Raw genomic sequence first — 129,882 nt, 5'->3', positions numbered from 1 at the left:
AAAATGGCGGTTCCCGCTTGCTAGGGAAACCGCATGGGCCAGTCACAGAAAATGTGGCTGATACAGGACTTGCAAAGAGCTGGCCGGGAATGGCGTGAACAGCAGAGCCCCGCCCTGATGGGGGGCATGGCGCGAAAGCTATGGCTGCGCCTGCATGGACAGTGACTAACTCAGCCCCTGTGCTGAGTCAACCGCTTAGTCTATGGGACCCTCCACTGATTTCCACCAGGGGGAGTGACTTTCAACTATGGCCTGTGGGAATGCACCCACTGGGCCCAGGGACTGATATCCAGACGGCGCCACTACCCAAGGTAGTTCCGGCCGCGGAAATGATTTGCAAGAAAGAGGGATATTTTGCACGCAAAGCTGCTGCAAGGAGAAGGCGGGAACTAGCCGCGGGAAAAAAAATCCAGCTCTGAGGAGGAAACTGGTGCGAAAACGCAGACCGCGCCCACCAGGACTGAGAGAGGCGTGGCCTTAATAAAGGGGCATGATATTCCCCTGTGGGACCCGCCCATAATTGCAACCCCTGGGGGCGGGTTCCAGCTATGTCAGCGAAAGGAGGAGCCGAGGCAGGAAGTGGCTGGCCCAGAAGCTTCTACCGGTCAGTTGCGAGGAACCACTGACCTGGAGAGACCCACACTGAAAGTGGTCCCTACAAAAAGAATGGCCTGCCCCTCCGCTGTGGGAACTATGGTCTCCACTCAGCCCTACTCAGTACCCGGCGGGCTACTGGTAGTAAGGGTGGCTAACACCGAGACGGTGGTCGGGCTCTGCCTACAATGCGGGCTGCCTGGATGCACGGTCAACACGGCGGCACGATGCCCCATTTGCGGGACACTGTACTTATGGCCTATGCCAACGTTTATTCCAATACAATCGTCTGACCCCCCGGGGGACCAGGCTAAGCGAACCGCCGAGTCCCCTGGCGCACTGTGGATAGGACGTGCGAGTCCCGGAGAAAGGGGACTGGAGCCGGTCAAGTCGGCTGGGTCGGCCGCAACCGCAGCAGTCGGGTCACCTCCTGACCGCACCGAGAAGGGAGAATACTCGGACGAGGATCTCCGGGAACTTGCGGAGGTAGCAGCGAGGCCCAGAATAGAACCGGGGAGGACGACACCCCGTGGTACTAGCAGCTGTCAGAAAGACAGGACGTCCCCCGCAGATCGGCGAGCCGAGAGACGGAGTCCCTCCGCCTCAGAACGTGGCGGCGACGGACGAGAGACGCCGGCACCCCTGCGGACGGGTAAGAGGAGTCCCTTCACTTATCTTGCCCCAGCAGACGGTGTAGGAGCGGAGAGGCCATGCCTGGCCGCAGGCGCACGTGGAGAGACGGCATCACTTCCGGTGAGGACGACGGCGGAGCTTCCGGATGTCGTTATTGAGGAAGAGATCCCGAATGGGGGTCCAACCCGCGATGACGGTGTTTCCGGTTCCGGGGAGAACATCACTTCCGGTGGCGACAGCGGAACCCAAAGGAAGAGTGCAGCGATGCTTCGGCGATCGGGGGAAGGTCCCCGATCACCTACAAGGCCCAGGAGTTGGAGGGGCGATCCAAGGACTGAGGAGGGTGAGGTGTCCTCATTGGACCAGTCTACGGACAGCCAGGAATGGGTCGTAACCCCGTGGGGTCCCATTCCTTGCCCATCCGCCCAGTACCCCGCCCTAGCTAAAACCCCTGCCCCAATCACACGGTCCCCGGGTTCCCCGCCTAGTCTGGAGTCCGTGGACATATCATCAGGGGGAGAAGGGAGACGGACTGGGGAAAGACAGCGCAGTGGCGCTACGGAAGGTGACTCTCGGGGAGGGGGAGAATTGAGAGTGGTTACAACGGCACCTGAGCCAGCGATAAGGGCCCTGGGGTCGTCCAGGTGGTTCCTGCCACGATCCGCACGGTCATCGGGGATATTTTCCATAGACGATGATAGGGAGTCAGGGAGGTCAGATAGATTTAAGGAGAGCCGTTGGTGGGCCCCATTATTTGAAGGGTACTCCGCCTGGATGGACCGCACTCGGTTCCTCATCCGGCGAGAGGATGTAGTGGACTACTGGTGGGCTGTGGGAGAGTTTACCCCAGAACAGAGGGACAGAGAGCTGCAGGAGCGGTGGCTGCAGATTGAGAATAGGGAAATAGAGCCCATGGGTCCTAGCAAACTATCAGACCCCGTGGACCCTGATGAGCCCCTATCATGAGTGTTGCCTGGGAGGGCAGGTAAGGCTGACCTGACTAGAATTAGTAGGGCCGAGAGAACCATAATGGCTCGGTATAAATCTTCCCACGGGTTGGAGTACCCGTATGTCCCTGAGCCTCTCATGGATGAGATAGAGGACAACTGGGATAGGTGGCTTAGGGAGGCCATAGAAATGCACCTATTGGGAAGAGGGAGTTCCGTGATAGGGAAGAAGGCTGAGGAGCGCATAGAGCACTTAGTGCGGGTATGGGGCATTGGCCGAACCATCTATAAGCACCGGGTGACATATAGGCCTGAGAGGGGACTGCCTAGGCACTATCACGTCACGGTCATAGATATGGGCGGAAGAGAGGTCAAGAAGCCTGACCCGAATCACTATTTTTAGGAGGTACTGATACATTACGCGGGTTCGTGGCTGCTGGTCGGGGCGGGCTTGGCGGAATGTACTGTAGTCATTTTTGTTATACACCATGAAGATTTGTATGAAAAGTTAACCAATTATGTGTTGTATTTCAGTGCTTCCTGGAAAAGGGTATACAAATTTAGGTCCCAGCGAGGACGATGGGATTCACCAGGGGGAGAATGTAGCGGACATGTAAAATGGCTACAGTCATCTCTCCTGCTGACAGTAAGGCCTGGTAAGTTGTGGGCATGCCAGCAGTAATTATGGAGGTTTGCCCTCACACCCTGGTGGAGTGCCCTGTGTATGGATGGGAGTGGTCACATGCTCTGGTTAGTGATGTCAGAGGTGTATCAGCTTCCAGAGTATACATAAGGCACAGCACTGAGCCTAAAGTTAGTTCTGCACAGATCTACGTTCAGTTCAGCCAGAGTTCTGCAGGAGCTCTGCAGGAGTTCTGTCAAAGATCTGCATCCAAGTTCAAGTACTAGCCTAAGAGACTGGGGGTTATGTTGTAGTGACCCAGAGGAGACTGTGTCCAGGGACCTGGCACAGGGCAGTGATCCCTGCGGGGATAGGGAATCCCTATCTAAGGAGAGAGACACCTTTTAAAGGGAGGCACTGACTACAGCATGAGTGGCTAAGACTCTACTGCGAGGGGCAGCTAGCCCACATCATCAATAAAGATGTTCTCATTCACAAACCCTCTCGTGTACATGTGTGGAGTGAATGTACAGAGAGGAGCACCACGGAGGAGTTCCTCAACAGGATCATCCCCTTGCAGACGCAGGGACCCTGATGAGGTGGAGGCGCTGCACTGGAACTAGGTGAGACTCAGCACACTACCTCAGCTGCCTGTCTGGACGGGTCCTCCCCACACACCATCATGCGGGAGACTCAGGAGTCCTGTTGCCAACAGGTGCACCACCAGACACAACCACACTGTAATGGGGGCCGGTTAGACCACAGGGGCCAATGTGAGATTGGGTGGGTCAGGCCGGGCCACAAATACCGTTACATACATATATATATATGTGTGTGTGTATGTGTGTGTGTGTGTGTGTGTGTGCGTGTGCGTGTGCGTGTGCGTGTGCGTGTGCGTGTGCGTGTGTGTGTGTGTGTGTCAGTTGGGTGAGGCCGAGGGGGTTGGTGAGCTGAGGTGAGGAGAAGAAGAGAGTGGCAGTTGGGTGACGTCTTAGAGCCACCAATCTGATTGGCCAGAGGCTGAGGACCAATCAGATTCAACACATCTAGCACCAACCTCACAATTTTCAATTTTATATATTAAGATATATATATATATATATATATATATATATATATATATATATATATATATATATATATATACATATTCACATTAAGTAATTAAATACCAATGAGGTTATATATAAAGACATGTTTTCTAAATAAAAGGTAAATGTACATTATGTAAAAAAGGCGTTTGCTTCGCTGAAATATTTATCTACATATGTTGCTTTCAGTGAGATAAAATATAACACAGATAATGGGTCATTTAGATATACATACTCATATTCTTATTACCTGCAGCATGAAATGTTTTTTTTTTTTTTTTAAAACGTATATATTTTTTTATTTTTCAGGAAACATGGTAACATATAAAGGGGGGAAGGGAATGGGGGGGAGGGGGGTACAGAAAATAAAAGGGTTATGAGGTGCGGGGGTAGGGCGGTGGGGTAACATCCATCACTGGCTTCATGCAGGAAGCGAACATTCCATGATACTTGTTACATCCTATGCTAGGTCTAGATCTACCTAACCTTTAGTAGTTGTTTCTGGTTTCCTTACTATTTTATGGTTCCTATTGGGTTCTTCCATATGTTAGTCTCCCAGGGGTCCCATGTTGTCAGGAAGGTGTTATGTCTGTCGTGTATTAGGCTTGTAAGTCTTTCCATCGTCATTATGTAGTTTATCTTGTGCAGTACCTCGTTGATCGGGGGGGGGGGGGGGTCGTTCTGTTTCCAATGTCTTGCTATTAGAGTTTTGGCTGCAGAGAGGATCTGCGTTATCAAAGAGTCTATTTTTCTCTCAAGTCCGTAAGTCGGTTTTAGTAAGAGTACTGTTTCTATGTCCCATGTTAGCTCTACCCCTGTTGTCTCTTCTATTAGGCGTCTAATTCTTCCCCAGAATAGGATGATTATTTTTTTTGCTGTTTTGGGTAATAGAAAGTTTTTTTTTCAATACCATAAATGCTTGTTAAATATAATGAAAGTGTATTTTATTCTTTCTAACTGTTGGTGCAAGGCGTGTGAGAGGAGACACAATGATTGATATCTCCGCTGGCCCAAATATTTACCAGCTCTTATCAGCCAGTGATAGCTTCAAAGAGATTATTGTGCTAGAAACTACTGAGACAAATATCCAGGAATTTGAGAAATGGCTTAAAAAGGATCCAGAAACTGCTGATTGGTCATATGCAGCAAAGGCTGTCTGGGTGCTAGAAGGCAACAGGTAACATATTTCCAACCAGGGCAGGAAGGGAGCGATGTCATCAGGAACACCCAGAAAAAAAGACATAAACCATCATGGTGCAGTAGGTTAACTAAAAAAGTGATCTACAGTATGATAACTTGGCTCTTATAGAAGACCTACTTACAACAAGTAAGATAAAAAACAGCAAGTGGTTTAGAGGTGGTTCTTGGAGACTCCAGCTTGCAGTGACAGGTGGATATGGCCGCAGCACACAGCAGTAAACACTGATATCAGGCTGGATGGTATATTCATGAAGATTTCAACTCCCAGTCAGATACACGCAATCATGCAGAAATAGAGTGAAACCATAGTGTTGACCAGAAAGCACCAAACTTTATGAATAAAAAAGTATAGGACATGTACTCACAATGTGATATATGAACAAATTCACATAAGGTTTTTCTTGAGGCAGTTGGTTCGGTAATCGGGAGGTAGAAACTCCAGTCCCTTCAGTATCCCTCCTCGAGGGTGCCCCCTCGTCCGGTCGCGGATGGAAAGCGTCTGTCGTCACGTCTGGGCCTTGCAGTGACGACTTCTGGTTGGAGCAGATAGGAGAAGGGATGATGGGATCGCCGTACCGACACTGTGCCTTCGGGGATGGAACAGCTAGCCAGACTGTGGTTCAGCTGTGCTGCTACTCTGCTACTCGGCTCAACGCATTTCGCTGTATACAACAGCTTCCTCAGGAGCAATAATTACGTCCCCAGTGGGTTCTTATTAAATAGTATACACAATTAAGTAAATAATTAAAAACACTCAAATAATTAAATAATTAATTACACACAGGTTCTCCCCATAAAGGGGTACATAATCTCTGTGGTCCAAAAATACGGCGCTTAAAATATAAATATATTACATAGATTAAATTTATTAACTCCAAAAAATGTATTTAAAAATATAATATTATAAAGGCATTCATTTCGCATAACTCAGTTAATGAGGGGGAGAGGGGCGAAATGATTGGGGAGGGAAGAGAGAGAGAGAGAAAGCATTAATTAGTAGAAGTAGTATGAGTCAATTAATAACAGACTTAGAACAGCATATAATACTTAAAAGTATAAAATTATAAATATATAAAAATTAGTATAAATCAGGTATATGTTCGAACAATAAAGGTGGAATAACAGTTACTAAAGGAAAGGTGTGATTTCAAAGTCTACATTAAGACCATTAGGCATTAGAGTATTGAGTCTGTGTACCCAATACATCTCTCTTTTGCTCAAGTCTAAGTCTCTGTTCCGCCCTCTCCAGTGCTGTGCAACATGCTCAATAGCAGTAAATTTTAACCCTTGTGTACTGGAGTTGTGGAAGTTGGTAAAGTGCTTTGAAACATTATGTGTCTGGACACCGCGTCTAATATTACTTAGATGTTCTAAGATGCGTGTCTTAATAGCTCTTGTTGTCTTTCCCACATATTGTTGCCCACATGGGCATTCAAGGAGGTAGATTATATATTCAGAGTGGCAATTCATATATTGTTTTATTTTATAGTCCTCATTTCTGTTATTGCACTTAAATCCCTTTTTGTCTTGTTGTCTATGTTCACAGGCTTTGCAAGATGCGCAGCCGTAGAACCCTTCCAATTTCTGGAGCCATCCATTCTTTTTTGTTTCCAATTTTTTTATTGCACTGGGGGCTATCATACCTTTCAGATTTCTTGCTTTTTTGAAAATCACCTTAGGGTGTTTTGGGATTTTGTCCTTTAAAACTGGGTCATTGAGTAGAACATGCCAGTGTTTGTTTATTATTTTACTAATTTTATTTGATTCTTTATTAAAAGAGGTTAAAAATGCTGTGTCAAAGTTTGTATTTGTGTTATTATCTTTTTTCATAGGCACTATTAGATCCTTTCTATTTAGACTCTTGGCTTTTACAAGTGCTGTATCTAGAATGTCTGTTTTATAATGTTTTTCTTTGAAGCGTTCCTTTAGGATATCACATTGGTCATTGAATACTGCTTCATCAGTACAGTTTCTACGCATCCTTCTAAACTGATTGTAAGGCATGTTATCCATCCATAAATGATGGTGACAGCTAGTGCGTAGGATATAATTTTTGCTGTCAACGTCCTTAAAGTAGGACCTTGTTTTCAAAGCGCGATTCTCTATATATATATTTAGATCTAAATAGTTTAGAGAGGTTTTGCTGGTTATTGAGGTAAACTGCAGATTATACGTATTGATGTTCATACTTGATAAAAATGAATCTAAATTCTCCTGGCTACCTTGCCAAATTAAAATAATATCATCGATGTAGCGCCGCCATAGGACAAAGTCCGCCCCCAGAACGCCACCGGGCCAAATGTGATGTTCCTCCCAGAGTCCCATAAAGAGGTTGGCGTAACTGGGGGCAAACCTCGTACCCATGGCGGCGCCACATCTTTGAATATAAAATTCATTTTCTAACCAAAAATAGTTCTTATCAAGTATGAAAGATATCCCATCAGTGATAAATTGAGCTTGTTGCTCTTTCATATCGGGGTCTTGTCTAAGAAAGAAATCGACAGCTTTGCAACCTAAGTTCTTTTCTATGGAGGTATACAAAGACGCGACATCGATTGTAGCCATAATATAATCATCTCTCCAAATGAAACTATCCAACTATTCAAGCACGTCTGTAGTATCTTTCAAATATGATTTTAGAGATTTTACGTGACCTTGTAGAAAAGTGTCAATGTAGGCTGACAGGTTTGATGTTAGTGAATTGATTCCGGAGATGATAGGTCTCCCGGGGGGTTGTCTCAGACACTTGTGAATTTTTGGCAATATATAAAATATTGGCAGTTGAGGATGTTCATTAAATAGAAATTTATATTCATTATCAGTTAATATACCTAATTCCCTACCTCTATCTAGGAGTACTTTTAAATCATTTGTAAAGGTTTTAGTTGGGTTATTTTTTAAGAACTTCATACGTCTTTTTGTCTCCTAGGAGGCGGTGGGCTTCTTTTAGGTAATCCTCTCTGTTCAAGATGACCACCCCCCCTCATCAGCCTGTTTAATAACTATGTTAGTATTGTTTGTTATTTCTTCTAAGGCAGACGTCTCTTCTTTGGTCATGTTATTCCTAATTTTTGATTTATTATTCTTCGAAAGTTCCTCAAAGTCATTTACAATCAAGTTATAAAAAACCTCAATATGATTGCCCTTGTAGTACGTGGGATTAAAAGTGGATTTATTCCTTAGCGTCGTATGCTTAAATGTTTCACTTTCCTTCTCCACAATTGGATTAAGATTAGACATCCTAGACTCAAGGAAAAACCAGGAAAAACTCAGGAAAAACCTTTTCACAGTAAGTTTTCTAATGTATTTGTTTGCGTCTACAAATAGTTCAAAATTATTTGGCCCACAAGTTGGTGCAAACGACAACCCCTTGGAGATTACATTTAATTGTGAGGTAGTTAAATCTACAGTACTTAAATTAAAAATGCTTCTATTTTTCTGAGGATTAGTTATTCTCTCTCTTTTTTTTTTTTTTCTTTCTTCCCCCCCATTTTCCTCTCTGTTTCTTTCCCCTTTTTTGTTTGAAAAGACATACGTCCTCAGAGTTTAACCTCAGCATTGTGTATATTTAGGATGAGGTCCGCAGTACATACTAAGCCCATACAGTACAGGTAGTCCTCGGTTATCCGACACAATGCGTTACTCAAAATGGCGTTGTAAAGCAAAACGTTGTAAAGCGAAACACGTTTTCCCATAGAAACACTGTTTAAATGAAAGGTTCCGCTCCTGAAGGCATTTTTAACACTAAAATACACCAAATATTTTATGCAGGCAATAAGATATGCAGCACACACATAAATTATATAGTTTATATACTGTATTATATATATAATATAACATAATAAATCATATATTACATAGTATAATATAATATTTTATAGTATAATATTACATATATACACTCTTACGGCTCTTTGCAACGTTGTTTATGTGAATGTGTATATATATACACACATACACAACGTTGCAAAGGGTCGTAAGAGCGTGGGATAAGCCATTTTGGCGTTGTAAAAATGAATATAGGTATGCATTGCATAGCGTTGGATAAGCCAAATCGTTGTAAAGCGAAGCGTTGTAAAATGAGGACTGCCTGTATGTAGGCAGAATATACATGAAATTAAAGAAATGTCCATTCTAGGAACATGTGTTATTCTAATCATACAGTACGGGGATTACACAGACCTCAGGCAACTGCTTAAACCACATGGCTACCATACAACTGTCAGTTTCCACATGCATCCTTTTGAAAACGCTACATATACAGATGATGATTGGATGTTACCATGATCCTCACCGGAGATACAGCATGTGACCAAGTCTCTGCCAGATATGTGCACAAAAACTGATGCTTTGCAATAGACAATCACAATTGTTTTTGAAGTTCACAAACTAGATTGTATTTTAAATAAATAGCATCATTCAACTACAGTATCAGTATTGCAATAAGTAAAGAACCATTACTAACACATCAAGTTTAAAGGTGAATAAAGATTTATAGTCTTGGGGTAAGGGAAAGAGAGGGAGGGGCTCTTGCTATAATCTATAGTTTGTAGGTGGTGCCAGGGGTATAGGTAAAAGGAGCAACTTGCCGAAGCAAGTGAAACAGACCCTTATAGGTACAGCACTCGCCAAAAAATGTGGGTAAATGAAGAAATTAATACATAACCTTTAATGGTCTTGATAATTAAAATTATGTTGGACAAAGCACTACTAAACAGACAGCACGAACCCACACGATCTCGAAAGTAATGATACAGAAATAAAAAACTATTCAAATAGTACTCTCTTGTCTGGTCTCTTTTTGTAGAACTAAGGTCCAGAAAATAGGGTTATGCTGGTGAAAATTAAGCAATAGCGCCACCTAGCTGTTGACTCGCGTTATCTATATATATACATTATATTGAGGAGTAAGTACCATACATAAATAAATGTTGGGAAATTTGTACATGAACTCCAGCATATAATTGATATAGGTAGTGGAATCGGGCCCCTTATGACCCAACTAGGTGGTTAATTAGCCACTCTAGAGAGAATAGTGGTAATTAAAATGAGCAACCCAAATGATGTGTCTTGCTTATGAGTCAAGACTGGCTTCAATGTAGCTCAAAAGAACATTTAAAGGTTTAATAACCATAGGTTGAGACATCTAATTAAACAAATGACGTCTCTAGGCACCTTGATTAACCTGTTGTTGCTTATACTCAAAAAACTGAATATCTAAAGTGCTAATTGTGTGATCAGTTTGGTGTATTCATGAACCCCTCTAGGTAATACTGAATCACATTTAAAAGATATTGCCAATAATATGCTGTTGAGAACTGATTGCGTTTTCAGCTGGTGTATTCATGAACACCTATTGAGAGAACTGAAATCCCATACTGTATGTAGTTATTCAATTAGCACAAAATAGAGGGTTAAATGCAGAAAAATGTCCCAGGCCTGTGTCTATACTGTAGAACACTGCTAAGTAAATGTTCAAAACACTCTCCTGCTCAGTAAGGTGTATTGATAAACACTGCTACTGTAGTGCTAATTTAATAGTTTTTTATTTCTGTATCATTACGTTTGAGATCGTGTGGGTTCGTGCTGTCTGTTTAGTAGTATTTTGTCCAACATTATTTTAATTATCAAGACCATTAAATCCTGTATCTCATACTCAATTCTCCTGCTCACTTTTAAAGCTTTATACTCTTCTGCCCCTCCTTACATCTCAGCCCTAATTTCTCGCTATGCACCATCCTGACTCTTGCGTTCTTCTCAAGGATGTCTTCTTTCTACCTCCTTTGTATCTATAGCTCTCTCCCGCCTTGAACCTTTCTCACTTTCTGCTCCACACCTCTGGAATGCCATTCCCCTCAATACCCGACTAGCCCCCTCGCTATCCACCTTTAAGACTCACCTTAAGACACATCTGCTTAAAGAAGCATATGAATAGCACTGGATAATCATGGACACATGATACATAAAGCTTGGCCCCCTGCAGACGCACTTACAAGAATTCCCTCCTACTGTCTCTGTACGTTCTCCCTACCTACCAATTAGATTGTAAGCTCCTCGGAGCAGGGCTCCTTCCTTAATGTTAGTTTACAATATGTCTGAAGCACTTATTCCCATGATCTGTTATTTATATTATTTGTTATTTATATGATATGTATTACTACTGTGAAGCGCTATGTACATTTATGGCGCTATATAAGCCGCCCAGAGAAGGAGAGAATCTGTAGCAGAGTTTGAAGACCCACGACAGGAAGTGACTTATTGCGACCTATCGGAAGTGACGTATCGGAGCCTGCCGGACAGGACAGTCCACCCGAGAGGGAGCTCCAGGCAGAGAGCTAAGCAGCGTCCTGCAAGACCAACGAATCGGACGGGAACATCATACCCCAGAGGGAGCCCACGAGGGGGAGAGTCCCAGAGAGCGGCGTCCCACACAGAGTCCATACCGGAGGTGGTGGGTGAGCCTGAAGCTAACAGCTTTCTCTCCTTGATCACATATAATGTGATACACGCATGAAATACTTGTTTTTATTGTATGTGTTCATTTTTTAACCCTATAAAGTCGAGTTTTTTTACATGACTGGTCTGCACTATGGTTATCTTTTCTTTTACATACACATTTCTGCTGAGCTGAGATTGGGAGTCCCCACATCCCTGGATGAGAAACCCTCCTTGCTGAGACCATTGTGTCAAACCGCTTGTTTTTGACTTACATCTTGTTAGTAGGCAACAGATTCACCATAGATTCTATATACCAGTTATAAAACTGTCTGCACTTAGTTTTTTGTTCTATTTTCCTTTTATGCTCCCCCTGGATTGCAACTGGAGAGCGACGATTTGTGGGACTAGTGGAACCAGTCCCTACCAGCTGGGTTTGAGCAGGGGGTTTGAACTTATAATTGTTTTCTCGTTGTTTTATCACGTCACTATTGTTTATTAATCAATTGATTATAATCATTAATCACTGTATAACACAAGTGTACACTAATAGAGTTAGCGCCATCTTTTTCACCTTCACTTAGCTATATAAATAAAGACATAAAATATAATACCATTAAAGGTTATGTTTTAATTTCTTCAATTACCCACATTTTTTGGCGAGTGCTGTACCTAAAGGGGTCTTTTTCACTTGCTTCGGCAACTCTCTGTTGCTCTTAAATAAAGATTATCAACAAACAAAGTGCATAGAACTCAATATATGCAATATAAGGACATGCAAGAAGAATAGTGGTGCAACAGGAACAGTGAGGGACCCTAAACCCTCCACAGATATGTAGTGAAACGTGGAAGTTCCCAGCACACAGTAAGATCGCAGACACGTGATTAACTACTATATTGCAGAGTCCTGCCTTAAACTCCATTTGTATCACTGCGCTCGAGCAGTGAATCCTACAGACAGCTGAGCGCAACCAACTGGGGATAATATATTAGCCTAACTAACTGAAGTCTTGTAACGTGTTTGTCACGCAAAAAAATGCTATAGCCATTATTTTATTTTTCTCTAAATCTTACTGAAAAGCAAAAACACGGCCACCTGAGTGGCCACTTAAGTATATTTTTATTTTAATGGTGAAATACAATACATATTGGGCAATATTTACTAAGCAGTATACTGCTATAAGGCCCGTTCCTGCGGTGTTAGAGACCTCACAGCCCATTAAAGTCAATGAACCATTAGGTGTCTTCCAGCGCCAGAAGGCATCTTATGGCAGAACGCTGCTTTGTAAATATGGCCCTTGTTTTCAATCAACAATATCTTATAGATTCTTCTGGAAAATAATCTTTATTAAAATGGAAGTTCCCAGCACAAAGTAAGAATGAAATAGTCAATGAATATGCCAAATCAGATTTTAATGTGAAATAGTAAGTATGCACATAAGCATATTGAGGGTCTGCAGTGTGAAGAGAGGGACGGAACAGGGTGGGGGATGGGGAAAGAAAAAGGGATGTAAAGGGGGCAACGTTTTGGGGGTGAGCCCCTTCTTCAGGCCTGTTCCCAGAGATCAACGGATCAATTGTACTTCCCTTAATCACTGATCATAAAACTTCATGTGTATCTGGAAGAATATTTCCTTCCCCCCTCCCTTCCCCCACCCCTTCCACCCCTCCCTTTCCCCCTTTCCACCTTCCTTTCCCCCTCCCTTTCCCAACCCTCCTCCCTCCCTGCCCCCTCTTCCTCCCTTCCCCCCTCCCTTTACTACTGTATTACTGAGTCCAATTTGCTTTATTTTGTACACCAATCTCTTGTGTGGAACCGTATCAAAAGTTTTGGCAAAATCTAAGTAGACCACATCAACTGCATTACCCTGGTCTAAATTCCTACTTACCTCCTCAAAGAAACAAATAAGGTTTGTTTGGCATGATCTATCCTTCATAAATCCATGCTGATTATTACTAATGATTTTGTTTTCCATTAGGTAATCCTGAATATTATCCTGTATTAAACCTTCAAGTAGTGTACCCACTATTGAAGTCAGGCTTACAGGTCTGTAATTCCCTGATGTGATCTAGCTCCTTTTTTAAATTTAGGCACCACATCTGCTTTACGCCAATCTAGTGGTACTGAGCCTGTGGAAATGGAGTCCTTGAATATTAAATATAATAGTTTGGCTATTACTGAACTTAAATCCTTGAGAACTCTTGGATGTACATTATACCATTGGGGCCAGGTGCCTTATTTACTTTAATTTTTTCAAGCCGCTTTTGAACTTCTTCCTCAGTTAACCAATTGTTCATTAATTAGGAGGTTGTGGCTTACTCCTTTGGCACTACTATTGAAATTGATTCTTCCCTGGTAAACAAAGAGGCAAATAATGTGTTTTATACCTCTGCTTTTTCCTTATCTCCAATAATCTGCCTGCCCATCTCACACTGAAAGGGGCCTATATTTTCTTTTCTCATTTTCTGTTATTAAGATACTTAAAGAACTTCTTAGGGTTGATCTTACTTTCTATTGCACTCCTTTTATCATTATCCATCTTTGCTAATTTGATTGCCCTTCTGCAATTTTTGTTACATTGCTTATAATTCTGATACGATGCCTCCGTCCCTTCTGACTTAAGAATCTAAACGCCTCCCTCTTCTTGTCCATTTCCTCCCCTACCTGTTTATTTAGCCAAATTGGTTTTTACATATTTCTTTTATACTTATTACCGAAGGGTATACACTGATAAGTGTGCTTTTATAACTATGTTTTAAAGACTGCCCATTTATCTTCCACATTTTTCCCTGCAAAAATATCATCCCAATGTACTGTATGCCCTCAGTTTATTAAAATCTGCTTTTCTAAAGTTTAAGGTCTTTGTTGAACCCAAGTAATCTGTTTTTTGATAAGTTATTTCAAATGACACGATGTTATGATCACTGTTACCCAAATGTTCCAGGACTTGAATATTTGTTATTACTTCTACATTGTTTGATATTACCAAATCCAGTATTGCCCCTCTCCTGGTTGGTTCCTCAATAATTTGGGTCATATAATTGTCTTTAAGCACCTTCAAAAACCTGCTTCCTTTTGTTGTAATGCTAATCTCATTGCCCCAGTCTATGTCTGGATAATTAAAATCCCCCATTATGCAAACATGACCCAGTTTTGATGCTTTCTCCATTTGCAAAAGTATTTTAGCTTCCTCAATCTCACCGATATTTGGTGGTTTATAGCATATCCCTACAAACATTTTCTTTATACGTTTACTTCCACTGCTAAATTCTATCCACAAGATCTCTACATTTTCATCATTCCCTTCGTAAACATCTTCCAATATTATAGGCTTTAGATCCTATTTAACACATAAACATACTCTACCTCCTCTTCTATTTGCTCGATCCTTCTGAAAAAGGGAATAACCCTCTAAATTAACTGCCCAGTCATGAGTTTCATCCCCCCATTTTCAGTAATACCTATGATATCATACTACTCCCTTGCAGCTATTAATTCAAGCTCCCCCATTTTGTCTCTCAGGCTTCTTGTATTAGCAAGCATGCATTTCAGTGTTTTTTTCAGCCTGTACTATTATCTTATCTGCTCCTTCCTTTCTGCGCCAACTTTGTTTAGTCTTTAGAAGTTTTCTATTATTATCTCTATGTACTATTGGTGTCTCACTGCTTGTCAAACTCGCACTTGTCCATATTCTACCTCCAAAACCCTTTGTTTCCTTTTCTATTATACAGCTCAACCCCGTTATAACGCGATCTGTTACAACGCGAATCAGCTTATACTTTACAACACGATTATTGGTATCTTAAATACTTTATTGTACAATGCATACAATTGTACATTATGTCTAACGCGATCCGCCTATAGTGCGATGTGATTCTTTGGACCCCAAGCACAGCGTTATAAGGGGTTGAGCTGTATTTAGTTCGTTATCTGTTTCATTTCCCTCCCTCCTTCATCCTAGTTTAAACTCTCCTCCAACATTTTTAACATTCTCACCCCTAGCACCGAAGATTACTGTTCATTGAAATGCAATCCGTCCCTAGAATATAGATGGCACCTCTCAGAAAAGGAGTCCCAGTGCTCTAAAAAACCCAAACCCTCCTTCCTTCAACACTTTCTTAGCCATGCAATAACCTCCCTAATCTCTGACTGTCTCTCTGTGGTAGCTCATGGCACTGGTAGTATTTCAGAAAATACTACCTTGGAGGTCCTTGGCTTAAGCTTTTGGCCTAGCTGTTTTAGGACCCTCAATCTTTCTCTAACTTTGTCATTGGTGCCAGCATGCACTAAGACCGCTGGGTCAATCCCAGCCCCCCCAACAATCTGTCTACCTGATCCGCAATGTGCTGAACCTGTGCACCCGGGAGACAACAAATTGTTCGGTTCATGTGGTCACGGCAACAGATTGCCCTATCTACCTTCCTAATAATGGAGTCCCCTACTACCACAATCTTTCTTGGTATCTGAGCATCCTGTGTCCCCTCTGTGCTGGAGGAACTAATCCGCTGGCTGCTAGAGGAATCAGTCTCCCCCAGCCTTGTTATTTCTGCCAGACCGGATTAACACAGCAGGGGTCCCTGGCAGTCCCATTTAGTTTTGTTTTATTTTATTTATTTTAAGTCAACCATATTCCATTACACATCGGACCAGTACTTTGTCTTCTACTGCACATTAACGGCTGAGTTAGGTACTATCCCCCACAGACATAGAGTGCATTTCTTAGGGACTTATCCAGGCGGCAGTGTCTTTGCTCCATCTGGTGTTTCTTCTACTCATCGCCAAGAGCCAACCTGGACCGTCAGCACCCTGAGAGAATAAGGTAAACTGCTGAGCATCCAGACACCCCTAAGCAGAATTCCTGCTTATAGAGACAGTAATGTTCTTGGGACTGTTTATTTTTGGTGTTTCCCTAGCTGGGGGGGAGGGAGGAGCCCTTGATAGGGGTGTTACATATACAACTGGTGACTGCTAATACAATTAGAAAGCTCTCTCTCCATGTTGCAGACATGTTGCTTGTGGCAGGAAGCTCAAACCAGAGAGACAGACACAGAAAGACTTTTCTTTCCAGCTACTACTAAAATTAGGGGATTGCCTATGATTGGGCAAATATGGTATGTGTAATGTATAATGTGAGACCTGAATGATGAATCAGTTGGGTAAGACATGCACAGAGTATGCTGGTGGGATTGTGTAACTTGTGACAGACAATGAACTTCTGTGTGTTCCTGATATTTACAGAGCTCAGAAGCTTCATCCCATGATGTACCATCTGCATGGTTTAATTACATCCCTGGGGTTAATATCTATTCAGGATGTAGTGTATTAAACACACTGCAGCTCAGCAAGGTCTTAATTAATCTTTTCCGTACTGACACTGAGGCCTGGGAGTGTTAATATGTGACATCAGAATACTTGTGGTCAAATAAAGTTATGTATGTTAATATCGGTTCTCATGACTTGTGTGAATGACTTAAAAGTATGTGCAAGGCTTATCCAATATCACATCAGAGGCAGCAGAAAGATTCACCAAAGACTTGCAATGGATTCCAGTCTCCACAAACATTATCATGATAAAGAATTTGATCCAAAAGCATATACAGAGGCATTCTTCTGTGATGAAACATGTCCCTTGATAGATGAAAGTGTGGGATTCCCTTTGAAAAAATTGCATGAAATGTTCTCTTCAGGTTTGTATATTTATTGTTGTAATAGAATGAATTTGTGGAGACTGACAGATATTTGTATATACAGAAAAAGAATGCATATTTATTACACTAATATAAAAATGTATTTACTAATCATTTTTTATTAACTAATGATTAAATGAAAAGCTATATATGTGATTTGCCTCCAACCCCCATCTTCACATTCATTAATTAAATACCATGGGGGTTATGTATAAAACGTGTTTTTTCTAAATAAAAAGTAAAAGTGCATTGTGTCAAAAAGGCGTTTTCTTACCTGAAATAATTACAATAGCAACATATGTTGCTTTCAGTGAGATACAATGTAACACAGATAATGTGTCATTTAGATATACACTCATGTTCTTATTACCTGCAGCATGAAATTTTTTTCTTTTTTTATTGTATTTTGATATTAGGAAGGTTTTTTTTTAAAAAAATAACCTTAAATGCTTGTTAATTATGTATGTATGTATGTATGTATTGTGACAAACGCCCCTCTTTTGTAGTGGTGACGTCTGTCTTGTTCTTCCCGACACAGTCTTCTAGGGTTACTTATACAAAAACAGGATCATGCAAAGTATTACGTTGCTTAACTCAGGCTTCTGCCTGCTTTATTTTCATCCAAGTAAGGTACTGCAGCTTTAATATGTGTAGGCAAGAGTCACTCAGATATTTACATTCAGCGGTTTACTCATACAGTATCAGTGTTATAGTATTTCCCACACTGTTATTTCAAGTAACAAGAAACCAAATTATATAAACAAAATCCTATCCCTTTCAGGGATCTAACTGCACATCAGAATCAGCCCCTAACTGCTGCTGGGCCAACTAACCTGGTTCCCCAGTTTAAAACAATGCCCTCTTATTTAGGGTCACCAGATAAAACATACAGGGCCTTATTCAGAAAGCCTCGATAAGGCCCTTATCGAGCACTTATCGCCCAACATGGGTACTTGTATTCAGATAGCCTCGATAAGTGCTCGATAATGGCCTGTATCGATGCAAAATTTTATCTCCATCCTAAATTCGCTGACTGAGCAGCGATCAGCCCCTTATCGACCATTTTCGGAAGGTTGATAAACTCCCGCGATACTGAGACCCGCGAGTCGGGTGTCACGGCATATCGCAGCCCATCGCAGCCCTAAAAGACGATTTTCTCCCCAAATCCAATAGACCACAAAATTGTTGGTCAATTGTTGGGGAGATAGGTCGATGAGCTGTGATATGTCGGGACTTAGAAAAAATCAGGCCCCTTTCCTGCCTCGGATTGATGCCGGGGGTCTCGGAGCTGATAGCCATTAATAGCAGCTCTGGACCCCCCCCGGCATGCATCCGAGGCAGGAAACATGCATATGCAGCAACTTCATTACCTTAGCGGCTAACCGCTAAGGCAATGAAGGGGTTAAACACCTGTGCCAGGCTTACTGTAAGAAACATACAGTACAATACAATACTGTGGCTAGCGGGGGTGGGTGAAGGGGGAATTTCGCCCTTAGTGGCTGTTTAGGCAATGCGGGGGGGTTGCGGGGGGAGTTAACCCCTTCATTACCTTAGCGGTTAATACTGTTAAACCGGTACTAATACTTATAACTAAGTATATTAATAAACAATAATACCGGTTAATGCACCTCTACACTATTAAAGAAATATATATTTAAATAAATAATTTTCGGGCGACATTTAAGCTGGGAGAGGCGGCTCTCTAAGAGCCGCTCTCTCTGCAGCAGAAATGAATCGCTGGTTTAGGCCTTTTCAGAGGCTCGATGCTGTCGCTGGCAGCAACTCGCCCGTTTTGGGCATTTTGCTATCACTGGTAATCGAGCCTTTCTAAATACCGTGATAGCAACGCCCAAAAAACAGTCATTTTAAATTCCCTTGCGTTTTTTTTTATGAACCTTCTCTGAATAAGGTCCACAGTCTTTTAGATACGGCAGTAAACATGTGTTTGTCTTATCTGTTCGTGGTGGGAACTCGGACCCAAGTGTCCAGGCAAATCCACTGGTACTGGGATACTTGAAGGGGCCGTACACCCCGAACTGGATGCAGGGGAGCAGCGAAGCCCCCAGTCTCCAGGCTCTAAGGAGAGAGCCTGAAATGCAAACCTCTCTGCTCTAAATACCTGTGCTAGTGATTAGGAAAAACAAAGGAATGGAAGCAGGCACACGGTCTTTCTAAAGGTGCAGTTTATTGTGCCACCAAAGGTCCAACGTTTTGGCAAATAGATTGCCTTTATCAAGGAGAGGCACTTTGGACCTTTGGTGGCACAAAAAAACTGCACCTTTAGAAAGACCGTGTGCCTGCTTCCATTCCTTTGCTCGAATACTTCTGGGATGTCTGGACCTCCCTGGATACAGCGCACCGGCAGATAAGTACCCCCCTCCAGCACCTACCAGCGGTGTGCATGTGCTTCTACATATGACTAGTGATTAGGAAAGCAGGTGAGGGAGAACTAAACCCATTGTAATCTGTGGTCTGGATTTTCCATCCACCAGCCTGAGTTAATGTGAAGCTGTGGAATGGATCATTTTTAACTATTCCTGCACTTTCTGACCTAAAACGGGGCAGAAAGCTGCCTAACATCTTTGGAGTATGTCACAGTATGTATGTATGTATGTTTGTATGTATGTATGTATGTATGTATGTATGTATGTATGTATGTATGTATGTATGTATGTATGTCTTTATGTATATAGTGCCATTGATGTACACTGGCGACACACTTTATTCGAGCTCGGCTAGTCCCACGAATTCGGGTATACCCGGGTGTATTGAGGTTTGTGACTGTTTTCTGCCCGAGTGCATTGAGTTATTTTCCGGCAGGGATTGAAGCATTTTATTCCCGCTGGCTGCAATTTTGCAGAGTACATATATATATACTGCATTACAATTCATGAATTTATGCCATCTGGTAGACCCGCGAAGCATTGCAGCCTATTAAATCCTAATCATCATCATTTAACAGATCAGCCGCCCGTCAGCCAGGCATGAACCCAGGCTGGGAAGGCAAATGCAACGGGGCTTGTCAGAGGTGAGGAGCGGCGCATTCCAGGTATCTGCCAGGTACATACCGGGTATTTGCTCGAATAAAGTGTGTCGGTGCAGTACAATGCGCTTCACAGCAGTAATACACGTGACAATCATATAAATAACAATATAAATAAACACACACATTCCCAGCATGCTCTAACTCCAACACCCACCACACATATATATTAAACACAGAAATGGTGCCGCAGTCAAATCAACTCTGAGAGAGACCTAATAATACACAAAACCAGATATCAAGGTAAAAGTAGCCTTCTGGCAGTGCTACCGACCCAGATAAATTAATAAACACAAAAAGAAAAGAGAAGGATCAAAATAAAGGAGCACTCAAATAGTATGTAATAGAAAAATTGAAAAATGGACTTTATTAGCAATGCATCATAAAAACACAAGAGACAAACTCAAACACAAACCACATGAAAAACTGCTGCAAAATATAATTAATAATAACTTAACACAAATCAACCCCTAACCTGGAAAGACCAAATAGTAAGAGTTCCAACAGAGCATAACAGAACCAGGGAAAAAAAATATTCCCCTAGTAATGTAACAAGGATCGGACGATCAAAATGAGAACTCAAAGGAAAATATAAATGGACAAACCAGAGCGCAGAAAAATTAATCAAAATACTGTGAATCAGATATCAAAGACATTACAAATATAGCATAGAATAACACAATAACATAACAGTCACAGAATAATAATTGCTGGGGGAGATATGTGTAACATGCAGCAGAAAATACCCAAATGGCTTAAAAAATTATAATAGATAATGAGGGTAAAGCCACAAGGGTAAGTAAACAAAAGACCCTGTGAAAAATGCTGGAACAGCCTAATGCTGATGGTAAGTAGCAGGCAGTAGTGAGATGTGAACTAACAGCCCAGCAACAGTGGATACTAGAGCATAGGGCAAATTAGGCAGTGAGGAAGTCCCCTTAAGCTGACAGCCCAGTAGCCATGAGCACTAAAACGTAGGACAAGTAAAGCAGGTAAAGCAGCAAGTCCCCATGGGCTAGCAGCCCAGCATCAGTAAGCACTGCAAACGTGAGGCAGACAAAGCAGCACAGTACAGACCAGCTGCAGGAGTCCCAGCACAGAGAAAATAACATCAGTGTAGTCCACACATTCCACACGGGTCTCGAAGTCTAGGGGTAGTGACAGGGTTGTCTCTGCTCCGCTCCGACGGCTGTTTCGCCAAAAAGGCTTCTTCTGGGAGCGTTGGGCTTAGGCATCCATGCATGTTCTTTAAAGGGCTCCAAATTCGCGCCAAAAGCAATGTTAGACTCCCAGACCCGAATACAATTAATAATCACTTACAGGTATGGGGAAACTAAATTGTCCTTTGCATGAAAGCTCAAGAAATAAAGTCTCTGGCATAAATTCCTGAAGTAGGGGTAAATCTGTAGTTACGATGTTAACCCCTTGCGCTGTACTTGAACGGAATCTTGAGCAAAGCTTGGATAAGTCATGAATCACACTGGGGATAGCTCGGCAGGCATGGTTATAGAGTTTACAGTCCTATCCCTAACATGCAAGCCCAATCCCCTCCGTGGGAACATTTAACCCACCAATCCCTGTTCTGCCAGGAGTTTGTAAGAAGGGCAAAAGTTGCTTCCTGTTCTGGTACGAGCATATGCAACAGAAATATCATCTTCCCCCACCTGGCCACTTGCTACTTAGCGTATGCCACCCTGCTTCTTTAATGAATGCCACCCAGTCTACCTCACTCCTGCCGCTGAACAAAACGTTTAACACCTCTATTTCTTTGAAGCTCAGAGGTTTTCTGCTACGCATTTCAAAGCCCTGGATTACACACCCCCAAGTGTCATCTCCTGGCTATAATGTTAAGTTCCTTACTCTTAAAATATTTGCATGTTAATACATTCATTGCTGGGCACAGGAAAAGCTTCCTGCCGGTACCTTTTAAAACATAACTAAAACACAGTTTATATATATATATATATATATACATACGTTCTGTATGTGTGGAGGACACCAAACAATATGTATGGGATTAGTACATCCTTAGCTAGCTGCACTCCAAAAATTAGAGTGCTAGCTTGCTCCTTGTGTCTGAAATACAATTGTCCCAATTAGCATACATTGCTATTACTGCAGCTATGGACTGCGCAGCAAAATGGGGACAATAATGATGATGGAGGGGAAAATATGATATTGGGATGACAATACACTTTAACCCCTTCCATCCCAACAGGGATTAGGGTTAATAGCAGTGGTGTAGGAAAAACCACATCAGGGTGATGCTGCACAGACATTTAACCCCTTCAGTCCCAATGCGATTTAGGGTTAATCACTGCAAAACAGGGACAATACGGTGTTTCAGGGAAAAATATGACATTTGTGGTGTACATAGAATGAACCCCTTCTGCCTTTATTATTGGCCTGATTAACCCCCGATTGTCACAGTATTGTCCACTTGTTTCACTCCTATTGAACTCCCTGTTTAACTCCACACTGCATGCTACTTAAAAAAGGTCTATTTTAAATATTTACTTTTTTAAATGCAGGCTACTACATAATATATACATAAATATAATGAATGGGTATTTTATTATTTCTAACTGTTGATGCAGGGCGTGTGAGAGGAGACACATTGATTGATATCTCTGCGGGTCCATTCATTTACCATCTGTTATCCGCCTGTGATATCTTCAAGGAGATTATTGTGGTAGAATTTACTGAGCCCAATATCCAGGAATTTGAGAAATGGCTTAAAAAGGATCCAGGAGCTGCTGATTGGTCATATGCAGCAAAGGTTCTTTGTGAACTAGAAGGCAACAGGTAACATATTTCCAAGTACATTATTACAAAACAAATAACAGCTGTATGTGCCAGTGAACATCTCATCTTCATGTTCCATCTTGTCAACAGGTCATTTAACAGCTCGGAAAAGTTACATAGTTACATAGTAGATGAGGTTAAAAAAGACATGTGTCCATTAAGTTCAACCTATGCTAAATTTAGACAACAGATACTTTGGGGGCTATGCACTAAGCTCAATGGCTTTGTGTTCTGATTTGGCAAAAAAGCAGGTTCGTTAAAAAGTCAAACCGGGGACGCGATTCACTAAGGCCTTGAGGCCATTTTTTAATGTACCTGCTCAAAATAGCTCAGAACACCCACAGCGTACAGCTTTTTTTCCCACTGCTAGCGTTCTTAACCTTTACATACACTAGCTGATAGAAAAAAAAACGCATGTAACATTTGCATGGAGATTTTCCATGTCCATGCAAGGCTGTTACAGGCGATCGTACACTAAATAAATACATTTTAATAATAGTGTACATGAGCATGGGGGTCTCAGGACCTGAACCGCATTGGTTTCAGGTCCTAAGACCCCCTACTTCAGGAGATACAGGCCCCATTATGGGGTGCCGGTATCCCCTGCACTTTAAAGCTCCCTTCGTCACGTGACCGGGACATTTAAATTCTGCAGGGGATACCGGCACCCCATAAAGGGGCCTATATCTCCTGAAGTAGGGGGTCCGCGAGGCTGAAACCAATGCGGTTCAGCTCCGGAGACCCCCTGCACATCTAAACTGGTATTAAAACACACATAACAATAAATAATAATTCATTACCGTAGCGGCTATCCGCTATGATAATGAAGCTGCTTTAATGTTTTTTTAATAATAGTGTGCGGGAGCAGGTAAATATTATCTGCAGGTACAAGGTACTGTACGGCTATGGGCACTACGTGTGCCCCCACGTACACTAACCTCTACCTAGGTTGGATGGAAGAGGTTAGCATATTCTCCAAAGCAATGTTACAATACACTGGACACATCGATATGTGGATCAGATATATCGATGATATTATGTTGTTGTGGCAGGGAAGCAGACAAGAACTAGATATATTTCTCAACCTTCTAAATGCCAATGAACACAAGCTCAAATTGACTTCAGAGATCAGCAGTGAAAGCATTACCTTTCTAGATCTTAAAATCACCAAAACCCAAAGTGGCTATCTTTCTACCTGCAATTACAAGAAGAAGACAGTGACTAACACCTACCTCATGGCGGAAAGCTTCCATCCGAAACCTGTAATCAGGGGTATCCCAACTGGCCAATAACTCTGGATCAGACGGAATTGTTCAGATTTGGCAACTTTCATGACACAAGCCAAAGAAATTAGAGACAACTTCTTGGCTCGTGTCTATTCAAAAGCACAACTCAAGCTAGCCTACCATCGAGCGGTGACTACACCAAGAGAAGACCTTCTCACAAACAAACAAAAAACCAATGGGAATAAAGAAATTAGATGCATCAGTACATTCCATGGGCAATGGAAAGACATTAATTACATACTAAACAAACATTGGCACATACTCACCTGTGATGAAGATTTAAAAATGGTCCTAAAAGAAAGACCATCAGTTGTCTGGAGGCGCTCCAGGAATATGCGGGACCATCTTGTGCACAGTCACTTTACGAGACAAAAAAACAAGGGGACATGGCTCACGGTTAAAGGCTTTTTCAAATGCCATCTTTGCAAGGCCTGCGAATTCCTGAGAGAAAGTCAAACTTTCACCAATACACAAAACACAAAAACCTTTACCTTGGAGATTTCATCAATTGTAAAACACAGGAGTCATCTATTTGATCACCTGCTCCTGCAGAAAGAAATATGTTGGGAACACAAAACGTGAATTTAGGAGAAGAGTCCTAGAACACCTGGGCTCTATTAGAAATTCCGTTGACACCCCAGTCTCCAGACATGTACGTGAAATCCACGCTGGAGATATAAATACACTCACCTTTCAGGGTATCGACCACATTGCCCCTAATATACGTAAGGGCAATTGGGACCAAAAACTTTTATAGTGTGAAGCCAGATGGATCTACACACTACATACACAGTATCCATCTGGTTTAAATGAAGGATTTGTATATACCCCCTTTCTGTGACCTGAGATATATATGTACCTCATTATGTATTCTTCTCAGCATCTAACACTGGTACTCTCTATGTAACCTGAATCACACCTTGTGACAATTAAAAACATGACAAAAGGCCATTATACGCAACAATTACACCTATGCATCTATCTGCTACACTTCATGCAGTACCTGCACGCCACCATCATACTAGGCCAACATTAGCGTCTATCGGTTGCTATGGTAATGCTAACATATAAAGGGGCCGACAGAGACGCGGTAACGCCCACCCCGGAAGAAGTCGCAAGTAGCGACGAAACGTACTTTGGGTCTTAGCCGACATGATGGCAGTAAAGCATACTATCTGAAATTTATGTTCATTAGTTTGGGACCTTCTGTCCCAACTCCTTACCCACTCTATCTATGGTATTGCCAGTGCTGTTTCAGATCTCGTCAACGTGATCTGCTGTGATGCTGAGTCATGGGACTTGATTCCCACTCATAACGTACGCGGCACTGCTGCAATAAAAATCATCAGTATCTATGTATCATCCACTGTGTTACATACCATCTGTATATGCCACGCTGTTATACTTCCACTAGACGGAACACAGCGGTCTTTTTTATCTCCAAACACTTGGGTATATTATCTGCTGATAGCAGCTTACAGACTTAAGGGTTCTCTTAACCCCTTAGGCACGATATCGCGCTTTACCTTGGCTATTAATCAAGAGAATCTACTGAGACATTGACCCAGGTTTTTTGATCCCTACTCATAACACACGCAGCTGCTACTATTATATTAACAAGTGAGGATCAGAGATCAATATAGATCCAGAGACCCCTGTGTAAGGTACTCTGCATACACACCGGATTGATATATTCCCAATACATCAAAATATACAGCAATCTCCCTGATCTAAAAACATTTGGGAGCACCATTTACCGACAGCAGCACACAGTAAAAACTTTTTAACCCCTTAGACACAATATATAGAGATTCACTCTATTACGCTTTTTTGGATATTGTCCATCACTACGCTGGGAGTTAATATCTTACTATTTAGATTCTGCGGGAATGATATTTACATGTAGAATACCCATTGATAATAATACCACTCAAACAATGTGACAAGTCGATCCATATATATCCAGCTTAAAGCGATATCAACATACATATTACTAAATGACGTAGAGGACTCTAAATATATGTATACATGATAGTGATAGGATATAACCATAACATACATGGGATGTATACCTACCTGTATCGGTAATTGACTTTACCATCACGAAGGTTGTATGACCACGGTATTATACCACACATGCGCAGAAGATCACCATGGTCTCTACTGAAACAATGTTTTAACAAATATAATAAATAGGGTCACTACAACAACATATCATATATCTTACGGTACCCCGTGAATTAGATGAGATTGAGCTTGTCTTATCACACTACTATTATAACTATTATTATTAATGGTTTGAAGAATCAGAAACACAGCCAATATACAAGACTAACACCACTGTACAGTGTACCGCACAGTACTATACAGACTTTACACTGTATGTTCACTGTAACTAAGTAATAATTCTCTGCTACAAGCAATCTAACTACAGGGAATTTTTTCCCTATAGCAGTATTGTTGCATCACATGTGCACTTGATATGGCTTGCTGATTATAAATTTGGAAGGCAATACCAGGAGTTGTATCTGTACTTTTATTATTAGGAATTGACATAAATCTCATTTAGGGGCATTTATATATACCCTGTTCTCACGAACCAGGATATATATCTGTATTTTAATTATTATTATGTTTTCAAATAAAATTATTTTAACTGTATACACTTAGTTGCAATTTTTGACCTTGTTATAACTTAGGGCTCTATGCACTAAGCGCCGAAAAAGTGCAATCGCCAAGTGTTCCCTATCGGCATGATTTTGGCGATTTGCCCTCGCAGTATTCAGTAAGGACCGAATCCATGGCGAATCACTGCGAAAGCAAAACGCCGATGAGCCGGTGATAAAAAAGCCTGGCTCCCGATAGCCTGGTGATAGGCCATTTCTGCCGATATGTGTTTGCAGCAGAGAGAGATCAGCCACTCTCTCTGCGCAAACATCGGCACATTAAAAATCTTTCTAAACAACTTTTACTCTAAGTGTACATGTGCAGGGGGTCTCCAGAGCTGAACCGCATTGGTTTCAGGTCCGGGGACCCCCTGCTTCCCGAGATACAGGCCCCTTTATGAGATGCCGGTATCCCTCTGCATTTAAAGGTCCCGATCACGTGACTGCGGAATGTAAACACAGCAGAGGGATACCGGCACCCCCTAAAGGGGCCTGTATCTCGGGAAGCAGGGGGTCCCTGGACCTAAAACCAAAGCGGTTCAGCTCCAGAGACCCTCTGCACATCTACACTATGTGTAAAACACACATATAAATAAACAATCATTCCTTACCTTAGCGGCTATCCGCTATGGTAATTATGCAGCCATAATGTATTTTTAATAATATTGTGCGGGAGCAGGGGGTCACCTGAGCTGAACCACATTGATTTGTGGCTCAGGGACCCCCTGCTCCTGAGTTACAGGCCCTGGTAAGGGGCATCGGGTGCCAGTGTCGCCGCCATCTTTATAGAGCCCACATCGCATCTTGAATGCTATAAAGATGGCGGCGACACTGGAACATATGCCCAAAACCGGGGCCTTTAACTCGGGAAGCAGGGGGTGCCTCAGCCACAAATCAATGCGGTTCATCTCAGGGGACCCCCTGCTTCCACACAATATTATTAAAATACATTAATGCTGCTTCATTACCATAGCGGATAGCCGCTAAGGCAATGAAGGGGTTAAGGAATAATAGCATGTTTATTGTGGACAATTGCCCCCAATAAACATTGCAATACACAACATACACCCCCTGTGCCCCCAACAAACCCTATACCCCCATTACATATATCTCATTTTTGGGATGTACAGCAATGATACTAGAGGCCGGCGGGGGCCCTCAGGTTTTCCCCGCAGGCCTGCAGTACCAATTCTGTGCCCCCCCCCAAAATACAACAACACAAATACTTTACAATAAATACACTACCTCTAAAACATACAATACAATAATGGGCAAAATTACTATTATCCACAAATGGATAATAGTGCATTTGTCCATTTAAAATACATAAAGAACAATAAATACATTAAATACATATTGCACTCACCCATGTCCGGCTGCCACGATGAAGACAATCCTCATCTTCATCCTGCCCATGCCCCCTCTGCTGCTGCAAAACAGAAACAAGAATAAAAACATCCAATGTAATGTCCCCTAACCACTTAATCACCATAGCATTTATTAACCGCTACAGTCATTACGGGGTTAACTCACCCTCACCCACCACTCCAGAGGCCTACATACCCTCCCCCACTACCCCCCACCCCATGAGGCCTAACCACCCTCACCCAATACCCAGCCGGGAGGCCTACCCACATACCCTTGGCACATACCCTTGGGGCCAATACCCCCTCTCCCCCCCACAGTACCCACAATAAAAACAATACACAGCCCACAATAAACATCATTCTATTTATTAAATACATAACCCACCCCCTGTGCCCCCCCATAAATACATGATTTATTCTTTTACATACAGGGTTCATACCCCAGGCCCACGTGAGTCCCCGGTGGGCCCGACGGGTCACCTCACAGATCTACAGGTTACCAGCAACGTGTTTAATACAGGTTCTGGAGGCCTGTTGGTGGGTCCCGCCAAGCACCATGGCCCACCAGGTGGTCTCCGCGGGTCACCGTGGGCCACAATTGGGTCCCCACGGTAGGCCCGCAGAGGTCTGGGAGCCCCGGGCCAGACCCACAGGTTTCTGAGGGTCCTCGTGTGGTTCCCACGGGGTCTAGGGACCCACGGGTGGGCACTACGGGTCCGCGTTACCCCCAGAGATGTGGGACCATCGGTTCTTCCCCGCACACTACTGGTCCGCGGTGCTCCCACAGATGTGGGGACACCGGTTCTTCCCCGCAGACTATGGGTCCGCGGTGCACCCACAGATGTGGGGCCACCGGTTCTTTCCTGCAGGTGCCCATCGTGGACCCACCAGCCTGAAACCCATGAGATACCCAAGGATACCGCAAATGGTCTCCAGAGGTCTCACGCAGAACCAAAAAGAACAAACCCTGAATATAAAAAAAATAAACCTGCCCTATACATTAAATATATCAATCCATTCCCCCCCCCCCCCCCCACAACACACAGTACAATAATGTGCAAAATAACTATTATCCAGATAGGGATAATAGATTATTTGCCCATTATTAAACACATTAACTAGCATAATAAAATAAATAAAGTTCTACTGACCTCATCGATAAGAAGCCCCCATCGATAGCTCAATCCTTATCCTCCATTGCCAACAAAATACATAGCCAATACATAGCAATAACATTCAGATATCAATGAACCCCTTAATCACCTTATCGGATAATAACCGCAAAGGTAATTAAGGGGTTAAGCCACCATGGCCCGATACCCACCCTTCACCCATTCATTTGAACAGTGGCTTCATCATGCATCTATATATATACACACATATATATATATATATGTATATATATACGCCAACCTCACACTGATGATACCCATCAAGGTTGAAACATGTCTGTGAGTGGGTTAACTGACTTTACATCTCCCAAGTCCTTGCTTAAAAGCTGTGTTTAAAGCAGCATGCATTGACTAAGGGTTGCTCATGTAATGTGAGCATGAGATAAAAGGTGGCACTGTGTGCTCATTTGCATGTCATTTCCCAGAATCCCTTGCTGCAGTGGAAGTGCCATTTGCTGGGTGATAATGGTGAAATACTCACAGGAGCAAAGGTATATTCACAGCAGTTGGCAAATTGGGTTGCCACCCTTGAAGATATCTGTGAGCTGAACCCCCCTAGCGATTCTCCGTCAGCAGTATGTGTATAGAGAGAGGGAGAGAACTACATAGTGCGATCAGTATGAAAATTTTATGTATAAAAAACACAATAAAAATGCGCACTTACAATTTGCACAAAGATTAAAAGCATGTATCACATTATGTGAATGGAGGATGTCCCGAACAGCTCACCGCCTCCTTCAGGTCAGTCTACTGGCTTCCACAGCTCTGTGTCCTGGACCGGAGCTTCCTTCTGCGCGCCCGTCTGCAAGATGTGACGTCACTGCATTCAGAGCTGGTTCTACGGATCGTCTCCAAGACCAAAATTGGTCTACTGGTAAACTCTACGCGTTTCGCCCAGCTACCAAACTGTTTCTCGGCTTCGTCAGGAGTGTGGTTTGTGTTCTATTGGTGGCTATTTATACATCTTTTTCAATTAATAAAACGGCTCAATTTATTCAATAAATCAATTAGCTTAGATTGCACAGGGGAGTAGGTGTTGGAATAAATCAGGATATAATGAACATGGGTACATAGGTAACACTTGAACATGGGGAAACTACACTCCATTAATATCATGAATTATATTTAACAATTACTAATAAATATCAATTGCAATCGGACCCTTAATGGTTATTATGAGATGTCACCTGACAGATGCTCATATTTCAGATAGTTGGCAATGAAGTTTAAGGAGTGCATAACAAATGCACATTAATTATATCCATAATACGAATGGGAGGGAAAATGAGGAATTGTACTGCAATAGATACTAATATTGACCCTATTAGTTTAAGGGAGTTAATGACAAGTTAATACATACAGGAGCTTAGTTTATAGTTAACAAAAGTGGTGGCATACCATCTTTACTAGATTTTGTGTCTATATATAGGCCAAAAAGGAGACTAATGAGGTTTATACAGAAGATGTCATGGTTCATCAAAAAAGGCAAAATTTCAGGACACTTCATGGCACATTAAAGGATACTTGACCCATATTCTTTATGGGCAATTTATGAGGGTAGGACTGATGTTGCTATGCTTCCTGATCACACACAGAGAAAAATGTACTGCAGTGATCAAACAGAAATATGACGTGGGGGTGATCTATTGAGCAAACTACTACAGTGACATATCATTTACAATAAATGGTGCATATAAAATGAATATCAATGGACATAGATAATATACAAAGACATATTAATATATGAAGATATCAGAGACAGATAGCCATTCCTGGAGGTAGATCTGAAACGAAAAGCAGGTGAAAGCAACAAGGGAGCAGAGGCGAGACTAAACTCCTCCATTGACAGATATACATAGTGATATTTAGTTCAAAAAAGGTGCGATATCTATCTCTGCGTTTAATCCTCTAGGGGCTAGTGTTTTGAGACGGTGAATCCAAAAGGTTTCCCGTTTCAAAAGTTCTAAACCCCTATCACCTCCCCTCCAATGGGGTAATACATGTTCAATGGCTTTAAAGGTTAGGTATGTCGGTTCCCCACCATGGAATTCAGTAAAATGGTTGGGGATACTGTGATTGGTTAATTTCCTTCTGATGCCACTAAGGTGCTCGATGATTCTTGTCCTTATGGGCCTGATTGTTTTACCAATATATTGTAACTTGCATGAACATTCTATCATGTAAACTACATGATCTGTTCTGCAAGTCATGGAAGTATTAATATTAAAGACCTCGCCCGTGACATTAGTGGTTAGACGTTGTGTTTTTACAACAATATAAAGAATGTAATATCATTCCCAGAGGACTAAGGGTTCGAAAGAAACCATCCTTTGATTTAGAGGATGAAATATTCTTAGCAGATTGGAAAGAAATATTGGATAGATGTTCTTATGGGCTGATTGATTTAATTATTAAACAGCAGAAAACACATCTCAAACAACTAGATGAAGAAATAAATGAAATAAAAGACAAATTAACCCCCTTTGAGAATTCTAAGGAATTTCAAGAAAAAGACATTGCACTCCAAAATAAACTAGAGACTTTAGAAAGAGATACGGATAACAACAAAACCTTAAAATTACATAGAGATGAGTAAGACTACAGAAAGGGAGAACAAAGAGATTGGAATATTAATAGAACATTCAAAAAATATTATAAAACTGATTACAGAAAGGACAAACATGGGGAAAAATATAACAATTATGACAATAGGAAAGCACACACAGAAAGGGATAGAGAAGAGAGATTTGAACATCATGATAAGGCTAATACACATAGGGATAACCATCATTCACCCTCAAAAGAAGAATATAGAGGTAGGGATAGAGCGAACTATACCCCTATCAATCAATCTAAAAAAGATAGAAGAGATGAAGTTAGACTAAGAAAACAACAAAAAAAGACCCACTCTTTGGACTCTAGATAGAGAAAAGATAATAAAGATAAGAAAGAACCAACTAAACAAAACAGCACAGATTCCTCTTTTTTAGGGGCGGAGGGGCCTTCCAGTTTGTGGGACACAAGTCAGAAACAACCACAAGCAGAGAAGGGAACAATGAGCAGCTCAAAAAGAGGAAGACTCTCAGAGGAAAGAGGGGTAGAAGAAAGCACAAGAGACAACAAAAGGAGTGCAAAATAAACGTTGAAAACGTCTTTAATCTTAGTACCACATCTCTGACAGACACACATAAGAGTGTACTATCAAAGGGACTATCGTTCGCACCTATGAAGACACATAGTAGCTTCAATCTTTTTTATAGATGCTAATCGTTTCCTTAGGAAACTCACTGTGAAACGTTAATTTTTGGGAAGACACATAGAGCATAATGTTACCAAAGAAGTACCAGCAGTGGTAGCAGAAGAGAGGAAATTTATCCATACTGGATTGAAACAAAAATCTAAATTTTTTCCACATTTTGCTACTGGCAATCATTTGGATGTCTTCTTTGATATGGTCACTAAGGACTTTGAGACTCTAAACTCTGACCTAACAGCTAAGGGTAAAAAAATAGAAAATCTCACTAAGAATGAGAAAGATGCTCTTAAAGAACTTATGGATAACCAAGACTTGGTCATCAAACAGGCCGATAAAGGGGGGGGGAATAGTTCTTATGGATCGTGTAGATTATGAACGTGAGGCATCAAGACTATTGGGAGACACAAACACCTATGTGAAATTATCTTCCAATCCCATTATCAAATATACTGAAGAATTTAAGACCCTGCTAGACAGAGGAAAGGAGACCGGCATACTTGATGAAAAAGAATATAATTTTTTGTTTCAAAATAAAGCCAAAATGCCGGTCTTCTATTTCCTACCCTAGATCCATAAGAGTGTAGTCAATCCCCCAGGAAGACCTATAGTCTCGGGGATTGACTCACTCACTGCTAACCTCTACCTTTATATAGACACTATACTACAACCTTATGTAGTCAAACAAAGGGCCTATTTGAAGGATACAGTTGACATACTTAATCTCTTGAGTGGGATAAAATGGGAAAATCATTACATACTAGTAACCTGTGATGTTGCTTCGCTTTATACCATCATTGAACACACACAGGGATGTGAAGCGGTGAGGAGTGTTCTGCAGGAAGATAACAGTTTACCAGAATCACAAATTGATTTTATGATTGATAGTATAAAATTCAAATTAGAGCACAATTATTTTTGGTACGCACACACTTTTTACTTACAGAAATGTGGGACGGCGATGGGGACGAGATTCTCACCAAGCTACGCCAATCTGTTTGTTTCAGATTGGGAAAAACATAACATCTGGATGGAGGGGGAGCTTGGTGCGAATCTTGTCCTTTATCGCCATTACATAGATATTATTATTTTTGTTTGGAGGGGTGGTGAAGACACTTTGTTAAAATTTATTGACAGTATGAATGTCAATACTTATAATTTAAAATTCACGAGTGAATGGAGTCACCAACAAATTAATTTTCTAGATTTGAATATATACATTGAAAATGGAGCAATAAAAACAAAGACATATTTCAAAGAGATAGATAAAAACAATTTTATTAAAAGAGACAGCTGCCATCTACCAAGATGGATGGATAATGTTCCATCCAGTCAATTTACCAGAATCAGAAGAAACTGTACAGACAATGAACAATACCACACTCAATCAGAAAAAATAAAGGATAGGTTTCTGGAAAAACAATATTCTGAGGAGAAAATCGAATCAGCTAGGAAGAAGGCAGAGGGAGTTCATAGAGGCGACTTATTAATACCTAAACAAAAAAATACAGTTAGGAACAACAAATTTGACTATGCATTCCTGACAGGATATAGTAGAGATGCTGGGAAAGTGAGAAAGATCATTACAAAACACTGGGAGATTCTTAAAAATGATCCAATTTTGGGCCCCAACATCCCAGATAAGCCCAATGTGATCTTTACTAAAGCAAGCAACCTCAAGAACAAACTAGCCCCCAGTGCGCTCAGGGACAACAAATCTAAGGATAATGGGTGGCTGAATAAGAAAGGCTTTTTTGGTTGTTCCACCTGTAGGGCATGCCGGTTTAAATCATCAGAACAAACTAAGTTCAGCTCTAATGTCATGGGTGAGGTCTTTAATATTAATACTTACATGACTTGCAGAACAGATCATGTAGTTTACATGATAGAATGTTCATGCAAGTTACAATATATTGGTAAAACAATCAGGCCCATAAGGACAAGAATCATCGAGCACCTTAGTGGCATCAGAAGGAAATGAACCAATCACAGTATCCCCAACCATTTTACTGAATTCCATGGTGGGGAACCGACATGCCTAACCTTTAAAGCCATTGAACATGTATTACCCCATTGGAGGGGAGGTGATAGGGGTTTAGAACTTTTGAAACGGGAAACCTTTTGGATTCACCGTCTCAAAACATTAGCCCCTAGAGGATTAAACGCAGAGATAGATATCGCACCTTTTTTGAACTAAATATCACTATGTATATCTGTCAATGGAGAAGTTTAGTCTCGCCTCTGCTCCCTTGTTGCTTTCACCTGCTTTTCGTTTCAGATCTACCTCCAGGAATGGCTATCTGTCTCTGATATCTTCATATATTAATATGTCTTTGTATATTATCTATGTCCATTGATATCCATTTTATATGCACCATTTATTGTAAATGATATGTCACTGTAGTAGTTTGCTCAATAGATCACCCCCACGTCATATTTCTGTTTGATCACTGCAGTACATTTTTCTCTGTGTGTGATCAGGAAGCATAGCAACATCAGTCCTACCCTCATAAATTGCCCATAAAGAATATGGGTCAAGTATCCTTTAATGTGCCATGAAGTGTCCTGAAATTTTGCCTTTTTTGATGAACCACAACATCTTCTGTATAAACCTCATTAGTCTCCTTTTTGGCCTATATATAGACACAAAATCTAGTAAAGATGGTATGCCACCACTTTTGTTAACTATAAACTAAGCTCCTGTACGTATTAACTTGTCATTAACTCCCTTAAACTAATAGGGTCAATATTAGTATCTATTGCAGTACAATTCCTCATTTTCCCTCCCATTCGTATTATGGATATAATTAATGTGCATTTGTTATGCACTCCTTAAACTTCATTGCCAACTATCTGAAATATGAGCATCTGTCAGGTGACATCTCATAATACCCATTAAGGGTCCGATTGCAATTGATATTTATTAGTAATTGTTAAATATAATTCATGATATTAATGGAGTGTAGTTTCCCCATGTTCAAGTGTTACCTATGTACCCATGTTCATTGTATCCTCATTTATTCCAACACCTACTCCCCTGTGCAATCTAGGCTAATTGATTTATTGAATAAATTGAGCCGTTTTATTAATTGAAAAAGATGTATAAATAGCCACCAATAGAACACAAACCACACTCCTGACGAAGCCGAGAAACAGTTTGGTAGCTGGGCGAAACGCGTAGAGTTTACCAGTGGACCAATTTTGGTCTTGGAGACGATCCGTAGAACCAGCTCTGAATGCAGTGACTTGCACTTCTTGCAGACGGGCGCGCAGAAGGAAGCTCCGGTCCAGGACACAGAGCTGCGGAAGCCAGCAGACTGACCTGTAGGAGGTGGTGAGCTGTTCGGGACATCCTCCATTCACATAATGTGATACATGCTTTTAATCTTTGTGCAAATTGTAAGTGCGCATTTTTATTGTGTTTTTTATACATAAAATTTTCATACTGATCGCACTATGTAGTTCTCTCCCTCTCTCTATACACATACTGCTGACGGAGAATCGCTAGGGGGGTTCAGCTCACAGATATCTTCAAGGGTGGCAACCCAATTTGCCAACTGCTGTGAATATACCTTTGCTCCTGTGAGTAGATCAGCCATACGAGCCAAGACATTGCTTAATTAACCACCCGTTACATAACGTCTGCACTTATATATATATTGTTCTCTTATCTCCCCACATGCTCCCCCTGGATGTTTTGAGATAATACTTAACCCTTGGAACCCGTGAAAAAGGTCCCACCAGTGAGGTTTGAGCAAGGGGTTTGGTCATCCATTTCCTTAGAATCACTTTTCATTTACTATATATTGATTTCATCCACTAAGTAGCGCCTGTCTTTCACCTTTTTCCTCACAATCATGGTAATGGTGAAAGACAGGGTTGCATACCTGTCTAAGACATGCAAATGAATATACAGGAATATTTACAGTTGCTATATATATATATATATATATATATATATATATATATATATATACACACATGATGAACCAATATACAAATAAATGTAGAAGGGTTATCAAAAGCATGCTCTACTACAAATACCACTTATCCATACAGACACAGTACAATAAAATCATATTTCCTTAAAAAATAAAACCGCATCTTCCAATCAAAATCCTCAAATGCCAATCAATACATTGCATTTACATTGTATACATGATGCATACAATCTATGCACCATGCACACACTGTCAATGAATGTTAACAATAACATATTCCAAACACAATACCAATACATCCAAACAAGTATACTATTTAAACCAATCAAGAAACCATAAATCAATTAGCATTCATTAATTAAATCACTAAACAATTTAAATTCCATCCATAACAATTAAACAATTAACTATTTCAATTGTTAAACAGAACAAATTACCATCATACAAAATATAAGTACCAAAAAGAACACAATATACAAAAGCAAGCCTCACCCTGACCTAAAGTACACCATTCAAGACCAAAAATTACATCTATCTAATTTTAAAATACATTACACAAACAATTATGCATTGCAGCATAGCCAAAAACATTTTAAACATAGCAAAACAAGCTTTTAAAGCAACATAATTTCTTACCCTGTATGTATATACCGATCTAGACATACATACATACATACATACATACATACATACATACATACATACATACATACATACATACATACATACATACATACATACATACATACATACATACATACATACATACATACATACAGTGACAAGAAATGATATACAAAAAAAAAAAAAAACACATGTAAAAAATCAAAAGACAAATGAACAAGTTAAATAAAATACATTTCTTTTGTTCACTTACCATTACTTGACCCACTCATCGACTCCCGTTGAACAGCTTACTCTCGAAACATCCACACACAGGAACCCATAAAATAATAAACCATAAAATAATAAACATTAAAATAAAAAAACAAAACAATCCAGGGGTCTTCTAGTTGTAATCCATCTTCATCTGTATTCTTCTTTCTTGATCTTCTTCCGGTCTCTTCCGGGGTCTTCTTGTCTTCTTCGGCCATGCCCTGGCCTTCTTCTTCTGTATGAGGTCCTTCCTCCTCTGCGTCTGCCTTTAAAATGAGACGACATAGGCTTTTATAATCATATATGGCAAGGCTACTAAAAGCTCTAAAACAGGGAGTAAAGAAATAATAGTGTAATATGGTGGACAACTGGGGTGGGCAACGAGAGAAAGTCAATACGTGGGTGTCGTGTGAAGTGCATATAGAAGAGATCACTGAGGACAGCAACAGACTGCAAAGGAGCTCCAATGGACACCGCTACCTGGGATATGTACGTGACAGAGAAACAATATGGATACCTCTGTAGATCCCTCCTGTAGCGATCCTTACTTGTCTGCTCGGCTGTCCTGCTGGCAGCCATCTCAGGCTCTAACTCCAACCCACTGGAATTCACCTGTGGTGTCCCGCAAGGCTCTGTTCTGGGGCCCCTACTCTTCTCAGTCTTCATTAATGATCTTCCCACAGCTTGTAAGGAAGCCTCAATACACATGTATGCCGACGACACAATCCTATATGCACACAGACATTCAACACATAATTCAGTCTGACTTTTTGAGACTCGTAAACTGGATTTCCCAAAACAAACTGTTTTTAAACACTGACAAGACTGTAACAATGGTGTTTGGGACCAAGACTACATTTGTAAAGTTTCCAGTGACTGAGCTCCTGATTAGAACCAACACTAACACCACCCTAACTCCTGTCACTAGTTTTAAATACCTGGGCTTATGGTTTGACTCCCACTTAACATTCGGGATGCACATTGATACCCTGACAACCAAGACCTACTGTATGCCAAACTAGGGGTACTTTACAGGAACAAATCCTCCCTAAGTCTCCTGGTCAGAAAGCGTATCGTATAGCAGATGCTAATGCCAATTATTGACTATGGAGACATAGTATATGGCTCAGCACCTCAAACCCACCTTGGCAAACTTGACACCCTCTACAATTCAATTTGTCGTTTTGTTCACCAATGCAACTACAACACACATCACTTCGATATGCTCAAAGAACTAGATTGGGTATCACTCGAGTCTAGGCGCAAAGTTCAACTTTCCTGTCTTACCTTTAAATTCTTCATGGGCAAGCTTCCCAGCTATCTGAACAAGCTCCTCACCCCTACCACATGCAGCACTTATCATCTGAGATCAGACTCCAAAAGACTGTTCATGGTCCAAAGGCTCAACAAAGTATCCGGACGTTCCTCCTTCTTCTACCATGAACCCCAAAATTGGAACAACCTATCAGAGACTCTCACATCCACCACCAGTTTAAGGTAGCCACAAGTGTAGAGATGCAGCGCACAGCAAGGAACTGGATCCACGGGACAGCAGCAGTTTGATAAAAATAAAGTTCTTTATTGAAAAAACATGGTGCAGACAGACATGGGTGCAGGGAAAAAAGCCTCTGTCTCTAACGCGTTTCACGCCTGTGTGGCGCTTCGTCGTAGAGTACAGTTAGGTGTGCCATACTAGCCCTCTTATAGTGGTCCCAATTAGCTAAATTTGGAAACTCCGTGAAAATTCATAAACCGGAAGTGACGCGACTATCTCGGTACACCGGAAGTGACGTGTCGCAATGCGCGAGTCACTGTTGTTTACCGGCTGACTTTGCCTTATTATGCACGTCATCTAACCTCGTGGGGAGACTGACAGGGTAAATAGCAATGGAGTTTAAAGTCAAACCGGATGATATATGGGTGCTTTACCAAACCGGAAGTGACGTATCGCTATTGTGTGCATGACAGCTATTTGTTTACATGCTGGCTAGGTAGTCATAGCGACCTGTACACAAACCCTGAGGGAGGAAAAAATAGATAATCAAATGAGGGAAAGTATGGCACAAATATCTTGCTAAATGGTCATTTGGCCTTCATAAAGCAAGATATGTTAAAAACAATTGTAGCATGTATAATATCATATCCGAGGACCTCAGCATATATTATTAATTAATAAACACAATAATTTATATAACAAAGAGCTATATTGGAGCAAGAACAAAAGAATGAGTAATGCTAATCAGATTCAAAGAGGTACAAAGAGATAACTGAATATCATGTAATAAGAGAGAGTTTAAATCTATACCAGATACATAAACAAAATAGTGTATAATTGTTATAACAGTAATTACTTTATTGTAAAAAGTGTTTCAGTTCCCAATCGGTATTTATACCCCCGGGTGTTAATGACCCGAGGGTATAAATCCAAAACATTTCTCTCTGATTCAAAATCAATTCTCTATTACCTCCCCTGATGTGTTTGGGGATGTGTTCCAAGGCATTGAATGTGAATGTTTCTAAAGAACCATGTGGACAATCATGAAAATGTTTAGCTACCGGTAAGTCTATATTATTATTTTTAATAGAACGTAGGTGTTCTGAGATTCTAATTTTTAACGGACGAATTGTCCTTCCGATGTACATTTTCCCACATGCACAATTTATTTTGTATACTACATAGTTTGTGTTACATGTCATGAAATGATTAATTCTGTATTTCTGACCTGTATATTTATTAATGATTTCTGACAATGGTGTAACATACTTGCAATACGAGCAGTTCCCACATTTATGAAACCCTTTGGGAAGTTTCCTATTTCTGTATTCTAAGGCAAATAAACTTGGTGATAGGTGATATCCAATGGTTTTGGCCCTTTTGTAAACGAACCTTGGTGTATCGGATACACATTTGTTAAGATCTTTATCTAGTTGTAAAACCCTCCAATGTTTATCTACAATTTGTTTGATAAGTTTTGCCTGATTACTATATGTTGTAATAAAGAGCGGTGTTTCTGAACCTTGTTCCCTTAATCTCCTGTTTTTGTGTTTATCTGTAGAATTAGTTAATAATTGTTCTCGCTCTGTGTTTAGAGCTTTTTCAAATGCGGATTGAATATCCACCTCAGGGTAGCCTCGATTTCTAAATCTCTCATTTAATATCTCAGATTCTTCCAAGAAGGATTCCTCAGTGGAACAAATCCTTCTTAGTCTGAGATATTGTCCGATTGGAATACCACGTAATAGTAAAAAAACAAGGCGCTCGGCCAAAAGAAAAAAGAGAAAAGAAGAGAAAGATGGACACTTAAATATTGATAATAACAATGTCATTAATATCTCTGGGATACCATTAAGTAATGAAGAAATCAAATTATTAAATAAGGGTCTGAACTTCGCTTTGAATGATAACTTTGATCTTTTCTCCACTGTTATTGATGTACAGAGGTTTATCAGAAAATTGTCTTTAAAAAAATGGTTTACCAATAAAAATGATGCCACTATTGCCTTGTCTCCACCGGAGGCTCCAAGTTCCATCCGAGAGCCCCCGATGGATACAATGTTTCAAGAACATCTTTCCTTCAGAGAATACACTAGTATACAAGACTTAACAGATCTGCTTGCGGAACATGAGGAAGAACAAGTAGAGGATGTTACCACATTCCTAACACATAGCAAACATTCAGGTTTAAAAAACAAATCACTTTTTTGTCCCACATACAATAAAGGACCGTTTTTAGAAACATTTCAAAAATTAGTCGAACGTGACTTGCAAATATTAGCTAAGGGATACACCTGCTCCAATATAAGACCTGACAATCTTACCAAAATAGAACGTAACACACTACATAAATTAAAAACAAACGATGAAATAATCATAAAAAAGTCGATAAAGGCGGAGCTATCGTAGTGATGTCGAAAGAACAATATCTTAAAGAAGCCATGAGGCAACTTAATGACAGGGTTTGTTACCTTAGATTGGAGAAGGATCCCACCACCATTTATCTGTCTGAACTTAACACTCATTGATCTAGGTAGAGAATTGCGGGTATTATCAACTCAGGAATGTCAGTATTTGAGTAATCGTTTTCCAACCATACCGATATTTCACCATCTCCCAAAGATCCACAAATCTCTGGATAATCAACCAGGGAGACCAATCATCTCCAGCATTGGATCTTTGGGAGATGGTATATCGAGATATGTGGATGTTTATTTACAACCTCTAGTGAGAGCTCTCCCCTCCTATCTCAGAGATTCCACTCACTTACTCACTATGTTAAATAAAATCACCTGGTGTCACAATTATTTCTGGGTAACACTAGACGTGACATCATTATACACGATTATTAGTCACGAATTAGGCATTCAAGCAGTCACTCACTTTCTTAACACTTCTAATTTACACACGCCTCAAATCACATTTTTATTAGATTGTATTATTTTTCTTTTACAACACAATTATTTTCTGTTTAATCACCATTTCTATCTTTCAAAAACAAGGCACGGCAATGGGGACTTCTTTTGCATCTTCGTACGCGAACTTATATATGGGATTTTGGGAAAATATTCACATTTTTGGTGTCACTAATCCCTTCCGCAACAATATTATTTTTTATCGTCGGTACATTGACGACCTCATTCTGATATGAAGGGGAGATTACTCTACACTACAGGAATTTATTATTTATCTTAACAATAATTCATTTAATTTAAAATTTACTTCATCAATACACATCAATCATATCAATTATCTAGATGTCAATTTATATATTGACACTGATTGCAGAATCCAGACAAACCTGTTTCGCAAACCTAATGCCCGCAATTCTCTCCTCAGGGCTAACAGTAGCCACCCGAAACCACTATTACGTGGTATTCCAATCGGACAATATCTCAGACTAAGAAGGATTTGTTCCACTGAGGAATCCTTCCTGGAAGAATCTGAGATATTAAATGAGAGATTTAGAAATCGAGGCTACCCTGAGGTGGATATTCAATCCGCATTTGAAAAAGCTCTAAACACAGAGCGAGAACAATTATTAACTAATTCTACAGATAAACACAAAAACAGGAGATTAAGGGAACAAGGTTCAGAAACACCGCTCTTTATTACAACATATAGTAATCAGGCAAAACTTATCAAACAAATTGTAGATAAACATTGGAGGGTTTTACAACTAGATAAAGATCTTAACAAATGTGTATCCGATACACCAAGGTTCGTTTACAAAAGGGCCAAAACCATTGGATATCACCTCTCACCAAGTTTATTTGCCTTAGAATCCAGAAATAGGAAACTTCCCAAAGGGTTTCATAAATGTGGGAACTGCTCGTATTGCAAGTATGTTACACCATTGTCAGAAATCATTAATAAATATACAGGTCAGAAATACAGAATTAATCATTTCATGACATGTAACACAAACTATGTAGTATACAAAATAAATTGTGCATGTGGGAAAATGTACATTGGAAGGACAATTCGTCCGTTAAAAATTAGAATCTCAGAACACCTACGTTCTATTAAAAAGAATAATCTAGACTTACCGGTAGCTAAACATTTTCATGATTGTCCACATGGTTCTTTAGAAACATTCACATTCAATGCCTTGGAACACATCCCCAAACACATCAGGGGAGGTAATAGAGAATTGATTTTGAATCAGAGAGAAATGTTTTGGATTTATACCCTCGGGTCATTAACACCCGGGGGTATAAATACCGATTGGGAACTGAAACACTTTTTACAATAAAGTAATTACTGTTATAACAATTATACACTATTTTGTTTATGTATCTGGTATAGATTTAAACTCTCTCTTATTACATGATATTCAGTTATCTCTTTGTACCTCTTTGAATCTGATTAGCATTACTCATTCTTTTGTTCTTGCTCCAATATAGCTCTTTGTTATATAAATTATTGTGTTTATTAATTAATAATATATGCTGAGGTCCTCGGATATGATATTATACATGCTACAATTGTTTTTAACATATCTTGCTTTATGAAGGCCAAATGACCATTTAGCAAGATATTTGTGCCATACTTTCCCTCATTTGATTATCTATTTTTTCCTCCCTCAGGGTTTGTGTACAGGTCGCTATGACTACCTAGCCAGCATGTAAACAAATAGCTGTCATGCACACAATAGCGATACGTCACTTCCGGTTTGGTAAAGCACCCATATATCATCCGGTTTGACTTTAAACTCCATTGCTATTTACCCTGTCAGTCTCCCCACAAGGTTAGATGACGTGCATAATAAGGCAAAGTCAGCCGGTAAACAACAGTGACTCGCGCATTGCGACACGTCACTTCCGGTGTACCGAGATAGTCGCGTCACTTCCGGTTTATGAATTTTCACGGAGGTTCCAAATTTAGCTAATTGGGACCACTATAAGAGGGCTAGTATGGCACACCTAACTGTACTCTCCGACGAAGCGCCACACAGGCGTGAAACGCGTTAGAGACAGAGGCTTTTTTCCCTGCACCCATGTCTGTCTGCACCATGTTTTTTCAATAAAGAACATTATTTTTATCAAACTGCTGCTGTCCCGTGGATCCAGTTCCTTGCTGTGCGCTGCATCTCTACACTTGTGGCTACCTGAATCATCTCAACTGGCAGAAGCACGCATTCCAGAAGGCACAATGGGCAAGGTCACGTGAGTTTGTACCTTAAACAGTACATAGAGGTATTTTATTGGTGTTATTACAAGTTGTCAGTACCAGTCCACATCGGCAGTGAGGGGGTGGGTCTCATATATCTCCATTACCCACACTCACCAGGACATTTATTCAGGTCTCAGACACATATACTCACCCATATATACCTCACTCATTTATATATACCTTAAACCCAGCCTATGACCTTCAATCAAGAAATTATTGTTTATTACAAATCTTGTCACTAGAGCACTATATTTGAACAATGTTCTTCCACCACCAGTTTAAGTTATTTCTAATCTAAGGCTGTCTCACACTTTAATCTGGTCTGTAACTGTTCATATGCCTATAATATATATTTTCTTTAACTATGCACGCAATGTCTTGTATATAATGTATACCCTGTTCATTTATGTAACTGTATTTGTAACCATGTATTATTTGTTTTACTCTGTGCCCAGGACATACTTGAAAATGAGAGGTAACACTCAATGTATTACTTCCTGGTAAAATATTTTATAAATAAATATAAATAAATAAATAAAAGTAAGTTGATTATTTATATCAAAGAGCTTAACATGAGTTCCCTCATCTTGACCGTTATCTGTATTTGGTATTTCAATCCTTTTCTCTACATTAATTTCCTTCTGTTTAAAAAATCTTTTCAATGAAAGTTTTCTAATAAATTTAAACAAATCGACTGTTGTAGAGAAAAGGTCGAAATCCTTGTTAGGGGAAAATGTTAAACCTAAGTCTAAGACCTGCAACTCTGATGTAGTTAGTACATGTCTAGGCAAATTGATCACATTGGTTTATCAATATTTTTTGGCGTCTCTTTTTCGATGGTTGTCCCCCTATATTTGGCTTTGGATTTATATCTCCTCTTTCTTCCGTTTTTTGACCTCGTTTGGCGTTTAGGATAGTATTGGGGTTTCTATTGGTGTGTCCTGTTACAGAGATCTCTTAAGTAGAAGAAGCTAAAGAATCATATTCTGAAAAGGACACACCATGTGTACCTGACTCATTGTCTGTGGTGTCAATAGCAGTAGTGTCCCTATCTAGTTGTCTCATTTTCTGTTCTTGTGCTTTCTTCTTGATAGATTTAGTTGGTTTGTTTTGTCTTTGCGCTATATACTCACCAGATTGTTTTTTCGTTGTTTTTGGAACAGGCTGTGTTTTTTTGCCATAGATAGACTTGATTACATTCGTAATCAAGCCTATCTCGATCATATTTAATTTGTTTGGTTTGCATGAGATTTTTTTCAAATTTTGTGATATTTGCAGCCAGTTTCTCATCAAACTCAGTGAATTCACTCATATGTGTAAACTTTAACAATTTATCTTGAAGTTTTCGCACCTCTTTTTAGCCAAAGTTTTTTCTTTCTGTCTATGAGAGATGATTAAATCAATGAGTCTGAGAGAACAGTCATCTAATATTAGCCTCCACTGTCTCTCAAACTCATCATTTTCAAAACCAAAAGTGGTTTTTTTTTTCATTCTTAATCCTCTGGGAATTCTCTTGGTCATTTGATAATTCTCAAGTGTGGTTATTTCCCACCGAACCCTTCGATCATGTGAAATCAGTTTTTCTAATTGCATAAAATATTTCTTTAAGTCCTGTGCGTCTTCACAAACTAAATCATGATCTTTATCAAAAACGGAGTTAGCCTTTTTGAGTCTATCAGTAAGGTCAAAGCAATTAAATGCAAAGTGTGTCTTGGGTGTAGACTCTTTAGCAGCATCTGTCTCAGTTCCTGAATCCATTGAAACTTTTTGTAGGAAACTTGATTGAGTCTGGCGAGTTCTGAATATGTAAGTCCCTGAGGCTAAAGGTGATAAGCCAAACAAGCTGCAGTCAAGTGGTATCGAGTAGATTGGAAGTCCAAATTCTCAAAACACAAAAATTGGATTATATAACTAATGTGTAGTCAAATGAATTAAAAAAATCTTTAATAAAAAAACCTTAAAAATCATGAATAATGATATCAAGAAAAAAGGATGTTTTAGTGAGCTAATTAACTGCAGACTGTGAATATCCAGTCACTTGTAGTGGTGCAGTCTCTCTGTGAGCAAATAAAGTAGCAGAAACGTAAAGTCATATATGGCAAGGCTACTACAAGCTCTAAAACAGGGAGTAAAAGAAATAATAGTGCAATATGGTGAACAACTGGGGTGGGCAACGAGGGAAAGTCAATACGTGGGTGTCGTGTGAAGTGTTGATAGAAGAGATCACTGATTCTGGGTAGTAAGCCCTCAGGATTACAGAATAAGTCAAAATTCTGTCCAGACAATGTTAGAGGCACAGCCATTGAACTGTTTAGTCAAGCAGTACAGAGAGATTTGCTCTTGTTGTCAAAGGGTATACAATTTACTAAACAACCAAACAACCACGACAATATACATCCAGAACTTAGAAAAGCGCTATCTACCCTTAAAAACAATGAGAACATCGTAATTAAGAAAGCCGATAAAGGGGGCGCAGTCGTAGTTCTGGATTATATATGTTATCAAAGGTAAGCCTTTAGACAACTAAATGACAAAACATCATATGAAATTTTACCCTCTGACCCCACGAACAGATTTCTATTTGAGCTAAATAAGTTGTTAGAAGTTGGTAAAGATCTCTGTGTTTTATCGCCTAAGGAGTGGGACTATTTGCACTGCTTGCATCTGATTATCCCCGTTTTTCATCACCTATCTAAGGTACACAAATCCTTAGACTCACCACCTGGGCGTCCAATAGTTTCAAGTATAGGGGCACTGGGTGAACACCTATCTATTTACATTGATTATTATTTACAGCCCATTGTACACACCTTACCTTCTCACCTATTGGACACCTCACACCTTCTCACTTTATTTAAACATTATCTCTGGTCCCCGGATTTTCTTTGGGTCACTTTAGATGTTTCTTCTTTATATTCCATCATTGCACATAGACACAGCATTTCAGCCACGAGACACTTTTTAGAACTAGATCCATCACTTTCCCCTTTGCACATAGCCTTTTTATTAGATTGCATACACTTTTTACTCACACACAATTATTTTTTATTCACAGGGACTTACTATCTCCAGACGCGTGGGACTGCCATGGGCACATGCTTCGCACCTTCCTATTCAAATCTTTTCATGGGTTGGTGGGAAGCGACCCACGTGTTTGGAGATAGTAACCCCTTTCCGACAGCACATACACTCCTACCGTCGCTTCATTGACGACCTACTGATCATTTGGAGTGGTATGGTGGAGGAATTGCATTTGTTTATTGATCACATTAACACCAACACATTGAATTTTTCACTTCACGTCACATTATCACTCCACTTTTATACATTATCTTGATTTGAAACTTTACGTAGGTCTTGATCAACGGGTACATACAGATATTTTCCGTAAAGACAGCGCAAAAAATACCCTATTACATGCAAGCAGTGCACATAGCCGGAGCCTTATTAAAGGGATACCCTACGGGCAATTTATACGCCTAAGGAGGAATTGCTCAAACTTGGAAGATTTTCATTTGAGATCTATTGAACTAACCAACCGTTTTCTTGCCAGAGGATATAATAAAAACATCCTACAAGAAGCATACCAAAATGCGCTTCAACAAAACAGAAATGAGATGATATGTAGATCCATATAACAGACTAGCATTAGAAAGTCTAAAACTCAAATTAAAAATGATAGTAACAGTTTTAACATTGATGCCCCGTATTTCATCACTAAATTCAGTAGACAAGCAGATGCAATCAGAAACATTATGAGCAAACACTGGTCAATTCTGACCATTGACCCCCTACTTAGAAGCATCACCACCACTAGACCTAGGTTAGTTTTCCAAAGATCACAAACAATAGGAAATATAGTAGCACCAAGTGTAATAAAGAAAAATAGAATATCTACTAAAAAATAATTCTTTCCTAAACTAGTTAAATGTTTTGCTTGTGGGCGATGTAAAATTTGCAAATATGTTTTAAAGTCCACAGTATTTACTAACATAGATAACACAAGATCTTATAACATCTCTTTGTTCATTAACTGTATGACAGAATTTGTAATTTATATGTTGATCTGTGGGTGTCAAAAGAAGTATATAGGTCTCACGACACGCATGTTTAAGTTAAGAATACTTGAACACATGCGACTCATTCTTCAAAAAGCTCAGATACACCCTGTGTCTAAAAATTTTAGTGTATGCCAGGATGGGTCTCTCAACAATTTTAAATGTATAGCTTTTGAGCAGGTTCCTGTACACTACAGAGGTGGTGACAGAGCTAATACACTCTACCACAGAGAGGCCCATTGGATCTTTACACTCGACACATTAATCCCCAAAGGGTTAAATACGGAATGGGATCTGAAATATTTCCTTTGAATTAACTAACCCATTCATATTATATACTGTATTAATATGTACTCTAGTGGTCTTCAGCTTCTACAATCCCTGATCTCTTGTTTTAAGGTAATTTTGTCATAAAGAGCCTTTTGAGTCCTTGCCATCCACTGTTAAGATAAAATATCTGACAAACTGATCACTGTATGTTGATGTCATATGTTCTCTCATGTACATATAAGATGTGGATGCCCCTGGATGTCATTTCTTATCATTTTTCTCTTATCATTTTTTCTTTAATTATGTTGTGTTCCTTTTTAACATCTGCCAGTATTTTATTAGAATTTAGTCTTTAATGAATTTTTGCTACATGTGTTTAATTTTTCCATTTAAGATATAAATGTAGCATTAATTATTTCTAATTATATATTATGTTTTGTACTTATTACTTTATATATCATTTAGACTAGCTATTTCTATGATACTGTGTATGAGGTGACGTTGTGTTAAGCCTTTTTCAATTAACGAAATCACTACTTGTGATTATTCATTGCAGCTGCTTGTTAAGTGTACAGGAGGGGCTATATATATATGAGATTAACTCACAGTCCCCACTATCCCCCTTGAGAAAGGGCTCTTAGAGCCTGAAACACGTAGGAGGTGTTTGTTTTTGTATTTTGTTTGTCCCTTTTCTCAATTTTATGTAGTTTAAATAAACGGTTTTAAGGCTTCTACTTGGTGAGCTGACGGTGCCTTTTTTGGACATTGCGGTCTATTTTCCAAACCATTTCAACTTTTGCATTGCTCCACGATTGGTCAGACGCACTGAGGCCTAGAAGGCACGCTATTTGGGAGTTGGCGTTCATCAGTTCTCCCTTGTGGATCTCACGAAGGAGGGGAGTGTTTACCGGACGGACCGGAAGTGCTCTGACGCACTTCCGGCACTCGGAAGCTCCACGCTGTGTATGTGAGGAGACGCAGCTGATTTCGGGACCTTCACGGCAACACTGCCAGCAGAACAGCCGAGCAGACAAGTAAGGAGCGCTACAGGAGGGATCTACAGAGGTATCCATATTGTTTCTCTGTCACGTACCTATCCCAGGTAGCGGTGTCCATTGGAGCTCCTTTGCAGTCCGTTGCTGTCCTCAGTGATCTCTTCTATCAACACTTCACACAACACCCACGTATTGACTTTCCCTCGTTGCCCACCCCAGTTGTCCACCATACACTGGCGACACACTTTATTCGAGCTCGGCTAGTCCCACGAATTCGGGTATACCCGGGTGTATTGAGGTTTGTGACTGTTTTCTGCCCGAGTGCATTGAGGTATTTTCTAGGCAGGGATTGAAGCATTTTATTCCCGCTGGCTGCAATACTGCACAGTATATATATATATACTGCATTACAATTCATGAATTTATGCCATCTGGTAGACACGCAAAGCATTGCAGCCTATTAAATCCTAATCATTATCATTTAACAGATCAGCCGCCCGTCAGCCAGGCATGAACCCAGGCTGGGAAGGCAAACACAACGGGGCTTGTCAGAGGTGAGGAGCGGCGCATTCCAGGTATCTGCCAGGTACATACTGGGTATTTGCTCGAATAAAGTGTGTCGGTGCAGTATTACACTATTATTTCTTTACGCCCTGTTTTAGAGCTTTTAGTAGCCTTGCCATATATGACTATAAAAGCCTATGTCGTCTCATTTTGAAGGCAGACGCAGAGGAGGAAGGACCTCATACAGAAGAAGAAGGCCAGGGCATGGCCGAAGAAGACAAGAAGACCCCGGAAGAGACCGGAAGAAGATCAAGAAAGAAGAATACAGATGAAGATGGATTACAACTAGAAGACCCCTGGATTGTTTTGGTTTTTTATTTTAATGTTTATAATTTTATGGTTTATTATTTTATGGGTTCCTGTGCGTGGATTGGTTCGAGAGTAAGCTGTTCAACGGGAGTCGATGAGTGGGTCAAGTAATGGTAAGTGAACAAAAGAAATGTATTTTATTTAACTTGTTCATTTGTCTTTTGATTTTTTACATGTGTTTTTTTTTTTTTTTGGTATATCATTTCTTGTCACTGTATGTATGTATGTATGTATGTCTAGATCGGTATATACATACAGGGTAATAAATTATGTTGTTTTAAAAGTTTGTTTTGCTGTGTTTAAAATGTTTTTAGCTATGCTGCAATGAATAATTGTGTGTGTAATGTATTTTAAAATTAGATAGATGTAATTTTTGGTCTTGTATGGTTTACTTTAGGTCAGGGTGAGGCTTGCTTTTGTATATTGTATTCTTTTTGATACTTATGTTTTGTATGATGGTAACTTGTTCTGTTTACCGATTGAAATAGTTAATTGTTTAATTGTTATGGATGGAATTTAAATTGTATAGTGATTTAATTAATGAATGCTAATTGATTTATAGTTTCTTGATTGGTTTAAATAGTATACTTGTTTGGATGTATTGGTATTTTGTTTGGAATATGTTATTGTTAACATTCATTGACAGTGTGTGCATGGTGCATAGATTGTATGCATCATGTATACAATGTAAATGCAATGTTTTGATTGGCATTTGAGGATTTTGATTGGAAGATGCGGTTTTATTTTTTAAGGAAATATGATTTTATTGTACTGTGTCTGTATGGATAAGTGGTATTTGTAGTAGAGCATGTTTTTGATAACCCTTCTACATTTATTTGTATATTGGTTCATCATGTGTGTATATATATAGTATATATAATAAATATATATATATATATATATATATATATATATATATATATATATATATATATATATAAGCAATACGATACCGTTTGAGCGAATATCAGAGGCAGCACTCCACAAAGTTGTCAAAAAAGTTTTTTATTTAGTGAGACATAGTAACCAACATTTATGTCCTCCACACGGGACCTTTCACAAGGTGATAAACAAACAGAGTGCAGTATAACACATATATATACCCTATTCAACCAAGACAAACAGGTGCAACACATGATTTAATACAACAATAACTTACATGCTGAATACAGGAACCTTCCATTGAAACCAGACTGTCAGATGTTAACAAGAACACTGCAGCACTCCTGCCACGTAGGGTGCGCTCACTGCGCATGTGTGTGTCAAAAGTTAATGTCTATGGGTACATAGACTTCCGTCGCGTGTTGCAGAGCCAGTGGAGGGCGCATGAAGCCAAAAACGTGTTACTGCGCATGCGCGAGCCGTGCGCTAATGCAGGGAGAAAGTTGGTCATGAAAACCAATGTTGTGGCCATTGCGCATGCGCGAACCGCCTGAAATAAATAAATAATGCGGAGCTGTTTACAATAGAAGGCAACCGCGCTCTGCCTCACTGCGAGTCTCAGTATGTGTCATGACAGGAGCTAACTGACGTGGGAGCCCATGGACAGTTAGTGAACTATATGCAGCAAGCCTGTGTCTCAAAGGGACGGCTTATATCCATGTTCCATGACAGAAAAAACTTGGTCATATAAACCAATAGGGGGCCATTGCGCATGCGCGAACCGCCAGAAATAAATAAATAATAAGCGGAGCAGCTTACAGTGAAAGCATCTGCGCTCTGCATAATAAAGGGTCTAAATATGGAACATGGCAGAGACTAACTGATGTGAGAGCCCATTGATATCAAATAAGCTGTGTTACAGCAAGACTGCATCTCCAAGGGGAAGGCATATGACCATGTCTGATGCTCTGCACAATCAATAAACTGCCATCGTGGGCTGATCCCTGAAATGGGCTGTCAGTAACAGTTAATAGTATCGTGGGCTAGTCCCTGCAATACTGCCAGCATGCAATAATGTGGCACCAACAATAACACCAATGTTACAGTGCAGTATAGTGATACCCAATAAATGTGAACATATACAGACTGAGATGTACTGTACTGGCTAAATAAAAAAAATATATATATACTGTATTGGAAAACAAACAGTAGATGGCGCTCTAATACTAAAATTAATCAAGGTGAAATAGTATAATATACAAAAGTGCAATGTGATAAAAAATAAAAATCAACAAGTGCAAGTGGGGGTACAAATAAAACACTCAAACCCTTAGATGGACTGTTTCAAGGTCCAGAAACAGTATGTACAGGAAATCAGGGGAGCAGTTGCACCTTAAAATAAAAACAAAATCTACATGGTGTAATAATGTTAACACAGTGAAGTGGTTTCTAAGAAAACTTAGAAAACTAGATAAGGAGGCTATAGCACGTATAACCAGCCAGACAGAATGGTAAAACCATAGGAGGATCTGAGATCTCAAGTAGAGACAAAAACACAGGGATAAAACGAACACTTTATCCACAAATATAAGAATTGGAGGCTTACAGGATCCAAAAGGATATACAGCATAGGGAGTATGTAATCTTCCGATCACTTCTCATCGCCTTTCACTGCTGCTGCTGCACGCCACCCAGACTGCGTCTCGAACAGCCGTCACATCACTTCCGGAATTCCGGCCGGTTGGAGATGACGTCACGGGCTCAACGTTCTCTCTCTCTCAGTCTCAGGGTCACACTCAACGCGTTTCGACGCTCTAAAGTGACGTCTTCATCAGGAGTGCTTGTGACCTGCTCTAGGGGTCTTTATATACCCACTGGAACTAACTGTTAACCCCTCCTCCAAAAGGTTAACTATTTAAAACACCATAGCTTTTGGGCAGCTCTCATTTCTATCCCATATGTCTAGGTGAGGTTTTAAGTGCATGAATATTTATATAATTCATAAAATATTCTAATAAAAAGATTCTCTCTTTAAATACATAAGAGAGAAATCATAGTAGGATTAAACATACAATTTTTATTATTATACACAAATTCAAAAAATCAATAAAATATTATGTTATTAAAATTAATTATGACTAATTTCTATCTCTAAGGAACGAAGATTGATGTATCTTGAAAGATATGAAAGATATGAAACAAAGAGTATTTAGGTGAAGAAACTTAAGGAAACAGGAATCACATAACTCATATATCGAAATACTCAAAAGACTGTATACATATACAGAGCAGATAATAGCAAAATCATTATAAAAATATAAAAATCATTAATAAAAATATATTTAAAATACTTTTATAATTTTATAAGAAAAACTTTAATTAAAATATTAAAATTCTTATAAAAAGGCACCCAATTCGAAATCAACATTTAAGCCCTGAGGAATTAAAGTTTTCAATGAAAAAATCCAAAAGCTTTCTCTTTTCTTTAGTGCTGTGTTCCTATCCCCACCTCTCCAATGGGGCAGTACATGCTCAAGGACAGTAAACCTCAGGCCAGATGGGTCGCCGTTATGTTTTAAAATAAAATGATGAGATAAAAAGTGGGTCGTTACCCCTCTTCTAATATTACCCACATGTTCTAAAACACGTGTCCTTATGGGCCGTGTGGTTTGACCCACATATTGTAGCCCACAAGGACATTGTATCAGATAAATAACATGATCAGATTTACAAGTGGTATGTTGTTTAATTTGAAACTGTTGTTTTGTAATATTAGACATAAAACCAAATTTATCATCTGCTCTGTATTTACATGCTGTGCATGATGTGCATCCAAAAAATCCCTTAATTTGTGGCAGCCACCTGTTAGTATTATTTTTAATCTTAGGTAATGCACTTGGTGCTAGTCTATTTTTTAAGGTATTGGCTTTTTTTTAAATTACCATCGGTTGGTCTGGGACTATGTCACCCAATATTGAGTCATTTTTAATGATATGCCAATATTTCCGAACTATTTTTGTTATCCTCTCTGACTGTCTATTATAGTTCGTTATAAACGTAAAATCAAAGTTTTTTTTAGGCTTCTTATTCACATTTTCAAGCACTAGATTCTTTCTTTCCAGAACCTCCACCTTTTCTACTGCATCTTTGATGATCCCATTTTCATACTTTTTTTCTTTAAATCTGTCCTGCAGGAAAAGAGACTGTTCATGGAAAGTTTTGTCATCCGAACAATTTCTTCTAATGCGCCTTAGTTGTCCATATGGCACATTTTTTAACCAGTTTGGATGGTGACAACTATGGGGGGATATATAATTATTGATATCCACCTCCTTAAAGAAGGTCTGAGTACTGATTAATCCACCATCAATGATGACAGTTATATCAAGGAAATTGACCCTTTCCCGACTATATTCGCAGGTGAATTTTAAATTAAGGGTATTATCATTTAGATAGTGGATAAACCTAATCAGACTCTCTTCATCTCCTCTCCATATAAAGAAAATGTCATCAATGTAGCGCCGCCACAGGCACAGGTCATCACCCAGCTCTGCAATGGACCAAATGAAGTCCTCTTCCCATGCTCCCATGAGAAGGTTTGCATAGCTGGGTGCAAATTTCGTGCCCATGGCGGTGCCACATTTCTGAAGATAATAAGTTCCCTCAAATGAAAAATAATTGTGTTCAAGAATGTATTTTATCCCGTCCAAGATGAAATTTGCCTGTTCATGGGGCATAGTGGAATCTCTCGACAGGGCTCTATCTATCGCCTCATGCCCATCTCTGTGGCTAATGCACGTGTATAGAGAGGTTACATCACACGTAGCTAGAAACCACCCATCCTCCCATGTCTGACCTTCCAGAATACGTAAGATATCCGTCGTATCTTTCAGATATGACGGCAATTTCTTTACATATGTCTGCAAGTATGTATCTATGTAAGCAGATAAATTAGAGGTCAGAGAGTCAATCCCAGCTATGATGGGTCTCCCAGGGGGGTTTGTCAGGCTTTTATGAAGTTTGGGGAGGTAGTAGAAAATTGGTCTGATGGGGTGTTCTTTATATAGGAACTTATATTCGCTATCATTAATAATTTCTTCAGCCTTGCCTTTATCCAATAGTATTTTTATTTCTTTTTGAAATTCCACTGTGGGATCTTTTTTTAGAGGAATGTATGTATTTACATCACCCAAAATCCTATTGGATTCCTTGATGTAATCCTCTCTATTAATAATGGCAACTCCTCCCCCTTTATCAGCCTGTTTTATTACCACACTTGTATCATCTTGGAGATTTTTTAAAGCTTCTCTCTCACTTCTATTTAGATTATTAACAAATTTGTCTTCTGATAATACTAATTTTTCAAAATCTCTCTGAACAAGTTGAGTGAATACATCTAAATTCTTCCCTTTCATTTGTTTGGGGTAGAAGGTGGATGGTAATTTTAACCCTGAATGCACCAATCTGGATGAATTTTCAGATTGTGATTCATTCTGTTTTATTTTAGAATTTTCCATAGTTCTTAACTCTACATCCTTTTGTCTAAAAAACCTTTTAATCGTTAGTTTCCTTAGAAATCTCTGGGCGTCTATAAAGAGGCCGAAACTGCTTGGTCCTGCAGTGGGGGCAAACTTCAAACCCCTTGAGATGACTGATTGTTCGGATTGGGATAATACTTTAGAGCTTAGGTTAAAGATATTATTTACCTTTTGCTCTTTTTGAGGTGTTTCTTTTGTCCCTCTTCCCCGTTTTCTTCGTTCCTTCCTCTTTTTTTCCTTTCCGAGGAGGGGTCCCTGTCCTTCATCGGAGCGTAATTCACTCCCTGAAAGGTGGTGGACCCGCCCTCCCCTAAAAAATCCTTATTGTTTCCTATTTTTAGACCCCCTTTTTTGAACAATTTATCCCTTTGGGTTTCTCTCTGATCTCTCCTATTGTTGATAATGTACTCACCCTCAGATTCATAATCTGTACTCACATGTCTTTTTGGAGTTCTCTCTGTATTAATCTGTACCTTAGCTTGTTTTTTAGGCTGTTTAGTTCTCCAGTTATCCCTTTCAGGGCTTTTCCTAGATTTTTTGGGGAGATATTTTCTAGGTGTTTTCCCTCTACCTTTTGGTTTTTCGGATTGGGGTAAAGCTTTTTTCACTGGTGTTTTTACAGGGGGTTTTTTATTATCATTTTCTATTTTAACAATAGGTTCAGGTTTTCTAGGAGGACCATTTTTATAGTCCTCCTCATCTCTTAAATATTTTTTGACTTTTTTTGTGATTGTCTCTTTCCAAATTTTATCTAATTTGATTTGTAATTTGGAATCTTTTTCTTTGAATAGAGTGGTTTGGTCTAAATTACCAATCCTCTCTTCAACCTCTTTTACCTCAATGTCAATTTGTAACACATGGTTTTTTTGCTGTTCTATAATTAAGTGCATTAAATCCATTGAACATTTTTCTAAGAGGTTATACCACTTGTTAAGGAAGGTTTCATCCTCAAGATCTATGGATGGGTCTTTATTAAGTCTTAAACCTCTTGGGACTCTATTGCTTAAAACATATTGTTCTAAGAAAGTAAAATCCCAAAACTTTTTAATATCTTTAATCAGTAATTTTTCTAATTTTTCAAATTCTGCTTCTAAAATGTTAGTCTCTCCAACAATAGGTACATTGTCTAGATCCAATTTAAGAAGACTATTGAAGTCCACCACTTTAGTGTGCCTTCGTGAAAAAATAGTGGAAGGATTATTGTCAATCTCAATATCTTCCATAGTAATAAAATCAAAGTAGTGCTGCCTATCTAAAAAACAAAATACATATAGCAAACAAACAGTAGATGGCGCTCTAATACTAAAATTAATCAAGGTGAAATAGTATAATATACGAAAGTGCAATGTGATAAAAAATAAAAATCAACAAGTGCAAGTGGGGGTACAAATAAAACACTCAAACCCTTAGATGGACTGTTTCAAGGTCCAGAAACAGTATGTACAGGAAATCAGGGGAGCAGTTGCACCTTAAAATAAAAACAAAATCTACATGGTGTAATAATGTTAACACAGTGAAGTGGTTTCTAAGAAAACTTAGAAAACTAGATAAGGAGGCTATAGCACGTATAACCAGCCAGACAGAATGGTAAAACCATAGGAGGATCTGAGATCTCAAGTAGAGACAAAAACACAGGGATAAAACGAACACTTTATCCACAAATATAAGAATTGGAGGCTTACAGGATCCAAAAGGATATACAGCATAGGGAGTATGTAATCTTCCGATCACTTCTCATCGCCTTTCACTGCTGCTGCTGCACGCCACCCAGACTGCGTCTCGAACAGCCGTCACGTCACTTCCGGAATTCCGGCCGGTTGGAGATGACGTCACGGGCTCAACGTTCTCTCTCTCTCAGTCTCAGGGTCACACTCAACGCGTTTCGACGCTCTAAAGTGACGTCTTCATCAGGAGTGCTTGTGACCTGCTCTAGGGGTCTTTATATACCCACTGGAACTAACTGTTAACCCCTCCTCCAAAAGGTTAACTATTTAAAACACCATAGCTTTTGGGCAGCTCTCATTTCTATCCCATATGTCTAGGTGAGGTTTTAAGTGCATGAATATTTATATAATTCATAAAATATTCTAATAAAAAGATTCTCTCTTTAAATACATAAGAGAGAAATCATAGTAGGATTAAACATACAATTTTTATTATTATACACAAATTCAAAAAATCAATAAAATATTATGTTATTAAAATTAATTATGACTAATTTCTATCTCTAAGGAACGACGATTGATGTATCTTGAAAGATATGAAAGATATGAAACAAAGAGTATTTAGGTGAAGAAACTTAAGGAAACAGGAATCACATAACTCATATATCGAAATACTCAAAAGACTGTATACATATACAGAGCAGATAATAGCAAAATCATTATAAAAATATAAAAATCATTAATAAAAATATATTTAAAATACTTTTATAATTTTATAAGAAAAACTTTAATTAAAATATTAAAATTCTTATAAAAAGGCACCCAATTCGAAATCAACATTTAAGCCCTGAGGAATTAAAGTTTTCAATGAAAAAATCCAAAAGCTTTCTCTTTTCTTTAGTGCTGTGTTCCTATCCCCACCTCTCCAATGGGGCAGTACATGCTCAAGGACAGTAAACCTCAGGCCAGATGGGTCGCCATTATGTTTTAAAATAAAATGATGAGATAAAAAGTGGGTCGTTACCCCTCTTCTAATATTACCCACATGTTCTAAAACACGTGTCCTTATGGGCCGTGTGGTTTGACCCACATATTGTAGCCCACAAGGACATTGTATCAGATAAATAACATGATCAGATTTACAAGTGGTATGTTGTTTCATTTGAAACTGTTGTTTTGTAATATTAGACATAAAACCAAATTTATCATCTGCTCTGTATTTACATGCTGTGCATGATGTGCATCCAAAAAATCCCTTAATTTGTGGCAGCCACCTGTTAGTATTATTTTTAATCTTAGGTAATGCACTTGGTGCTAGTCTATTGTGTCTATAGTGGAATTTCAAAAAGAAATAAAAATACTATTGGATAAAGGCAAGGCTGAAGAAATTATTAATGATAGCGAATATAAGTTCCTATATAAAGAACACCCCATCAGACCAATTTTCTACTACCTCCCCAAACTTCATAAAAGCCTGACAAACCCCCCTGGGAGACCCATCATAGCTGGGATTGACTCTCTGACCTCTAATTTATCTGCTTACATAGATACATACTTGCAGACATATGTAAAGAAATTGCCGTCATATCTGAAAGATACGACGGATATCTTACGTATTCTGGAAGGTCAGACATGGGAGGATGGGTGGTTTCTAGCTACGTGTGATGTAACCTCTCTATACACGTGCATTAGCCACAGAGATGGGCATGAGGCGATAGATAGAGCCCTGTCGAGAGATTCCACTATGCCCCATGAACAGGCAAATTTCATCTTGGACGGGATAAAATACATTCTTGAACACAATTATTTTTCATTTGAGGGAACTTATTATCTTCAGAAATGTGGCACCGCCATGGGCACGAAATTTGCACCCAGCTATGCAAACCTTCTCATGGGAGCATGGGAAGAGGACTTCATTTGGTCCATTGCAGAGCTGGGTGATGACCTGTGCCTGTGGCGGCGCTACATTGATGACATTTTCTTTATATGGAGAGGAGATGAAGAGAGTCTGATTAGGTTTATCCACTATCTAAATGATAATACCCTTAATTTAAAATTCACCTGCGAATATAGTCGGGAAAGGGTCAATTTCCTTGATATAACTGTCATCATTGATGGTGGATTAATCAGTACTCAGACCTTCTTTAAGGAGGTGGATATCAATAATTATATATCCCCCCATAGTTGTCACCATCCAAACTGGTTAAAAAATGTGCCATATGGACAACTAAGGCGCATTAGAAGAAACTGTTCGGATGACAAAACTTTCCATGAACAGTCTCTTTTCCTGCAGGACAGATTTAAAGAAAAAAAGTATGAAAATGGGATCATCAAAGATGCAGTAGAAAAGGTGGAGGTTCTGGAAAGAAAGAATCTACTGCTTGAAAATGTGAATAAGAAGCCTAAAAAAAACTTTGATTTTACGTTTATAACGAACTATAATAGACAGTCAGAGAGGATAACAAAAATAGTTCGGAAATATTGGCATATCATTAAAAATGACTCAATATTGGGTGACATAGTCCCAGACCAACCGATGGTAATTTTTAAAAAAGCCAATACCTTAAAAAATAGACTAGCACCAAGTGCATTACCTAAGATTAAAAATAATACTAACAGGTGGCTGCCACAAATTAAGGGATTTTTTGGATGCACATCATGCACAGCATGTAAATACAGAGCAGATGATAAATTTGGTTTTATGTCTAATATTACAAAACAACAGTTTCAAATTAAACAACATACCACTTGTAAATCTGATCATGTTATTTATCTGATACAATGTCCTTGTGGGCTACAATATGTGGGTCAAACCACACGGCCCATAAGGACACGTGTTTTAGAACATGTGGGTAATATTAGAAGAGGGGTAACGACCCACTTTTTATCTCATCATTTTATTTTAAAACATAACGGCGACCCATCTGGCCTGAGGTTTACTGTCCTTGAGCATGTACTGCCCCATTGGAGAGGTGGGGATAGGAACACAGCACTAAAGAAAAGAGAAAGCTTTTGGATTTTTTCATTGAAAACTTTAATTCCTCAGGGCTTAAATGTTGATTTCGAATTGGGTGCCTTTTTATAAGAATTTTAATATTTTAATTAAAGTTTTTCTTATAAAATTATAAAAGTATTTTAAATATATTTTTATTAATGATTTTTATATTTTTATAATGATTTTGCTATTATCTGCTCTGTATATGTATACAGTCTTTTGAGTATTTCGATATATGAGTTATGTGATTCCTGTTTCCTTAAGTTTCTTCACCTAAATACTCTTTGTTTCATATCTTTCATATCTTTCAAGATACATCAATCGTCGTTCCTTAGAGATAGAAATTAGTCATAATTAATTTTAATAACATAATATTTTATTGATTTTTTGAATTTGTGTATAATAATAAAAATTGTATGTTTAATCCTACTATGATTTCTCTCTTATGTATTTAAAGAGAGAATCTTTTTATTAGAATATTTTATGAATTATATAAATATTCATGCACTTAAAACCTCACCTAGACATATGGGATAGAAATGAGAGCTGCCCAAAAGCTATGGTGTTTTAAATAGTTAACCTTTTGGAGGAGGGGTTAACAGTTAGTTCCAGTGGGTATATAAAGACCCCTAGAGCTGGTCACAAGCACTCCTGATGAAGACGTCACTTTAGAGCGTCGAAACGCGTTGAGTGTGACCCTGAGACTGAGAGAGAGAGAACGTTGAGCCCGTGACGTCATCTCCAACCGGCCGGAATTCCGGAAGTGACGTGACGGCTGTTCGAGACGCAGTCTGGGTGGCGTGCAGCAGCAGCAGTGAAAGGCGATGAGAAGTGATCGGAAGATTACATACTCCCTATGCTGTATATCCTTTTGGATCCTGTAAGCCTCCAATTCTTATATTTGTGGATAAAGTGTTCGTTTTATCCCTGTGTTTTTGTCTCTACTTGAGATCTCAGATCCTCCTATGGTTTTACCATTCTGTCTGGCTGGTTATACGTGCTATAGCCTCCTTATCTAGTTTTCTAAGTTTTCTTAGAAACCACTTCACTGTGTTAACATTATTACACCATGTAGATTTTGTTTTTATTTTAAGGTGCAACTGCTCCCCTGATTTCCTGTACATACTGTTTCTGGACCTTGAAACAGTCCATTTAAGGGTTTGAGTGTTTTATTTGTACCCCCACTTGCACTTGTTGATTTTTATTTTTTATCACATTGCACTTTCGTATATTATACTATTTCACCTTGATTAATTTTAGTATTAGAGCGCCATCTACTGTTTGTTTGCTATATGTATTTTGTTTTTTAGATAGGCAGCACTACTTTGATTTTATTACTATGGAAGATATTGAGATTGACAATAATCCTTCCACTATTTTTTCACGAAGGCACACTAAAGTGGTGGACTTCAATAGTCTTCTTAAATTGGATCTAGACAATGTACCTATTGTTGGAGAGACTAACATTTTAGAAGCAGAATTTGAAAAATTAGAAAAATTACTGATTAAAGATATTAAAAAGTTTTGGGATTTTACTTTCTTAGAACAATATGTTTTAAGCAATAGAGTCCCAAGAGGTTTAAGACTTAATAAAGACCCATCCATAGATCTTGAGGATGAAACCTTCCTTAACAAGTGGTATAACCTCTTAGAAAAATGTTCAATGGATTTAATGCACTTAATTATAGAACAGCAAAAAAACCATGTGTTACAAATTGACATTGAGGTAAAAGAGGTTGAAGAGAGGATTGGTAATTTAGACCAAACCACTCTATTCAAAGAAAAAGATTCCAAATTACAAATCAAATTAGATAAAATTTGGAAAGAGACAATCACAAAAAAAGTCAAAAAATATTTAAGAGATGAGGAGGACTATAAAAATGGTCCTCCTAGAAAACCTGAACCTATTGTTAAAATAGAAAATGATAATAAAAAACCCCCTGTAAAAACACCAGTGAAAAAAGCTTTACCCCAATCCGAAAAACCAAAAGGTAGAAGGAAAACACCTAGAAAATATATCCCCAAAAAATCTAGGAAAAGCCCTGAAAGGGATAACTGGAGAACTAAACAGCCTAAAAAACAAGCTAAGGTACAGATTAATACAGAGAGAACTCCAAAAAGACATGTGAGTACAGATTATGAATCTGAGGGTGAGTACATTATCAACAATAGGAGAGATCAGAGAGAAACCCAAAGGGATAAATTGTTCAAAAAAGGGGGTCTAAAAATAGGAAACAATAAGGATTTTTTAGGGGAGGGCGGGTCCACCACCTTTCAGGGAGTGAATTACGCTCCGATGAAGGACAGGGACCCCTCCTCGGAAAGGAAAAAAAGAGGAAGGAACGAAGAAAACGGGGAAGAGGGACAAAAGAAACACCTCAAAAAGAGCAAAAGGTAAATAATATCTTTAACCTAAGCTCTAAAGTATTATCCCAATCCGAACAATCAGTCATCTCAAGGGGTTTGAAGTTTGCCCCCACTGCAGGACCAAGCAGTTTCGGCCTCTTTATAGACGCCCAGAGATTTCTAAGGAAACTAACGATTAAAAGGTTTTTTAGACAAAAGGATGTAGAGTTAAGAACTATGGAAAATTCTAAAATAAAACAGAATGAATCACAATCTGAAAATTCATCCAGATTGGTGCATTCAGGGTTAAAATTACCATCCACCTTCTACCCCAAACAAATGAAAGGGAAGAATTTAGATGTATTCACTCAACTTGTTCAGAGAGATTTTGAAAAATTAGTATTATCAGAAGACAAATTTGTTAATAATCTAAATAGAAGTGAGAGAGAAGCTTTAAAAAATCTCCAAGATGATACAAGTGTGGTAATAAAACAGGCTGATAAAGGGGGAGGAGTTGCCATTATTAATAGAGAGGATTACATCAAGGAATCCAATAGGATTTTGGGTGATGTAAATACATACATTCCTCTAAAAAAAGATCCCACAGTGGAATTTCAAAAAGAAATAAAAATACTATTGGATAAAGGCAAGGCTGAAGAAATTATTAATGATAGCGAATATAAGTTCCTATATAAAGAACACCCCATCAGACCAATTTTCTACTACCTCCCCAAACTTCATTAAAGCCTGACAAACCCCCCTGGGAGACCCATCATAGCTGGGATTGACTCTCTGACCTCTAATTTATCTGCTTACATAGATACATACTTGCAGACATATGTAAAGAAATTGCCGTCATATCTGAAAGATACGACGGATATCTTACGTATTCTGGAAGGTCAGACATGGGAGGATGGGTGGTTTCTAGCTACGTGTGATGTAACCTCTCTATACACGTGCATTAGCCACAGAGATGGGCATGAGGCGATAGATAGAGCCCTGTCGAGAGATTCCACTATGCCCCATGAACAGGCAAATTTCATCTTGGACGGGATAAAATACATTCTTGAACACAATTATTTTTCATTTGAGGGAACTTATTATCTTCAGAAATGTGGCACCGCCATGGGCACGAAATTTGCACCCAGCTATGCAAACCTTCTCATGGGAGCATGGGAAGAGGACTTCATTTGGTCCATTGCAGAGCTGGGTGATGACCTGTGCCTGTGGCGGCGCTACATTGATGACATTTTCTTTATATGGAGAGGAGATGAAGAGAGTCTGATTAGGTTTATCCACTATCTAAATGATAATACCCTTAATTTAAAATTCACCTGCGAATATAGTCGGGAAAGGGTCAATTTCCTTGATATAACTGTCATCATTGATGGTGGATTAATCAGTACTCAGACCTTCTTTAAGGAGGTGGATATCAATAATTATATATCCCCCCATAGTTGTCACCATCCAAACTGGTTAAAAAATGTGCCATATGGACAACTAAGGCGCATTAGAAGAAACTGTTCGGATGACAAAACTTTCCATGAACAGTCTCTTTTCCTGCAGGACAGATTTAAAGAAAAAAAGTATGAAAATGGGATCATCAAAGATGCAGTAGAAAAGGTGGAGTTTCTGGAAAGAAAGAATCTACTGCTTGAAAATGTGAATAAGAAGCCTAAAAAAAACTTTGATTTTACGTTTATAACGAACTATAATAGACAGTCAGAGAGGATAACAAAAATAGTTCGGAAATATTGGCATATCATTAAAAATGACTCAATATTGGGTGACATAGTCCCAGACCAACCGATGGTAATTTTAAAAAAAGCCAATACCTTAAAAAATAGACTAGCACCAAGTGCATTACCTAAGATTAAAAATAATACTAACAGGTGGCTGCCACAAATTAAGGGATTTTTTGGATGCACATCATGCACAGCATGTAAATACAGAGCAGATGATAAATTTGGTTTTATGTCTAATATTACAAAACAACAGTTTCAAATGAAACAACATACCACTTGTAAATCTGATCATGTTATTTATCTGATACAATGTCCTTGTGGGCTACAATATGTGGGTCAAACCACACGGCCCATAAGGACACGTGTTTTAGAACATGTGGGTAATATTAGAAGAGGGGTAACGACCCACTTTTTATCTCATCATTTTATTTTAAAACATAATGGCGACCCATCTGGCCTGAGGTTTACTGTCCTTGAGCATGTACTGCCCCATTGGAGAGGTGGGGATAGGAACACAGCACTAAAGAAAAGAGAAAGCTTTTGGATTTTTTCATTGAAAACTTTAATTCCTCAGGGCTTAAATGTTGATTTCGAATTGGGTGCCTTTTTATAAGAATTTTAATATTTTAATTAAAGTTTTTCTTATAAAATTATAAAAGTATTTTAAATATATTTTTATTAATGATTTTTATATTTTTATAATGATTTTGCTATTATCTGCTCTGTATATGTATACAGTCTTTTGAGTATTTCGATATATGAGTTATGTGATTCCTGTTTCCTTAAGTTTCTTCACCTAAATACTCTTTGTTTCATATCTTTCATATCTTTCAAGATACATCAATCGTCGTTCCTTAGAGATAGAAATTAGTCATAATTAATTTTAATAACATAATATTTTATTGATTTTTTGAATTTGTGTATAATAATAAAAATTGTATGTTTAATCCTACTATGATTTCTCTCTTATGTATTTAAAGAGAGAATCTTTTTATTAGAATATTTTATGAATTATATAAATATTCATGCACTTAAAACCTCACCTAGACATATGGGATAGAAATGAGAGCTGCCCAAAAGCTATGGTGTTTTAAATAGTTAACCTTTTGGAGGAGGGGTTAACAGTTAGTTCCAGTGGGTATATAAAGACCCCTAGAGCAGGTCACAAGCACTCCTGATGAAGACGTCACTTTAGAGCGTCGAAACGCGTTGAGTGTGACCCTGAGACTGAGAGAGAGAGAACGTTGAGCCCGTGACGTCATCTCCAACCGGCCGGAATTCCGGAAGTGACGTGACGGCTGTTCGAGACGCAGTCTGGGTGGCGTGCAGCAGCAGCAGTGAAAGGCGATGAGAAGTGATCGGAAGATTACATACTCCCTATGCTGTATATCCTTTTGGATCCTGTAAGCCTCCAATTCTTATATTTGTGGATAAAGTGTTCGTTTTATCCCTGTGTTTTTGTCTCTACTTGAGATCTCAGATCCTCCTATGGTTTTACCATTCTGTCTGGCTGGTTATACGTGCTATAGCCTCCTTATCTAGTTTTCTAAGTTTTCTTAGAAACCACTTCACTGTGTTAACATTATTACACCATGTAGATTTTGTTTTTATTTTAAGGTGCAACTGCTCCCCTGATTTCCTGTACATATACTGTATTGGACCAACAAATGAATGAATAAACTGACCGGTATGGCTATAAAATGACACCAGCACTCTACACAGCTACTGTACAATATTGATACAATTGCTAAATGCTTTTATGATATCCTACAGTATATGACATGTTTGGATGATTTAATTACCTTTATTTCATACTGACCCTTTAGCTTGATCCGCCACATTCCGAATCCTATTCTGCGTGTATGTATTAAGGTGCAATTAACTACCTTAACTGCCAATCAAGGCTTATACAGTGTTCTATCCATTATAGGTGTCATTTAGGACATGTATGGAATGTTGGTGTCATTTTATAGCCATACCGGTCAGTTTATTCATTCGTTTGTTGGTCCAATACAGTATATATATATTTTTATTTAGCCAGTACATCTCAGTCTGTATATGTTCACATTTATTGGGTATTACTATACTGCAGTGTAACATTGGTGTTATTGTTGGTGCCACATTATTGCATGCTGGCAGTTTTGCAGGGACTAGCCCACGATACTATTAACTGTTACTGACAGCACATTTCAGGGATCAGCCCACGATACCATTAACTGATGCTGGCAGTTTATTGATTGTGCAGAGCATCAAACATGGTCATATTCCTTCCCCTTGGAGACGCAGTCTTGCTGAAACACAGCTTATTTGATATCAATGGGCTGTCACATCAGTTAGTCTCTGCCATGTTCCATATTTAGACCCTTTATTATGCAGAGCGCAGATGCTTTCACTGTAAGCTGCTCCGCTTATTATTTATTTATTTCTGGCGGTTCGCGCAAGCGCAATGGCCCCCCTATTGGTTTATATGACCAAGTTTTTTCTGTCATGGAACATGGATATAAGCCTTCCCTTTGAGACACAGGTTTGCTGCATATAGTTCACTAACTGTCCATGGGCTCCCACGTCAGTTAGCTCCTGTCGTGACACATACTGAGACTCGCAGTGAGGCAGAGCGCGGTTGCCTTCTATTTTAAACAGCTCCGCATTATTTATTTATTTCAGGCGGTTCGCGCATGCGCAATGGCCACAACATTGGTTTTCATGACCAACTTTCTCCCTGCATTAGCGCACGGCTCGCGTATGCGCCGTCACACGTTTTTGGTTACATGCGCCCTCCACTGGCTCTGCAACACGCGATGGAAGTCTATGTACCCATAGACATTAACTTTTGACACACACATGCGCAGTGAGTGCACCCTATGTGGCAGGAGTGCTGCAGTGTTCTTGTTAACATCTGACAGTCTGGTTTCAATGGGAGGTTCCTGTATTCAGCATGTAAGTTATTGTTGTATTAAATCATGTGTTGCACCTGTTTGTCTTGGTTGAATAGGGTATATATATGTGTTATACTGCACTCTGTTTGTTCATCACCTTGAGAAAGGTCCCGTGTAGAGGACCGAAACGTTGGTTACTATGTCTCACTAAATACAAAACTTTTTTGACAACTTTGTGGAGTGCTGCCTCTGATATTCGCTCAAACGGTATCGTATTGCTTATTTGATTTATAGTATATAGGATTTGCACCCACCTTTATCTACCTGACGGAGTGCCTTGTTCTCATCTTTTCACGTATATATACATGTGTGTGTGTATATATATAGATGCATGATGAAGCCACTGTACAAATGAATGGGTGAAGGGTGGATATCGGCCATGGTGGCTTAACCCCTTAATTACCTTTGCGTTTATTATCCGATAAGGTGATTAAGGGGTTCATTGATATCTGAATGTTATTGCCATGTATTGGCTATGTATTTTGTTGGCAATGGAGGACAAGGATTGTGCTGGCGACGGGGGCTTCTTATCGATGAGGTCAGTAGAACTTAATTTATTTTATTATGCTAGTTAATGTGTTTAATAATGGGCAAATAATCTATTATCCCTATTTGGATAATAGTTATTTTGCACATTATTGTACTGTGTGTGTTGTGGGGGGGGGGGAGGGATTGATGTATTTAATGTATAGGGCAGGTTTATTTTTTTTACATTCAGGGTTCCTTTTGGTTCTGCGAGAGACCTCTGGAGACCAACTGCGGTATCCTCGGGCTTCTCACGGGTATCAGGCTGGTGGGTCCATGGGGGACACCTGTGGGGGCACCATGGACCCATAGTCTTTGGGGAAGAACCGGTGGCCCCACATCTGTGGGGCAACCGCGGACCTGTTGAGCCCACCCGTGGGTCCCCAGACCACCGTGGGAACAACTGTGGCCCCTCACACACCTGTGGGTCTGACCCGGGGCCCCCAGACACCTGTGGGCCTACCGTGGGGACCCAATTGTGGCCCATGGTGACCCGCGGAGACCACCTGGTGGGCCATGGCGCCTGGCGGGACTCACCAACAGGCCTCCAGAACCTGTATGAAACAAGTTGCTGGTAACCTGTAGGTCTGTGAGGTGACCCATCAGGCCCACCGGGGACTCACGTGGCCTTGGCATATGAACCCTGTATGTAAAAGAATAAATCATGTATTTATGGGGGGGGCACAGGGGGTGGGTTATTTATTTTAAAAATATAATGATGTTTATTGTGGGGTAGTGTATTTTTTTATTGTGGGTACTGGGGGTGGGGGGAGGGGGTATTGGCCCCAAGAGTATGTGGTTAGGCTTCCCGGCTGGGTAGTGCGTGGTTAGGCCTCACGGGGTGGGGGGTTAGTGAGGGAGGGTATGTAGGCCTCCCGAGTGGTGGGTGAGGGTGGGTTAACCCCTTAAAAACTGTTGCGGTTAATAACCGCTATTGTGATTAAGGGGTTAGGGGACATTACATTGGATGTTTTTATTCTTGTGTATGTCTTGCAGCATCGGAGGGGCATGGGCAGGATGAAGATGAGTATGAAGATGACCTTCATCGTGGGTGCCTGTAAAAGGTAAGTGTAATATGTTTTTACTGTATTTATTGTAATTTATATGTATTTACAATGTGCAAATGCATTATTATCCATATGTGGATAATAGTAATTTTGCCCATTACTTTATAGTATATGTTAGGGGGGTGTATTTAGTTATTTATATAGTTTATTAATTTTGGAGGCACAACATTGTTACCGCAGGCCCACGGGTACCCCGGGACTCCCACGGGAATCCCGCGGGAACCCCTGCACTCCCGCGGGGACCCCCGCTTGGTGAGCCGGGGACACCCTGTTGTATGGGTGTTGCGCATGCAAAAAGGTAAACAAAGAATTGTTTCTAAGTCCTGCTTTTTTATCACCAGCCTTTAGCTAGTGAGCTTTATTCAGCACAACTTTCACGTACGATCAGTTTGCGTTGCTTAGTGAATCCCGCAGAAGGGCAGGATTTAGCGCAAACAGGTGATCGTACGAGCACAGTTGGACTTCGAAAAAATTTCAAGAAAAAGTCAGTTTTAGAGCGCAAAGTGCCTGTTTGCGTGGCTTAGTGAATAGCGCTCGGCGGAACTTCACGTTCTAAGAGCGCTTTGCGCTCTTAAAATGACTTAGCACTGCTAAGTGCATAGACCCCATTGATTGATTGATATCTCCGCTGGCCCAAATGTTTACCATCTCTTATCAGCCAGGAATATCTTCAAAGAGATTAATGTGCTAGAATTTACTGAGCCCAATATCAAGGAATTTGAGAAATGGCTTAAAAAGGATCCAGGAACTGCTGATTTGTCATATGCAGCAAAGGCTCTTTGTGAACTAGAAGGCAACAGGTAACATCTTTCCCAGTACATTATTACAAGACAAATAGCACCTGTATGTGCCAGGAAACTTATCTCCCCGTCTTCATGTCCCATCTTGTCAACAGCTCGTTTAACGGCTCAGACAAGTTCTAAGTGTCCTTTACATATAAGCTCCTTTTTCCTGGTCATTTTCCATTAATCTAATTAAATGTCATTAACTTATATTGTCCACTTACATTATACAGTCTTCAGGTATAGTATAGTGAAATGTCTGTATAATCACTATGTAAAGCACTGAGCACATAACCAGTGCTATTCAGCAGTTATAACTATACATATTTATATAACACACATTGTAAGTCACGATGGACACCAATGTATTTACAGACGGCACAGGACTGTGAGCACAGGAGATTTGCTTTTATCCTGCTATAAATCCAACCTATTATATGTCTCACTCTTTATAGCTGTAACGGTTTTCTTAGCCCATCCAATCTCACATTGGCCCTGTGGTCTACTGGCCCCATTACATGTCTGTATGTCGTGTGGTGCATCTGCTGGCTTACAGGACTCCTGAGTCTCCCGCTGGGTTGGTATGGGGATATCAGCATGCCAGGCATCTGAGGTAGTGTGATCAGAGTCTTACTCACATACGATGCAACGCCTCCACCCCATCAGGATCTCAGTGGCTGCAAGGAGAAGAGTCTGATGGGGACCTCCTTCTGGGTGCCTCCTTCTGTGTAATAACTTCACTCTCACACAGCAAGGATCTTGTGAAACTGGGCATCTTTATTGCATGTTCAGACAGACTGCCCCTAATAGCGGTCGTCCTAGCCGCTCATTTTGGTGGAGTGCTTCCCTCTTAGAAGTTCCTCCTCTCTCTCAAAAGTGTGGGATCACCTCTCCCCTAAGGGAGATCACCATCTCTGCCAGGTCCCTGATCACAGTGGGTAAATAACTGGTCTTAGATCTGACAGCCTTGAACTGCTGTAGACAACACTTGCCCTTAGGCTAACCCCTAACTTTTTGCAGTGCAGTGTCTTATATAGACTCAGAAAACAGCCACACCTCTTGTGTCACTAACAGTGGACACAGAGCATGTTACCACTCCCCTTGTATACATATGACACCTCACCCTGTATGAGGGCAAACCTCCATGATTGTTGCTGGCAACCGTGCATACTTACCAAGTTTACTGCCAGCATGAGAAAGAACTGTATACCATTTTTATACATGGCTACATTCTCCCCCTGGTGAAACCCAAAGACCAGGCTGGGACCTCAATTGGTGGAACCTTCCTCCAGGTAGCACTGCAACACATAGCAAACAACACATTATAAAAACACATTATTACTAATCACTTCTTTCCATACAGTAACATAATTGTACACAGTGCATGCTAACTTGCAGACTACACTGCTTCTAAGGAGAATCCACATTAACCCCATACTAATAATAGTGCCTAGGGTCTGGCTTCTGTATCTCCTGACCATTTACATCCTTCACTGTTACGCTGTATGCTCTAGGCGGCCCACTTTCTGGCTTGTACTCCATCCGGTGCATGTAAATGTTGCGCCCAACATTCCACACTCTCATAAGCTGTGTGATCCGCTCCTCCGTTTTATACCCAGCATACCCACCTGACCTACTTGTTATGTATTCCTCTATGGTCTCCCTTAGCCACACCTCTTTACCATCCTCAATCTCCTGCATTATGGGTTCTGCCACGTAAGGGTACTCTAGCCCACGAGATTTCTTGTATTTGGTGACAATGGCTCTTTCAGCCCTACTGGTGTGAATTAACTTTTTATTGCCTGCCCTGCCTGGCAGTACCCATGATAGTGGCTCATCCGGTTCAACTAGGTCCGGAAATATAGCTGACCCCCTGGGAGTAACTACCCCTGAGTATATGTCATGCCACCGTATCCGGAGCTCCTCTAAGCGCTCCTCCTCAGAGAACTCTCCTACTTCCCACCAGTAGTCGACTATTCCATCCCTCCTTAATATGAACCGCGTACGGTCCAGCCAGGCCTCATACCCCTCAAACATGGGCACCCACCACCTGGTTTCTCTCCCTAGAACTCTCTCTGCCACCGCTACCGTGTCCTCACTCTCTTCCGGTTCTCCCCTGAAGAGATTCCGGATGTCCCGGTGGACCTGGAATGTGACCCTGGGCGCTTAGGCCTGCATTTTACAATCACCATACTGTTAGCATCGCTAGTACATGATGACACTATTCGCATAGACATTTCCCTCCCCGATCCCTCATCGGAGGTAAAACAATCACCCCAGTTAAGATTTTCCCCAATCCGTTCATCAGATGTAGCCCGTGACTCCCCATATAACCCCTGGCTCGACTGGGACCCAGATGAGGAGGTGACAGGGGCAGGGGTTTTAACTAAGGCTGGGGGTTGGGCATAGGGAAAGGTCATGGGCCGATGCGGGGCTATGACCCGCAGCTTCTCGATACCTCGGCCAGTACCAACAGGTGGTGCGTCAACCTCACCCGTCTTCTTGTTCTCAGGCTTCCGCAGGGCCTGCCAACTCTTCCTAGACCCAGGCGACCTGGTGCAGCACAGCGGTCGCGAGGGCGTGGCCATCTTCCATCCGGCTCCACCGTGTCCGCCGGAAGTGATGTCATCAACTTATGGGGATGAGGCGCCACCATCTTGGGCTGGGTTCCAAACCGGAACCTGTTCTTCCACAACAACATCCGCCGCCGGAAGTGAAGGTTCTGCTCTCCACTCCGCTTGGGCCTTGGCTGGGCCTTCCTTCGCCATCGCCATCAGAGCCTGTGGAGGGTAACAGGGTTTCTCACCGCTCCTTCGGCTCAAGATGGTGTCGTCTCCGCCTTCCACGTTGGAAGTCCCCATGGCCATGGGACCCCTCTGCTATGGTTGTCTCCGCACAGGTGATCTCGGCACTTCGAGACTCAGCTCCGCTGCTTGGCAGGTAAGAGCGGGTTCTTTTTCAGCTCCACTGCAGTGGTCCACCGGTAGGCGCATCACCACCGACGTCGGGGTTGCTTGCTCTTTGTCCAAAGATGCAGACTCCGACTCGGGAAGTGGCACTCCCATCGGGGACCGATAGCAGGTCCTGACTTCTTTAGGTTCCGTTGCAATCATTAACAGCGATCCCCATTCTCCGGGATCTGCTGGCTCTTCCTTTACTTGGGGAGAGGCTACAGCCATCAGCTTGGCTGTTTCTTCGCTTGCCTCCGCGGTATACCCCAGCATAAAAGGCTGCACGGCCCACAGATAATGGATACCACATTGGGGACACCTTGCCGTCGTGCTGGCTTCTCCGCCCAGCAATCGGCACTGCATACACAGGCATCGTATCGTCTCGGTGTCAGTCGCCTTGATCACCAGGAAGCCTCCTGGCAACGAGTAGGGGTGGGCTGAGATGTCCATCTCTTTATCTTGTTTGCTTGCAACGCTGGTTACAGGGGATACTTTACACAGTGGTCTTGCCTGTTCGCTAGCTCCTCGCAACTGAAGGGCAGGGGTCATTCCTTTAACTCCTCCCTCAGCCAGCTCCACTCTCATTTGGCAAAGTTGGAAACCCCTCCCCCTGGTAGATATTAGAGAAGGGTCCCACAGATTCACTGGGTGACCCAGCACTGGTTCTGAGTCTGTCACAGTCCAGGAGGGCGCGGCCACAGCTTTCGCGCCACTACCCCCAACAGGGTTGGGGTTCTTTACTTGGCGCCAATCCCGGCCAACTTCTTGCAATCTTTGCATTTGCAGAATTTTCTGCATTCAGCCCACGCGGTGTCCCAGGGAAGCGGGAGTCGCCATCTTGGTTTGCCCGGCCACTCACAATAGCAACTGAGGTAGATTTTTGGTTGTGGCTTACCGTTTGGCAAGCAGATTCTCAATTTTCACTGCACATAACAACAATGTCCTCAACACCGTCCTCCATGGTAGCACCCCGAGATCCGAGGCAGGACAAAAACGGCACTGCAACTGCCTTGACGCCACTCCACAGCATACTTGCAAAGTCCCTTCTGCAGCTCTCTCCTCTGTGGCATACACCCCACATGCGCTCGCTCACTCAGCCGCGATCCGCCATCTTGGACTCTCTGCACCGCGCGGAGCTTCTGTACTTGCGGTCGCCATCTTCACACTCTAATTTCTTTTATCACACATGGCGCTCCTCTCTGCGGAGCAGCTGCCATTCCGATGCAATAAAGAATGCCACGATGCACCACCTATGTGTATCTAATGTATGTCTGACTCATGTTGCACTACCTCAGGCTAGGCTCACTCTCTCTGTGTATGCTGTGTCCACCTTCCTCCAGTCTGTACTCTATTGTAAGTGTCCAAGCTCCTGGCTAGAGTACTCTGGCTTCTCCCATGCAGTACTAGGGCGTCTACCTACTGTTGGCCAACCTAGCGCAGACCCTCTCCAGGATTCCTGACCCTTGTTAACAGGCTATCCCTTCAGGCATCCTACCAACTAGCTGCCTCAAGGTGACTAGAACAGCTATAGCCCTGTCTCCAGACCCACTGTACCCCTCTCAGGATACTAGGTTGTGCTTTGCGAGCTGACAAATTCCATCACACTCCTGACTACCCCTAGGCTCCGTCCCCAGATACTGCACTGACTGGCAGCATACACTCTCCCTGTTTCATAGTGTGCACAGCAAAAGCCTGTCCTGTTGATAGGTATCTCAGCAGCGACTCCAAAATGTAATGGTTTTCTTAGCCACCCAATCTCACATTGGCCCCTGTGGTCTACTGGCCCCATTACATGTCTGTATGTCGTGTGGTGCACCTGGTGGCTTACAGGACTCCTGAGTCTCCCGCTGGGTTGGTATGGGGATATCAGCACAACAGGCATCTGAGGTAGTGTGATCAGAGTCTTACTCACATACGATGCAACGCCTCCACCCCATCAGGATCTCAGCGGCTGCAGGGAGTAGTTTCTGATGGGGACCTCCATCTGGGTGCCTCCTTCTGTGTAATAACTTCACTCTCACACAGCAAGGATCTTGTGAAACTGGGCATCTTTATTGCATGTTCAGACAGACTGCCCCTCATAGCGGTCGTCCTAGCCGTTCATTTTGGTTGAGTGCGTCCCTCTCAGAAGTTCCTCCTCTCTCTCAAAAGAGTGGGATCACCTCTCCCCTAAGGGAGATCACCATCTGTGTCAGGTCCCTGATCACAGTGGGTAAATAACTGGTCTTATATCTGACAGCATTGAACTGCTGCAGACTTAACACTTGCCCTTAGGCTAACCCCTAACTTTTTTGCAGTGCAGTGTCTTATATAGACTCAGAAAACAGCCACACCTCTTGTGTCACTAACAGTGGGCATAGAGCATGTTACCACTCCCCTTGTATACATATGACACCTCACCAGGGTGTGAGGGCAAACCTCCATGATTGTTGCTGGCAACCCTGCATACTTACCAGGTTTACTGCCAGCATGAGAAAGAACTGTATACCATTTTTATACATGGCTACATAGCATTAACCACGGAATTAAAGTGCAAAACAAAAGGAAATCTCTGGGTTCTCTGCAGTTTAGATTGATGTTTGTAGTTTTGCTGCTGAAAATATATTGGAAAACACAAAAGTAATGTGAAGAAAAACGACATTATATTGTAATTTAGATAATTCCCACTGTGGATAGTGGTTTATAGTTATTTATTTTTAATATTGTGGGTATATTGTGGTAAGAAATCTAGCACCAAAGTCAGAAAGGGACATTTATCAAAGTCTCTAGGCTGTGAGAAGTGGATAAGAAACTGCACTACAGTTATCAATGGAATTCCTTCTATGATAAATCTGGTGCAGTTTGTGTACTGGTTTTGTCCCTAGTTTGCAGACCTTGGAATAGACCCTGTAATGCTAAACTTGCTGCAAAACCCTCAGTCTGTGAGTGATTCCAATGAATTACACTGTCATTCTTGATCTAAAGTAACACAGGTTAAACCTACAGAAAGCTGCAATGTCCATGTCATGGGAATTATGGGAGTTAAGGTGATCAATATAAAGGAATAATGGGGGACATGTATTGCTGAGATCTGCTGATACAAATAGCACATGCTTCAGCTAGTAATGAGATAAAGGTCCACATTTCCTTACACTGAATATTCTGCCATTGTGAAAGGGCTTCCATGTGCATTTTATAACTTTGTGCAAAATATATTCATATTAGTATTTTTTTTTTAATTTCAGAGAGGAATGGCAGGTAAAGGAAGATAAAGTAAGAAGAGCCATCAAACAGGTTGTGAAATGGGATGTTTCTAAAGACAATTCTCTAGACCCTGTGGTCTTGCCACAAGTAGACTGTGTGCTCAGCCTTTGGTGCCTAAACAAGATTAGCAGAGACAAGGATGCTTACCGGAGCAACCTGAGAAAATTTGCATCACTGCTGAATATTGGGGGTCACCTGTTACTCTTTGGGGTACTTAATATAACATATTATAAGATTGGTGAACACAAGTTCTTTGCCCTGCAATTTGATGAGAAGTTTTTAAGAGAGGCTCTCAGGGATGCAGGGTACGTCATTGAGAATTTGGATCTGCTACCCAGTAAAAAGAGCTCTGATATGATAGATTATGAACACATTGTGTATGTTATAGCGCGCAAGGAGAGTGAGGTTTAATGATCTAATTTTGACAGTTTAATATCTACATAGGAGAGTAAAATAAGACTATGTATTTAATAAATAAATTATTTCCAAGTACAATATCTAATGTCCTTGCCTTTTTCACGGTCTTAAGGATCCAAATACAGTACTGTACTGCACCGACACACTTTATTCGAGCAAATACCCAGTATGTACCTGGCAGATACCTGGAATGCGCCGCTCCTCACCTCTGACAAGCCCCGTTGCGTTTGCCTTCCCAGCCTGGGTTCATGCCTGGCTGACGGGCGGCTGATCTGTTAAATGATAATGATTAGGATTTAATAGGCTGCAATGCTTCGCGTGTCTACCAGATGGCATAAATTCATGAATTGTAATGCAGTATATATATATACTGTGCAGTATTGCAGCCAGCGGGAATAAAATGCTTCAATCCCTGCCTGAAAAATAACCCAATGCACTCGGGCAGAAAACAGTCACAAACCTCAATACACCCGGGTATACCCGAATTCGTGGGACTAGCCGAGCTCGAATAAAGTGTGTCGCCAGTGTAGTTGCATAATACACATATCTTCATGGCTCAACCTCACTTGTGCATACTTACAGTAAGATGAGGTCCGCAGTACATACTAAGCCCATACAATACTTTTGCAAGAATATACATGAAATGTACATTCTAATAACATGTGTTTATTCTATACATACAATACGTGGATTACACAGACTTCCGTCTACTGCTGAAACCACATGGCTACTATACTACTGTTAGTTTCCAATTTTCTACTCCCTCTCCTTGATCGAGTAGTTTTTGTTTATTTATTTATTTTTCTGCTCACTGATGGTGCTATTCGCGTTGTGCATGCGCGACACCATTTCCTTCTGCTCCATTGTGCTCGGAACTACTGCACATGTCTCTATAGCAGTCTCTGCATATATTTATTTATTTTCAGTCCCTTCCTTTGCCACTCGCGCCGCGCTTGCGCGACCACACTGCCTTTTTTATTTATTACGATCCGCACTGATTCAGATCAGTCAGAGAATGAGGCTAGATCCCACTCGGTCTCTTTCGATAGATCAGAGGATTATGGGAGAGAGCACGAGGACAATTATAGGTCAGATTCTAAACCTTCTACCTCCACAGCTTTGCTTTTCTCAAGACCCCTTAAATCCGACTCTAAATCTGTTTCCAATACAAATTCAAAAAACTTAAAAGAACACGACGATCAAAGAGGAAACGGGGAAGTGCGGGGAAGAACAAAAAGGAAGAAATACACATAAATGAATCTGCTAATAATGTGATTAACCTCTCAGAGATCGAATTAACCATTGACCAACTATCTTTACTGAATCGGGGTTTAGGGTTTGCACCAGTGCAGAACTTTCAACTATTTCAGACAGTCATTGACTTGCAGAAGTTCACCCGTAAACTTTCCCTTTCATCTAGAGGGGTTACAGTATCAACTGGGACTCCGGTGACTGGTGATATATCAACGGATAATTTTGTCAAATTTGACTTTCAGAAACAGTGTGTCCTATCAGATATGGAGGACATTCTTGTACAACAGGGAGAACCATTGAATGCATCTTCTCAGCCTTTCTTTGGAAATCAAGATTCTGGTTTAAGGAAAAAATCAATATTTTGTCCCAGTTCTCAAAGGGGTCCGTGTATTACGACTTTTGAGAAACTGGTTGATCGGGACATTCGTCTATTGGATAAAGGTTTTTCATTTTCTAATGTTTTGTCTAATAACCTTACTATTTCAGAGGTCAAACAATTGGAGGTCCTTAAGAAAGATGATTGATACGTTTTTAAAAATGTGGATAATGGTGGGGCCTTGGTGGTCTTATCAACTGATCAATATAAGAATGAGGCATATAGACAATTGAATGACACATCTCTTTATCAGGTTCTTAAGACTGATCCAACCAAAGATTTTATGGGTCAGTATATGGAGCTATTGGATATGGGTAAAATACTTGAAGTTATAAGTCATAAAGAGTTTGAGTTTTTGACCTGTCCACATCCCGTGGAACCCATTTTCCATCATCTCCCAAAGATCCATAAATCGCTGGTCGACCCTCCTGGTCGACCCATTGTGGCGAGTATTGGATCTTTGGGAGATGGGTTATCGCGTTATGTGGACAGGTTTCTACAGCCATTAGTTTATCAGCTACCATCTTTTATTAGAGATACGTCAGATCTTATTATGTCAGTTCAAGATTTAAAATGGCAGCGGGGGTACAGGTGGGTCACATTGGATGTGGCCTCCCTGTACACAATTATTTTACATGAACATGGTATAAATGCTTTGCAACACTTTCTTAATTTATCAGATTTTCCTATCACTTTATGTACTTTTTTACTTGAATCAGTCACATTTTTACTTACTCACAATTATTTTATGTTTAATTCACGTTATTAGTTACAAAAATCAGGCACTGCTGTGGGTTCTTCTTTCGCTCCATCGTATGCTAATATTTTTATGGGTTTCTGGGAATCACTGCACATCTATCACGACTCGAACACTTATCGTAATCACATAGTTTTTTATAGACGCTTTATAGATGATCTTATTTTGGTCTGGGATGGGGATTCTGTTTCACTGGCCACTTTTATTAAGACGCTTAACACTAACGATTTCAATTTAAAGTTCACATATACAGTAGAGGCAACTCTTATTCGAACAAAAACCAGTGGCAATTCCCCAAAAAAACCAGGAAACACCCAGGTACATTCTGATTACATGCCTTAAACTTTCCTTAAACTAGCCCCAGAATTTCTGCATTGATTAATGGCCTATCAGATTAACAGCGGGGGTCCCTGGCAGTCCCATTCAAACTGAATTGGACTGCCAGGGATCCCTGCTGTGTTAATCCTATGCGTCGTTAGTCAATGCAGAAATGCCTTAAACGTGCCTCAAACTAGCCCAGAACATACCCAGCACATACCCAGCACATACCCAGAATGTAACCCGGCTAGTTTACGGCAAATGTTAGAATAAACGTTGCCTCTACTGTACACATAATATGCATCACATAAATTATTTGGACATTACATTGTTTATTGGTACTGATAAAAGTGTACAAGCTGATATATTTAGAAAGGCCCAGTCCAAAAATGCTCTTCTCTGTGCAATTAGTTGTCATCCTCCCGCTCTTATTAAAAGTATACCCAAAGCCCAATTCATTAGGCTTAAATGACTATGATCTGATGATGAGACATTTAGATCCCAATCTTTTGTAATGGCTCACAGATTTCAAGCAAGAGGCTATAGGGATAGAGACATTGCTACAGCATTTGATTATGCAGACTCTTTGGACAGGAAGGATATGATTAAATATAAACCTTTTAAAAAGAAGACTCAACATAAATCTGATGATAATTCCTTATGTCCATCATTTATTTCTACCTATAGTAGACAATCTCAATCCATTAAACAAATATTTTTAAAGCATTGGAAGATATTGACCTTAGATAAGGATATTGCTTCCACTATACAAGGCGGTCCGAGATGTATCTATAAGAAAGGTAAAACACTAGGTTTTCACCTCTCACCAAGTTTGTTTCATTCGGGTCGTTGGAGACCCCAGTTATATAACATTCAGAAAGGCTTTTTCCCATGCGGGAGATGCTCTATTTGTAAATACGCTAAATCTATTAAGAATATTTCAGGTGCCAATGCGAACCACCGGGTTGGCAGTTTTATTAATTGTCATACCAGCCATGTGGTTTATTATCTTCAGTGTAGTTGTAAAATGTCATATATTGGTCGCACTATTAGACCGTTACGACTCAGAATCCAGGAACATATAAGACTCATTGTTAAAAAGGATTTATCACATCCTGTGTCACGTCACTTCTCATCATGTCCCTTAGGTGATATTGCTAAATTTACCTTTTCAGGGTTAGAACATATAGACATACACCTTAGGGGTGGAGACAGATTGCTTAAACTCAATATGAGAGAAATGTTTTGGATCTATGCTATGAATACCTTAAGTCCTGCTGGCATCAATGTGGAGTGGGATTTAAAACACTTTTTAGTTTAAATATGTTTATTTAGTTAGAATAGTATTTTATTTATTTTTTATTTATCATTCTTTGTGTACTTCCTTTTTTAGTTTGATATATATTAAGTATAGGTTATTTGTTATTTTTTGGATCTTTTATATTTTATATTTTGCTATAATTGTATTTATCTTTTCTTCTTCATTGATGTAATTTTCATATAGCCGGTTCACTAATTTGTTTTTCAATTAGGTGTTTCTATATATATTTTTTAATATGGACTAAGTATATACATTTTTCCTCATCCAATATTAATACTTCTTCGTGTATTATATATAGTGTTTTGTAATTTAGATATATGCATATACCTTTCCTTGTTTATATACCTTTTTACTATTATTTATTATTTTGTATGTCTGTGTATGTTGCTCTTTTTGCTACTAGGATACTGGTTTTGTATATAACATGTTGGTTATTACATAAGAAATCAGTTATGCTATGTTTGTTTTTAATTACTCCTATGCCAAACTTTGTTTTTTAATCTTGTTTTTTATCTGCTTTGGATAGGGTTCGCAGTGAGTCCTTGGTAGTGATTGCATTTATGGGGTTAATACCCGGATGATGTTCTATATGGACTAATTGGTATGTTATTCATCAGGTGTATGTGTCTTTCACACCCCTTGATTGCACCCAATCATATTTCTATGCTCACTTTTTAGGATTCACTGTGGGCTGAACCAGGTACTCTTTTGACAATGTCCAGTAGGTGGACGAAACGCGTCAAGAGTTTTTTCTGTGGCAGAAAGAATTAGCTGTATGCACTCAATAAACAACCTTTATATGTGATTGCGTCTGGACACCAGTTTTTTGCACCCCTGCAGCAAGCTGTGAACCGCCTGAATTCTACTTTCTACTTACCATATCAACTGGCTGGAGCACGCTTCACAGCACACCTGATCAGTTTTAGCTGCATTATCAACACGAGGATTGAACTCGGCGAGTCAAGTCAGTGAGTACTCCTGTTATCTGGGGGTTGCTGTTGTGTGAGACGCCGGGTCTGTGAGGGCAGTGGCGGGGAGCAGTTGCGGTTGGCCATTTCAAGGTCCCATGCAGGGGACATGGCTTTTACTGCTGGATCTGTTTCCCCTTACCACACTCTAGCCCCATCCCGCTGTCAGTCTATAATACACAGTTTAACTTACTCACCTACATCTGTTTCATGCGGTTATTGGTTAACAGATCACGAGGGCTTTCAAGACTTTATACATTGGATAAACATTGTGGATTACATGTGTGCATGATATAGAGCATCGGTGCCTTTGGAGTTTATTCTCTGATTTTTTCCCTTTTAATATTAGATCAATAGTAATACGCTATGGGGTGTGCGCTCTCTCTTCTTTCTTATATATATATATATATATTTATTATATATATACATATATATATATAATTATATATATATATATATACAGTGTTCGACAAACCTATACATTTGCTCGCCCCGGGCGAGTGGATTTAACCCCCGGGCGAGTAAATATTGGCCCAAGCAGCACACGTTTGGTACTAGGTGGCGAGTAGATTTTTTTGTGTGGCGAGTAGATTTTTTGGTGATTTGTCAACCACTGTATATATATATATATATATATATATATATATATATATATATATATATATATATATATATATATATATATATATATATATATATATATATATATATATATATATACACATGATGAACCAATATACAAAGTAATGTTTAAGGGTTAACAAAAACATGCACACATAAAAATACCACTTCTCCATATCAGCCACAGTCAAACAAAATCCTTTTTCCTAATAAAATCATTCTAATCTGCCAATCAAAAGCATCAAATGCCAATCAAAACATTGAATTTACATTGTATATATGATGCATAAAATCTGTGCACCATGTACACTCTGCCAATCAATGTTAACAATAAAATATTCAAAAGAAAATACAATGATATCCAAACAAGTATTCTATTTAATCCAAGCAAGGCAACCGAAATAAATTACCATTAATTAATCAAATCCCAAAACAATTAAAATACCATCCAAATCAATTACACAATTAACTCTTTTAATCGTTAAACAAACCCATTATCCAACAAAGTTAACATTTGACAAAATAGTAGTACCAAAAAAACCCACTATCAAAAAAGCAAGCCTCACCCTGACCTAAAGTACAGCATACAACACCAAAAATTACATCTATCTAATTAAAAATTACATTACACACATTTAAGAATAGCAGCATATCAAAATACACCCCTGATGAAGTCTTTTGAGACGAAACGCGCAGGGAGTGTTCTGTGGATGTGACATTGTCCAGTTTTATTACTTATTTGCCATCTCACTTACGGGACTTTCTACATTTGCTAAATCAATACCAAGCGCAGCCATTACTTTGTTATTCTTGCGGGGGCTGTTACAATCTATCCAGTGAGCCCAGTGACGTCATCGAAGTTCTCGTGGGATTGTGATCGGAGACCCATTTCAGTGACGAGGGGCTTGGAGTGGGAAGACGCTCCTTACCTCTTCCGGTACACGGAGTGCACCGTGGAAGCTGTTGATTTCCCTCCATATTCGACGATCATGTTTCCTGCATTCTGGCTGGTGATTGAGTATTACTCATAAATGCTTGTATTCCCGTTATGTTTGTGAGTGTGCATTTTTATACATTCAACTCCACATACATTTTTGTAAACCTTACTACGCTATGAGTGCGCCTGTTTTTTGTTGTTTTTTTCTATAGATATCTTCAAGGGAGTGGTGTTCCCCTGTATTCAGGCTGCAAAGACTCAATTGGATTGCGTGTGGAGCTGTACAGTATCTGGATTTGTATTGTATTTTATATCTGGACAAAATTCTTTAATTTGTTTATTATTTTTTTATAGATTTTCATATATTTTTTATTATATATTTTTTATTTTATCTGTATTAGTCCTGAACAACATAGATTTTCATCATTATTTGACTTTTTATACGTCAAGTAGGTCTGGGTGGCGCCATATCTCTTTTCTTTTCTTTTTTCTTGTATATATATATATATAAGTCCATGGGACCAGAACATTTCAGATGACCCTTTGGGGCTGCTTGTGTAGGCAATGTTTTCCTCTGAATGCACCTCAGAGAACCGGTCTCATAGAAGTCCAAATGTCTTGTCCACTCCGAAGTGCCCATGGTCGTCATGCAAAGACCTCAGAACTATATATTGCAGTTTTCTTGGAAGAACAAGCTGTCTCCTATCAGGATGGTTATGGTAAGGAACAACTCAATAGAGTAGGCCATTGTCTATTTGAAACGTATCCAATTCTCTCATGAGAAGGGCTACCGTATCCATGGGAGCACTCTTCACTAAGGTGGGATTCTTCCTTTCTATGGCCCAAGGTAGAGGTCCAGCCACGGGTTCTAGTATCTGGGATAAAATTAGATCTTTCCACCTCATTATAGATCCTTTAGTGATTGCCATTGATTCAGGATGATAGTATTCAGCTGGAAGTGCATTAAATTGACATCCCAGAGGATCCACCACTCGGGGTTCAGAGATGGCTACTTTCCCTTCCAGTATGGCAGCCGTGGAACACAGGGCATGAATCCCTGTTCCATGGATTTCTTCCCATTCTCCATCTTCAGGAGCTGGGTTCAACTCAGGCCTCTGGGACAGAGCATCAGCCCCAATGTTGTTGGCACCAGGCTTGTATTTTAAGGTGAAAATGTAGTTGGATAGAGCGGTCAACCACCTGTGACCAGTGGCAGCCAATTTGGCAGATGTCAGGATGTATGTAAGAGGAGTTTTGTCTGTTCTTACTTCGAGGCCACACCGTGCAGCTTATCAACAATGGCTTACTTCAGCGCCAGAAACTCCAATTTATGGACAGGGTAATTTTTCACCCTTACGGTTAAACTGCGACACACATAGGCAATGGGACGAAGTCCAGTGGGATATTTCTGATGAAGTATCGCTTCCAGACCATCAAAACTTGTTTGTAAGAACCTACCCTAAAGTAGTGAGCAGTTCCCAACTGCAGGGCTAAGAAGTGACCTGGGTGGGACTGCTGGTGATTCCTGGATGTTAGGATCTAGGTCTGTACCAGACAGGGCTAGAGGTTCTATAGGAGTGAGGAGCCACTACCAATCTCATAGTGTGAGGAATTAAAAGTACCAGTCTCAAGATACTAAAACAGGGATGGGGGGGGGAAGGATGGGGGAAGTGGATAGGAGTGGGAGAAATGGTTGGGGGATGTAATACACCCCCCACTAGAGGACCCAATATGCAGTGACAGTAGTGGGAATGACAAAAAAGCTAAGATCTAAACTCACACGGCCGTGTGTGAGTCTGTTCCTACAGATGGTATCTTGAGCTCTGGTTGTCCCGATCTCATTAATCTGAGAGGAGGGTGGGGGCCTTGTGGTATACCAAGTCCCAGTATAGATGAAAGATATCCGGATAATTGGATTAAAACAGAGTAATTATTAAGATAAAATGAGTGCTACAAGGAACTCACATAGAAGAAGACGGCAGTGCTCCTACCTGCTCCGGGCTGCTTCGCGCTGAAAGCTCCTCTGTACACCGCGTCCGATATGCAGAGGCAGAGAATGTTGATGACGAAGCATTATGGAACTCAACGGGAAACAGGGAAACAGGGAAACAGGGGGGTGTGCCCAGCAGCCGAGCTAACCAGCAGCACAACCCCAGAGCTCCGTGCTGCTGAAAGAGAAAGCAAGCAAACAAGGCACTAAAAACCGCCAAAGAAGGGCTGAAAAAGATCCCCACGGACGGAGGAGACTCACCCCGTTCCCCACACAGCCCTGTGGCACTGATCAAAGGGAGCAGGGAGTGTGGACGCGCGATCAAGCACCGGAGCCTGCTTCAGACGGGAGCAACATGATGGCCGCTGGGCACGAGTGAGAGAGCCCTGAATCTCAACTGCGACCTGGCCCAACGGGAGAGGTAGGAGGGAAGGGAAATGGAGGGGGTCTCTGAAAGACAGCAGCCACAACTAAGCCAGGCAGAGAGCGGGCAGCCACCAAGCACCAGCTGAGCGGCGGCCATTAAAACCCTGCACGCTGCAGGAGGGCAGAAGAGCTCACAGAGAGGAGCCTGTCGTCGTCCCCTGCCCGCACTCTCGAATTAGTCAGGAGCAGCCCAGATCAAGAGAGAGGGTGCCCGAGGGTGACCACCCTAACGTGCCACCATAACAGGCAGGTGCTAAGAGCCCCTCAAGAGTAAAGTTAAGAATTAAAAAGCATATACTATATCCAAGATGGCCACCGGTGATCTGTGACCGGGGTGTGCAAGGTTTGGTGTGAGGCAAAAACCAGCTTGCAGAAGAGGCCTAAACTAGGCCTAAACTAAGAGAACAGGGGTAAAAAAAAAAAAAAGAGGCCTGAAAGTGGCCCCAGTGAACAAAAGATTGCATGTTACGGGCACCACTGGAACATAAAAACTTGGAAACAGATGCTGATTAATCAAACACATGCACGCCCCCTCCTCCTACCCCCCCTTTCACCCAGATGAATCTCTAAAGAACAGGAGACTATGGGCTCTATGCAGTAAGCGCCGATAAGGCTTTTATCGCCATTTTCCAGCCAAAATTGCGTTTGAGATTCATGAAGGGAAAAGAACATAAAACAAGAAAAACAATCTAAGTGCAGACAATAAAATTCAAGTGATATATATTCTGCGTTCTTTCTTGGCTCATATGTGATGTCTACTTACAAGATGTAAGTCAAAATCAAGCGGTTTTGACACTCAATGGTCTCTGCTGTACAGATATTCCCACCAGGTGATAGGGTCTCCAGCTTTCAGCTCCGCAGCGAAGTGTATGTAAAAGAAATATAAACCATAGTGCAGACCAGTATAATGTAAAAAAACTCGAATTTATGGGGTTTAAAAAATGAACACTTACAATAAAAACAAGTATTTCAGGCATGTACCACAATCATTGTGATCAAAGAGAGAAGGATTTTTGGTTTAAACTTCAGGCTCACCCGCCTCCTCCGGTGTGACTTGGTGTGGACCACCACTCTCAGGGACTTTGTACCTCCAGCGGTGGGCGCGTTGATCCAGGTATCTCTCCCCTCATGGGTTCCCTCTTTTGTGGGTCGATCATCTTCCCATACCAGCTGCCCGCAGGCACTGTGGAGTTCTCCACTGGGATACAGCCTCTCGGGTGGATGTTTCAGCTTCACTCGCACACCGATGCGTCACTTCCGCTCCGTCCCGATACGTCACTTCCGGTCGCGGTTCTGTGAGTATCTGTCAGTAAATTTCTCCTCTCTTCTCCTCTCTTCTCTCTTCTCTCTCCTCTCTGGGCGGCTACCACTCTTCCTCACTCCTGATTCACCTTGATAAAGGACTGTCTGAGTCCGAAACGCGTTGGTGTGTTTTGTAATCGATTTTTGATCCATTAAATAGCTTTATTATTGGGAACGTACACCCTGTGGTTTCATTGGCTGTTTTTTACAGCACTGGACATAGTGCTTTGTTCTTTTCCCTCTCCCCTCTCTGTGACGTTTCTGAAAACGGATGCACATTCAACCTGGAGGTGCTGGATCATCCAAAGGGACTTACTGCTCATCGTGTAATCTGCTTTCCCAAGTGAGTCCGTTCCAGCTTTGCCTCAATCATATTCCAGGGATCATCAATTGGTAACTATCCTTACCTCAGTGCATTGTGGGATAGCTTATTACCTGATCCAACAGGACATTTGTATATTTACAGGTTGTTTTCCTATCAATTGTTCATTGTTACATACTACAGATTTATCTTTGGAGCATCACACATTTTTTTCTATTGTTGCAGCAACAATCTTAGCTCTTTATGAAGAGATACGGGGAGATTTAGATTTTGTGACAGCCAGAGATCGTGCAGTCCCTGGGCTTGTTATAATGCTGTGCTCATTACATTATCTTGCTTCCGCGTCATTCTAGACATCTGTGGGCATAGTGGGCGGGGTCTCGCTATCTACATTCTCGCGGGCCTTTACCCAGTTTCTATGTGCACTCAATAGATGCGCTAGGAATTATATTCATTTTCCTACAGAGCACACAGAGTGGCTGGAAGTGAGGAATGGCTTTTATAACATAGCCGGTATACCATGTGTGAAGGGTGCAATCGATTGCATCCATGTTGCCTTGATCCCGCCTAGTCAGAGTGAGCATGCTTACCGCAACCGTAAGCACTACCATTCCCTGAATGTACAGGTGGTATGCGATGCCACAATGAAGATTATGCATGTGGTAGCCAAATTCCCTGGTTCCAGTCACGATTCCTCTATCCTGAGAAACTCATCAGTCTTCCATGCTTTTGAAGAAGGCTATTTTGGACCTGGTTGGCTGCTGGGTGAGTACATATTATGATGTGTTATTTTTTTTCTTGGAAATATTGAATGTAATAATGCTAACACAAATTGTATCATTTTTTGCACGATGGATTATAGGTGACTCAGAATACAGAATTAGGCCGTGGCTGTTGACCCCGGTGGCAAACCCTCAATGTCAAGCAGAGGAGAGGTATAATGTGGCACATATATCTACACGATCCGTTATAGAGAGGACATTTGGCCTTCTGAAAACACGATTTAGGTGTTTAGATAGAACTGGTGGGGCACTTCAATATAAGCCTGTTAAAGTGTAAGATATTATAATTGCATGTTGCATTTTGCACAATGTGGCACTCCGCAATAATTTAGAATCAAACATACGTCAGGGCTTAGAGGAGGAGCATCCCGTTAATTTACCAGCTGACACTGAGCAAACAGCCTCTGGTGTGGACACACGTCAGAATGTCATCAACACATATTTTTCATGTAAGCAAATACATATATGTTCATAGTAGTACATAGATGTATTCATTCATTGTAATGAAAAATACATGCGTACAAATACCATTCACTTAGGAAACAGATGAATATGGTTCTCCCACCTTTCTGTTCTCTGCTGTGTGGACAATTGCATGTTGCGCCGGTATGTCATTCATTACAGGTTGTATTATACTTATTACCACTAAAAGCTGTTGTGTGAACGTGAGGAAATAATGTGCACTAAATCTATATTTTATGAACATGCTCTTTTTGGTTATGCATACAAAATAAATATAGTATGTCGATAGCCAAGAGATAATGCTATATGGTTACATACTATTGTGCTATTGGAGTGTGACATGTGTGTCACAATGTTGTGTATTGAACATCATATTTGACATCTTATATAATGTTTATCATATCACAGACAAAAGTGTCACTTCTGTGTGTTGCTAACCTGAATGAACATATCATGACAATGATTAATATTCATTCATGTTTGATTTGTCAAGGTATATCACTCCAAGGACTGCTCATGGTATGTATTTGAATTTACATCTTTAAGAAGATGGGCAAACCTCGATACAGGTATAGTGACAGGATGTATAAAGAGAACGTCATAAAAAAGATGTGACAATATAAATTTATCTTTTCTGTATTGTGTCCGTGCGTTTATGTACACTTCGTGGTGATTGTGCATTGTGTTTTCTAAGCATAACATACATTACATAACATGTAATTTGGAATACATAACAAGATCCATTCATGCACATGAGCGATATTAACACTCAATGCATGTTTGTATGACCTTAGCCAAATGTGGTAAACATCAAAAACATTGCAATATATGTGATGATTTATTATCTCACTTCCTCGTCATGTTGATTACTACATTGTCACATGTGCATGTGTAAATGAAAGATGTGTGTTGCTTTCACGTGCATTGAACATTTGTCACAATGTTAACACCATTCCTAAGTTCAGTTCTTTTGATTATCAACTTTTCCTACATCATTCAACACAATGACTATGTAGTTAATATACATTTTATTTCATTCATGTTACTTATTCATAATGATCATGATCGTTTATACGTACTGTCAACATATGAACATAAATGAAGGAGACATTAACATACGCACACATTTCAGCAACATACTGTGTGTGTGTGTGTGTGTGTGTGTGCGTGTGTGTTTGTTTGTGTGTGTGTGTGTGTGTGTGTGTGTGTGTGTGTGTGTGTGTGTGTGTGTGTGTATGTGTGTGTGTGTGTGTGTGTGTGTGTGTGTGTGTGTGTGTGTGTGTGTGTGTGTTTTTTGTCGTCTGTGTGTGATGCATGTATTTCTACCATAAATAATATTAAACTACATAATAATGTTGTTTTTATCGTCGGCGTCACTTACAGAGGCGGCACATTTTATTTGAGTGCGGCTAGCTCCGCAAGCCTGGGGATGCCCCGGCATGCTAGCCGCACTCCCTCGGCATGCCGCACGTCATTGACGTGCGGTCACGCGTCATCGGGTGCCTGCGCCCCCTGCACGCGCGTCCAGGGCTCCCCGAGGGAGCCCTGGTGTCCCGCGATGTGGGGGACGGCGGCAGGGGGTTCCGGGGGACCCGGCGGACCCGGCAGCGGGAGGGAGAAACCCCCGATCGGAGGGCGCTCCTCCGTGTCTTCGGCGTGCGCCCGGCACCCTCTGGCGTGCGCCAGGTTACTGCTGCGGCCGAGAACAGGCAAATGCTCGAATAAACTCGGCCGCAGCAGTAGCTATGTATGTATTGAACGTTTAATAATAACACAAAACTATGGTTACTCGTGTGAATTACATGCACACAAATGTTCATGGTTTCATGATCTGTACCTAACATTCATTAGCTCCTGCATGTTAGGTTACCACTACAACCTAGGTGATTATATAATATTCACATGACTCTAAATTTTATATCACCTCCATATTGTTATTGTGTAGGTTCAGAGACAATGTCTATGAGTTGTTACAGTATGTAGCATTTACATTGTTTGTCAAGTCACACGTCAGAATATAATATATAGTAGATTAATGTGTTTGCTGAGTGATAATGTTGGTAGCATATATCACATGACAATACATATAATGTTAGTACAAATTTTAAATTATTGCATATAAGATCTAACTTCATTGCTTAGCAACATCATAATGAGAAATAAGTGCATAGTAAATATTTGCACAATAGGATCATATTATGTAGTTATTGTTAAGCTGCGCAGCAATCATTGAAAGCTTTGTTACATATTTATTATAATAGTTGTTCTCTAGTCGTCACAAGCATCTAATAGAACGATTTTTCATCTGACATCATACATTGATCCCATGTATTGATCCGCAACATCTGTGAAATACAGCAAACACATGATGTTCAAAGATGGCACATGTATCTATGTTTCAGCATGACAACGCTTAACACATCTCTATATGATTGTGTATATTCACGCATAAGTTACGTATATGTTTAAACTGCAAGGATCAAACTAAAGATCCAGAACTATCGTTTTTGAACATAGCGTTGCTGCTATTACTACTGATATGTTTGTTCCGGTGCCTGTATACGTAATAATGTGCGCTCACAACATCTGTTGCGCGCGCACGTCACGAATGTGTGGACAAAGTATTAGCACATGCGCGACACGATGTGTATGCTGTGCATTCAATACATGTCCCTCTATGGTGCTGCTAGCTGTATGCATATCATGGCTGAAAGTTATGATATGGAAGCGAAACATTTTCACTTCTACACACGTACATATCGACACTTTGTCAACGGACGAGTAACCACGGCAAAAACGGACGATCAGCCAATGAGCATACAAAATACATGTGACGTCATGTTAAGTCACCGTTAAATGCACGCAAACACCCCTCCCATTGAATGAAGATTGGCCTACAGTGCTGTGCACACACCGCCCCACCGACGCGCGCGCATGACACACTGCACTGACCGTAACAATAAGCTACGGCCACAGCCAATACAGTTTCACGCGTGCACATCGGTTGGGGTGGGGCTTGCATCGGTAACCTTTTTAAGGACGCCTTGGGACATTACCACGTTCCCACGTCATATGTGGGCGTCACGTTGTTTGTATATGTTGAATGCTAAACAATGAGGTGTGTGTGTTTGTTACAGTTAGTGTAACATGTTCAAATGATACTTTAAAAACAATAATAATGTATGATTTAGGACTCCGTCACCAATGTGTACTAATGGTTCATCATGTAGGATATTGTTATAGGAAATAATGTGTTTGTGCACGCTACATGTAAGCCTGTCTGCAATGTTAAGCTGGATCCACTCATTTGCATTCAAAATAGTGTATATTATGAATGTACACATATATTATTTGAGTAAAGGCCTAACGACATGTGTATTTACCATTCTTGTAGAAGTCACAACTGATTTGGCTGCATCTCCTCGCTCCAGGAAGGCCCAACAGTCTCATCCATGGTTGAGGCAACCGTTGAATCCTGAATCACACACATCTCCATTTAAGTCGTAATATGGATCTGCACTGGCTTCTTCAAACAAGAGGTCCGGAGGTACGTTCAGTTGTTGGTTGTTTCCAGCTCCACATTCGTCTTGCCCATATAAGTATTGATACATATCATAGTAGTTATGTCCATCTTGCATCTGGTCTTCATGAATGGCCGGTGCAGGTATATCAGCAGGCGCGACAGTCTGTGCGGCTTCAATGTTACTGTTATTAGGAAAATATATGCTATTTAACAGAAGATATGATCCATGTTGCATGGTAATTTTAAATGATGAAGCAACCTGCCAGCTGCCATATCGTTCAAATTGACGATGAGGGACACGCTCAAAACATTCATTTGCGGATAACTTGAAACGTACAGAAGTTTTAAAATTTCTTTGGTTGGCTGATTCTTGGTAGTATGGATATTTGTTTTGAATCAACTCATATATTTTCCCCACCGTGGCATTTTTTTCTGCCGTTGACTTGATTGCTCCTGAAATCATATATTTATATGATTTACGTGGATGTCTGTGCAATGTTGAAGTTCCTGCCATTTCTTCTCTCATCCAGTGTACAGTGTCTAAGTTGAACGCATACGGATGTCTGCTGACTGTGTGAATAGTTACATGTTATCTTCGCGGTTTGTTTCAAGGTTATAATATAACCTAACAGTTATACGCCTAGGTTTTCTCCCACAACAAATTGGTTACAATAATTGGCTGAAATTCTTTACCTAAGATACCCTCTTCACAGGAATCGAAACTTTCATTTGGCCTTATGCAATAAAATTTGCAAAACAAGTTTACTCTTTCAATTACTATAACAATGTGTGTGAAATCATCAACAGTGCTATGATGAAGAAATTTCTAATAACAGTTAGGTAAAATTAAGCATACACACATCTCTCTATTTGTCTCTTATGTTTTTGCCTCTCTGTTTTTATTTCTCTCTGTTTTAATGTCTCTCTCTGTTTTTCTCTCTCTCTCTGTTTTTCTCTCTCTCTCTGTTTGTTTCTCTTGAGATTATATATATCTATCTATCTATCTATCTATCTATCTATATCTATATATATATATCTATATATCTATATATATCTTTATATATATTTATATCTTTATATATATATTGTGACAAACGCCCCTCTTTTGTAGTGCTGACGTCTGTCTGGGTTCTTCCCGACACAGTCTTCTAGGGTTAATTATACAACAAACAGGATCATGCAAAGTATTATATTGCTTAACTCAGGCTTCTGCCTGCTTTATTTTCATCCCAGTAAGGGACTGCGGCTTTAACATGTTTAGGTTAGAGGCACTCAGATATTTTCATTCAGCGGTTTACTCATATCAGTGTTATAGCATTTCACACAGTGTCACTTTTAAGAAATAAAAACCAAATCATATAAGGAAATCCTATCCCTTTCAGGGATCTAACTACACATCAGAATCAGCCTCTAACTGCTGCTGGGCCAACTAACCTGGTTCCCCAGCTTAAAACAATGCCCTCTCTTTTAGGGTCACTAGATACAGCATAATCTTTTAGCAACAGCAATAAACATTTGTTTGTCTTATCTGTTCGTGATGGGAACTCGGTCCCAAGTGTCCAGGCAAATCCTCTGGTACTGTGATACTTGGAGGGGCCGTCCACCCCAAAACTGGATACAGGGGAGCAGCGATACCCCCAGTTGCTTGCGTGACCACCATTGGTCCAGTATCCTTCATTGTTCACACATTTTTTATTACATTTATATCTTTATTTTTATTTTTATTTTTATTTGCCACTTTTATGTACTTTTTTTTTTTTTTTTTTTTCATTTTTATTTATATTTTCACCTTTATTCATACATTTTTTATTTTTCATTCATACACCTCTTTCTTTTCCCCTGTCTCCTTTCCCTCTTTACATATATATTTTTTATACATATATATATTTTTTTTTATATATATATTTTTATATTATATTTATTACACATTTTAAGTTTTTGTGTTAGCTGCTTTGTCTTATTTTTTGCACCTGGGTCCCTCTGAGTCTCTATAATACCTATTTTATCTCCTTCTACATTTAGTGGTTATTCAGCTATCTCTTTATACTTAGGGTATTGTTTACCATGTAGTGACATCTGTTTCTTGTATTATATGTATTATATATATGTTACTATGCAAGTTATCTACCAATGACATTCTACTTAATCTTTTTGGTTAACCTTTTTGGTTAACTTGTGTGCTTAATTTTTGTTTTACAATTGTGATATATAATTAATGCACTAGTTGAAGCGCTTAATACTATATGCAATAATATATTTGGTCCTTAGGATTAAAATTGTGAATCTGCATCTATGTGTGCTTTGGCATATATGGGGGTTAATCCAACCCTATTACTCATCATGTGTATCTCATTACTAATCCTCTGTCTTCTATGCTCTGATTGGTCTTATGTACTATATAACTGTGTTTAATGCCTATGCTATTTCTCCTGATGAAGTCTCGTTCGAGACGAAACGCGTAGAGATTGCTGTGGAGCCTACTGTCCAGTTTGTATATTATATACTGACACTCATCTGCATATATTGCACTTTTGCTGCGTTGCTAGCATTTTGCTACCAGCCATTCAGACATTCAACTTCCTGTTGATGTCACCGAGCTCACGCGAGATTTGAAGCAGTGTATGCTCTGTGTAGCACTGGAGCAAGGGGAAGGCGGCGTCCCTCGTGGCTTTCGGTCCCTGCTGGGACATAGAGGGGCTATTGTGGCAAGACACACCGCGGACATCACACCGAAGTCCTCCTCTTTGGGTTCCTGCGTCTGAACGGGCTGAGTTGTACTCAAAAATGCATTTTATTCAGCTCTGTTTCTGAGTGTGTATTTTTATCCCTTATTCCATAAATTCATTGTTATACAATTTTACGCTATGAGTGCGCCTGTTTTTTCTGTGTTTTTGTAGATATCCTCAAGGAAGTGGTGTTCCCTTCATTCGGGCTGCAGAGACTCTTTTGGATAGCATTTGGAATATCTTGGGGTTTGTATATATTTTTTATATATATTTTTCTGGACATTTTCTTTTTTTTTTAATGTATTTTTTATGCATTTTATTAGTTTAATACATTCATTTTTATTCTATCCACTGTGCTTAGCATAGGTTTTTTATTCTTATCTGTATTATTTTTACTTTTATTTTTACAATCACCTTTTATTTTTATAGAGATATTATATAGTGATAGGTTGGCGCTAATATTTTTTCTCTTGATATATATATATATATATATCTCTTTGCATGATGAAGCCACTGTACAAATTCATGGGTGAAGGGTGGGTATCGGGCCAGTGTGGCTTAACCCCTTAATTACCTTTGCGGTTATTATCCGATAAGGTGTTTAAGGGGTTAATTGATATCTGAATGTACTTGCAATGTATTGGCTTTGTATTTGCTATGTATTTTGTGGGCAAGAAAAGGATGTCACTGGCGACGGAGACTTCTTATTGATGAGGTCAGTAGTACTTTATTTATTTGAATATACTTGTTAATGTTTTTAATAATGGGCAATTAATCTATTATCCATATCTGGATAATAGTTTTTTTGCACATTATTGTACTGTAGGTGTTGGGGGGGTATGTATTGAATGTATAGGCCAGGTTTATTTTTTTTACATTCAGGGTTTGTTCCGTGGTTCTGCGTGGAACCTCTGGAGACCACCTGCGGGTCTCCTCGGGTATCTCACGGGTATCAGGCTGGTGGTTCCACGGGTGAGACATGCGGGGATGAAGCAGTGGCCTCACATCTGTGGGGGCACCGCGGACCCGTAGTCTGCGGGGATGAAGCGGTGGCCTCACATCTGTGGGGGCACCGCCGACCCATAGGTGCGGGGATGAAGATGTGTGGTCCCACTTCTGTGGGGGCACCGCGGACCTGTAGTGAGCACTCGTGAGTTCCCCAGACACCCGTGGGAACCACCTGAGGCCCCGCAGACACCTGTGGGTCTGACCTGGGGATCCCAGACATCCATGGGCCTACCGTGGGGACCCAATTGTGGCCCACGGTGCCCCAAGGAGACCACCTGGGGGCCATGGTGCTGGCGGGACTCACCAGCAGGCCTCCAGAACCTGTTTGAAAAGGGCTGCTGGTACCCTGTAGGTCTGTCAGGTGCCCCGCCAGCCCACCGGGGACTCACGTGGGGCTGCATTATGAACCCTGTTTGTAAAAGGATAAATCTTGTATTTATGGGGGGGCACAGGGGGTGGGTAATGTATTTAATAAATATAATGATACTTATTGTGGGGCTGTGTCTTGTTTTTATTGTGGGTACTGGGGGTGGGGGGGCGTTCCCCAACGGTATGTGGGTAGGCCTCCCTTGTGGGTAGTGGGAGAGGGTGGTTAGGCCTCACGGGGTGGGTGGTTAGTGTGGGAGGGTATGTAGGCGTCCCGAGTGGTGGGTGAGGGTGGGTTAACCCCTTAATGACTGTAGGGGTTAAAAACCGCTATTGTGATTAAGGGGTTAGGGGACATTACTTTGGATGTTTTAATTTTTGTCTCTGTTTTGCAGCAGCGGAGGGCCATGGGCAGGATGGGGGGGTGGAGGGGGGGCAACGGTATGTGGGTAGGCCTCCCTTGTGGGTAGTTGGTGAGGGTGGTTAGGCCTCACGGGGTGGGCCATTGGCAGTGAGGCGCTGCATTATACTGTATGGACATCAGGATCCCCCTCCACCTCCCCACATTAACATACACTACTCTCACAGAAACACAGGAACACAGGCAGGGAGATTTAACAAACACATTAGGGGGAGGGGGCTTTAAACTTTCCTGCCTTGACTGTAATCTGTGTAACAGACACATTAGGGGGAGGGGGCCTTACATAGATTACAGTCAAGGCAGGGAAGTTTAACAGACACATTAGGGGGAGGGGCCTTACACAGATTACAGTCAAGGCAGGGAGGTTTAACAGACACATTAAAAATATGTATTTAATGTATTTATTGTTGTTTATGTATTTTAAATACACAGGGGGTGTGCTGTATGTTGTTTATTGCAATGTTTATTGGGGGCAAATGTCCCCAATAAACATGCTATTCTGCCTTAATCCTTCATTGCCTTAGCGGCTATCAGCTATGGTAATGAAGCAGCATTTCTGTATTTTAATAATATTGTGCAGGAGCAGGGGGTCCCTTGAGCATTGATTTGTGGCTCAGGGAACCCCCTGCTCACTGTACAATATTATTAAAAATACATGCATGCTGCTTCGTTACCATAGCCCATAGCCGCAAAAGTAATGAACGAGTGTTTATTGATATGGGTGTTTTATTCATACTGTAGATGTGCAGAGGGTCTCCGGAGCAGAACCGCTTTGGTTTTAGGTCCGGGGACCCCCTGCTCCCCGCGATATAGGCCCCTTTAGGGGGTGCCTGTATCCCTCTGCATTTAAATGTAGGGGGAGACCCCCTGCACATGTACACTATGAATAAAAATGTATTTTAAATAATTTTTAATGTGCCGATGTTTGCGCAGAGAGAGCAGCGGATCTCTCTCTGCTGCAAACACATCTCGCCCCCGCCGGCCTATATAGTATAGTATCATTATGTGCATATAGAGTACTGTATGTGTACAGTACTGTATGTTAGGGGTTATAGGGGACGGCTTCAAAGACAACTGCTCGCAAACGCCCACATGAGTTTTTACACGGCATTGCAGTATTGCAGACCGCGGGAATAAAATGCTTGAATCACAGCCGCGAAAATAACGCAATTCACCCCGGGCGAAAACGACACAAAACCGCACATCTCCGGGATATTCTGAAATTCACGGAGCTAGCCGAGTTAGAATAAAGTGTGTCGCCACTGTATTTGAAACTGCTAGGTAAACCCGTCAACACAGATTGAGACACCCTTCAAAACACATCTCTCTACACACCACTCAAAACAACTTTTTAAACTCAGGCTTTCCTCAAAAGGTGCCTTTTACCTTGATTCTTACGAGCGCTCAGATTTGAGTGACCGAGGAGTGTTTTTTTCAGGTGCTCAGCCTCCGATAAATCTGTGTTTCTATTCGGTGCGCCATCTGTGAAAGTTGTGAATAAAAAACACAAGTCTGAGGATATATTTTGCAGAATGACAAATAAGTTTATTGCAGTGTACGGTGCACACGCAGAGGAGAGTTTCAAAATAAAACTCTCCCAACAACATGGTGGCATACAGGCCTTATTTATACACAAAATACTAAACCCACGCCCCCTATACAAGGTTGCGTGTCGTCACTATGTAAGCGTAAAAGGTAAACAAAATATGAACATGAACACATCGAGTTAATAATATTATGGGATGCCTAAATGAAATGACTCAGCAAAAACACTTTATTCAGCCGTTGACCTTTTCTCTACATACAGAACTTCATGGGCCCACCCCCCTCGGAATGAGAGACAGTGCCTATCAGTCTCGTATTTTCATAACATTTGCACTTAGCACTCATTCTCAAGGTTTTTTCAGTTAGCTGCTTGGTTTATTAACACTTTAAAATTGAAAGCAAAAATCCCTTTCAAACCATTCATCTCATAACCCGTTCACTCAGACAAAACCTAAGATGGATGCTGACTTAAAATGGTTGCTTAGATCCCAGTGCTGTTATGTCAGACCCCCCCTTACTTTATATTCTCACTTTGTCAGAGCATATTAAACATTTCATGTGCATACATATGTGAACTTAACAGCACTGCGATTCTCATGTCTGTTGAATGATCATTATGCTGACATTATAAATATCTAATTATTTAGTACACACAGATAAACATAAAAATTAATTGGTAATATTTGCCAAATTTCTTTACACACAATCTTATTTCACAAAAATGTGTGTTTCGTATTTTGAATAATGAATTAAGTGGATTATGGCCTGTAAAAATATGCAATACACTGACCAACTGTATGTGGGAGAAGATTACATGGACACTTCTTCCTTTGTCTAATGACCTTGAATCGGGCTGAACACATTTCTAAAAATTGGATACTTTTGTACCAAAGAATATTTTCAAGGAAGACTTAGCGTATTTTCCTCCATTCTATGAGAACACATGCCGTTAGAAATGTCTTCAAACAAGAAACCTCTGCTGTGTTACTCATATCTAATATATAGCGCTATTCAATACCGAAAAGAGAAAGAAGCAACTGTATCAGAGATATATGAATATATCACTGACAAATACCCATTTTATACCAATCATCCAAAGCCTCATGTATTGTGAAATTCGATCAAACAGTCATTATCAAGCAATGTTTGTTAAATTCGGAAGACACCGTCTCCCGGAAAGAGGGGTCGCAGTTGGTCACTGCATGAATCATGTACAGTATGCATATGTTTTCATACAGTAAAGGTGATGTGGTGCTCAAGCATGAAATCCCATCAGGTTGTAATATAATTGGTACACTTCTGGGACATGAATATTGTATCAAACCTAACCAACCAACCTAACCTAACCAACCAACTGCATATGTTGTCAAATGGAAATTTAAGAAGAGAGAGAAATAGCGGACCCAACAACAATGATATAGGTGCTTGGAGCGGTGCCTTCAATGTTCCGCAAATTTGTTATTCTTTACAACCAGAGGTGAACAACCAATACCAGAAACATGACGGAGCTAGCTATGATGCTAACATGCATACTAATGACCTGGCTCAAGCAGATGAAATGCCACAAAGTAACTATCTGTATCTGGCTCAGTACATGAACCAATATTCAATCTTTTACACAGCAAGCTACAACCTGATCGAAATGAAAACACAGAACAACCAATTAATTGACTACAGCAGCTACCTCCAAAACACCCCTTGCATGCCTGCACTGAATATGAATGCAATATAATGCAGGTAACTTTAATAAATGTACTTTATACAATCTGTGAATCACTTCTTTCCCAATGACACGCATATGCGTTAAATCCATTACGCATGCACGTACCATTGGGAATAGTTTTTTAAGTTTTTCTAAATTTCGTGCCCATTTTACATCTTCTCTGTCATCTGTTAATATTACAGAGATCGTGGCTTGAAGCGCAACAGATGCCGGAACAGACTTCTGAAAGAAGTTAATATCCAGTTATGAGATCTGTGGCAAGTTATTTAAATGTCCTGGGCAATGGCGCTGGAAATCAAAGCTCTTACTGCACATCCCTTAAATGTCATTCCACAATGTATACGCCCCTCGGTTTGAAAAAAATGAAAAACATTTTTTCATGAGTTTCACAAATGTCATATGTGCATAAATACAGTAGCTATATTCTTAAATATTGGAGTACTTTGTCTATGGATATATTAGGATGTGTTTGATCCACTCATTCTGTGTTAGTCACTTAGATAAATATGCAGAAATGCGTAAGATTTTAAGCTAATATGTAACATTATTACAGCTAATTAATGTAGTGTAGCTTTGTGTAGATAACATTGTTGCAGTGATATTATGTGTGACACAATAAATTTGAGTCCAGGCAGTTTGCGCATTTTAACTTGTTTAAAATTCATCTTTTTGTTAGATAACGTATTCATGCGTAACAAAGCACACACAATTACAATATTAATTTTGAAGATGTGCCAAAATGAATAAATAATAAAAATGTCATGTGTAATTGACAACTGTAACAATACAAAACACATATGTTCAAAAGATGTCCTCGTGACACTATGTTAAAGCTAAAAAAATATTAATATTGTATTTAATGTCATGTGTGGAACATTCTTCAATCACTTTCAGATACTATGACAAGTCAATAGGCAATGTTTGGAATATTTATTACGCACCAGCTGAGAGACCCGGCGTTGCCCGTGAGTTAAATTTCCCGCTAGGAGGAGGGGGAGGGGGGACAGCGGATGGGAGGGTGGGGGGACAGCGGATGGGAGGGTGGGGGGAGAGCGGATGGGAGGGTGGGGGGAGAGCGGACGGGAGGGTGGGGGGAGAGCGGATGGGAGGGTGGGGGGAGAGCGGACGGGAGGGTTGGGGGAGAGCGGACGGGAGGGTGGGGGGAGAGCAGACAGGAGGGTGGGGGGAGAGCGGATGGGAGGGTGGGGGGAGAGCGGACGGGAGGGTGGGGGGAGAGCGGACAGGAGAGTGGGGGGAGAGCGGACGGAAGGGTGGGGGGAGAGCAGATGGGTGGACAGGAGGGGGGCAGTGGACAGGAGGGGGGGCAGTGGACAGGGGGGGGACAGTGGACAGAGGGGGGGACAGTGGACAGGAGGGGGGGGCGACAGTGGACAGGAGGGGGGGACGACAGTGGACAGGAGGGAGGGACGACAGTGCACAGGAGGGGGGGTGGACAGTGGACAGGAGGGGGGGACAGTGGACAGGAGGGGGGGTGGGTTGGTTAAAATTTCCGAGTCTCTCCTCTCCACTCCCCCTGTATGTTTCTCCGCTCCCCCTCTCTCTCCGCTCCTGCCCCCCCATTGTGACACACACACACACCGTGACACACACACACAGTGTCACACCCACAGTGTCACACACACACACAGTGACACACACACACACACAGTGAGACACACACACACAGTGACACACACACACACAGTGACACACACAGTGACACACACACACAGTGACACACACACGTCACCTCTCCTTCCGGGCGCCGCCATCTTAGGTGTCCGTGTGTCCCCCCGCCGGGGAGGCGGGATGGAGGTGAGTGGAGCGGGAGGTGAGTGGAACAGGAGGTGAGTGGAGCAGGAGGTGAGTGGAGCAGGAGGTGAGTGAAGCGGGTGGGAGTGGAGCGGGTGAGAGTCGAGCGGGAGGGAGTGGAGCGGGAGGGAGTGCAGCGGGAGTGGAGCGGGAGGGAGTGGAGCAGAGCGGGAGGGAGTGGAGCGGAGCGGGATGGAGTGGAGCGGGAGGGAGTGGAGCGGGAGGGAGTGGAGCAGAGCGGGAGGAAGTGGAGCGGGAGTGGAGGGGAGCAGGAGGGAGTGGAGCGGGAGGGAGTGGAGCTGGAGTAGAGCAGAGCGGGAGGGAGTGGAGCGGGAGTGGAGCGAAGCGGGAGGGAGTGGAGCGGCTTAGTTAGTCCGCGAGAGAGGAAGGGGGTCCTTCCGGGCGCCTATTTGGTGGCCGCGTGTCCCCCCGCCAGAGAAGGGAGATGAGTGGAGCAGGAGGGAGTGGAGTGGGAGGGAGGTGAGTGGAGCAGGAGAGAGGTGAGTGGAGTGGGAGAGAGGTGAGTGGAGCGGGAGAGAGGTGAGTGGAGCGGGAGGGAGGTGAGTGGAGCTCCGGGGAGGGAGGTGAGTGAGATGGGGGGAGAGAGGACAGAGAGAATGTATGTGTGGCCGAGGGGGAAGAGAGAGAGAGAGATAGAGAGAGGTGTGTGTGTGTGTGTGTGTGTGTGTGTGTGTGTGTGTGTGTGTGTGTGTGTGTGTGTGTGTGTGTGTGTGTGTGTGTGTGTGTGTGTGTGTGTGTGTGTGTGTGGTCACTCCACCTCAGGCCAATGAGAGGTGTGCGGGGGCGGGCGGCCCAAGGGACCAATGAGATTTCCCCTAGGGACACAGGAAGTTGCAGACAGGCATACAGTGCTTTCACTAATATATAATAAGATTATATCCACATTTGTGTTTTAACTGTCTTATAGGCAACTCAGGATATGGAAGCCGGCCCTTTTTACAAGAGATATATAGGTATTGCACTGTGTATTTTTGTCACAATGGAAGTAGCTTTGGGCTTTTTTGTTTTTTTTTGTTGTATACATTTAGCTACGCCAACTAGCACTCCTTTTGACACTTACATGCATATATATATTATGTGGTAATGGTTGGGGTTTCTCAGTGCTTGTTGGGAATCCTTTTGGGTCTTTAAATTGAAAACCATGAGCCCTCAGTGTCTAAATGTGGATCTGTACCGACTGTAATAGCTTTTATCTAACATTGGCTGAGTTGCTACATCTGTGTTTCGAGGCCTCATATCTGTTTTTTTTTTATTTCAGAGATCATCAGGTCCATTACCCCTTTCGAGCGGTGTTTTTATTTTTATTTTATATTTATGGCTATGAATATATTAGGTTTTAGTATTTTTGACATAGTATATCTACTATTTGCAGTACATGATAGCTACAGTATAGTGCTGCGTGATATTGTTTCTATTAGGCTATATAGGAAACCCTTATTAGGGAATCCATGCAGCTAATGCTTTGTTCCTTGAGGCTGACATACTACTGACAATTTCATCTCTTACAGCTCCTTTACTTATGTATTTGATATCCTTCAAAAATTCACCTGAGTGCGCCAATGTGACATTTCAGGCTTAGACATATGCAGCCATGAGCATTATGTTGCTTGCAATGTTTTGCCAACAATGTTTAACCCTTTGCGGTCCAATTAATTTTCACTAAGTGCGCCAGCAGGTCTAATTTAATTTTTGGAAAAAAACCACATACAGCTCAACCCCGTTATGGCGCGATCCGCTTATAACGCGGTTTGAGCGTTATTATTATAATATTGACTGAATATGAAAACACACTGCACACACACACACTGCACATACACACACTGCACACACACACTGCGCACACTCACAGCACACTGCACACACTCACAGCACACTGCGAACACTCACAGCACACTGCGCACACTCACAGCACACTGCACCCACTCACAGCACACTGGATACACTCACAGCACACTGCACACACTCACAGCACACACTGAACACACACACTGCACACACACACTGCGCCCACTCACAGCACACTGTGCACCCTCACAGCACACTGTGAACACTCACAGCACACTGCACACACTCACAGCACCCTGCACACACTCACAGCACCCTGCACACACTCACAGCACACTGCACACACTCACAGCACACTGGACACACACACAGCACACTGGACACACTCACAGCACACTGCACACACTCACACACACACACTGCACACACACACTGTGCACACTCACAGCACACTGTGCACACTCACAGCACACTGCGCACACTCAGAGCACACTGTACCCACTCACAGCACACTGGACACACTCACAGCACACTGCACACACTCACAGCACACACTGAACACACACACTGCACACACACACTGCGCCCACTAACAGCACACTGTGCAAACTCACAGCACACTGTGAACACTCACAGCACACTGCACACACTCACAGCACCCTGCACACACTCACAGCACCCTGCACACACTCACAGCACACTGCACACAATCACAGCACACTGGACACACTCACAGCACACTGCACACACTCACACACACACACTGCACACACACACAGCACACACTTACAGCACACACTCACAGAACACACTGCACGCACTCACAGCACACATAGCACACTCACACCACACACACCACACTCACAGCCCCCTCTCCACCCCCTACCTCCGGTGTCAGCTACTGGGACATCGTGGGGCTGTCCGCAGGGTACAGTGCGGGGCTGGGGGGGGGGGATTCGTGCTGGGCTCGGGGGATCAGTGCCGGGGTGCAGGGAAGAGGGGGTTAGTGAGTCTGTTGGAGTGCAGGGCTGCTGATGGGGTCGGTGCCAGGCTGGGGGCACTAACAGCACACTGCGCACACTCACAGCATACTGTGCACACTCACAGCACACTGCACCCACTCACAGCACACTGCAACCACTCACAGCACACTACGCCCACTCACAGCACATTGCACACTTCACACACTGACAACACACTTTGCCCACTCACAGCACACTGCACATACTCACAGCACAATGAACCCACTCACAGCACACTGCAAACACTCACAGTACACTGCACTCAATCACAGCACACTGCACAGACTCACAGCACACACTGCACAAACTCACAGCACACATAGCACACTCACACTAACAGCACACTGCGCACACTCATAGCATAGTGCACACACTCACAGCACACTGTACACACTGCATACACTCACAGCACACTGCACCCACTCACAGCACATTGCACCCATTCACAGCACTCTGCAACCAATCACAGCACACTTCACACACTTCACACACTCACAGAACACTGCACCCACTCACAGCACACTGCGCACATTCACAGCACATTGCGCACACTCACAGCACACTGCACATACTCACAGCACACTGCAACAACTCACAGCACAATGCGCCCACGCACAGCACACTGCACACACTTCACACACTCACAGCACACTGCGCACACTCACAGCACACTGTGCACACTCACAGCACACTGCATATACTCACAGCACACTGAACCCACTCACAGCACACTGCACACTCTCACAGAACACTGCAAACACTGCACACACTCACAGCACACTGTGCCCACTCACAGCACACTGCACCCACTCACTGCACACTGTGCACACTCACAGCACACTGCACACACTCACAGCACACTCTGCCCACTCACAGCACACTGCACCCACACACAGCACACTGCACACACTCACAGCACACTGCGCACACTCACAGCACACTGCACACACTCACAGCACACTGTGCCAACTCACAGCACACTGCACACACTCACAGCACACTGCACATACTCACAGCACAATGCACCCACTCACAGCACACTGCACACACTCACAGTACACTGCACCCACTCACAGCACACTGCACAGACTCACAGCACACACTGCACACACTCACAGCACACATAGCACACACACACTAACAGCAAACTGTGCACACTCATAGCATACTGCACACACTCACAGCACACTGCACACACTGCATACACTCACAGCACACTGCACCCACTCACAGAATATTGCACCCATTCACAGCACACTGCAACCACTCACAGCACACTGCACCCACTCACAGCACACTTCACACACTTCACACACTCACAGAACACTGCACCCACTCACAGCACACTGCACACATTCACAGCACATTGCGCATACTCACAGCACACTGCACATACTCACAGCACACTGCAACCACTCACAGCACAATGCACCCACTCACAGCACACTGCACACACTTCACACACTAACAGCACACTGTGCCCACTCAGAGCACACTGCGCACACTCACAGCACACTCTGCACACTCACAGCACACTTCATATACTCACAGCACACTGTGCCCACTCACAGCACACTGCACCCACTCACAGCACACTGCACACACTCACAGCACACTGCGCACACTCACAGCACACTGCACACACTCACAGCACACTGTGCCAACTCACAGCACACTGCACACACTCACAGCACACTGCACATACTCACAGCACAATGCACCCACTCACAGCACACTGCACACACTCACAGTACACTGCACCCACTCACAGCACACTGCACAGACTCACAGCACACACTGCACAGACTCACAGCACACATAGCACACTCACACTAACAGCAAACTGTGCACACTCATAGCACACTGCACACACTCACAGCACACTGCACACACTGCATACACTCACAGCACACTGCACCCACTCACAGAATATTGCACCCATTCACAGCACACTGCAACCACTCACAGCACACTGCACCCACTCACAGCACACTTCACACACTTCACACACTCACAGAACACTGCACCCACTCACAGCACACTGCACACATTCACAGCACATTGCGCACACTCACAGCACACTGCACATACTCACAGCACACTGCAACCACTCACAGCACAATGCACCCACTCACAGCACACTGCACACACTTCACACACTAACAGCACACTGTGCCCACTCAGAGCACACTGCGCACACTCACAGCACACTGTGCACACTCACAGCACACTGCATATACTCACAGCACACTGAACCCACTCACAGCACACTGCACACACTCACAGAACACTGCAAACACTGCACACACTCACAGCACACTGTGCCCACTCACAGCACACTGCACCCACTCACAGCACACTGCGCACACTCACAGCACACTGCACACACTCACAGCACACTGCACACACTGCACACATTCACAGCACACTGCACCCACTCACAGCACACTGCACCCACTCACAGCACACTTCACCCACTTACAGCACACTGCGCCCACTCACAGCACACTGCACACATTCACAGCACATTGCGCACACTCACAGCACACTGCAAATACTCACAGCACACTGCAACCAGTCACAGCACAATGCACCCACTCACAGCACACTGCACACAATTCACACACTCACAGCACACTGCACCCACTCACAGCACACTGTGCACACTGACAGCACACTGTGCACACTCACAGCACACTGCATATACTCACAGCACACTGAAACCACTCACAGCACACTGCACACACTCAGAACACTGCAAACACTGCACACACTCACAGCACACGGCACCCACTCACAGCACACTGCACCCACACACAGCACACTGCACATACTCAGAGCACACTGCACATACTAACAGCACCCTGCGCCCACTCACAGCACACTGCATACACTCAAAGCACACTGCACCCACTCACAGCACATTGCACCCACTCACAGAACACTGCACCCACTCACAGCACATTGCAACCACTCACAGCACACTGCAACCACTCACAGCACACTGCACACTTCACACACTGACAGCCCACTGTGCCCACTCACAGCACACTTTGCACACTCACAGCACACTGCACATACAGCACACTGCGCCCACTCACAGCACCCACTCAAAGCACACTGCACACACTCACAGTACACTGCGCCCACTCACAGCACACACGCACAGCACACACTGCACACACTCACAGCACACATAGCACACTCACACAAACAGTACACTGCACACACTCATAGCATACTGCTCACACTCACAGCAAACTGCACACACTGCATACACTCACAGCACACTGCATACACTTCACACACTCACAGAACACTGCGCCCACTCATAGCACACAGCGCACATTCAAAGCACATTGCGCATACTCACAGCACACTGCAACCACTCACAGCACAATGTGCCAACTCACAGCGCACTGCACACACTTCACACACTCACAGCACACTGCACCCACTCACAGTACACTGTGCACACTCACAGCATATTGTGCACACTCACAGCACACTGCATATACTCACAGCACACTCAACCCACTCACAGCACACTGCACACACTCACAGAACACCGCGCCCAATAACAGCACACTGCACCCACTCACAGCACACTGAACCCACTCACAGCACACTGCACACACTCACAGCACACTGCGCCCAATAACAGCACACTGCAGCCACTCACAGCACACTGCGCACACTCACAGCACACTGCACATACTCACAGCACACTGCAACCACACACAGCACAATGCCCACTCACAGCACACTGCACAGACTGCACACACTCACAGCACACACTGCACACACAGCACACACTCAATGCTCACATTCACAGCACACACTGCACAAACTGCACACACTCAAAGCACACATAGCACACTCACACCACACACACCACACTCACAGCCCCCCCCTCTACCTCCGGTGTCAGCTTCTGGGGCATCGTGGGGCTGCCTGCGGGGATTGGTGCGGGGCTGCGGTGGAGTGGGGGTCAGTGAAGTTGCTGGGGTGCGGGGCTGCTGATGGGGATCGGTGCCGGGCTGGGGGGGAAGGGGGAGGGGGGTCAGTGAGGCTGCTGGGGTGCGGGGCTGCTGATGGGGATCGGTGCTGGGCTGGGGGGGAAGGGGGAGGGGGGTCAGTGAGGCTGCTGGGGTGCGGGGCTGCTGATGGGGATCGGTGCTGGGCTGGGGGGGAGAGGGGGTCAGTGCGGTTGCAGGGAGAAGTGCAAGGGGAATGCGAACAATTATATTGGATGTTTTTACATTATATAAACTTATACATTTTAGCCTTTGTGGGACATGCAGCTGCTGTGTATGTTCTGCTTTAAGTATAGGGCTCCTATAACAGGATGTTCAGGTGTTTCCGCTATTTTAAACAATTGGTGGGATATTTAAGGGACCCTACGACATGAGTGAACATTGCCGAACCTGCCGAAGTATCGCGATATACGAAACGCATTGTTCGGGCAACGTTCACTCTATTTGCTCCTGTCGGGTTCCGTAGTGCTTCATCACCAACATTCTCCGGCTCTGAATACCAGACACGGTGTACAGAGGAGCTTTCAGCGCGACGCAGCAGGACTAGGCAGGAGCATGGCCGCCTTCTTCTATGTGAGTTCATTATAGCACTCATTTTATCTTAATAAATTACGCTGTTTTAATCCATTTATCTTGATATCTTTCACCTATACTGGGACTTGGTATTCCACAAGCTCCCCCCCCCCCCTTCCTCTAAGAGTGACGAGACCGGGACATCCAGAGTTAAGATACCATCTGTAGGAACAGACTCACACACGGCCGTGTGAGTTTAGATCTTAGCTTTTTTGTCATTCCCATTGCTGTCATGGCATATTGGGGTCTCTAGTGGGGGGTGTATTACATCCCCCCACCATTTCCCCCACTCCTATCCACTTATTATAATTATTATTATTTTATTATTATTATTATTTATTATGTATTATTTATTATCTTTATTTTTTAGATTTCTCAATATCAGATTACATTATAATATTTATATACAGTGCTCGACAAATAATGATAACCAGTCGCCCGTTGCGAGTGGATTTAGGCAGCTGGCGACCCATGCTGCAGCTCAATGAATTCCCCTGCTCGTGCCAATTTATTATTTTTTTTTTTAAATAAATAAATAATCCCCCTCCCTGATTGGGTTAAAAAAAAAGTTTAAAAAACTGGCGGCAAATCCTGTGGTCCCGGCGCGCGTGCACAGGGCAAGCAGAGTGTCCTGCCATTTGCGCTGCCTGTTCCCCCCAGCAACCCAGAATCCCCCGCATCCCTCCCCCCCCCCACTCCCCACGTGGGACGGAGGGGGAAGCCCAAACCAAGCCCCACGCGCAACCCAGCCCCCCCCCCTCCGCTCCCCACGTGGGACAGAGGGGGAAGCCCAAAACAAGCGCGCGATCCAGCCCCCCCGCACCCTCCGCTCCCCACGTGGGACGGAGGGGGAAGTGCCAACCCAGCTTCCCCCGTGCGCGCCTCCTGCGCCAGTCCGCCTCCTTCCCATGATCTCCCCCTAATCACCTGCCCCCGATCCTCGCTTGCTTCCCGGGGGTGTCCGGGGAGCGTGCTGCGGCGTCGGCCGCTTCGGGGGGGGGGGGACCTGCTGCTGCTGCTGCTGCTGCTGCTGCTGAGGCCCACGCTGCACTGTGTGTCCCATGTCTTGGAGAGGCACCCAAGCCATGTGGAGGGCCCACTGCCATGCGGAGACCCCACTGCTGCCACCTGTGACCCGGTGAGTGTGTGAGTGACAGACTGAGTGTCTGTGAGTGTGTGAGTGTGCCTGTGTGTCTGTGAGTGTGCGTGTGTGTCTGTCAGTGTGCCTGTGTGTCTGTCAGTGTGCCTGTGTGTCTGTCAGTGTGCCTGTGTGTCTGTCAGTGTGCCTGTGTGTCTGTCAGTGTGCCTGTGTGTCTGTCAGTGTGCCTGTGTGCCTGTGTGTCTGTCTGTGTGCCTGTGTGCCTGTGTGTCTGTCTGTGAGTGTGCCTGTGTGTCTGTGAGTGTGCCTGTGTGTGTGTGTGTGTCTTTCAGTGTGCCTGTGTGTCTGTCAGTGTGCCTGTGTGTCTGTGAGTGTGCCTGTGTGTCTGTGAGTGTACCTGTGTGTCTGTCAGTGTGCCTGTGTGTCTGTCAGTGTGCCTGTGTGTCTGTCAGTGTGCCTGTGTGTCTGTCTGTGTGCCTGTGTGTCTGTCAGTGTGCCTGTGTGTCTGTCAGTGTGCCTGTGTGTCTGTCAGTGTGCCTGTGTGTCTGTGAGTGTGCCTGTGTGTCTGTGAGTGTGCCTGTGTGTCTGTGAGTGTGCCTTTGTGTCTGAGTGTGCCTGTGTGTCTGTGAGTGTGCCTGTGTGTCTGTCAGTGTGCCTGTGTGTCTGTCAGTGTGCCTGTGTGTCTGTCAGTGTGCCTGTGTGTCTGTCAGTGTTCCTGTGTGTCTGTCAGTGTGCCTCTGTGTCTGTCAGTGTGCCTGTGTGTCTGTCAGTGTGCCTGTGTGTCTGTGAGTGTGCCTGTGTGTCTGTGAGTGTGCCTGTGTGTCTGTGAGTGTGCCTGTGTGTCTGTCAGTGTGCCTGTGTGTCTGTCAGTGTGCCTGTGTGTCTGTCAGTGTGCCTGTGTGTCTGTCAGTGTGCCTGTGTGTCTGTCAGTGTGCCTGTGTGTCTGTCAGTGTGCCTGTGTGTCTGTCAGTGTGCCTGTCAGTGTGTCTGTCAGTGTGCCTGTCTGTGTGCCTGTGTGTGTGCCTGTCTGTGTGTCTGTGTGCCTGTCTGTGTGTGTCTGTGTGTGTGTGTCTGTGTGTGTGTGTGTGTGTGTGTGTGTGTGTGAGTGTCTCTGAGTGTGTGTCTGTGAGTCTTCTGCATGAGTGTGTCTCTGCGTGAGTGTCTGCGTGAGTGTCTCTGCGTGTCTGTGAGTGTCTGAGTGAGTGAGAGTGAGTGTGTGTCTGTGATTGTCACCCTCTCCCTGTGTCGCCCTCGCCTTCTCCCTGTCGCCCTCTCCCTGTGTCGCCCTCGCCCTCTCTCTGTCTTTGTCTCTCATTCTCTCTGTGTGTGTTCTGTCTCTCTCTTTTTTTGTCTCTCATTTTTGTGTGTCTCTCATTTTTGTGTGTCTCTCATTTTTGTGTGTCTCTCATTTTTGTGTGTCTCATTTTTGTGTGTCTCTCTATTTTTGTGTGTCTCTCTTTTTCTGTGTGTCTCTCTTTTTCTGTGTGTGTCTCTCTTTTTCTGTGTGTGTCTCTCTTTTTCTGTGTGTGTCTCTCTTTTTCTGTGTGTGTCTCTCTTTCTGTGTGTGTCTCTCTTTTTCTGTGTGTGTCTCTCTTTTTCTGTGTGTGTCTCTCTTTTTCTGTGTGTGTCTCTCTTTTTCTGTGTGTCTCTCTCTCTGTCTTTTTCTGTGTGTCTCTCTCTGTCTTTTTCTGTGTGTCTCTCTCTGTCTGTCTCTCTCTATCTGTCTCTCTCTATCCGTCTCTCTCTATCTGTCTCTCTCTATCTGTCTCTCTCTATCTGTCTCTCTCTATCTGTCTCTCTCTATCTGTCTCTCTCTATCTGTCTTTCTGGCCGAGTCCATAGAAGGACAGGCCGCGCTGAGCCGTGCGGACGCTACGCGCTGAGCCCCTGCATACTCAATGGGGATGCCTTGAGAGGGGGCTCACGCGAGCGTCCGCAGGCGTGCTGAGGCGCTGGAGTTTTCAGCCGACAGCCAAGCTGTTTTTCAGAGCACTGTCGGCTGAAAACATCCAATCAGCGCGGAGCAGCGTCAACGTCACGGCGCCTTGACGTCTCTTTATCTGTCTCTCTCTCTGTCTCTCTCTCTGTCTCTCTCTCTGTCTCTCTCTCTGTCTCTCTGTCTCTCTGTCTCTCTCTCTGTCTCTCTCTCTGTCTCTCTCTCTGTCTCTCTCTCTGCCACTCTCTGTCTCTCTCTCTCCCACTCTCTCTCTCTGCCACTCTCTGTCTCTCTCTCTCCTACTTTCTCTCTCTGTCTCTCCCACTCTCTCTCTCTGTCTCTCCCACTCTCTCTCTGTCTCTCCCACTCTCTCTCTCTGTCTCTCCCACTCTCTCTCTGTCTCTCCCACTCTCTCTCTGTCTCTCCCACTCACTCTCCCACTCTCTCACTCTTCCACTCTCTCTCCCACTCTCTGACTCTTCCACTCTCTATCTCTTCCACTCTCTCTCTCCCACTCTCTCTCTCTCCCACTCTCTCTCTCTCCCACTCTCTCTCTCTCCCACTCTCTCTCTCTCCCACTCTCTCTCTCCCACTCTCTCTCTCCCACTCTCTCTCTCACACTCTCTCTCTCTCCCACTCTCTCTCTCTCCCACTCTCTCTCTCTCTCCCACTCTCTCTCTCTCCCACTCTCTCTCTCTCTCTCCCACTCTCTCCCACTCTCTCTCTCTCTCTCCCTCTCTCTCCCACTCTCTCTCTCTCCCACTCTCTCTCTCTCCCACTCTCTCTCTCCCACTCTCTCTCTCCCACTCTCTCTCTCTCTCCCACTCTCTCTCTCTCTCTCCCACTCTCTCTCTCTCTCTCTCTCCCACTCTCTCTCTCTCTCTCTCTCTCTCTCACTCTCTCTCTCTCCCACTCTCTCTCTCTCCCACTCTCTCTCTCTCCCACTCTCTCTCTCTCCCACTCTCTCTCTCTCCCACTCTCTCTCTCCCACTCTCTCTCTCTCCCACTCTCCCTCTCTCTCACTCTCTCTCTCACTCACTCTCTCCCACACTCTCTCTCTCCCCCACACACTCTCTCTCTCTCTCCCCCACACACTCTCTCTCTCTCCCCCACACTCTCTCGCTCTCTCCCCCACACACTCTCACACTCTGGATCTGGATATCTTAACTGCCCTATATTACACTGAAATAACCTAAACTGCTTACTTCCAGACCTGACTCAAGCTTCACATGGAAGACATCGAACCCCCCCTAACCCAGAAGACAGGTAACGAACACCTCCCCTCCAATGTATAACATTGCGGGAATGAGGGTACCAGGACTTTGAGGGTCTGCGGATCAGGTAAGATCCCAGACGGGATTGCTGCTTTAAATATTGTGAAGCGGGGGCATCCAGACACTAGTTAAGGGGTGCAGGAAACTAGTCATTCACATCTGGCTTTTTTTTTCTAGATTCGACATTTATACACACACACACACACCAAGGACTAATTGTAGTATAATGTAATACAATAAATAAACTAATATCAAAAACGAATGTTCTTACTAGGAATTTATTTATTTATTTAATTTATGGCTTTTTTTAAAATGCGTGGCTGGGGGCGGGACTAGAGGCGGGGTTGGGGGCGGGACTAGGTGGCGAGTAGATTTTTTGGTTCGGCGAGTAGATTTTTGGGTGATTTGTCAAGCACTGTTTATAAGGTATATGCATTTTTTTTTTATTTATTTTTTTAAGTCTTGTCCTTTTTCGTTGTATTGTTGAGTTTATTGTTGTTAACCCCTGTGTAACAGGTCAGGAGCGGTCTCCATTTACTATGGTGCCATTGCTGAGGTCTACAGACAGCAGAGGAAGTGCGTCGCATTCTCCTGCTGGTTTGGGCATTCGCAAGGGTCTTGCCCCGTCCAGAAGATTTGCCACTGTTTGCCACTGTTTGCCACTGTTTGTCACTGTTTGTCACTGTTTGCCACTGTTTGCCACTGTTTGGTATTCAACGCGCTTATGTTCCGTTCCTGTTGTAAGTAGGGTTTTGGGTTTTAACCCCGTATGATCCACTACAATAGGCTTCTTTGTTTAAATAAATTAGTTTTATGTTATCAGCTTCTGTGTTTAATATTTCATGTTGTTGTTGTTGTTAGTTAGTATTGTTTTATATAATTTTTGTTTGCAATACGCACTATGATTTTCTTTCTTGTATATTTCCACATGTCACGGATCTACTGAGTGGAGCTCCATCGTATATCATATCTGATTGGAATTTTTATCTTGGACTCAGTGGACATTGTACTATCACTGTGGATGCCGGCCTGTATCTGTTTTTCTGTTTTGCTTTTGGTACTGGTTCTACCAGTTTATTTTTCCTGGCTGCCCTGCTATTTTATTGCATATATTGTTATACATTCAACTATTGCCTGTATATATTGTGTTATTGCACTATGTAGGGATTAGCACTTTTAAGCACATCCTTTTTGTGTATTATATCCCACCACTTCCCCCACTCCTATCCACTCACCCCCTTTCCCCCCATCCTTGTTTGCTATTCGCATGATTTGGCTGTCATAGGCTTATATCATCCTGCACCATATTATAAGTTCATCTCTGTTTATCATATTCTCTTGTGCTCCCCTATTTCTATTCCATATTCTACTGAGGAGCGTTGGGATGAACCTTTCGGGTTGAGCTGCAGAACCTACATTTGGGCCAGTATCTATACTTTTTGGCTCCACTTTGTATGTTTATTTTATTCTGTATGTTAGATTCACTGTGAATATTATTGGAGTGCCCTTGTCCATTCCATACAGTATATCAAGATAATAAAAACATGTCCAGTTGCTGCTATCACGTTGTGTTCAATAAACAGTTAAAAGTTTCTGGCACCCTTTTCCTTCATTTTACTCCTTGCCAAGAGCCAGCCTGGACCTTCAGCACCCTGAGAGGATAAGGTAAACTGCTGAGCACCCACATACTCATAAGCAGAACTGATGCTTAAAGAGACAGTAATATACATTACTTGGGACTGTTTATTTTTGGTGACTCCACTTTTTCCCTAGCAGGGGGTGGGGGGGATACGGGTGCACTGCTAATACAATTTGAAATCTCTTTCCATGTTGCAGACAAGCTGCTTGTGGCAGGAAGCTTCAACCGAGAGAGATAGACACAGACTTTTCTTTCCAGCTACAGTATTACTGAAATTAGGGGGTTGCCTATGATTGGGCGAATACATTACATGTAATGTATAATGTGAGACCTGAATGATGAATCAGATGGGTAAGAAATGCAGAGTATGCGGGTGGGATTGTGTAACTTGTGACAAACATTTAATGTACTTCTGTGTGCTCCTGATATTTACAGAGCTCAGAAGCTTCATCCCATGATGTACCATCTGCATGATTTAATTACATCCCTGGGGTTAATATCTATTCAATGTGAAATTTATTAAACACAATGCAGCTCAGCAATGTCTTAATTAACCTTTGCCGTACTGACACTGAAAAATGCATTTGAGTACATTGTTAAACCTTATAAGTGTAACTCTGTTTCCCCTACCCAATCTCATCTCGGTCCTATCTCGGGGAAAGCTGCTCTGGTTACTTTGTTGAGTGTGGTGCAAACCTGCTGGTAACAATAGGCCCTGGGTCTCCTGCATGGTGTTATAGGGGAATGACAGGACAGGATTCTGGGGTCTTGCCTGAATAGTACTTACAGATGCAGCGCCTCCATCTATTGCAGCCCCAGGTGTATGGGGAGAAGACTCTGCAGGATAATCTCTTTACCTGCTTCCCGAAAGACTTCGCTCTCAGGACAGAAGTATAGTAAAACACAGATATCTTTATTCTCTCCTTATTCAGTAAAGCAGTAGATCTCAGCTCGTAGGGCTCCTGCCCCCATCTTCAAGTGAAATAATTAAATACCAAGGTGTTATTTATAAAGACATGTTTTCTAAATAAAAAGTAAAAGTGCATTGTGTCAAAAAGGCGTCTTTCTAACGGAAATAATTAGCAACATATGTTGCTTTCAGTGAGATCAAATGTAACACAGATAATGTGTCCTTTAAATATACATACAGTACTCATCCTGCAGCTTTAAAATGTATTCTTTTTTTTTTGTATTGGGATAATACTGTAGGAAGTTTTTTTTTTTAGTTTTTTTTCCCAATACCATAAAAGCTTGTTAAATATAATGAAAGTGTATTTTATTCGTTCTAGCTGTTGGTGCAGGGCATGTGAGAGGAGACATAATGAATGATCTCTCCTTGGGCCCAACATTTTGTGAACTAGAAGACACCAATCTTTTTTTTATTAAATAATAATTAAATGTCAAGCCAATACATTCTATATATGTGATGTGCCTCCTGCCCCATCTTCATGTGAAATAATTAAATACCAAGGGGGTTATTTATAAAGACGTTTTTCCTAAATAAAAAGTAAAGGTGCATTGTGTCAAAAAGGCATTGTTTTATCTGAAATAAATTGTGACAAAGATGAGATATTAGGGGGTCTGGCATAACAACATAACAGCATTTAGGATGAAGCCATTTTGTGTGAATATTTCAATCCGCCATCTTGTCTTGTCTCTGTGAGTCTTAATTTCTGTGTTACATTTCTGTATAAACAAATGTGTGAAGCAGAGAAGGGAATGTTTTCGCTCTTAGCTGAATTTATTGACCCTTCCTCATCCAATCAGCTTCAAATTGAAAGTGTAAACAGGCTAAAGGTTATGAGAACCCATGAGATAAACTTAGATTCTCGCAGTGAAACTAGTTCTCACACAAATACCAGGTGGCAGAATAGGCACATCCCATTTAACCCCAGAAAGGTTTCTAGCTGACAGGCAGTTATACAATATTATTATGTATTACAAAATGACATCGACTTTAATATTAATATTAATAATAATATTAAATAAATAATATTAATATGTATTACAAAATGAGGTAATGTCAGTGACGCGCAAGCCCCCCCATAAAGGGGTGGAGCTTTAGGATTTAGGGTATAAATATATGGCATACCATGTTTACTGTTTAGAGAGCTTTTGTTTTGAAGCTGTCTCCGTTGTGCACTTGACTTGAATAAATTCACGTGTTATTCTGTTTCAAAATAACCTCAGACTATGTTTTTATTTACGCTTTTTCTCAGATGGCGCATTCCGAAATAGGGACTCAATATCATCGGAATCGAGCACCCGGATGAATCACTCCTCCATCACTCAAACCTGAGCGCTCATATGAATCAAGGTAAGGCTACCTGCATTTTTTAGACAAACAGCCTGATTAAATTGTTTTGAGTGGTGCGTGGAGCTGATTTTTGAACGGTGTCTTATCTGATGTGACGAGTAAGAATCCCTAGCAGTTTCACGTGAATTTATTATTCTCTGTTCCTGTATTCTTTTAGAAGTGAAACTTCCTTAGTGGCACCTCATTCGTGATGGGGCAAAAAAAATTGTGGAGACAGAAATTAAACGGATGTGACGTCAGTGCTGGCAGTTGAGGCCGGGCTGTGTTCTGGCTCAGCCCGACCCCAACACTGACATCACACCCGCTCCACAAATCAGATGCGGCGGCGGCGGCGATAGCCGCCGGCGCCGCTCCTAATCACCCCCCACACCCCACCCAGCCCCACACCCCCCACACACCATGACATATGCGGCGGCAATAGCCGCCGCTCCTAACGGCCGCTGACATGCTGCGCAGCCTCTCTCCTCCCTACCTCCGCTTTCCTGCGTCCCGCTGACTCAGCGCCGCCGGGGTCGAGGAGAGGAGCCCAGGGATCATGGAGGGTATCCGCCGCCGCAGCTCATAACGAGCTCTGCTCCCTCCACCCGCTGACATGCGGCGGCGGCAGCCCTCAAAATTTAATTGCCGCCACTCCTGCTGACCTCCCTCGGCCGAGGCATGGAACGGGGGGGGGGGGGGGGGTAGAGTGAGCTGCGTTCCCCACAGCACCAAGCCAGCTCCCGCTGACGATGACACGCTGCCCCCCTTCCCCGCCGACACTGCCTCTGCCCACGCAGCACTTCCGGAGGGGGGGGGGCCTTTATTAGGTATCTGCCCGGTGCCCGGTGCGGCTGCGTCTCGCCGGGGGGTGGGGGGGGGCGAGGAGAGACTCAGGCAGAGCCGCCGCGGGTCCGCAGCTCTGCCTGTCTGTGAGGGGAGTAGGATTCTCAGGCAGAGCCGCCGCGGGTCCGCAGCTCTGCCTGTCTGTGAGGGGGGGGGGGGGGGAGGAGAGTCTCAGGCAGAGCCGCCGCGGGTCCGCAGCTCTGCCTGTCTGTGAGGGGGGGGGGGGGAGGAGAGTCTCAGGCAGAGCCGCCGCGGGTCCGCAGCTCTGCCTGTCTGTGAGGGGGGGGGGGGAGGGAGGAGAGTCTCAGGCAGAGCCGCCGCGAGTCCGCAGCTCTGCCTGTCTGTGAGGGGGGGGGGAGGAGTCAGGAGAGAGGGGGCAGGACACAGAAAGAGAGACACACATACAGTGACAGACACACACACATACATATATACACACACTGACTGATACACATACACACACACACACTGACTGACACACATACACACACACTGACTGACACACATGCACACACACTGACACATACACACACACTGACTGACACACATGCACACACACTGACACATACACACACACTGACTGACATACACACACACTGACTGACATACACACACTGACTGTGAATAGGTTAGGGGGATGTGTGAGGTGCAGGGGGGCTGCGCATACGTCACACGGTCACACGCACGCACACACGCACATGGTCACGCACACACACACAGTCACACGCACACACACACAGTCACACGCACAGTCAGTCGCGCGCACAGTCAGTCGCGTGCACACGCACTGTCACGTGCACTGTCACGTGCACTGTCACGCGTACACGCACTGTCACGCGCACAGTCACACACAGTCACACAGTAACACGCACAGTCACACGCACAGTCGCACAGTCACACGCACAGTCGCACAGTCACACGCACAGTCGCACAGTCACACGCACAGTCGCACAGTCACACGCACAGTCACACAGTCACACGCACACACACAGTCACACGCACACACACACAGTCACGCACACACACACAGTCACGCACACACGAGGAATTCACGCTTAGTGCAAATACAAGGGATGTGTACGCATGTTCTAAGTCAAATTTATTTGCGTTTTGTCAATGAAATTGTATTTTGATTTTTAATTAAAACATCACCAATACAAATACAATTTCTGTGACAAAAGTCAAAGAAGTTTCACTTACTATGCGCGTGCACAGCACACACAGCTTTTTTAAAGTGTAAGAGTTGTTAAGAGTTGTTAGGGGCTAAGGTAAGAGTCCCGTTAAAAGTTTTGGTGTTTTGGTGATGAAGGTGAGTGTTTGTGTGCTTAAGGGATTGTTTTCAGACCGTCCTGGGTTGTGATAAATATTTTTGTTGTCTGAGCAGGACGGGTCCCTGATTGTACATTTGCTCTGTTTTGTCATTTACATACCAAGTGAGTTATTCATGGAGATCTGGTTAGAAAGTCTTATCTGTATCCATGTTATAAAAGTATAAGGTTTATCAGGACTGGGTTGGACCCGCTGAAGTGATTCAAGTTTTTCTTTGGTATAGTTATGGTGAGAAAATGTGATTGGGGAACAATCTTGTGACAGGTCCTTATCTGCATATTTACACTATTCAGAACAATAACATGCCAAAAGAGTTGTACGTAATCAGCTTGCGTTGATTATTGTAACGCTAAATTGTACAGGTCAATTAACAGTTGATTGCTGTAGCCGAAGTATTGTACAGGTCAATTAAATTTGATTTCTGTAACCGAAGAAGTATTGTACAGGTCAATTACATTTGATTTCTGTAACAGGGGAATAATGGGAAACCAAAAATTCTCAAAGGATTGTGTGTCTGCAGACGAAAATAATAAAGAATGAATACAGAGAACGAAAAGAGACAATATAAATATATTTTGTTGGCCAGAGAATGGCACTGTTTTGTACTATTATCAACTAATTGCGCAAATGTTTTAAATGAGAGAGGGGTCTTTTTCTGTGGGATTGATAAGCTCAGGGAGCGCCGTCTCGTGTGTTTTTGAATCCCACAGGGAAACATACCTTATGTTAATATGGGTCAAAAGAATTATGTTGAGGGACAGAAGGGTCCCGCTGCATTAATTTTTACCATTGTCAGGACAGAAGTTAATATAATAACAAGTGAAAAAGAAAGTGTTTGGAAGGGACAGAAAGTGTTATAAGTGTAAAAAGGTAGGACATGTTGCCAGTGATTGCAGAGCAGCCCTAAGAGAGAGAAGAGAATGGAAAAGAATGGAATTTAAAAGGTTTGTTCGTACTGGCCACACGAATGGGTCTTTTAAACCAGAAAATATTCTTTTTCCTTCTGTTCTAATGGAAACTAAAAAGAGAATCAGAATAACAGCAGCACAGACCGTGCCAAAAACCCCCTTTTTCTCCAAAGGAATGTGCAAAAGATACGAAAAGTTAACTCAAAACTCAAAAGCAGCATTAAAAAAAAAAAATTAGTTGTAAAAGCAGGTTATTTATATGAGAAGCTGATTCGCTGTGTAGGAGAGAAGTTTGTGTTTATGTTCTTTGTGTGTCTGTATTGTGGTTTCTGTATTGTGTGTAAACCAGTAAAAACATGTCAATTGCATTTCTATAGGATTAGGATATGTTGGAGAGATTTTAAGCTTGCACGTATTGTTTAAATTATATAGGGTGTGTTCATAAGTTGATCTAACCTCAGTTTAGTTAATTGTCCCATTTTTATTTTTGAGAGGCCATATTTTTATTTTTGAAAGGTCATATTTTTATTTTTAGAGAGGCCATAAATTATTTCGGTTTTATTGCTGTGGAGAGAGCTCCATTTTTAACTTTGAGCTTAAGTTTCAATCCAGTAATTAATATTTAGAAGACGGAGAAACTGTTTTGTTATCTGCTCTGCACTTTCAAGGTCTTTTTTGGCGAAATGCCCGGGCTAGCAAATTGCCCAAGATAAACAAGCTCTGAAATTTTTCTCTGAGTATCTTTAAAAAATAACGCTGTCTGTGTGTACGGCACTGTGCAAAGAGATTATATTACAAGAAATTTAGTGTGAAGTCCTATACAAAAGCATTTGACTATTATCTGAATATGTGATATATTTTATAACTTTTAACCATTTATTTTTTCCATAGGTGTTCTATTTTATTATAAGCAGTAGTTATTGTTAAAATATTTGTAGAATGTTTTGCCAAAGTGGTGCATTGGGAGTCACCTCTCGTTTTTGGATATGTTCTAGGTATAGAGTTAAAGGACAGGTGATACCTAGTTGCAAATACAGTTACATAAGTGAGCAGGGTATACATTATATGCAAGGCATTTCATATTTTTAGCAGAATATTTACAATGGAGTGTTTGGGGTGGAGGCCAGACTGGAATTGGCTAGGGGCATTTGTCTTAGTATAGTCATTGTTTAATTGGGAATGAACACATTTTTGTACATGACTTTGGATAGTAGTGTATTGAAGTGTATGAATTTATGTATTGCGTCAAAAATGTACTCAGCACTTCACAAAGAATACAATAGAGGGAATTATAATAGAATAATAAGTGCAGCAAAATCAGACAATAGGAAAGGAAATCCCTGCCCTTAAGAGCTTACAATCTAAGGTGTAAGGGAAATTTTCAGAGATAGCAGGTGAGGGAATAATTGCTTTAGATGGCAGTGCTTGGCCACAATGGGTGTGGTAGGAGTGACTGTGTGTGAAATAATAGCCATGAGTGCAGGCTATTGGGATGTTTAATTTGTGGGGCAAGTTTTAAGGTTAGTTAGTATTTTATGAAAAGGTTGATACCATTTGCATCGGAGGAGATGATAGTGAGGCATGAATGAGAACAAGTGTGTATTGGGAGAAGAGATATTGGTCTGTAGTTTGAGACAGTGTTTTTGTCCCCACTTTTGAAGATTGGGACAGCTCTGGTAGTTTTCCAGGTCTTAGGGATATGGCCTGTAGACAGGATAGAGTTGATTATGGAAGCAATTGGTTTGACAATTGATGAGACCCAAAGTCTTAGGAACTTAGATTGTAGAACAGTCAAGTCCACATTAGCTGCTTAGTTTTAAATATGAGGAGCATTAATAGGAGATACCTCTGTCTATATGCGGATGTTAAGACAGTAGTAAACACATTGATACAAGAATTTGTTCCTAGGTATAAATTATCTCCCTATGAGACACTTATGGGATGACTTATGACTATCAGTAGTTCAAAGGAACAAATTAAGGACCATCTATTGGTAATAAAACAATTAATAAGTATTGTATGCCACTAATACATTTTTTGAGTCTCTCTAGGCATAAGGTATGATAAAAGTGCACCTACACGAGACGGAGTTAAAGGTCAAGTAGTTCCTAAACAAGCATGCTCTTCATCCCAGATGAAAAGGACCATACTAACCACCAATACAGCAATTAAAGTGTCAGAGATTCCTGGATCCACGTGGCTCACATAAAACTCATTCCAGCTCCACCAAAGACCAAAGTCATCTAAAGCACAGCAACATCAAGTTAACGTTTTGACGAGACATAAACTTTGACCGTTAACCAACGAGGAAAATAAGATACCAGGCAGAGGCCTGATCTTATCAGGAACATTTCATTTTTTCAAAGACTCAAAACATTCTATTTTTTCAGAGACTCAATATTCCTGATTTCTATCAGAACATTTCATTTTTCAGAGACGCAATATTTTTATTCTTTTATAGTGTGTATAAGTTAGATTTTTAAGATGTATGGACCATTGGGTCTGCGAAGGTATAACCCACAGAGAGATGACAGGATTGTCATGATGATGCTCTGCGGAGCTTTGTCAACAATACTCATCTGTCTGTGTTCCTTATACATCGCAGATATCTATCACCATGGTCAAGGTAACACTACACAAAGCATCTCACCCACAAACATCACAAAGCCCACTGGTACATCCAGAAACAAACGAGACTTACATTTAACCCCTTGGGAAAGAGATAATACATTTATGGACACATGCAGAACAATATACCAGAAATCTGGTATTAACGAATCTTGCTGGGTATGTGGATATGTGCCTCATAATCAGGAGTCACCATGGATTGGCATTCCTTATACCCAGGAAGAGTTAACTCCTGCAGCAAATGACACACCAAGATTACCAGATATGTTGACTGGACAATTCTCCAAAGAATTTAACGGGGTACCGTTATTGAATAATATTCCTGTGGGAGGTTGCCATATAAGCAGTACAACTGGAAATGTTTCCATAGGTAAAGTCCTCCCTCCCACAAATGACACTTGTTTTGAACTAGACATATATGTAAACAAAGACTGAAGATCAATTTCCTATTTGTACAAATGAATAGATAACAGTACACTGAATCAGACACAGTATAGAGCAAAACAAATAGCAGCAACAAAATACATAGCTGCAAACACATCTTTATCAGTAGATGCAATTATTTAGGGAAAGTGGTCCCTGCATTTACATTCACCAAAGAATTACGTGCAGGGCGTCTCAGAAACAAGAGAAAAACACCAAACACTGCAGGACTGAAAAGTAGTTTATGTAGAGAACAATTTTGGGCTAGTTTATTTCCAAATGTAGGAGGTGGGTTACTATATGACAGGCTTAATACATTAACAAATATGTTAGATGATGTCCTCAATCACACCACTACAGCCATAGCATCACTAAACCAAGAACAGGTTCAGATCAGGCTTATGGCCTTACAACAAAATCCAGGATCACTCCTAAGAACAAACTGATGCTACTAAATGAAAACTTGCCCACACAGTCACAGAAAACAGTCCCACACTAGAACAACAAGTCCATGAAACACAGAATAAAAAAACTGTCCATGAGCCTCTCTTCCGTTCACTGAACCACACGTGTATTTGTAATGTAATAATCACACCCCTTAGGAGTACGTGGAAGATGACTAACACGGGTAGGGGCTAGTTGTGGTAGGGAGGAATGAATAGCAGTGATACCGCCGCGTCTCCTAAAAGGAAGCGCAGGCTAAGTACACCGCTACCCTCCGCCACTGCCCTCTTATCCCGGTGTCAACCACGGACTCAGAAATCCTCTCACGGAGGTAGGGGAAGGGAGATAACTCACAGTCTTGACTCGCCGGGCTCCGGTCTGCGATGACGTCACTTGGACTGTGAACCGGAAGAGGAAGTCAGCGTGCTCCAGCCAAAAGTAAATAGTACAAAAATTGAAAGTTGCGGGGCGGTTCACTGCTGCCGCCGGGGTATGAATGTAAACACGCAAAGTGCAATAAAAAAGGTATTTATTTGTGCATATTACACGGAGTGCGCTGCAGAGCCAACTCTGACGCGTTTCGTTCCTAGCAGGAACTATGACAAAGTTCCTGCTAGGAACGATACGCGTCAGAGTTGGCTCTGCAGCGCACTCCGTGTAATATGCACAAATAAATACCTTTTTTATTGCACTTTGCGTGTTTACATTCATACCCCGGCGGCAGCAGTGAACCGCCCTGCAACTTTCTATTTTTATGGCCTTACAAAACAGAATGGCTTTAGATTACATTTTAGCATCAACTGGAGGTGTATGTGCCCTAATTAAAGAACAATATTGTGTTTTCATCCAAGATCAGAGTGGCAAGGTACAACATGAGTTAGATAAGATAGGAGAAATTCAAGAAAGACTTAGGAAGGAAGGTGACACAGACTGGGACCCTTTGGGGCTGACTGGATTGGTAGGACCACTAGGAGCGATATTTTTGAATGCGGTAGTGTGTGTGATTGTGATACTCGTTGTCATCTATGTTTGTGTTACGTTTGTCAAAGGCATGATCCACAAATATGCAACCCCCTCTGCAGACATAATGCCATTGTTTGCAGAACCAATCTACAGCAGTCCTTTGAAGAAAGAAGATGCCAAGTACAATGTTCTAACTCTGTAAAAGAATTTGGCTGCAACGCCATACAAGACTATGACTACATTTGGCAGGCACCCTCGTGCACTGTCCTATTCCCTCAAGCAGCATTATGAGATGATGGAGCACTCTTGTGCCTCCCAACGTGTTTCTGGACTAACATCATACCAATAATTCTCAAAGAACAAAGTTTTAAAGAATCAGAGGAGGGACTGACAAAGATGAGATATTAGGGGGTCTGGCATAACAACATAACAGCATTTAGGATGAAGCCATTTTGTGTGAATATTTCAATCCGCCATCTTGTCTTGTCTCTGTGAGTCTTCATTTCTGTGTTACATTTCTGTATAAACAAATGTGTGAAGCAGAGAAGGGAATGTTTTCGCACTTAGCTGAATTTATTGACCCTTCCTCATCCAATCAGCTTCAAATTGAAAATGTAAACAGGCTAAAGGTTATGAGAACCCATGAGATAAACTTAGATTCTCGCAGTGAAACTAGTTCTCACCCAAATACCAGGTGGCAGAATAGGCAAATCCCATTTAACCCCAGAAAGGTTTCTAGCTGACAGGCAGTTATACAATATTATTATGTATTACAAAATGACATCGACTTTAATATTGTTATGTATTACAAAATGAGGTAATGTCAGTGACGCGCAAGCCCCCCCATAAAGGGGTGGAGCTTTAGGATGTAGGGTATAAATATATGGCATACCATGTTTATTGTTTAGAGAGCTTTTGTTTTGAAGCTGTCTCCGTTGTGCACTTGACTTGAATAAATTCATATGTTATTCTGTTTCAAAATAACCTCAGACTGTGTTTTTATTTACGCTTGTTCTCAGATGGCGCATTCCGAAATACAGCGCAGCTTTGTGATGTTGCCCCCCCATTTGGATTCCTGTTATATTGGGGCATAACCTAATGTGGGCTGCGAGGGGTTCAATACAGAGGGCAAAAAGTAATGGGGACAGCGGGCAACCCTAACGGGTCCCACTCCGTATATTAAATAGTTCCGAAGGGAAACCCTGGTGCCTTACTCTCGCTGTGGGTCCTGAGTACAGGGCCATTATTGCCTCTAGAAGGCGGCCTCCAAACCCAAACACCCCCAGCGTCTCTCGTAGGTAAGACCAATCGATACGATCGAATGCCTTCTCGGCATCCAGACTCAACACCATTGACGGTATGTGTTTCTTTTTTGCCAAATCTATCAGATCAGTTATCCATCTGGTGTTATCTGCTGCCTGTCTGCCTGCGATAAAGCCTACTTGATCCGGGTGTATCAGGCCCGGAAGGACACTACCCACCCTGTTTGCTAATAGTTTGGAAAAGATTTTTATGTCCGAATTAATCAGGGAGATTGGCCGGTAGCTCTTGTAGTCTGCCGGGTCCTTACCGGGTTTGTGGATCACTGAGATAGATGCCTGGAGCATCTGGATCGGGAAGGGTTCCCCCTCCAGGATCCCATTAAATAACTTCAGAAGATGAGGGGCTAGGGTCTTACAGAATTTTTTGTAGTACAAATTAGAGTAGCCATCAGGACCTGGGGCCTTGGCTGGTTTGAGGGACTTAATTACCTCTGTTATCCCTTCCAGGGTGAAGTCACCCTGTAGGGCCTCTTTCTCAACCCTGCCCAGGGTCGGAAGCTGCGCTTCAGACAGAAACCTCTTTAAGGTAGCTGATGTTTTTGGGTTGTGGGTAACCTTATCTCCATCATATAGTGTAGCATAGTACAGTGGCGACACACTTTATTCTCGCTCGGCTAGTCCCACAAATTTGGGTATACTCGGGTGTATTGAGGTTTGTGATCGTTTTCTGCCCGAGTGTATAGCGTTATTTTCCCGGCAGGGATTGAAGCATTTTATTCCGGCTGGCTGCAATTCTGCAATGCCGTGTAAAAACACATGGGGGCGCTTGCGAGCTGTTCTCTTTGAAGCCGTCCCCTATAATGAATTGTAATGCAGTATATATACTGTATATATATACTGTATAACAACAGCCCCTATAACCCCTAACATACAGTACTGTACACATACAGTACTGTATATGCACATACATAAATGATACTATGGGCCGGCGGGGGCGAGATGTGTTTGCAGCAGAGAGAGATCCGCTGCTCTCTCTCTGCGCAAACAGCGGCACATTAAAAATTATATTAAATACATTTTTATTTATAGTGTAGATGTGCAGGGGGTCTCGGGAGCTGAACCGCACTGGTTTCAGGTCGGGGGACCCCCTGCCCCCCGAGATACAGACCCCTTTATGAGGTGCCGGTATCCCTCTGCGTTTAAAGGTCCCGATCATGTGACCGCGACCTGTAAACCAAGCAGAGGGATACCGGCACCCCCAAAAGGGGCCTGTAACTCGGGGGGCAGGGGGTACCCGGACCTGAAACCACAGCGGTTCTGCTCCGGAGACCCTCTGCACATGTACAGTATAAATAAAACACATATAAATAAACACTCGTTCCTTACCTTAGCGGCAATGTGCTATGGTAACGAAGCAGCATTTCTGTATTTTAATAATATTGTACAGTGAGCAGGGGGTTCCCTGAGCCAGAAATTAATGCTCAGGGGACCCCCTGCTCCTGCACAATATATTAAAAGTACAGAAATGCTGCTTCATTACCATAGCGTATAGCCGCTAAGGCAATGAAGGGGTTAACCCACCGTGCCCGCTTTATTGTGGGTAGCGGGGTGGGTGAAGGGGGTATTTGGCCCTTGGTGTGAGTTTAGGGCTTGCGGGGGGGTTGCGGGTGCACTTAACCCCTTCCCGACCATAGCAGTTACTACCGCTACAGTCATGAAGGGGTTAACCACTCCCGTGACCCCCCCCGCAAGCCCAAAACAACCACCGTTGGGGCTAATACCCCCTTCACCCACCCCCACTACCCACAATAAAAAATAATCACACACAGCATCCCCGCAATACATAAATAAATAAATATATAAATACATATAAATACATTTGAAATACATTTTTATTCCTAGTGTAGATGTGCAGGGGGTCTCGGGAGCTGAACCGCATTGGTTTCAGGTCCGGGGACCCCCTGCCCCCCGAGATACAGACCCCTTTATGAGGTGCCGGTATCCCTCTGCGGTTCAGACCCCGATCACGTGACCGCGGCCTGTTAAACCAAGCAGAGGGATACCGGCACCCCCAAAAGGGGCCTGTATCTCGGGGGGCAGGGAGTCCCTGGACCTGAAACCAAAACGTTTCTGCTCCGGAGACCCTCTGCACATCTACACTGTGAATAAAACACACACATTAAAGAATCATTCTTTACCTTAGCGGCTATGTGCTATGGTAAAGAAGCAGCATTTCTGTATTTTTAATAATATTGTACAGTGAGCAGGGGGTTCCCTTAGCCAGAAATCTAAACTCAGAGGGCCCCCTGCTCCTGCACAATATTATTAAAAGTACAGAAATGCTGCTTCATTACCATAGCGTATAGCCGCTTAGGTAATGAAGGGGTTAAGGCATGATAACCAATAAATACATTCAATACATATTTTTAATGTCTGTGTTAAACCTCCCTGCCTTCACTGTAATCTATGTAAAACCCCCTCCCACTATTCTCTCTTTTAAACTTCCCTGCAATCTATGTAACCCCCCCCCCTATTCTCTCTTTTAAACTTCCCTGCCTTCAATGTAATCTATGTAAAAACCCCTCCCCCTATTCTCTCTTTTAAACCTCCCTGCCTTCTCTCTAATCTATGTAAAAAACCCTCCCCCTATCCCCCTATTGTGTGCGTTAAGCTTCCCTGCAATCTATGTAAAAAAACCTCCCCCTATTGTGTGTGTGTTAAATCTCCCTGGCCTGTGTTACTGAGTGCAGTGTACTGTATGTAAATGTGGGGAGGGGGATCCCGTGTAAATAACCACACCCACCCCCGCTACCCACAATAAAATAAAATCACACACAGCATCCCCGCAATACATAAATAAATCTAAATAAATCTAAATAAATAAATAAATAAATATAAATAAATACATTTGAAATACATTTTTATTCCTAGAGTAGATGGCAGGGGGTCTCGGGAGCTGAACCGCGTTGGTTTCAGGTCGGGGAACCCCCTGCTCCCCGAGATACAGACCCCTTTATGAGGTGCCGGTATCCCTCTGCGTTTAAAGGCCCCGATCACGTGACCGCGGCCTGTTAAACCAAGCAGAGGGATACAAGCACCCCCAAAAGGGGCCTGTATCTCGGGGGGCAGGGGGTCCCCGAACCTGAAACCAAAACGTTTCTGCTCCGGAAACCCTCTGCACATCTACACTGTGAATAAAACACACACATCATTAAAGAATCATTCTTTACCTTAGCGGCTATGTGCTATGGTAAAGAAGCAGCATTTCTGTATTTTTAATAATATTGTACAGTGAGCAGGGGGTTCCCTGAGCCAGAAATCTAAACTCAGGGGGCCCCCTGCTCCTGCACAATATTATTAAAAGTACAGAAATGCTGCTTCATTACCATAGCGTATAGCCGCTAAGGTAATGAAGGGGTTAAGGCATGATAACCAATAAATACATTCAAAACATATTTTTAATGTCTGTGTTAAACCTCCCTGCCTTCACTGTAATCTATGTAAAACCCCCTCCCCCTATTCTCTCTTTTAAACTTCCCTGCAATCTATGTAAAAACCCCTCCCCTATTCTCTCTTTTAAACCTCCCTGCCTTCCCTCTAATCTATGTAAAACCCCCTCCCCCTATCCCTCTATTGTGTGCGTTAAGCTTCCCTGCAATCTACAAAATAACTATTATCCAGATATGGATAATAGATTATGTGCCCATTATTAAAAACATTATCTATCATATTCAAATTAATAAAGTACTACTGACCTCATCAATACGAAGTGTCCGTCGCCAGCGCCTTCCTTCTCTTGCCCACACAACACATAGCCAATACCAAGCCAATACATTGCAAGTACATTCAGATATCAATTAACCC

The 129,882-nt window shown here is 42.0% G+C and overlaps 1 protein-coding gene across 1 annotated transcript; it reads left to right on the top strand.

The window, feature by feature from the left end:
- The first annotated feature begins 17,062 nt into the window (after positions 1-17,062).
- LOC142498039 (indolethylamine N-methyltransferase-like) lies at positions 17,063-78,354 on the top strand. Its single transcript, XM_075606547.1, has 4 exons — positions 17,063-17,210; positions 22,851-23,058; positions 76,141-76,559; positions 77,864-78,354. The coding sequence occupies exons 1-4, from the start codon at positions 17,063-17,065 to the stop codon at positions 78,352-78,354; spliced, it is 1,266 nt and encodes a 421-aa protein (XP_075462662.1).
- Positions 78,355-129,882: the final 51,528 nt, after the last annotated feature.

This window comes from Ascaphus truei, chromosome 6, assembly GCF_040206685.1.
Source record: "Ascaphus truei isolate aAscTru1 chromosome 6, aAscTru1.hap1, whole genome shotgun sequence".
Taxonomy (NCBI): Eukaryota; Metazoa; Chordata; class Amphibia; order Anura; family Ascaphidae; genus Ascaphus; species Ascaphus truei.
Note: the sequence above shows the minus strand (reverse complement) of the source record. Positions and strands in the feature narration are given on the sequence as shown.

Coding starts and splice junctions, on each gene's coding strand:
- LOC142498039 (XM_075606547.1), top strand. CDS start 17,063: ATGGATTCCAGTCTCCACAAACATTATCATGATAAAGAATTTGATCCA. Junction 23,059..76,140: donor TGTGAACTAGAAGGCAACAG/GTAACATATTTC, acceptor TTTTAATTTCAG/AGAGGAATGGCAGGTAAAGG. Junction 76,560..77,863: donor TGTTATAGCGCGCAAGGAGA/GTGAGGTTTAAT, acceptor TTAACCTCTCAG/AGATCGAATTAACCATTGAC.